Source organism: Pavona decussata, unplaced genomic scaffold (assembly GCF_977016875.1).
Source record: "Pavona decussata unplaced genomic scaffold, jaPavDecu1.1 SCAFFOLD_441, whole genome shotgun sequence".
Lineage (NCBI taxonomy): Eukaryota > Metazoa > Cnidaria > Anthozoa > Scleractinia > Agariciidae > Pavona > Pavona decussata.
The window spans coordinates 1-136,482 of NW_028145795.1; the positions used below are offsets into that span (position 1 = coordinate 1).

At 38.7% G+C, this 136,482-nt stretch overlaps 9 protein-coding genes across 11 annotated transcripts; 4 read left to right on the forward strand and 5 right to left on the reverse strand.

The window, feature by feature from the left end:
- Positions 1–257: 257 nt before the first annotated feature.
- Positions 258–2,311, reverse strand: LOC146450545 (TNF receptor-associated factor 4-like). The gene is made up of 2 exons (XM_085100301.1): positions 2,165–2,311; positions 258–649 (listed from the first exon to the last, which is right to left on the reverse strand). The coding sequence occupies exons 1-2, from the start codon at positions 2,305–2,307 to the stop codon at positions 547–549; spliced, it is 246 nt and encodes an 81-aa protein (XP_084956427.1). The 5' UTR covers positions 2,308–2,311; the 3' UTR covers positions 258–546.
- Positions 2,312–3,307: 996 nt separating this feature from the next.
- On the forward strand, positions 3,308–9,558 carry LOC146450546 (TNF receptor-associated factor 4-like). The gene is made up of 7 exons (XM_085100299.1): positions 3,308–3,555; positions 4,310–4,361; positions 5,691–5,789; positions 6,371–6,535; positions 6,755–6,832; positions 7,576–7,653; positions 8,664–9,558. Exons 1-7 carry the CDS (start codon positions 3,386–3,388, stop codon positions 9,297–9,299), a joined length of 1,278 nt encoding a protein of 425 aa, XP_084956425.1. The 5' UTR covers positions 3,308–3,385; the 3' UTR covers positions 9,300–9,558.
- Positions 9,559–10,813: 1,255 nt separating this feature from the next.
- On the reverse strand, positions 10,814–21,471 carry LOC146450547 (pecanex-like protein 4). Its single transcript, XM_085100297.1, has 7 exons — positions 20,382–21,471; positions 18,616–18,786; positions 17,485–17,969; positions 16,775–16,881; positions 14,459–16,281; positions 13,548–13,734; positions 10,814–13,077 (listed from the first exon to the last, which is right to left on the reverse strand). Exons 1-7 carry the CDS (start codon positions 21,080–21,082, stop codon positions 12,814–12,816), a joined length of 3,738 nt encoding a protein of 1,245 aa, XP_084956423.1. The 5' UTR covers positions 21,083–21,471; the 3' UTR covers positions 10,814–12,813.
- Positions 21,472–22,317: 846 nt separating this feature from the next.
- LOC146450548 (uncharacterized) lies at positions 22,318–27,866 on the reverse strand. The gene is made up of 4 exons (XM_085100300.1): positions 27,484–27,866; positions 25,445–25,511; positions 24,898–24,995; positions 22,318–23,949 (listed from the first exon to the last, which is right to left on the reverse strand). Exons 1-4 carry the CDS (start codon positions 27,823–27,825, stop codon positions 23,779–23,781), a joined length of 678 nt encoding a protein of 225 aa, XP_084956426.1. The 5' UTR covers positions 27,826–27,866; the 3' UTR covers positions 22,318–23,778.
- A 1,294-nt stretch (positions 27,867–29,160) lies between these two features.
- On the reverse strand, positions 29,161–41,396 carry LOC146450549 (uncharacterized). Of its 2 annotated transcripts, XM_085100296.1 has the most exons (10): positions 40,684–41,396; positions 39,742–39,846; positions 39,076–39,252; positions 38,079–38,517; positions 35,523–37,520; positions 34,186–34,551; positions 33,873–34,019; positions 32,976–33,086; positions 31,312–31,511; positions 29,161–30,562 (listed from the first exon to the last, which is right to left on the reverse strand). In XM_085100296.1, the coding sequence occupies exons 2-10, from the start codon at positions 39,817–39,819 to the stop codon at positions 30,233–30,235; spliced, it is 3,846 nt and encodes a 1,281-aa protein (XP_084956422.1). In that variant the 5' UTR covers positions 39,820–39,846; positions 40,684–41,396; the 3' UTR covers positions 29,161–30,232. The 2 variants fall into 2 exon arrangements, 1 of the variants encoding a protein (XP_084956422.1); XR_014860275.1 differs by lacking the exons at positions 29,161–30,562; positions 31,312–31,511; positions 32,976–33,086 and adding an exon at positions 33,446–33,524 and having other exon boundaries at positions 33,773–34,019.
- LOC146450550 (inactive rhomboid protein 1-like) lies at positions 41,377–49,408 on the forward strand. Its single transcript, XM_085100298.1, has 9 exons — positions 41,377–41,428; positions 43,413–43,861; positions 43,982–44,094; positions 44,530–44,695; positions 45,566–45,680; positions 46,023–46,092; positions 46,601–46,685; positions 47,363–47,492; positions 48,052–49,408. Exons 1-9 carry the CDS (start codon positions 41,392–41,394, stop codon positions 48,360–48,362), a joined length of 1,476 nt encoding a protein of 491 aa, XP_084956424.1. The 5' UTR covers positions 41,377–41,391; the 3' UTR covers positions 48,363–49,408.
- Positions 49,409–53,476: 4,068 nt separating this feature from the next.
- Positions 53,477–102,027, forward strand: LOC146450551 (uncharacterized). 2 transcript variants are annotated; one of them, XM_085100247.1, is made up of 28 exons: positions 53,477–53,768; positions 55,862–55,981; positions 56,439–57,163; positions 57,587–57,683; positions 67,199–67,286; positions 71,021–71,113; positions 75,224–75,273; positions 85,851–86,168; positions 90,261–90,306; positions 91,054–91,308; positions 91,429–91,489; positions 91,755–91,885; positions 92,555–92,671; positions 92,828–92,941; positions 93,059–93,169; positions 93,625–93,738; positions 93,853–94,624; positions 94,909–95,396; positions 95,565–95,720; positions 95,964–96,077; positions 96,494–96,607; positions 96,734–96,847; positions 97,888–98,007; positions 98,229–98,453; positions 98,543–98,925; positions 99,182–99,319; positions 99,449–99,626; positions 100,156–102,027. In XM_085100247.1, exons 6-28 carry the CDS (start codon positions 71,047–71,049, stop codon positions 100,596–100,598), a joined length of 4,629 nt encoding a protein of 1,542 aa, XP_084956373.1. In that variant the 5' UTR covers positions 53,477–53,768; positions 55,862–55,981; positions 56,439–57,163; positions 57,587–57,683; positions 67,199–67,286; positions 71,021–71,046; the 3' UTR covers positions 100,599–102,027. The 2 variants fall into 2 exon arrangements, with proteins under 2 accessions (XP_084956373.1, XP_084956374.1); XM_085100248.1 differs by lacking the exons at positions 53,477–53,768; positions 55,862–55,981; positions 56,439–57,163; ... (2 more) ...; positions 71,021–71,113; positions 75,224–75,273 and adding an exon at positions 85,500–85,722.
- A 2,507-nt stretch (positions 102,028–104,534) lies between these two features.
- LOC146450552 (UPF0669 protein v1g209471-like) lies at positions 104,535–110,802 on the forward strand. Its single transcript, XM_085100242.1, has 2 exons — positions 104,535–104,674; positions 108,954–110,802. Exon 2 carries the CDS (start codon positions 108,974–108,976, stop codon positions 109,442–109,444), a length of 471 nt encoding a protein of 156 aa, XP_084956368.1. The 5' UTR covers positions 104,535–104,674; positions 108,954–108,973; the 3' UTR covers positions 109,445–110,802.
- Positions 110,803–111,666: 864 nt separating this feature from the next.
- On the reverse strand, positions 111,667–119,926 carry LOC146450553 (uncharacterized). Its single transcript, XM_085100295.1, has 7 exons — positions 119,764–119,926; positions 118,055–118,121; positions 117,583–117,660; positions 117,350–117,423; positions 115,709–115,810; positions 114,319–114,816; positions 111,667–112,999 (listed from the first exon to the last, which is right to left on the reverse strand). The coding sequence occupies exons 1-7, from the start codon at positions 119,920–119,922 to the stop codon at positions 112,892–112,894; spliced, it is 1,086 nt and encodes a 361-aa protein (XP_084956421.1). The 5' UTR covers positions 119,923–119,926; the 3' UTR covers positions 111,667–112,891.
- Positions 119,927–136,482: the final 16,556 nt, after the last annotated feature.

A 136,482-nucleotide genomic window follows, 5' to 3' on the forward strand; every position in this document is an offset into this window, starting at 1 on the left:
GGCAGCACATGTGTTGCGCTATTCGTCGACGTATAATGGACAGTCTGGTGAAATAATAATATATACCAAACTTTTTCATGCTACAAGGTAGGTAATGCTATACATGAAAGATAAATTGGAATTTTTCAGCCCGACTCATTTGCTTTTTGCTCTTGCCATGACCAAATTTGCATAACGAATTATATGAATGTGTCAACAACATGCAGGAACAGTTTGAACGAACGAGCTGCTTCAAATGTACTGTATAGTTTGAATTTTACAGGCTATTGCTTTTACTGTTAGCGCGGATCTATGTTCTGCGAATTTTAATTTGATCATTGATCCGCGTTAACAAGGAATAAATGAATGCATTCTTTGAAACGACTGATGGATTCAATTTTCAAATAATCGATCCATTAATAGAGTCTAGGGGGGTACGCTTGACCTGGTTCGACCGTAAAAGTGCTAAAGATTCGTACTCAACACTGGAATGATGGAAGCTAGAAATGGAATGTACAAATAACGATTGTGAATGAATGCAAGCTTCAACACACGCTCACTAACTATTCAGCATCCCACGCTGATAAAACTCAGTGCTCGTACGTACACTTGCAATTTACCTACCTCTGCGGCATCGAGAATCCCTCTGTCAATAGGACATTCTGGCATCCTGTGCCGACAAAGAACAATTTCTAAAGCGTAAACAACGAGCAATAGAAATACCAAAATGGTCGCTAATTGTTACGAATCGGTTTAAATCGTCTACCTTAAATATACCTTACTGCTCGTTTTATCCTCAACAGCTTCCAGTGTTCCCAAAGTTGGGCCCGTATAACGGTATAACGGTATAACGGTAACGCGTGCTTCGACTGGCCACCCAAAACGCCGCCTAGAATATATTTGCTATTCATTTGTTCATAGTTCGGTATTGTACTAGGTTTTGCATGTAAGAGTTAGTTTAGCCAATGTTACAGAAATAAAGTGAACCACTGCCCACAATACACTTTACCGCCTGGTCAGTGAATAGTGGCATTTCCTATTCAACTCTGTTTCGGTAAATAATAAGGACATGGAGTGTTTTCTGTTTCCATTTAAAATAACCCATGCAAAAGTCTTGTACGTGTTTTCATAGCGTTCTACAGAGTACATCTAGCAGATCATTCCCTATCGAATACTCCACTAGACAGTGGACTTGGCGCTGTATGAATCCGAATCATAATTATGGAACACTACCAGCATTTATGAAACTCGTGAGGACTCATGATGTTCTAATTAATTCTTTACATTACATTAAATCTCTTACGAAGTTGGATTGTATTGGTCTCTGCCTTGATTCCGTCGCTTAAAAGAAGATTTTGGCTGGCAATCGTGATGACATATTATTTGGAGCCAATTAGGGAAATCAAATCCGTTTTGAGGTAATTATGAACAGTAAATTTTCAGTCTTTGCAATCTATTATCGCTGACTAAACGACGTAGTGATAAGTTCACTCACTTCCTGGTTTGTGAAGCCCGATTGTCTCTTGAAGAATGTAAACATACTGTGGTGTGAAGTTTGTATATATATATATATATATATATATATATATATATATATAATGAAGGTACAGCTGTATAGGGGTATTGATGGGGATACTTAATGATAAAGAAAACTGCTACAATTAAAGCTATACACAATGCCTAAAAGACGTCTGCAGGAGAAAATAAAGCGACTGGCCTCGAAGGACATAGCCATGCAAGTGACAATAAGGACGTGATCTCGTTAATATTTGCCGTTTTAGCAACCATTTCTACTCTTTTTTTAATGTAATCACACAAATGGCCTTGATTAATAGAGTGTCAGCTACCCGGAACTTGAATTCGCTTATTTATTGACCGCCTTCAGTTTTAGTTTACAACCCACGTGTGTACAACCGCCACAACCGTAACTGAAGTGTCTCAAGTGGTCGTCGAAGTTACGGCTTCTCGACTCACGGCATCGTTTCATTGTCAAAGTACTAAGACGCAGACGTCCCAACTATTTCCCTCAGTCGAGTTCACAAAGTCTGAATAAACGAAAGGTTTGACTACATAGCGATAACTTCACCATGTTGGATTCAAGGCGAGTCGTCAGTTTTTGACAACTTAGCCCAGTAGTTTCCGCTGCGTTCAGACATTAAATAGTAAACGAGTCAAATTGCATTACCTTCTCATGGATTCTTCTAAACAGAAGCGGCAAAACCGGTGACCACATCTTGTCTGAACAGGTTCTTTCATTGGGCTGCTACATATTGGACAACAATCTTCGTCTGCAACCGGTGACACAAACTCGTAATCGTAGCCAGACATGGCGACCTGCTGAAGATGGTGAATATGACGAATATATACCCTGGTTTTAATCCTCTTCCGCGAATTTTTCATCAGTGAACCAATTTGGTATACACGATAGCAGAGTTTCAATATGTATTCGGCGGAGAAGCTAACTGAAGGAGGTTGAAACTTTTTGAAATGCGGCGAAACTGAAAAACTTACATCGGAGAAACTAAGTGTGCAATCATAAACCATCTATAGAATTTTAATATTTCCGGGGCATGACCTCTCAGCCTTACGGTACAAGAACGGCTGATTAAGCTTACTAATCTTCAGAAACTTAATGACAAAGGCTGTCTTTGACTTACGTCAAAGGTAACAAAAGTGCTGCCAAACAAAATTTTCGAGGTGATGTGATGCAGTGTGTTAGTGGCGTTAGTCGGTAACAAATTAAACACTGAAACACAAAATCAGTGAAGGTCATTGAGGTGAACAAATTTTGATCACTACCATCATTACAGATTAAATCTACAGTAACAGTATATTTTCTTACAAAAAAGAAATAAGAAGAAACAAGAACAAACAAACAAAAAAAAACAAACAAATAAAACACACTCACAAGTAAACAATCAAATAACAAGCAGTTTTTCCAAAAACTTTAGGGCCCCATCAATGCTTCAAATTTGAACCCCGTGTTTTTGAAAAGCGAAAATTTGCCAACTATGAATGGAAGAAATGTGTAAAATGCAGACGTTTTTCTACATCTAAAATCGTTTAACTAAGCTCTCGTCTCTCCTCCTGCCTCCTGCCAGTTGTGATTTCTGATCATGTTCTGTTCAAGTGTGAAGTTTTAATGCTCGGCCACACCAGGCACTTTGTGCCATTTATACAACGGACCCAGAGAAAAAATGAATAGCCTTTATCTTCCCTAAATGCAAATGTGTCCCGGTGGAAATGGGCAGTCATCCAAAAACACGATTGATCGAGAGTCACGCGAGTAACTCTATCTACGCATCGATTGGACGAGGAATGACAGCAATATGATACCGAATATTTTGCGTTTCGGAAAGGATCACGCAAATACAAATTTCTGTTCGTTCTAAAACGACAAATAATAATGTCGGCGTTTGTGAATTTACCTGAATTAGGTGGGTATGATTACGAATTTAAAAACAGAGTTCCAGAGGATTGGGAATGTCTGGTGTGTCATTTACCAATGAAGGATCCTGTACAAATTGTAGGATGTGGCCATAGATTGTGTAACATCTGCGTGGAGTCGTTGTTGAGGTAATGAATTCGATTATTACAAAATTACTAGTGTCGCGTGGTAGGAAAGGCGAAATACCGGCGAGATGATTCACGAGGTTTTGTTTGGCGAGCCAGATTTCCTTCGTTGAATGGACATGATCACTGAACGTTTCCCTTAAAACACACTGTAGCAATTTCCGTCTTGCGCCAACAGTTGTGGATGACAGAAATCCCTAAGTGCAACCATTTTCCTAAGTTTATATTGAGCAGTGCTTTCTAACAAATTTGTTTACGTGGCCTTCCATTTTGGATTTAGATACTGTGCTTTCATATCTAAATGAAAGTTATTGAGCTTTACTTTCTAGTGATTCTACTGTATTTATTATGTGATCAGTGTTGTGTACAATTTATCACAATATTGGAGATGACTTTAAAAATTTTGAGTATAAATGAAATCTTGAAATGATACCACTCTTGAAATCGAAAGATATAATTGAGCGCAATTTCGCTGAGCCGTTCTTAACTTCCGTGTATGGGAATGACGGTTCCTAGTTTTGTTTTCGTGAAGCGGTTTCAACGACAAAAGACCATTCTTCATTTTTGAATTATAATGAGAGAGTTCTACCTTTGTTTGTTTTCGTTGTTTAAATATTTACTCGCCTTATGTTACGCTACATTGAACTATCTAGATGTGAATACTGTTAGTCATGCAAGAGGGACATTTGAGTGTGTGGCGAGCGCTTTTTGTTTATGTAGATTTTATTTTTTTACTTTTCATTATCATTTTGTTTAGACGTCCTTCACCGACATGTCCAGCAGACCGACAGCCTTTGTCACGCGAGAAGGTATTAAATCACGCAAGCGCTTGTAACGCATTCTCCTACCTTTCCGTGACCATTTCACCCTCGCGCGACAGTACTAGTTGCTGTTCTCTTGTTTCACTTCCAAGCTGTTTTTAACCCTGTCGTCTATGTTTACGGTCTTTTAAAAGGACTTGCTGTATAGGGATTGCGGTGTTTGAGAGAAAGTTTGAATTTGGTGGGATAGACTGCGAGCAGTCGTACTTTTTTTCACAAATCAAGCTCGCAAAGTGACGGAATATTAAAAAAGTGAAGTAAAATTAGAAAAGTTCAAATTAGAAAAGTGAACGAGGAAGGACCTTCATTCATCACGCCCTACAGAAATTATTAGAAGAAAGAGACTTCTCGCAGGCTATTGGTAGAAGGAAGCACTTATACTATTTTTAAAACAGTCATGTGTTGTTCGTACAAGCCAAAAGGGTAGTGATACAGGAAAAAAATGACCTGTAAATGACATGAAGAAGAGAGAGAACAGGAGATACAATTCAAGTTCAAAGCGTTTATAAATAGCGCACGGCATTGCTTGAATTTGTAGAAAAAAACCCTACCAATAGGGAAAATATAAAGCAGTAACAATATGCCTCCTCCATCATCTACAAGAGAAAGATTCGGAATGAATAACTACTACTCCTGTCTCACGACTTTATAAACAAAACCAAATGTAGTTATAAAATCAAAACATTTTCTTACCCTTTGTAGATAAACTTTTTACGATCATCTGAGATTACCGTCCAATGTGGTTCTTTTTGTTTCTTTTTTTCTCTCATTTTTTTTTTTTTTTACAAACCTGTAAAATTATATAAAAGAGAAAAAAGAAAAATGGTCACACCGATAGCATAAACAACACAAGTACAAGAAGAATAAAAAGAGTTTTCGCGACGAATCAAGAAAACCGGATAAAACTAATCAGCAAAAGGCTTTGTACATTTCCTACGACGCGAACAGTCACGCAGGGGTGGGTCACTGAATGTCGCTTACTGATGACTTTAATAGTCTGTCGGGTTACAAACTCATCAAAATGCATCCATATTTGTTTTAGTGGCATTTACGTTTGTTATTCAGACTGCCTAGAGTTGAATGGAAACGAATGAAATCAGGCACCAAAGAAACTAGACAAACTAAATATTGTCTTTTGACATGAAGAAATAGAACTCAGAACAATCTAGAGGAGGAACCCCGATAAAATTGAACCTTCAAGCTAAACGAAAGGAGAAAGGAGACTCTTCACCCATTCTTTTATCTCCCCTGTTCGCGTGAATAATTTGCTTGCTAATAACAATCAAACTTCTTCTTACCACATTTTGCTCATGGCAGATATTTCCAGATGTTGCTTGTCACCGCAAAATTCTGGATCTTACTGTTAAGTGTTCGTATTTTGGATGCCCATGGGCGGGAGAGTTGCGTGCGGTGGAGGTGAGTTCAATGAATGTTTAAGTCAAAAGAACTTCTGAACAAGGTATTCAAGTTTTTTTTAGTAAGTGAAAATTTGAACGGTGTTCTGAAAATTTCATACTGACTCAGTCATTGATTGATTAAATGATTGACTGACTGACTGTCTGATTGATTGAATGATTGATGATTAACTGTCAACCTGACTGATTGATTGATTAATTGATTGACTCATTGGTTTATTGATTAACTGACTGACTGATTGGCTGGTTACTTAATTAAGCCCCCGGCTTCTATATAGGCTTCCTAGCCTTTAACCCTTTTAATATTGTAAATAGTTAAGTATGAACATTGTAATGGTAAGAATATTTGTGTGTCGTCTATAATGTATTTATGTTGTATTTTTTTGATTAATGGCAAAAAAATAAACGAATAGAAAAACGAATAGAAAATTAATTGGTTAATTGATTGAATTATTGATTGACTGACTGACTGACTAGTTGATTGATTGACCTACTAACTAATAAACTAAATGACCTTGTGATTAATTGAGTTTTTGATTGGTTGTTTAATTACCTGCTTCATCGATATCCGTTCATATGCAGAGACACCAATCAAGTTGTTCTTTCAAGGTGGATCAGTGTCCCAACCGCGGCTGCAAAGAGAAGCTCACCAAACAAGACCTGAAAATTCACGTGATGTTTGAATGCTCTTGGAGGATAATAAGCTGCGAATATTGCACGGCACCCTTCATCCATAATCAGAAGCAGGTATGTGATAGTTTGAATGATGAACGTGTCATTTGTCTTAGAACCATAGCTAAAACTGCAGTTTGACTTTATCTGCCCTTCTGCCAACTAGCTTTCTACTTCGTTGACGCTTATTTTCTTGCGTTGTTCTCTTTGTGTCGGGTAAACAAAACAGTTTTTACCACGTTTCTTTCTAAGCGCGCGTGCTAATCTAATTTTCTTCTTCTTTTCTGTACTAAGACCCATCTTGCTGCTTGTGCAAAGTTTCCAGTTCAGTGTACAAACAAGTGTGGCGTGAGAGACATTCCACGAGAAGAGGTTTGTTTGTCTAGTTCAGCCATCGCTTCTTCCTGAATTACAACATTCTGAACTGGAGTCTCTCTACCTGTCTACTATGACCTTTAGGCTTTTCCTAGCAACTGTCACCAATTGTTAGAGTAACTCAGGGTATGAGGTAACAACAAACAACAACAACACTTTATTAAAACCTTCAGTTACAAGGTGTTTATATACCTACCCGCAAATAGCTGAAGCTAGTCGAGGCGGGTAGGTATGTCTATGCTAAACTAAAAACAAATAAATTTGATGTTTACAAATTGACTAAAATAAAAGTTAAATAAGTAGTAAACAAACAAGTGACGCAAAAAGGATTCGCTAGCTGATAGAAATTAGAGGTTGCTAGTAGCAACAGCCTGCCTGGGTAATGGCCAGAAATTGGGATGAGACTACAAGGCCGCGAGAAGACTGGGACATGAACTAAGCTGCCAGCGGTCTCACTCCATGATTTCTAACAACGCAATTACAAACTTGGGGACCCGTGATTGTGAATATTTCTTTAAATGAAGTACCCCATGACCGCAGTGAATAAAGTAGGAAGTACAAATATTTTACTAAATAATCCTATGTTGACCGAAAATGAAGGAATCCCCAGGAGACGATTTACCAACACTTTCCTTACAGCTAGAGTTTGCTTCCGTTGTACAGTCCGCTATGCCAGTGATTTTTTTGTGAAACAGACCAGATTTGTGTATTTATTTATCTGCTGTTATTTTTGTTTACAGCTCGAGACTCACTTTCGTGATCATTGTCCAAAAACCGAGGTTCAGTGTGAATTCAAGAACTTAGGATGTGAAGCAGTGGTATGGAATTTATTTTTTAATGTCGTTAGAATCTAGTCTCAGTAGTATGGACCATCAATCTTAGGTATATTGTTTTTTCAAATGTTCCTTTATCTCCTATCCTTCTTGGAGATTTTTTTATTTTTATTTTTTTGTTTTTATTATTATTATTATTATTATTTTTATTATTATTATTATTATTATTATTATTACTATTATTATTATTATTATTATTATTATTATTATTATTATTATTATTATTGCAAAGTGTCCAAAATTAAAGCAGGTAGTTTTAATTTCCTAACTGAGAATATCATTAGAGGGTGAATCTAAAAACAACATATTAATAAACCGCGTTGCGCACTAGAAGTGTATAAAAGATATTTCAGTTTCAAATTGCTAATCAAACGTGGTTTTAAATGGCTAAAATGCCCCTGAATCAACAAGAAAGCTAATGAGTAGAAACATGGCACTCTATGCGTTCTCCATCGATTAGTTGATTTCCATCTTTTAAGCCTAGTTGTGCCACTTACAGGTCTGTGACATAGCCTCAGATACAGCCTGGGGTTACTATTGATACATAATCATCTGCCACAGGCCGTCACAGTCACGACATGAGTTGTTGTTGTTGTTTTTTCGGAAAGTTTTCAACACACTTCTTTGTTTAGAAAATCGCGGACGGCATACCTGGGAAGCAGACTTGTCGAGTGACTACTCAATCTATCCCACAAATCGGAACTTTCACCGTTCACCGTGCAGTGCTAGTTACCTTAGGCTTGTTGAATTCAATCGCACGAGTGTAATCATCGCCAAAAGTCTTGGCAAGATTGCTAAGTTTTGCCTTGCCTTCACGTTCCTCCCCTCTCCTATATCAATGTTGAGTTAGAACTGTAAATCTTCAGCATTATTCTTCGTGGGGAATTCAAAATTGAACGGGGGGGAGGGGGAACGACAAACAAAGGCGTCAACAAACGAAAGGTGACTTCCTAACACGTATCAGGATATTTAAACATTATTTCTTTTGTTGACAGTTTCCAAGATCTAACACCAAATTTCACTCAGAATCTCAAGTTGAACGTCACCTCGCCCTAGCTCTCCGCGGCCTTGAGGCCACTCAGCACCAGGTCCGCGCGCTTGTCAGCCTTGTTAAAGATCAGTCACAACAGATAAAGCGATTGGAGCAGGTGACAAGGAACTATGCTCCGTATATATGGAAAATACCTGACTTCCAAACTGTTTACGACAGGGCGGTCACAGGGGAACAAGAGGTTATACTGAGTGAGCCGTTTTATTTGTCAAAAAATGGGTATAAATTAAGAATCAAAATGATGCCTGATGGAGGTTCAAGTGCAAACCTGGACTTGAATAATGATGTAAAAGGAAGGTTTTTGTCAGTGTATATCAAAATTATTCCCGGTGAATATGACTCAGTGTTAGCTTGGCCTTTTAAGGAGAAGGTTTGTATTGCTTTGATTGATCAAGAGGCCATCCAGGGAAAGAGAGTAAATGTATCACGCGTTGTTAATTTTGAGACCTGCCAATGGCCCCGCCCTGTGAAGGAGTCTGATACTGGGTTAGGGTTTGCCGACTTTGTTCAACAGAGCGTTTTGCAGACCCGATCATACTTGAAAAATAATACTATTTTTATTATGGTAAGCAAGGCATAACGCACAATAAAATACTCAAATCCTTTGGGGGTACCATCGGCCCTTCAAGACATTCTAAATGTAAAAGGAACAAAAGACTGGTAAAATAATGCGAAACTTTATCGGAATATAGTTTCTAGAACATTTTTGAATACTGTTGGCGGCAAGTCAGTTGAGGGAATCCTTATATTCTCGAGAATAGACACACTTTGTAACTTTCCCAGTGTAAATATTCTGCCGTATAATGCACTGTTAATAAATTACGTGCTTATTTATCCAATTATGTCTTTTTAGTGCGTAATATTTTAGTTTGTGATATTCTCACTCACTCACTGCTTTACGAAAGAATGTAACCAGTTTAGATTTCACGATCATTTCCGGATTACCCGTCGGAATACTTGTCTGTCTTGTCTAAAAACAGTATCTGAGACATAATTGAAGTCACTCGTCCAAAAATGGACACCTTTTCTTGCATTTCAAAGTGCAAAGTAACACAATGAATGCCTTCCATAGATAGCAATATTAAAACAGAGAATGACAGCCACCATGTCTCAGCCAAGTGAGGTTGTTTAACAGTAAAATATTCGGGCAAAACTACTAGATACAAGCCGATTTTTACTCCGAATTTAATAACAAAAGAGACAGATAGGAACGCATCGCTGAATTTTCCGACATATGCTCATAGCGTCGTTTAATTGACATCAAGTTTCCCTTATTTTATAAGGTCCCCTGTTTACTGGACACTAGAGTATACTCCGATGACCGATTTCATCGTCAGGGATGCTTTCCATTTAGCCAAATTTTTTCGGTTTAACTGTTTGAAATGCAATTGGTACGCGAGCATCAAGCGGACATTTTCCGGAACAAATGGACGACCCTCAGAGGTACCGACCACTTCTCTTGTTTCAACCGGTCGGAACTTAAATTACCGTTCTACTCGCCAAAAATTTACATTTCCATGTTGTCTTCTTGTGCCATCGCGAAAGTTTTTTTTTTTTTTTCATGTCAGTGAAAGTGTTACTTTGGAATGAATGGAAAAATCCTTTCCATTTGACACGGAAAGTTTCTGCAATTGCCAACCGAATATTTTTGCTAAATGGAAATTATAAACTGTCCTGGGGCCCGTTTCTCGAAAGTTCCGTTAACTTACCGGGCCCGATAAGTGTCTTTCGTGATAAATGTTTCTTAACAGAAATCAATTTTTGTTAGCTTTGAACACTAAATTTTGAAATCTTATAATTCTATGGAAGCATTGGTCAAGTACCGTGCCTGTAATTACTGTGTAATCGGCGAAAAAACATTTAAAACTATACTTATCGGGCCCGGTAAGTTACCGGGACTTTCGAGAAACGGGCCCCTGGCTTCTTTTAAAAATGTCATTCAACTTGGGCTCTATCACTATATAACTGACGATGACAGTTTAAACTGTCGAAACATGTTTTTATTTTCAGAAAAAAAAAAAAAAAGAAATATATTGTTCTACCTCTGAAAAATGCTACAGCCATTTTTAGCCGTTTATTCACTGCACTCAAAAATAACTTGTTTCGTTTAATTTTATTTCACATCAGCATTTCACTCTTACACACTTCACCTAATTTAATTTACGTTACTCATCGCTAAGAATACTGGCCAGTAAATGTTCACATTTTATATACACTATCTGTCATTTACTATATAAATATATATGTATATGGAAGACAGACTTTATGCTGGTGGCAATTTTTGTGCAATTTAAAATTTACCCTCATTATTAAGGCCCCTTTAGACGGTTTGTAAACTCGTGTTGGCATGGCAACTGCACGTGTCAGCGTACCCGCAAAAGTAGTTTACCTGAACGATGGCATGAGACAATTCACCGTATTTCCTCGAAAGTCCAGTAACTTTTCGAACCCTGTAATAAGTTTTTGAAATTCGTTTATCAGCGATTGATGATACTTTTAGCCCATACTTGTCTATAGGTAGTCTTCTTCGCAGCCGTTATTAGGGTCGTCACGCAACGCAGTTAGTGGGGAGGAGCGTTGCGTGACGACCCTAATAACGGCTGCGAAGGAGACTAGTCTATAGGTAGCTTAACTTCATAAAGAAATACTGGATTTTTGATCAAGAACGGGTGGCGCACGTAACTAAGTTCTCGGGCCCGGTAACTTAACAAGGCTTTAAAGAAACGGTACCTGGGTGCTTCCTTCAGATTTCATATTTTTGCTTTTCAACATCAGTAAACTGTCCTGAAATTAAGACAATTTGTTGCTGTCCCTCGCAGTACTCGTGGAGTAAATTCAACCTTGTCTTACCTCGGGCAATTTTTCTAACTTCTTTTCCCTGTTAAGGGGTTAGTGATCAGGCCCCAGTTGTTCAAAAAGCGGATAACTTTATCCAGTGGATAACTTGCTATCCAGCGGATAAAATGTACTCCAACCAAAGCTTTTGGCGAGTTTTTCACACAATCCCATACTTAGATCAGACAGACGCTTCTATTTTATACACAAATTATAGGGCTATAAGAAAATTCTTGCACACATTTTATCTGCCGGATAGCGACCTATCCAGTGGATAAAATTATCCGCTCTTTGAACAACTGGGGCCAGATGTTATCACACCAAGGGCGCGGTTATTCGAGGGAGGGAGCACAATTCAGACAGTAAGTAACTATGCAACTAAACTTGTTAAAAATCGATTAATCTGCATCTTACGTGCGTCTTTTGAGTCTCCATTGAGATGAAAGCTAATTGTCAATAGCATTGCACAATATGGTCGAGAAAATATATTTGCAGGTTAAACCATTGCGCTTTAATTTACATGAACATAATTTTTCCTTTACTATGTGCCCAGGATACTAGCATCAATCCACGAGATATTTAGCTTTTTCAGAGCTTAGTTTAAGCTATAACTAATATAATTCACGAAAACATCGAACAGCCACTGTGCGGCGTCGATTACTTTGGATATAAATACGTTATAGAATACGTATGCAACTTATGTACTTATAAAAAAAAACTTGAATCACAGCTTCCTGAGCGTGATTTCAGTCAGTCTGATTTCAGTATTCAGACTTCTTTTTATTTTTATTTCTAATCAAATATAGGTAATGAAATCCTATGACTATTTTCTGTGAAGTATGCCTTGAAATATGTCTCAAAAATTTTCTAATAAGAATTTATACAAATGTACAGATAGCTGTAACGACAATTCTCCTGCTGAGTCTAGAAGCTACCGACCAAATTTTTCGGGAAAATTACGTCTACTAAAACTTAAAATAAAGGTTCCATTGAAAGAAGAAAACTCATTAAAAAATTCCTAACCGTTAATAATCAATGCACTTTCCAGTTTACGGCAAAATAATAGCTGGTAAGTAGACGTCTCGTCCGGTTTCAAACTTTACCATTACCAACCATTGTTTTTTTTCACCATTTCATTACCTGGGTTTTATTCAATTTGTTGGAAATTCTGTACATGGTTGGAGCTCTATGATACAACCTAGGGATACAAACAATTATTGCTGAACATAAATAAATTAATCCGTCACCAAAGAGGCCCTTCACAGAGGCCCCATAACAAGGGGTGCTGATACAGCTCCAGAGGAGTACACAGGGTACCCAAGAGGAGGATCCGCTGCTTGGATAGTCAGGTTCCTGAGTAGGGTGGGGTGAGCCTGGATACTGTAACGCTCCTCGTCATCATTTGTGAAGTACAGAAGCTCTAGCGCCAGAGAGGCCCACTGGCCTCGTACACACTCTCCATTAAGGCGCCCCACAGGGGCCATTATCTCCTGTTTTGTGAGAACATGGCTAGTGTATGTTCCCTGAGAAGATATAGAGAAAAAATTGAGAAATTTGTGTTTAGCAGAAAAGATAAAACAGCTATGATTAGGCCAGGTGGTCAACTGACGAATGAGGCTTGAGTCAAGAGTGGCACTAGATTATTACACAGAATGACAATCATGACCGTGACGTTCATAACAACCTACTTTCACATTCAAATATCTTGCTAGAGGTGAGAAACAAATAAGTAAAATAACTATTGTTAAAGCTTCACTAAAGATCACCTTTTTCTCATGATCATAATTTTGTTTTGTCTAAACTACCAATCCGCTTGCTCAAATACTCTTAAAGAAACCTATCCAATGACCAGCAAATTTTGTCCCAAGAGTTGCCGTTAATAGCGCAAAATAGAACTCTCAAAGTATGTACAAATTAAATAATTCTGAGTAAAAGAAAGTAAAAATAAAAATACTGTGGTAGGATTGTTGTTCTTAAAATCCTTAATTCCTACCTTGCCTTTGTCTCTTCCCAGAGAAAAGAGAAATGGCTTATCATCCATGATAGACAGCTGCCAATTACGATCTGTCTCAGTACCTAGGTACCAGTCCCTCTCATACTCTGTTATGTACTCCACAAGTTCATCTTCATTGGTCACTTCTCCAAGGACTGCTTCATCATAAGTTAACTTGAAAGCATACCTACAACAGGAAACAAATAAGAAAACAAAAACAATCTGTTCAGTAAACAGCTACCCCACATGCCAAAGTTGACATCAAATGCTCTATAAATATAAAAATATCAAAACATATATTGTTTATTCCACTTTCTTGCAGAAGGACTGAATTAACAAATGGTAGTTACAATATCTTAAGGACAGTGCCTACTTTTGTTACTGCCCACACGTTCTGCGCATACTCGGTTTCCCTAAGAGTGGTCTAAAACTATGCGGACCAAGCAGAACTTAGCAAGTGCTTTCAGTCTCCAAAGAGAAAATTGGACGAAACCATGCATTTTTCAGAGATTACAAAGCTTCAGTTTTGAAAAAAACGACATACATTGCTTTGTATTTTACCGCTTTTTAGAAAATTCTATTGTTTTGTATAAAAATTAATCTCTAAAAAAATTGTGGTTACCCTCAATTTTCTTTTTGGATTCCAATAGGCCTTGCTAAGATCAACTTTTCCCGCACAGTAATAAAACTGCACAAAAATACTTCAGTATTAGTAGGCACCATCCTTAATTAATAACAATTCTACTATGCTTATTGTATGATTTATCCTTGTGATTCCTTATGATCACCTCACAGAGCCATTTCATTGCACAAATATTTAACCAGAGGCAAATTAGAAACGATTTTCTTCGAATAATCAATGAACAATAAGAGCTGAAAAGAAATAAATGTGTCAAGTTCGTGTCTCATACCTGTATGCCTTCAGAACCAAGGACTTAAGCTCTGCATCCTTATCAAGCCAGTCAAGATTAATTGACCAAGGGACCTCCCCTGAGTATACCTTGTGCACATGAACTGGACCAGCAGCTGCTGCAGAGGATCCTGGGAATCCTAACACTTCCACCAGAGAATAACATGTACATGTTAACTGTTTATAGAAGCCAATGAGAGCTCCATCACTGAGGATGTTCTCAGCAATGGCCTTGCCGTCCTTTTCAAAGTTCAGAGATCTAACAACATGTCTAAACCAGTAATCTGGAAATTTGCTGGATAAAGAGTCTAACTGATGTGTGTCCAATGGAATGGAAAACTTCCAACGTGATGGCAGGTCAAGTCTATGGGCATGCTCTGAAGTGAATACCACTGGCTTCACATTATTGCTTGCACCTGAATTTGTGGTGTTCTTGAATACATTGTCATCTCGTGTATTGTAATTCAAATTGCTGACAACTGGATTGACCTGTTTAGGAATGTTTCCTTGAAATGTTGATGCCTTAGGGCGGCCAACATCCACTACTGGAAAACCACCAAGGTTCAACGAGGCATCCAGATCATCTATACCTTCATCATGTATTGGATGGCCACTAAAGCTATTTGAGTGCTTCGGTTTCCCAATGCTTGTGAAGCTTTCATCAAGTTTCAAGCTTTCTTGTGACCACACACTATCGCTCAGACTTGGTAACGAGCCACTTCTGCGGCGTTTAATGGGAACCACGTTTGTGGGCTGTTCTTGCTCTTGCTGTGAGATCTTTGGTAAATCTTGAAGCTCAATGTTGTCCTGGTTCAACAGGTGCTCAAAAGCAGCTTCCTCATCATCCTTGCTTGGTTTGGAAGCTGGTGAATCATCCAAAGCTATCACTGTTTCTTGCTTTGTAATGTTAACTGAGGCCTGTTGTGCATCACTCTCAACATTGCCAAACTTGTGGTCTTTGCAGTAGTTCACCAAAACCCACACAAGGGTCTTAAAGAAATTGTCTGAATTTCGCCGTAAATTTTCTGGTTGGTCAATGACCCCTGTCAACACATTTTTAGCATCTGAATAAGTGTTCAGTACAAGTGAGTCACAAGGCCGAAGGACATTTGTGGCATGTTGGTTTAGAGACACCAGTGGCCACTTGCCTTCATGTACAAAAATATCTTGGAACACATCATCTACTCGAGTAGCCTCCACCGTGTGACATGATGTCTCCTGTAGCTCAAGGCCCTTCAGTACCAAAGTGCAAAATTTATAACCACTCTCAAGCACATGGACCCAAATCAACCGATCCTGAAAACGCACCAAGTAATGGTCCCCTGGGGTTGGGTTCCCGAGACTGCCCATTGCCATGGTAACACTTAGGGTGGATACCACTTGAGGCATCAACTGTTTATAATATACAGAGTCTTCACAGGTTGCTGCATCAGTGCTGGCTGCTGATGGCCAAGAACGCAATGGCCGAGGAAAGCCAATGAGGAAAATAGGAAGGCAAAAGAGTGGAAGCAATGGTGCTGCCAACATAGTTGAGGTGCCAAGTACTGCAATGACCACAGGTAGCAGTATGGCAGAGGTGACTAGGATGGGCACTGTAGACTTGTGTCTTTGTTTTGGTAACTTCCAGGATGTGACAGTAAGAGTCATCATAAAGACAACCTTGTCAAGTAGTTGCTGCAATCTGCTTCGGCATGCTCCGATCAGCATCAACTGCAGGCCCAGTCCAGCTGAAGCCCACCAGGCAGCCACCTCAGACCCAAATGCCGTCATACTCAGGCAAACAACAGACAGCTCCAACAGGGAGTCAAACGTGTTCTGCCAAACCTACGATCGAACCACAACCTGTAGTTAGTTTCAACTGATTAAGATACATGAAACACAATAATTTTATTGTTCTTGTTCCTTGGACAAGGCCAAATAGGCCATTCTGAGTTGCTTTGAACCTAATATGAAAGCAAGGTTATGTGCAAAGTTTTTATTCTTAAAATTAGTTTTCAGTAATATGCAAACAAAACTAATTTTCATATCAAAAGCTTTGCACCAAGCCTCACTTTTGTAATGAGGTTCAGAGCAACTCGGAAATGGCCTATTGACTATTGCTTATTATAAAATTATATCACCTTACCATTTCTTCACCTTGCATAAAATTATCTCAGGGAGCTTGACATGTAAAACATTCTAACTACTGCTGAAACAGGCATGCCATTGTGCTGTTCTGAAAAAAACCATGTGTACAAGAAATGCTTTCCTATATCATGGATAAGTTTACTAGTTTATTTCTTACAGTTAGCTTGACTGTAGAGCTGTGTATCTTTACCTGTCTCAGTGCTCTCACAGTCCCAATGGCCAAAGCAAACTTTGAAATGCTGGACTGCTCAGGGATCAGGAACATGCTGAGAAACGCAACTTGCAAAAGAGGTGATACTGAAAGAAACATTGCAAACAATGGTATGGATTAGACGTGGCACCATGACCTTTGCTTCCAAAAACCTGTCATCAGAAGATGAGGGATCCATAGCTTTTTAGCTGGTTTACTGCTCAAGCTACAATGCAGGAAAACAGACAGTTGTGTAATCCTGCGCCAGGGACAATAATTGTCCCTGTAATTATTACAGTGTAAAAGAAGATGATGGACTTGTTGAACAGTCACAGAAGAAATATCATTTTACCATTACATACAGCGTACGTGTCAAATGACACCAGGACGTTTGCAGTTCTGCTATTTCTCAATGTGATTACAAACTGCAATTGCGGAGTTCAAATGGCCACCAGCCTACGCTGTACATGTAGTTTAATACATGTACAATAATAATTAAATATTTCTATGGCTCAAATTAACATGTGGATATGATCAAATGCACCTTACAATGTATGACTAAACCTGAGAAAATAATTTTATTGAAAACTTCCAACCAGGAGACACTATCAATCCACCCACCCACCCACCAAGTCAACAGTAGGGGGACTATAAACACTGTATCCTAGAAAACATTTTCACAGGTTTGCTAATGTTCCAGTTGTACTCACCATGAAAGAGCAGTATCTGCCGTACAAGTCCTATGTATTTCAAATTCTTCTTTCTCTTCTTAAAATCTCCGGATGAATCAATACTTGCTGGAAATAAGGGATTTCTAAACAAACCAAAGAAGATGCTGACACATTGAAGATCTCCCAAAATCTTCAGTACAACAAGCAGTGCCAAAAACACAAAACCAAATGACTCAAACATCTTCAAACTGGCAGCAGATGAGAAATGACTTGATACACCAGCTACGACTGCTGTCAAAGAAAACATGACAACAAAGATGATTACTTCTTTCAATTTCCACCGTGACACTGGGTGCTTTGTGTTTAAGTCTCTCAGTTTGATCCACAACTGCAATGCAAAACCGAAAATGTCCAGACTTAGAATGAAGCCAAAGCAAGCCGTTATGATAACATTGGTAGTACTGTGAGTAATGAGTGTTGCCATCACAACTACCAGACTTGATACGACAAACATCACCAATAATCTGAAAAAGAAACAAAAAAATACATGTAAAATTATATTGAGCAATTCCTCAAGTTTGCATTTCTAGTTGTATAAGAGAGAAAATATATGACTAGAAAGTAAGATCATGCAATTAAGCAATTTACTTGTAGTCATGTCCAGGCTAAACTCACATAAAGGTTTACATTAATTAACCCAAATATGGGTGCAAAATTTACGACAGAAAAATGAGTCATTTCCAATAAAACCAATTTGCAGTGCACCACCCCACTAGGCATATAAATATAGTGACACTGAGAACACACACGCTTTGGATCAGTACTGCTTCATATTGTGTTTCCTTGGCAAGAAATTTATATAATTTATATTGCTACTAAAGCTTTACACATTCTATGTATAACATATTTCTAAGTTCTCTTTTATCTACAGATGCAATTTCTGTTGTCATGACGGACATGACAAGAAGGGATCAAAATAACAGTCACATTAATTTTGAAAGTGAATATTGCAAGGCTTTATTGGGTAACTTGACTGGACCATAACTTTTTCATATGTATGGTAACCTATCTTTTTTTCTCGCATTTTTAAAAATAATACGTAGGTACTAGTCAACAAACACAGAACGTTTGAGAACAATTTTAAGGCAACTTTAATTTTGAGGGAATCACCTTAAATCAGTTGCCATTGTTGAGCCTCCTAGAACTAGCACCAGGACCTGCTCGGCCAGCCATGAAAACAAAGCATCCAGAGGAGGCAAAATACCCAGAATCCACAGCAAGGGAAGAAAGGGGAACAGAATATGCAGTGCCTTGTCAACTGAGAGCAGCTCTGGGTAATTCCTGAAATAAATCATAAAAGGCCAAATAAAATCATGATTGATTGATTGATTGATTGAAAGAAAACATCAATGCATACATGGAAACAGCATACACTACCTTACCTAGCCTCTGCCATACATCTCCACACATTAATATAAGCCATAAAAAAATACATATCATCAGATAATTATTGGAAAAAACAACAACTCTCAACAACAACAAGGCTCCTGTCAATAACTAAACATCCAGAATATTCTGGCATTGTAAATGTTTCCAACTGAACTGAACTGATATAAACAATAATTTTGTTTCCTCAAGAGCAAACACTATTTCAATAAAATATCATTTCATGATTTATATTAGATGGTGGGGGGATTAGGCAGTGAATATACTGTCTTGCAATTTGGAAGGAGAATCTAGCAATTTATCAGAAGTCACTTAGGGCTTTTTTCCAGGCACCTTTTCAGTAATTGAATTATTAATTATTACCACCAAATTTTTCATTGACATGCTACCCTCAGATAAAAACTGCCGCGAGCATTTGGCGATTCGCTTTCGTCTATCATGCGCTCCTTATATGGTCTTATAGGAATGCCGCTCTTGTTTTCAAAAATATGGGGGCTTCTGTGTTGCCTGTTCGGTCGACATGGTTGCTTCTTATTCTTTAAGTTTACGTTGGTGAGTAGTGTATTTGCTTGTGCAGGGGTCGAGGCTCCGAGCACTATAGCAAGACTTCTGAAAGTCGAGTTGACATTTGTTAAGAAAATTCAGAAAATATACAGAAATACCTCCACGGTTGATTACCCAGCCCAGACGGGAAAAGCAAGACAAATGGACGGTAGGTGAAAAAAGCATCGCATAAATCGGCATAAATAAATGAGCTGCAGTAGATGACATTGATCGCCTTTTACCATTTACAGCACATGACATGTTATTTATAAGGAGAATAATTGAACAATCCAGGGCCCAGTTGTTCAAAGCCCGATTAAGCTAATCCTGGATTAACGTAAACTTTGACTCGAGTTTAATTGTTAATCGATAAAGATTCTTCCAAAAGATTTTTGGCCCTCAATTTTTCCTTAAACCTTTCTTTATCTTTAGCTCGAAATTAGCCTTTAAAACCATTTTTAACGAGCGAGCTGAAAGCCTCGATTAAAATCTAATCCTGCATTAGCGTTAATCGGCTTTCAAACAACCCGGCCTGGAGTGTACGAAGATGAAAATACAAGGATGGCTTCAGTACGCAAGAGGAAAGACAGTCAATGTGGCTTCCATCAATCATGCTCAACCCCTGCATGAGCAAATACACCACTCGCCAACGTAAACTTGAAGAATAAGAAGCAACCATGTGAACCAAACAGGCTACATAGTGGCCGCCATATTTTTCAAAACGAGAGCGGCATTCCTTTAACACCATATAAGGAGCGCATGATTGACGGAAGCGAATTGCCAAATGCTCGCGGGAGTTTTTATTCGAAGGTCGGGTATGAATGAAATCGGTGGTAATGTATGGAGCTGTAAAGAAATCTTTCAAGGGGATTTAAGAGCTCCTGTCAATCAAACTCAACTGAACATACAAAAAGAAACAAATAATTGAAGTACAGTAGTCACATTACCTTGCCAGAACACCAGTGATTCCAAATATTAGCACATAAAATGGCCTCATAAGTGGAGAGATTTCCAAGCTATCTGAAGATCTGAATATAGCTAGCTCAGTTGGAGGTGCTGAGGTCAAAGAGTATTGACCTATACACACCACCCACCAACCGAATATAAACAGTACCACCGTGACACCAATGTTCGAGTATAACCCATTCAAAGTGGACGGCAAAAGATATAAAAACATCAAACCACATAAAATTCCAGATAGAAGTCCATGGATGATCATGTTTACCATAAATTTCTTCCCAGGAAATACGAACTCCACTGTTTCAAAACCACAACAGGAAGCAAAATCCACTTCATCGTCTTGAGCTAACAGGTTCTTTTGAAATTTATTAAGATTTGACGTACTTCGGCGCATCATCCAGCTGAAAAGCTGTGAGCTCAGTACAAATGCCACAATAAGGCTTCCATAAATGTAGCTATTAATGTAGACGTCTGTTATAATTTGGAACTCTGCGAAAATCGTGAACAAACCACCAAGAACGAAGGGAACTGAAAACACCAACACTTGGTTCAAGTACACATAAAATGGCGCCTCATATCCAAGCTTCAGCTTTAATCCACCGAGAAACGTTTGTGGAAAACGTTTCCAGAAGAATTCAAGTTTGTAATCGTTCAATAAAGGAGCTCCTCCGCTCTCCATAGATCCCATTACATTTAGCACTTTATCATGGACAGTGTCAATTAGTTAAACGAAGATGTTCGCGGGCTTAATTTTTGCAATTGAAGAGATTTCTTAATTAACAGTCAACTTTCAATCTCTGGTTGATCGAGTCGTTTCGAGAGAAAATCCGCATTTAAGTTGTTTCCGATCTCTCTTGGTGTCTTAGATGCTGTCAAATTTTTGAAGGAGAAATCGAGAAGTCGTCCATTTTGAAAGCGGGAATGCAAGCCTCCCAGTACTGTATGATCACGTCAATCAGGAAACCAACGCAGAGGACTTTCGTGCAGCAAATCAGCCCATATCGACTAAGGCGTGAAAACTACTTGGTATTTTCTTTAGAATTATTTTTCGGCTATTATTTCAAAGGCCTACATTTCTGCATTTATTTTCTTTACAAAAGTATTGATTTTGACGTCAAGGCAACCGGGGACACCTGATTGGTTTATCATCACTGCAGAAAGTTGCACAGGCGTAGCGCACACAGGAACACCACGCATAACATTCAACTTTATAAAAAATTCTTTATTTTTCAGTTTGCAACTTTTTAATTAACAATTGTTATTTTCTGCAGTCCGACATTCTAATTGAACCAAAAAAACTACTGCCTCTATCACTCATTATACTGTAACAAGAAGTGACCTTGTTCAAACTTAGAAGGGAGAAAAACTTTGGTGTGGTGGAGCATTGGCTGTGCCAACTTCTCGTCGCACATGTTAACCATACTAGCTGGTGAATTATAAAGAAATTAAACAAATAAAAAAGCAAATTTCAGTTGGCATATTTACATACCTAGTTTATACGACATTTGATGATTGAACTAAAGTTTCCAAAAAATTAATAATGAAACATAAACTTGATTTCAGCTTTTACACTCAGGGCCAACACTAATGCATTACCTACTGAATACCATTGTTACATGATACAAGCTCATGACACAACCCAATTAGGCCAAATATATATATTCGGTTTATTTGTTTAATTTTGCAGTTTTCTAAGCATATCATGGATGTGATTCCCCTGTGAAACCAAGATGGATACATATTAAAAAAAAAATGCAATGCTTTGTAGGAGACATTCATCCACAAACAACAAAATGGTTCTCTTAACTTTACTATGATCCAAGCTTGACTTTAATATTATTCCCCTGTGAAACCAAGATAAATACATGTATTTGAGACAATTATTTTTTTTTATGAGAACATGGTTCACCCACAAACAACAAATGGCTCTTAAACAATAGTTTTACTACCAAAATTTTAATGTAGCATTATTCACAACTTGCTTTTAAACCATACTATGATTGCAAGCTTAACTTAAATTAAAGTTACTGTGACATGACCAACAACTTCAAACTCTTACATCATATACATTTGCATACCACAGAAACAACCCTCTAATTTGCCAGAATTTTCATCTGAATTTGTCTGCACAGCGGACGTAATTGGGCAGGGGAGTCCCCCCTTTTTTCTCTCAGTTTTTCTTGGTCCCATCCCAACTCCCCCTCCCCAATTACATCGCTGTGCAGGCTACATCTGAATCTCTCCAAGCGGTCATTAACAAATTGGCAGCATTCTCTTGAAATTGGACTGTTCACAGTGATTACTATTTTGTTGATTTGGAAAACAAATACACAAGCAAAACAAGTGTGATTTTTTTCTTCTTTCCCTTCCCCAAAAAAAGTGAACAGAAGAAATTATACTTTTGTCATTTTAATAAATTGTGTTGGGAAAAAAACCTATCAGACACAAGATTAAAAGAATGCAAGCTGTAACGGTAATAAAATATTATTTTTGTATTTTTTCTTGTGGTTTGATTTCACCTCTGATTGGTCACAGAACAATAAATGTTCCAAAAATAATTCTTAGAACTCATGATTTTCTTAGTTTCACAGTCATTCACAGTAATTTTGTTGATGTTCTTGATGACCTTAGGAGTAACAAGAAGTTCAGAGAACAGGTTTAGTTAATACAAATTTCTAAATTCAGTCCTGATACCAAGTATCATTCAACTACATGTACATGTACAAGAAATATCTCTCTTTAACCACCTTTTTGAGTTTTCAGAAACTAGGAATGCTGACCGCACATAGTCAGAGTTTAATAACATGTACATTATTAATATGAGTAAGTGCTGCGCGTACATCAGATGTAGTTTACCTTCAAGCTTACATTACATGTGAATACAATCAAGAGAAAACAGACAAAAATTAAAAAGCTACTACTACATGTAACACAAACAATTTCATGTAAAAAATATCCAAGTAAACCATGCATCAAACCTACCAAAAAATGTTTGAAATTTAGAAGAATACGTACTATTCACTACATCAAGCTTTGAACGCAGTAAGTAAAATAAATTATGCTAAATGTAGTGCATTAATAAAAAATATACACTAAAATGTTCTGGGTTAATGATTAAGTCTAGTTTCTTGGTGTCTGTTGTTTTTAAGAGTAATTAGCTTATGGCACAATTTTTGTACTAAATAATCCACATTATTTTTGTTCTTACGTCGTTTAAAGAAAGAACCAGCTGTTTGTAAAGTTCCAAGTCTAGTTCTAATGTTGGAATATAGTGTTCGTGTTTATAAATAACCAGAATAACAAAGAACAATAACATTAGTTATTAAGATTTCCAGACATTTCCCTTTACATTAATAAATTATTATTGTAATGGAGAGAATGGCTTCAAAGTTTGTCTTCAGGGGTATCTGCACTTTGATCTTGCACTTTGCCATTCATTAACTGATTAAGCTGAAGATGCAAGTTGTCACCACCTTCAAGAGAGGCCAATCTTTCAGCTGCCATTCGTTCTACATACTCCCTTTCCCTTTTTTCTGCTTCTTCTTCCTCTCTTTCCTAAAACAAAACAAAACAAAAAAAGAATCGGTTAAGTGACAGAGAGCACTCAGGTTTCCACCATTTTAAGGAAAACGGCCAGATTTTTTACAATTTTTCTATAAAAGAGGGTTTAAGTACGGAAAACAACTGTCAGAGCGACTTGAAAATACAGAAAATGTCACTTTTCAGGAATAAAAATTTTAAAATTCCCCACGGGAACATGCCTCTGGATCCCCCTAGAACCTTGTGCTTTTACAACATCAGCAGCACTCGCATTATCAGAAATCAATCACATTTTTGGACCTGGATACACAAGCGACTGTCAATTAATTTGGCATTAGAAATCTTTATTTCTATGAAGACAATCTGATTTAACATGCAGAAGACCAGATGTATTGTTGGTTTCTTTTGTTTAACTTTAAACAGAAAAGAAAAAAAAATTAATTATTCATAATTTGCTTCACTTGGTTCTAAAAAGTGTTAAAATACAAAGCAATGTATGGCATTTTTTACCAAATTGAAGCTTTATTATCTCTGAAAAATTCATGGTTACCCCCAATTTTTTTTTAAATACCAAGAGCACTTGCTTAGTTCTGCTTTCTCTGCATAGTTTCAAACCATGCAAAAATGTCCCTGTATTAGTAGGCACCACCCATAATATTTCTTGGACTCTTTTTCTGAATGAGCACCTAATAACAAGGATCCAGATAATTAAATTACTGTTAGTTAAAAGTTTAAATGCTTTATTAAATTGGACCCAGTCTGTTTGCCAAAGTACCAGCTCAGAAACCTTTTCGAATTGTTTGTCTTCTAAAAAACTTCGGCATAAAACAGGCAATGAATAAACTATTAAAATTTAAAGTTTGTGAACTTTTTAATGGTCTGCTGCTTAACATTGTGTGTGCAATCAGGCTGGGTGTAAATGGTGGTGGGTTTTCATTATTTATTTTAATATTTCTCACTTACCTGTTCTTTAAGTCTGTAAAATTCATCTATTACATACTGATATCTTGGAGTAGTAATACCAAAAAATGCTGCTAGCTTCTCTCCAAGATACTCTGCCACTAAAAAAAAGATTCATTGATCAATTAGACAGTAAAACAATGTTTAGTTAAGAACATACAATCACATTTAATCATTTCCTTTAAGAACAAAAATGCGTGGTAGTTAATCAACTCTGTTCTTTACTTCTTCACCTTTTAGCAACTGCCATCTTCATGGTCAAAGCCCAGCTGGATTGTTCTAAGCAAATTGATTGCTTACTTTTAATCAATAATCAAACAGCAAGCCTGAGATGTTATCAACAAACATTTTACAAGGAGATCACCATACAACTCTCATAATCCATATGCAAGTCACATGAGTAGAAAGAACTTCTTGCAGTCAAACAGGAGCAAGTCATCTCTTATTTTCATCAAGATTACAATGAGAGATCCTGTTTTAAGGGACAGTTATTAAATCTTTAATTGAAGGAATTGCATTCCTTCACTAAGAGCCTAAAATGAAATAATACCTTTGAGTGCTCCAGTTGAAACAGCAACAATGTAATACCAGACCCACAGAGGCCAGGTTAGGTCAGACTGAAAAAAAAAAGACATATTTGAGTGACATAACTTTAATACTGTAAATGTATGTAGGGGTGAAGCTGAACGAACACATGCAGTTAAAAGCATATAGTCACCTAGTGCCACTGTTTCTGTCATAAAGTTATGTAGCAAACACTTCTCTTACATACATGTAGTAATAGTACTAGTACCTCACAAAAAGTATTTCATATATTTTACTTCCATCTCTTCACTTCTATGTGCATAATACAGATTTTCAAAATGGCCAGTTTCCAGTTGGCTTGAAATATCAGTTGGTAGAGCACTACACTGGTATCACAGTGGTAACAGGTTTGAATCTCATTCAATCCTATATTATTTTTCTCAAGTATTCTTATTGCATACATAAGTGCAATATCACTCATTTGTTATTAAAAGGAAACACAACAATAAACAAAGGATAAACTAACAACATATTTCATTCCCAGTACCTCACTAATCATGTTTTTCCTTCAATTTTGAGGTAAAATTTTTGCAAATATTATTGTCTCATCACAGCTCAATGGTTTCAAGGTAAACTACTGTCAGCTGATTGCATTGTATGATGTGGCATGATGATAAAGATAATGGCTGGCTTTTGACATCTAGCAATAAAAAATTTCTCAGCTGATGAAATTCATTGACAACCAACATGTTACGAATATACAGTTGTATATTTAACAAATAGATTCCATGTTGCCGTGCGTCTGTTCAATAATAGATCACAGATGATGTCAAAATATGCTAAGAACAAAAAAGTGATGTTCTTACCACAGTTTGACATCTTCTGTGATCTATTACTGAACAGACGCACGGCAACATGGAACCTATTTTGTTTTATATAATAAATAAACAAAAGTTGTTAATGGTGACGTCATCTATGCGTCTGTCCTCTAATAGCTCATAAGTGAGCACCAATCAAAATGCGTCTAGAATTCAGCTTATAAGATAATTGTGTATGAGGTGATCATGAACATCAACATAAACATACATCTATAATATTAGGGTCTGATGGATTATGCCAACATAGTTTTGAGCATAATACTATATCTGGAGCATCAGTCATAATTCCTGTATAATAGTCATATTTTTTAGCATAATCAGAAGCAACTCCACCATTTTAGGAACACTGAATCAGAACTGTAAAACAATTCTAAGTGACTCGTGCCCAGTGCATTTGGCATAGTCAAAAGACTGGTTACCAAATTGTAACTTTTCGATACTGTTCATTTGTAACAACTGTAAGGACTGTGTAGGAATGTTTACTTAATAGCTAGAGAGTGAAAAATGTACTTTTAGTCCATAGTAATTAGGAACATAATACCTCTAGAAGAGCATAATTTTGAGCATAATACCTTGGTTTCATGGGTGTTGCCAAAAAACAAAATACTCAATTTTACGAGCAAAATCCGCCTGACCCCAACAAGCATATTCAAACAACACATCAGGATTAATTATGGTGGTGATGACAGATGCTTAAAATTAAATTCAATATTTCCTAATTAGTTTTAATTCTGAATTAAAACTCACCATTAAGTTTTACTTGCATTAAAAATTTTACCAAAAACCAGGTATCAATGCACCAAAAAGGGTTTGGAAGTGTAGAAAGGCAGAAGTGTCTAGAAACGGTACAACTGCTGTCTCAAAGTGTTGTCTCAAACTGCAGACTGCGATAAGCTCAATATTACCATACAAAGTTTACCAGTCTCGTGATTCCTACATGTATATTGGCTGCTCTTTGAGCAATTTGTCTGAAGGCTAATAATTGTTATCTTGTTTCACTACGCAATCATAAACACCTGTTACTACAATAAAAAACCCGTCATTGGGGCTATAAAACACACTGAATATCTGAGGAAACTAAGCCCAGCATTTCATAGTCAATTCAAGTATACGTGCATCAAATTGTAAGCGTAGCTTACGTTGATGGAATTTGAATATATTTCGCGATTAATGAGCTCGTATTTACCGGATCTATTTCAGTCTCTTTTGACTTTCTACAGCTTTTTCTTTCGTCGTCTGTACTGCTGTCTGAAGAATCGTCGAGTGGCTGACTCCGTTTTTTCTTTTTTCTGTATTTTTTCTTGCGTTTGTCGTCCGGGAGATCGCGATCAGGATCTTCTTCCTCTTCATCGTCACCATCTCCGTCCAAGTTTATCGTCTCGAATTCGTTTTTTGAGCCAGCAAAGTCCACTTGTGGTAAACCAGCAACTCCTAAATCGACGTTGTTTTTGTCTTCATCGTCTGTATCGTCCTGTTTATCGTCCGTTAATGGTGTTTGCTCGGTTGTTACATTGCTTACAGTCTCCATGTTATGACTCTGTTGTGACTGGGTTTCATTTGTACTGAGTATGCGCACGATTGGAATCAGTGATCGCGGGCTTGTGTCGCTGTACTGTAATACAAATTTAGAAAAGAAACTTTAACCTCAACAAAGCCAATGGAATATACGACCGGTTACATAAAGGCTCTTTCATGGCCGAAGCATATTCTAGCGAGAAGAACAACGGTGGGGGCAAAGGAATGGTCTCTTCACTCTAACTTTGACCTCAAAAAATAAAAAAAAAGGGGGTGGGGTGGGGGGTGGAGGGGAGGGGGAAATAGAAATGGCGGAACACCTGATGCTTCAGTATGTTTTTTCATTTGAACCACCGTTTCACAGAACAAAGGAAAAGCCCTGAGAAGGAGGATGTTCAGTAAAGGTTTAGAACTATTGTTTTTTAAAAATAGTTTATCCATTCACTGGCCAACTGCCTTTTTTCCGTATCCGTAAATTTTATAATTTCGGATTTCATTTGGCACATTCAGTTTTTCTGGATCAGTACATTTGTTATCGTGCTGAGATAAGGGAGTTAGAAAGAAATTGTGGTGCTGTGTCGATGGGGCGGTACAAACGAATGACTAGTTTATCAACAGAGTTGGTAACTTAAGGTAAATTGGCCACAGTACTGACCGTCGTTTTGAGCATTAGCCTTCGTCAGAATGAGAGCGCCGCGGAATCCGCTCTGACGCAAAGCTAACGCTCAAAACGTCAGCACTCGAATCTCTGTTGATAAACTAAACATTCAGTTATTATCGTCACCAGAGCTAGACGCCCTTTAACAGTGAGACGTCTCTCCTGCCGATTTTCTTCACGTGGATTAGTGGCATGGCTAGCACGTGCCTTTATTATGTCGTATGGTGGATGCATTATCCTGAGAACCTCTTGTTTGAAGCGTGATGGCAAAAATGGAGTTCTAGACACAGTTCACTCGAGTCTTGTGACTTTACTGGCTTAAGTGGCGGGTTTTGCTTTCTACTAACAGGCGGTTAGTCACTCTTGCAGAAGCTTTGAAGTTTAGGGAAGAGAGGATGAAGGCTTTGTTACCCGCCCTCTTATTCTCAACCGCGGAGCCTTTGTTTTCTTCATTGCGCAAAAAGAGAAGGGTCCCTCATGATTGTGGGCTCAGTGTTGATCAGAGACTCATGGGCGACTTATATTACCTGCAAAGCGAGGGGGGGGGGGGGGGGGGGTTGGCGTCAAGTGTTGAAGCAACGACTGGTGTGAGGGTAGGGTATACTCAGCTAGCACGATACTGGAATCGCAACAGACAGTACACAAAAAAGCCATCTTAAGTCAAATACAACAAAACATCACACCTGAAGCAATATGTAATAGATTATCTTTAATTCAGTTTATTATATCATAACACAATTACATTATTTAAATCTTTTGATACAAGCCAACCAATTCACTAGACTTTTAAGATACAATTTATTTTAACATGAACATTCCTAAGTACATAATTTAAATTATTATAAATCACTTGATTTTTTAATTATTTCTCAGCTACATGCATCTTATCCACACTTCCATTTTCGATTTACGATTTACAAATGACAGAGACTACAACTTTGATGCCTGTTTCGATTTTAAAGCAAGATAAACAATCGTGCAATGGGATATTTTTTATATTTCCCCAAGTATAAATATAATAAATAAATTTTAAGTTGTTAAAACTGTTATTTAGCGCTCGAGCAGAGTAGCTTGGTTTCGGTTGTCATATTCACGCAGCCAAGCCGCTCGTAAGAGATTCTTTCATTTTATCTCATATACGCACATTGCGAAAACATTGATTTTCTTTCATTTTCAAGTTCAAGCAGCACCTTCAGAGTGACGAGTTTAGAAAATTAGTGAAAATTAGAATGGTTTTTAATTGAGTGTCGAGAGTAACTATGAAACTCGCGATAGTTTCTCTACAAATGAAGAGCAAAAACCCAAACCACAGGTGACGGCCTTACAGTTGTTTCACGCTTGGCGTCATCCTTAGAGACCCAAGGGCAGTCAGTCGGGGCAGGCAAAATGGCACGAAGAAAGTTTTCAAGAACAGGCGAAGGAGCTTCTTCGCCCATTCTTGAAAACTTTCTTCGCGCCATTTCGCCTGCCCCCGACTGACTGCCCCTGGGTCAACAAGGATGACTTGGCGTCTGCTGGGTGTTTTTTTCGAGTTCTGAATAGTTCTTTGAGTTGCCTTTGTTCATTGTGATTGGCCACTGATCAATCACAATCGCATAGTTTTCGTTTGTTAATCTCAATTGAAAACCACTTCCCCCCCCCCCCTCCCTCCATACAAACAACAAACAGACAGCAATGACCATTATTCCATCGTGGGACGGTCTCTTGAACTTGTTAAGCGGGGATGAGAAACACACACATTACCGTCGACATTTCAAGCATTTTAAAGAAACGTATCCAGCCACTCCCTGGACTGCTTCAGGTTTCCGTTGACACCATTATCTCGGTAGCATGAGCCGTTACGCACTGCCCCAACAGACCCCTGGGATAGATCATCCACAGTACACACACTGCTAGTCTCCATGTCCGTGACGGTGACGTGTAAGCTGCGGAGATCTGGAGCAGAGGTAGTCTTTTTCAGTTCTCTCAGTCCCGAGCTTCCTCCGTCGCTTAAGAAGGAGAGGTCGAGTAGCTCCTGATCGATGTGTAGTCTCAGAGCCTCTAAGGCATCAATATCGTCTCGACAATCCACCCCAATTACCTTTTCACACGGCTACAAAGAGACAACAACATATAGTCATTCTCTGCTTGTATTTAATAAAATTATCGTCCTTTTTACTTTCAAACCTAAGCAAACGGACAGCATACCAGAGTTAACAGAAATTTGACCTTTTTAATCGGCCATAATGAATTCCAGTCTACACTGTTAACTCTCTTTGTTCCTTTATGGTTTACTCTCATCCAGTTGTTTTTCAATCTGACTAAGCTATTATTTGGGGCTCATCTGTTTTTGCTCCTTTTTTAACGAAAAGTTTGCTTTTCTAAACTAAAAGTACAAAGTCTGCAAAGTTGATCATTCCTTATTTGTCCCAATCAGTTCCTCAGTGCTAGCCACCCTAGTACTTTACTTTGAGAGGTGAACGCAGACCTAAGCGTCGAACACAAGCAGATTCGATTCTTAGAACCGGTTTTCAATTGAGTGTCGTGAAATCAAAACCAAAGTAATTACTCTGGCCAATCACAACAGACGTAAACGTGACAATGGGCCAATCATAATTCAAAGCATGTAACCGGCGCCAAGCGCGGGAAAACGCGTGAACTCAAGTGACGATTGTTTTTGGTTTTGATTCTCATTGGTTGAGAGAGTGGCACTTCTGCCAACCAATCACAGAACGTAGTAGAGGAAACAAAAGCAAACACGAATTGTTTTAAATCGATACTCAATTGAAAACCACCCAATCGGTAAATTTGATCGCATTGGACGCCACTGAAACGCAGCGTATAAATTCGGCCCTACACTACCTGGTATATGGGGTTTTCAAATGTTTTTTCCTCAGGGTAGGGGTGGGGAAGTGTTTCGGCGTGCTGCTCTGTGAGCTTCACTCGCCCGTTCCTCTGCCTCCGGACCCTGAGAGAATATGCGAGGAGAACTGCTGCGAATATCAGGACCACGACTGTAACCACGACAACAGGAACTACATATGAAGGCACGGTGGACGAACCTGAGGTATAAACACAGTGGAGTGTTAACGAGAAATAGATCAGGTCATTATCTACTAAGAATGCTTCACGAGTGGGAAATTCTATGCCTTACTACAGAATGTTTTTTAAATAAAAGGTACGCATGCTCCCGGGGGAGCGCCCTGTTTTAAATTTATCGAGATTGGTATGGCCGGGACCTAAAACAAGAGAGCGTGATATTTATACATCTTCTACACTAATCATGTTTTGGTCAATCTTATTCTTCTATTCGTAATCTTCAACGTCATTCCAGTGTGTTTTATTTACCACCAGACCTTCACATAGACTTGACTTGCTTGCTAAGAAATCGTGAAAGGAGAATTCAAGTAAGCTACTGAAACCTTCAGGGGAGAGCAAAAATAGGTTTTCGTAACTGTAACCAAGTGACAACACGTGGCCTGGTCGCTTTTTTGAAAGTGCTAATATCTATTGAGGATACCTACGTCACAAGAAGTGTTTTACAGAACGGGCCTCAGAATAAGAAAAGCTAACACACAAAGATACAATGTTCACACTAAAGGACGGTGCCTACTATTGTTACTGCGCATACGATCTGCGCATCTCGAGATACTCGGGTTTCCTGTGGGTGGTGCCTACTAATACAGGATAATTTTGCGCGGTTTAAAACTATAGGGAGAGAGCAGAACTTAGCGAGTGCTATTGGTATCTCAAAAGAAAATTAGGGGTAACCATGCATTTTTCTTAGATAATTCAGCTTCAATTTAGGAAAAAAATTCAATACATTGCTTTATATTTTAGCGCTTTTTGGAGATATTATTGCTCAGTTATCTCTGAAAAATGCGTGGTTACCCCCAGGTTTCTTTTTGGATTCTAAGAGGCCTTGCTATGATCTGTTTTTCCCGCATAGTCATAAGCCGCACAAAAATACTTCGGTATTAGTAGGCACCGTCCTTAAGATATAGGAAAAAACTCTAAGAGCTAAAATTTAGAATTATCAGCAGTCATGATATGGCTTTGGACAGACCGCGCTTAAATAAAACCCTTTAGTTCAGTGTATGAGTAGAACTTTGGAATTTTCAGCTTGTCTGGTTCCCAGGGCCATCGCTACTCCCTGTTGTGGGCGGGAAAAAGACAAGTCCTAGGAACGAGGTTTTTGCAGATAAGTGTGACACGTTATAATCTAAAGCATGCGTGACACTGTAAGTCACGCTTGTTCTTCACTCTTGAAAACCTTATTTCCGTGAAATTCTGTACTTAATCCTCTCGGAAAATAGACCAGTGAAATCTCTGACGCTAACAGCCTTCCGATGATTAGACCTCCCGATTAGAACCCATGAACTGTTTTTAAAATAAGGCTCACTATTTTAAGCTGGTAGTTTAAGTTCTTACACTGTAAAGGACCAATTGTGAAACGCTGATTCCTTCCTTCTGATACCAAGCCCCTCTGAAAAGAAACCTTGCCGGGTTTAAATAACATTACATACCTGAGATTTGCGGTTTGTTCTGCATACTAAGAAGCTCACAAGTAAACTGGTTAATTCCGTCAACACATGTCATGTTCTCTGCGCACGGATTCGATAAGCACTCGTTTACTTCTGCAAAAGATGAGAAATTATTCAATTCAGTTAAAAATCATTAAGTCTGCTGCAAAGCCCTGCATTACAGAGATTTGCCTAACGGAACAAGATCGTTGTAGAGATAAGACGATCGATCAAATTTAAATGATTTTAAAACATCGTTACATGACAAGGTTATTTATTTTCATACCAAATGAATTCTTATTTCAATAACTTGTTTCAAAAAGTTTTCTTTTTCCTTTTTCTTTGCAAACATCTCATAAGAAGACCATTTGATTTTAATGATATGACATCGTGTTGAAATAAAAATTTGATGTTGACGATGGGCAACCTCGTTCCCAGGACTTTTCCCAAGGTAAAAGACCTGGGAACGAGGTTGGACGATGGGTAAAGAAACCAAGCGAAGCAAGATAATTTTTTATTGTTCACGATCTGCACTGTAGAGACAGCAAGAGGCTTAGGTCGGTACAATCCTTTGTCCTCTCTTTTTATCTCCAAAACCTTGTATCGTCCTTTGATTGATTTCCTACGAACAATGAATCTAGAAAGAAACCTGAAGAAACGTTACGTGACAAATCGGTTGACTGCTGAAAAGCAACCACTCTCTCTTTGTACCTGAGAAAGTATGCGAAGGAATTCCCTGTCGTTTATCATAACTTCGGGTTTGACAAGTCGTCAGATGACTAACGTGTTGGATTTTAAACTTGATGTTTCAGATCAATAGAGGAAGCCACTTTGATCTGGCATTCGGTGAGTTCATTACTGGACATGAAAGCCATTCTTAGTCTCTGTAGACAAACTTACCGTGCTGACAGAGAAGGCCTGAATATCCCGGATGACAGATACACAAGAAACCAGTGCGCTGACTAACGCATGCTCCGTGAGACCCACAGATGCGGGATGGGAATGTAAGGTTGCTGTCAGCCACTCGAACAATGCAGTGGTCAAAAACTAGAAAGTCAAGTGAAATAGAATAATTAAACCTGTTGGTTTGACGTTTCACTTGAATACAAATTGACAAATAATAGAAAGACTTTTCTCTAAATTTAAAATTAAACTGGAATTTGAGTCAAAACAATTAATCTTTTTACTCCCAAAAGCTAGTTTTCCCACTCACCTTTCTCACAATATTTCCCAGTGAAGCCAACAGGGCACTTACAGAACACCAACTTGCCACTATCAACACATGTGGCACCATTGAGACAGGGAGATGATTGACACCTGTCAGTCAGTAGCTCGCAGTGCTGACCATGGTATCCTTGAGGACATATACACTGGGTTTGAATCCCAACAAGACCACATCTGCCACCATGCAAACAAAGCACTCCAGTGCATCCATGGATGGCTGATGAAACATTACAAGTGACCCCAGTAAAACCAGGTGAACAGACGCATTGGAAACCTCCTGGAATGTCAAGGCAAGTCCCGCTATGAAGGCATGGAGATGAATTGCACTTGCTTTCTTTTATCTCACAATGACGACCTAAAGTACAAAGTAATGATCAAAATGAGTCCCAACTGATCATATTTGATCAATCCAGATTAGACAACCGCGGAAAAGGTATGGGACAAGGGAATGATTAAGCCCCAGGAAAGGTGGTGGCGAGGGTGGAGCTATAACAACGTTTACATGAGAGTTTGTACAACAAGTCAGAAGTTTCTGTATGTGTAGTTCTAAGCTAAATTTGTCAAATACATTTAGCTTGGTTATGTAATTATTTAAAAACTATTAAATTTGTTTGTCGTAATGATCCTGAAACTAAAAAAACTTCAGAGCTCCCAAGGGGCACCAAACCCATTACCTTCAGCATAGGGGGTTGCATTATTTTTTGTGAGCTAGTCATACAGGATGTACAGGGAGACTTGAGGAGAGCTCAGTGCTGTTCTGTCTGGGTTCATATCTGACATAAATTTCCAGCATAATGAATAAGATTCAGAAAGTAGCCTGTCATGAACTTGAGAAAGTTTTCCATTTTTGTTGGCTTTTAAGTCATTTTTAAACTCTAAAAAGCCAGTTAAAAGTATCCTTATAATATTTGTAGTTGCTGGCCTAAGTCTTGAAACTACTGGTTAATTTTATGGGTGGCATTACTACAGTGAAGTTATCTGTCTGTCAGCCTTTAATGTCTACTCTTGAAGCCAGCTAAGGAATGGGCGGCTGTCAATTTTTGCAAAACACAAATCAATAATAATCATTGAAGGGCTGAGAGAATAACTGTCTTTAATGTCCAATAATTTATTCTGGACCAATTTTTCGTTTTGCTCAAAAGTTTCTGAATTTTTGCATGTGGCAGGCCTTTCGTCAGAGAACATTACTCTGTGTTTTTCCCCACTGGTTAGTTTTCAAAAGAAAAACAAGGCAAAAAGTTTGAGTCAGCAAAATTTGACATAAAACTTTATGCACTCAGCTCTTTAATATGGTAATTAAAATTAATTACTTTCAATGAGTCTTACCTTTGAATCCTGTTGGACACCAACATTTGAAATCAGATATTTCATTAGTGCAGGTACCATTATTGGCACAGGGAGATGAGGCACACTCATTGATCTCAACAGAGCAGTTGACTCCTGTATATCCTGCAGCACAAACACAGCTAAAGCTGTTCACACCATCCACGCATGTGCTGCCATTATGCTGACAAGGCTGAAAAGCACAGTCATCAATATTCACTGCACAAGTTCTCCCCATAAACCCAACTGGGCATTTGCAAAGAAAGTCATCGACCATATCAAAACAACTTCCACCATTCAAGCAAGGAAACTGAGCACAGTCGTCTATATTCACTTCACAGAGATGCCCAGTGAAGCCAGCTTGACAGACACATTCAAATCTGCCTGTTTCATCTCTGCATGTTCCATTGACACATGGCTGTGACAGACATTCATTTATATCTGTGTCACAGTGGACACCAGTGTAACCCACAGGACAGCTACACAGAAAACCATTCACTAGGTCGTTGCATGTGGCGCCATGGCGACATGGTTGAGTGGCACATTCATCAATGTCTACTTCACATTGTTGACCTGTATATCCTGGAGAGCAGCTACATTTAAAGTTATTCACATAGTCAGTGCAGTTGCCAGAGTTCTTACACGGCTGTCGAGCGCAGTCATCAATATTTATTTGACAGTGTATTCCACCAAACCCCGGGCTACACAGACACTCAAACTTGTTGATACCATCCACACAGTAACCTCCATTTAAACACGTTACAGATTTACAGTCGTCTATGTCAGTTTCACATGTTCTGCCTGTAAACCCTGGCCTGCAAGAACAACTAAAGCCATTCACCAAATCTGTGCAAACTCCATCATAATGACAAGGAAATGAGTAACACTCATTTATATCGACAGAACATGTACGTCCCTTGAATCCTGGAGGACACAAGCATTTGAAGTCGTTAATCAAATCTACACAAGTAGCTCCATTAACACAAGGTCTACTAAGACATTCATTAATTTCTGTTTCACAATAGTTCCCAGTATATCCCTTCATGCAGACACAAGAATAACTGTTTATGCCATCAAGACATGTTGCATTATTTTGACAACTGTGTGATTGACAGTGATTAATATCCACCTCACAGTCAGCGCCAGTAAATCCATCAGAGCAAACACATTGGTATGATGAATTTGCGGAGACACACGTTCCTCCATTACGGCATGAGAATGTACTACATACATTCAGTGGACCAGCGCAGGTTCTTCCTGGAATGGTCCCAGAGCAGTTACATTTAAAGTTATTGACTAAATCAGTGCATTTCCCGCTATGGCAAGGATTAGGTACACAGTCATTCATATCAACTGAACATGTTGTATCTGTGAATCCATTTGGGCAAACACAATCATAACCTTGTCCATCAGCTCTGTTAATACAAGTTCCTCCATTCTTACAGGGATCATGCACACACTCATCAATATTGATATGACAGTCTTTGCCTGTATATCCACCTAAACAAGTGCAGTTGTAGTCATTTACAAAATCTAAACATGTTCCATTATGATGGCAAGGCTCATTTACACAATCATCAATGTTAACTGCACAGTCCTTTCCTGAAAATCCTGTTTGGCAGACACATTTGAAGTCATTGGCCAAGTCTACACACACTCCTTGGTTCTTACATGGCTGAACAATGCAATCATCAACATCTACTTCACAAAACCTTCCTGTAAAACCAGGCTTGCAGATGCACCTGTATGAGTTTATTTCATCCATGCATGCAGCATTATGCATGCACTTGTGATTTTTACATTCATCTATGTTCACCTCACACTTTTGACCAGTGAAACCTGGCAAACAAGTGCAAGAGAAGCCGTTAACTAAATCTATGCAGGTGGCATTGTTGCGGCATGGAGCAGATAAGCAATCATCAATGTTAGTTTCACAAGTCCTTCCTTGAAACCCAACAGTGCAGTCACAGCGGAAGTCAGCCACAAGATCATGACAGGTTCCTGTGGAACAAATAACAAATTAAACTTCTAGCGTAAATAAAAGCAGGCACTGAAGGAACCCACACAAATATTTGCATGACAGGATATAGTTTTGACATAGGACATAGGAAAATAAAATGAAAAATATCTAAACAACAGTCCTTAAATGTCTCTTTGCACCCCAGAATGGAAAATTGTATCACTTTCAAGGAATTTGTTTTGATCTAACAAATTATTGTTACCACTTCTAAACAAATTTATCACCCACAACTGTGAATTTCATGCAAATGTTTTTGGCAAAAACTGTTACAATAATTACCCCATGTTATCTGTAATTTTCAAGTGCAATTATCACTTATTTTATTCTAAGAAAAATCAACTGGGCTGCAAAACAGACCAGTGGTATAGCATTGGCCCTTATTACCCATCTCATCTTAAATCTTATAACAAGCATAATGTGCCAAAAGAGTTCTGAAGCTGTAGTGCAGGTTTCTGTTCCTCTGTTGGTATTGTAATCTGACCTAACCTTAGTCCAATGTACTGCTATTAAATAAGAAGAAAACCCTGTTACTTTCTCACCTTCATTTTTACAGGGTGCTTGATTACAGTCATCAATGTCCACTTCACAGTTCTCCCCAGTGAAACCAGACTTGCAAACACACAGGTAAGCATTGACTCCATCGGCACAGATTCCTCCATTCCTGCAAGGACTGCTGCCGCATTCATTATAGTTGACTTCACACAAACTCCCGGTGTAACCAGGTAGGCATGAGCAGGAAAAGCTATTCACATGGTCATTGCATGTGCTACCATGGTGACAAGGTGATCCAGCACAGTCATCAACGTCCACCTCACATGTCTTTCCCACAAAACCAGGCAAGCAGCGGCAGTGGAAGTCAGAGACAAGGTCCTGACATGTAGCATTATTTCTACATGGGTTGCCATGACAATCATCAATATTTGTCTCACATATGATTCCAGCAAATCCCCGGGGGCATTCACAGCGAAATGAGTTAACCTGAAAACATTTAGCAACTTCTGATCACTTTATGATTCAGGTTTGTGACTGACAGTTATGCCAGTGGTAATAAAATTACCGACTACTTGGTAAATACTTTAATTAGTGAGTACAGCCTCGCTCTTCAATTCAGTCTAGAAGATAAAAATTAATCAATAATTCAACTGAGCTTAGCCTGGTTATAATTGAGAATGGGTTTTCACTGATCAATTCTGTCCCATTCCAGCTGAAACATGGTAGGAGTTAACGGTTTAATAACTATTAGTCCTGCTGATGGGTGCCTACCCATGTAGCTGCCTGGAAACGGTCAAGAGGGTCGACATGCACCTGTATAATAATCCAGATGCTATTGTTACCTTACAGTCATGTACTTACAGCTGTTAGCTATAATGACCTGGTATTCTTACTTGTATAAGCACTTAAATGAGAGCAAATAACATGTATTATAATCAATTATCATGCTTAGGTAGCCACTTTGAATTAAATATCTCCACTATGAACATTTTGCTTGACCAACAAGCAAACCAATATTTAAAAATACATTTTAACTCCAAATACCTGGTCAACGCATGTTCCATTATGGTGGCAAGGGTGCATGGCACATTCATCAATGTCAATTAAGCAGTTAGCGCCTGTGTACCCAGCAGAACACTTACAAGACTGTCCTCCACTGGGCATTGAAACACAGCTGCCTCCATTGAAACAAGAACTTGATGAACAGGAAGCACCACAACCCTGGTAAAATACAACCCAGCTTTTCATGATCACAAATAATATAATTAGTGTGCAGTTCCAGAAAAAAAAACAATGTCCACCCCATGGAAGGTCATCAGAAATTCCTAGGGGGAGGGGGGAGGGTCTTTTTGAAGCAAAGTATGAAACAACTGGAATTTCCCAGGAGGAGGGGTGGGGGGGGGGGGAGGGGAGTATGGATATTTTCTGGAACTGCACATTGAAATAAAAATACATGACTTTGTATTTTTCAGTCACTTCCATGCCAGTATAAAAGGAACTTATTGAAGTAAGATATTGACATTTAAAAATAAAACAGTGAGATCATATGGTACATATATAACAGGATCCCAAATAATAGGACTCCCTTAGTGAGAAGCACAGAGCCAAAAGATTTTTTCTGCATGGTTCCTGGACAAGACCCTTAACAGTCTTTACAAAGAAATCATGTTAATGGAACAATTGTAGCTATGGACTTAGTTTGATCTCTACCTGGTAAAGACAGCTCCATATTAGAAAGATGTAGGAGACAGCCCCGATCATCTTAAAACAAATTTTGATTGTCCTCATCTAGTGTTCCTGAAAGACTGCTTTTCCCTGCAAAAAGATAAGCAGCAGACACAATATAATGATGCAATATTAGGACTGTAATATCACCAAACAATGTAGATGCACCTGATGCAACACAAACTCTGTGTTTACTCTACATTACTCTACGTTTCATTAATTAAGCTTGTGTGTTTGGATACTCTAAATGGAACAGTGACATTAACTGAAGTTGAATGTATCCAAGTTGCACAATGTATTATGCCAGCCTGCCTCACAAGGCTTACAATATATTTTAAATGAGTTCTCGAATTTGTTTTCAGGTAAGTTGGAACTATATGGTGTATTGATCTTTTCACCTTGAAACAATTATGCCTTCAATTCTGCAATGTGACCTAATCCAGTGTCTACTAAACAATTACAACAGCCAGGTAGCATTAGCTCTACGAACGTTTTGTTAAGCTTTGAACATGTATGCGCTATAGTCACGAAAAAAGAAAAGGAAAGGAACATTTGTGGTATCACGACCTTGTTCATTAAGCTTTAATAATTAATACTAGCTACCAATAATAAGCTTACTGTTACCGTTTGTACAAAATTATCTTATAATTACAGAATTATGCAAATTTCAATTCTAACTTTAAGTAACAACAAGAACGACAACAAAAAAAAAAAGAAAATTAGGAGCTGGACTGGCGACATAATTAAAGCCTCAACCACAGGAAAATCACAGTGTCCACGACAGAATTATTTATAAGCTTCATATCAGACAGAAAGGTCCAAACAACTTGCAAGTTCATTTTAAATTTTTCTCAACTTGGCGCGAAAAAAATAGAACTTCGAAGGGTTTCATTCCAATTGTCAACCAAAGCTTGGTAAATTACTTACCGTAATTATTTTCATCGTTGTTTATCGAGCTCCACGAGGTATAAGACTAAATGAAAGACGAACATTAGACGTCCGAATTGCACAGAATTCCAACACAAACATGTACATTTATGTTGTCAGATGACGCCGTTATCAAGACAACAGCCGAAAGCGAGAGACCGGGCACGACTTCATCGGTGGCGGGTGGGGTACAGGAGGAGCAGAGATGGATTTGTGCCCTCTCTTACAAAAATCATATTATATTGAGTTACAGATGGTTTTTAGTAAAAGCAACAAACTAAACATTCAAGGACTCTTGTTCCTTTCCCGATTTTTCTTGTAAACTGGTATGAAAGGAGTTGTAGCAAACACCCCCCCCCCCACCCTTCTCTCTGACGAGGTAATTGACCAATGAATGCTGGAAGAACTTCGGATTGCAATCCCATCAAAAATGTGTAGTTGAGCGCTCAATGTTTGTTTAAATATCTGTAAAACCAAAAAAATTCTCATCAAGCGAAAACTGTAAGAAAAAGTCCAGAATTTTTTATGTTATACGATTTTATTTGGCATTTTTTTTAAAAAACATTATTTTCTGTCAGTTTTGATAGCATCTTATTTTCTCTGTACTGTCGGCAAAGCAAGCGATCAGTCCCAGTGCTCCTTGAACGCGCTGGATTAAATCGAAACTGTTTTCTCGTTGTTTGTATTCTGCAGAAGGAATCGTGATAAATGGAGACGCAACCGCTTCTTGCAGATAAAAGGCCAGGTATGTGGTAGCAAAAACAATTTAAGGTTATCTACATTGTCTTTCAATCTGAATTTACCCTTTTGCCAACCCTGTTAGCGAGCACTGATAGCTACTGACTGAACTGGCTGACCAAGGAATCGCGAGTGAGCAATCAGCTTCGAAAATTTTTTAAGTCGCAAGTGTCCATTTCCTCCTGGCGATGAAATCGGTATAACAAGATTGCTTTTACTGACATTGAGGGGAGCAAACGATTTTATGAGAGAAATTACATCCTTTGTGCGTATTAACTGAGGTTCGTCTTCGGTGACAGTTTGATGCACCGGAAGTAAATATACCCGGGTAAAATAGCGTGTTTAGTTCCACCATTTTGATCTCAGTTTATTGCTGGACTCGTTTATTTTAACCAATGTTACATAACACAGGTGAGGGCAAGATTTCCGCACAGCTCCAAACATTTTAAAATTATGTACCGGTATACATTTTTTGGAACTCAAACTCTTATTTTGCCATTTTTGTAAAAAATGACTGTGGTGCAATTGTACAGCTGTATAATTAATGTATGGGGTTGGGCAGAAATCTTTCCCAGGAGGGAGTTACAAAGTGGCTTCATGACCACTTTATGACGTAGACTATGCATGGAGATCAAAACTAACTTACGCCCCTTGTTGTTTACCCTTGAATCACCTGATGTTTCATTATCGCTTCAACAGGGGAACCACCTAATACTTTGAAAACTTGCCCAAACCAGAATGAGTTAAGATTTATATGAGTCAGGCTTTCTGCATTGTTTGAATATTTAATTTTGTTTATACTCAAATCATGACATTCAACTAAGAAATATTGTAGAATTTTTGAGCAATCAAAAACGTAGCTACAAGAAAAACCTACCAAGTCATAAAACCATTAGCTCACCCCAGGGACGACCTGTTAACAAGTACAAGTGGAGGAATAATTATTAAGCGGCACATCACAAAGCGTGACGCACTGCTTCTATAAATACCCATTATTTTTCTTCTTTTTAATTTTCCTTAGTTTGGTCTGACCCACTAGCAGACCTCCAGGCATCCCTCGGTCAAACAGTGATGATCTAGTGGTCATGAGTGAGCCCCAGTTGGGGTGCAGAAAAAACTTTCTTTTCTTTATTTAGTGGCCATCATGTAGCCTGACATGTCGCTTTAAGTAATATACCAACATGAAAAATGTGTAAAAAGGGTAATTTACCCTTTTTACACATTTTTCATGTTGGCCACCCACCCCAGACCTCCAAGTTTTGTGCGGTCAAAACAGTCATGTTGAAAGGCTCAAATAGATCGAGATTGTAGTCCAAGTAAGCAGGGATTTCATACAAAATGGATGGAGAAAATACAATAGAATCGTAAGAAAAACAGCTTAGGTGTTCCAAGCTCATTCGCATTATTGTTTTTGAATATGATATGAAACATATATTTGAATTGCGGGTGAAAGATCAAATAGAAGAAAGATCCTCAGAGTTATTTACGTAACTTAAGCAATAATTTGTGAAAAGAAAGCCTGGAAAAAATTTCAGGCTTGAACGGGATTCAAACCCATGACCTCTGCAATACCGGTGCAGTGCTTGAACAACTGAGCTATCAAGCTAACTGGGAGCTGGTCAATTATTGTTTTTGGGTGTTAAAATTGTTGCACCATGGGCCATAGATGGTGTGATGCTACAAAGCAATGCTGCAATAGTAAACTTAGACAATATTATTGTAATAATATTGCAAATTGACTTATCATCCCCATGCAGCCTTCATTACTGTCAGTAGACTCTGTCCAAGAGTTCTTGTTGTAGATTCTAGTTGTTAGATTAGGTTTGGCTCCATCATGAAATATTATTAACAGTTTTTGTCTTGCTTAGAGTATTACCTAACACCTCAGCTAAATAAAGCCAATTGATCAAAGTAGCAGTGCCAATCATCAACTCTTTATCTATCCTGGCCTATAGGTCTACAACCTCTCTACATTTTTTTCTCATTTCCAGGTCGTTCATCCAGATCTGGAAGTGGATTATTGAATTATTCCAGGCCGCCAAGTAATGATGATAACACAGAATATTCTGTGTACAGTTACTGTGGTGACAATTTCTTAATCCCACCTGACAGACGGAAACCTCGATCAACAACAGTAGACACCCAGAATAGTGTTGAAGAAGTACCAGCAAGGATATTTCATTGGCCATTGTTTATAAGCATCATCACCCTTGTCCATTGCGGACTTGTCATATACGTTTGTGTTGCAGGGGGGATTGAACCTATTGGTTTTAAACCCACAGTCAAAAGTGAAACAATTAATAAATTTGGCTTCATAGCATCAGCAAATAAACTGGGTAACTCAACCTATCAAGAAAAAGCAGAAAGATACTGTGGCGTCAATGGATTTATTGGACCAAATTCATCCTTTCTGGTTCAAGTAGGAGCTAAATATGCACCTGTAAGTACATATTCATTCTTTTATCATAAATTTTAATCTTTATTTTTTTAAAGAATGTTAAATATTCCAAAAGTCTTCTGGTATACTAAATAAGTAAAGATTACTTGGTATGTCTTTCAGTGTATGAAAAAGTTGAAGGTTGTTGAAAATAGAACCAACGAAATAGACAAGAGAGAAGCTGATTTCAGGTGCTGTTCATTCAATGGAGAGTGTGGTATGAAAGCCAGAACAAGGTTGGATATTAAGTTACATGTAATGAGTTTAAACTTTTAATGAACCTTTCTCAGTTATCTGTGCTAACTAGTTTATGCAAACTCTTAAATCAGGCAGCACTTGAAAATTAATACTGGCACAGCTGAAAGTCATCTCAACATAGTTTGTCTGATAAAAAAATATATTTTTCTTTCTAAAAAGTCTTGCAAACTTACTCAAATTTGATTGATTCTAGAGATAAATCAGGGATATTTTCTGGTGTTTATTTTTAGTGCTCAACCTTTTTTTATCTTCTTTCTTTTTAGGATAGATTTTTTTATTTGCGTAGTTTCAGAAAGCTCAAGACTACCCATGGCAATTAAACTACCTTCAGGAGCAAGGACAAGAAATATATAATACCATAATAAATATAAAGATATTACAAGAGTAATGCTGATTATGCTTGTGTGTTTTAGGTGCCCAGGTGTGATCATTGGCTCTTCTATGAACTGCAGTTCTAGTAGTCAGAATTGTACACATGGCATCACACTCAGACCCTGCTGTGCTGGGCTGCATGCAGAGTGTCATGTGATCTCACTAGAACTCTGTTCATTCCTGAGTGGCCACTGGCATGATGACAAGGTATGTCAAACATTGGCCAACATCAACTAGCAGTCATGTGATTTTGCCCTGTTTTTGATTTCTAGTAGTCATTAATTCAAAATAATTTCATCTGTAGTGACTACAACTGTAGTCTGAAATGTCAGCCCTGTGGGTTAGGGGGAGCCAAGGAGACGGCTGACATTTCAGACTACTACAACTGCATCCAGGAATTTTGTTGCTGAACTTGTTACTTAGAGATGAGTTAAACCAGTTTTAATATTAGATTTAGCTTGCCAGTCTTTGTTGTTTCAGGTACTTCTCAAAAGGCCAATTTTGTTATTTTGGGTAATTAATGTGTATTCAAGGGTCTAAATTATGTTCTTAGTCTAACCATAGTCATTCTTGCTTAACTAAGTGTCCTGTGGGTGACGACAAAATGTCAGATATGAGGTTTTAAGTGAAGTTCTTGTCACCGCTTTTGTTTACCCACTGAGCACCAAAGAGTTCTAGGAGCTTATTTCAAAGGTGTCCATGCATAATTTCCAGGTTGAATTGGAATTTGGAAGTTTTGGTTTTTGTGGTCATGGAGAAAAACCCTTGGAGCAGGGACGGCAACCAACAACAAACTCAACCCACATAGGGGATCAACATTGGGAATCAAACCTGGGGCACATGGTTGGAGGCAAGTGCTCTCACCACTATGCCATCCATGCCCCCCATCAACACACCATTGACTCAAAATAGTAAGACACTGTTGGCTCAAAATAGCGGCTCTCTGCCAACTGTGCATTTGTATAAATGGATTCACAAAGTTTCTTCAGGTGTGGATGCATAATAAGGGGATGTCAGTAGCAGTGAAAAGGCTGCAGGTGGAACTAACATTTTTTCTTAAATCAATATTTAATAAAGCTCCTCTGCAGTCAAGTGAATTGCCTGGATGATATCTGTGGAATGAGTGGAGTGGAGAACAAAACAGGAGGCCACCAGTGGTACAGACTTATCACGCCTATATTCCTGCATCTTGGTGAGTTAATTTTTGCAGATTATTGAGAGTGAAAGTGACTATTAAAAATATTTTGAAAGTGTTTCATTGACAAGTGGGTAAAATTTTTGTTTTAAGCACTGAGCCGATACATGTTTGTGATTAGGTCTTGTTATTCTGGGGAGCTTACAGCAGGAAAAGGTGGCGGCAGGCAAACTTCTATGCAGGGAGAGGGCATAGCTTAAGTGCCCCTTATTGTGAAGAGAAGAGGTTATAGAGAGGAAGTGGGATTTTGTCTGCATTTACCATAGTTATTGTTATAAACTTTTAAGAGGTTTGTTGTACATAGAAGATCACGGCATGATACTTTGCATCTTGTTTCAGGTGTCATTCACCTGATTACCAATCTGTTTTTCCAGATTCCTGTGGGCATATTGATTGAGAGGGAGATTGGGTATGTCTTTAAAATGGTTGCATAGTCATATAAAAAGGCTGTAAAAATGTTATATGTTATGTCATCTTTTTAGGCTATGAACAGGGAAATTCTTTTTTATTGGCTAATTTCAAAAGAACCCGGACCTGGAGGAGGAACCTCTGGACTACTCTCCCATATAAGACATACAAACTATGTACACCCCTGAAAGGTGTTGCTTTTGTGGTTTTGAGATGGGCCTGTTTTGCTGGCTAGTTTGAAACTAGGAATAGAATTTTTGCATTTTGGCTTGAAAAAGTGGGGACATTTTAAAATTTAGCAATGCAGCACTAAAAGTGTTCATTTAGATTGGGACTTCAGTGACAAAGTTGAATTTTTTTTTTCATGACCTATCTTGTCTGTTCGGGAAGTCATATTACTAGATAGGGAAAATCACATGTTGGTTAGGGAAAATTGCATATTTGGTTAGAAGCAGGCCATACATACTCACCAATGATTTCAAGGATTATCGTTTTTCTTTTATTCTTAGAACTGTACGGACATGCTTGATATACATGATAAGTGGAATTGGTGGAAATTTGGTTTGTGGATTGTTTAACCCGCTTAGTCCACAGGTAAGTGTCAGTGATTCACAGTTTAAACCACACAATTAATTCTTTGTTTACTCGAAAGTTTATACCCGATGCGTGGATAACCCGGGCTAACCCAACCCTTTATTTAAATGTGGTTATAGCTATTGAGTCAGTCTTTAGAATTCCTAAACGTTACACTTTATAGGAAAAATTTTGAGTTGCATTTTGACATGGTCTGTTATTACAGGTTATTTTCATCAGTTTTGCTTGGTGAACCGTCCCCTAGAAAAAGGAAACATGAATTGTTTTACATAAACCAATAAACCGACATAAGAGAACATAACGACGATGGGCCTCTCCGCCTGATAGCAGGTTAACTTTCCCAAGGTGCACATTAAGTGCGCTTAATTACGCTGTTACACAAAGTAGTCTTCGAAGTCTTCTGAACAAGTTAAAAAAAAGGTTAAAACGTGAAAAGTGAAAAGGTTTATGTCTGTTTACATATTATTTTTATGGGCCACTGTTTGTTGTTGTTTTTTTTATGTAATTTTACGAATGGAACTTACTTCTCGTTTTCTTATCTTTTTCTCTTGTGTGCTGGCGTGAATGATCAGCTATTTATTGGCTGATTGTAGGAAAAGGCTCTTTAAGTTGCAAGTCTCACTGTTTTAGATGTCCCAGCACAGAACGTACTAACTGTTTATTTGACTCTGCGGTAGGTTGGTGCATCGGGTGCGCTGTTTGGTCTGATTGGATTACTGATCATTAAACTCCTTCAGCTGAGGCATGACGTTCGCCGTCCTTGTTGCGAAGTACTTTTTTTAATAGGCGTGGCTCTCATTAGTTTTGGTAGGTGCTGTTACCGTGGAAACCATCACCGACTAACAATAAATATTCGTCTGCATTATTAAACGTGCTTTGAGCCAAGAAAATGTAGCCATGTAAATTATAACGGCAAGTTTCCCACCCGGGTGGGTTGTCATGGTAAATACTTGTAGAAACACAAAAATTGAGATACTAGTCGCACGTTCCTTGGGTGAATTTATTTTTGCCTTAAGTCCTGATATTTTGAACCTTGAATAATCCGACACTGGAAACTCCATTAACTTCAGCTCTAGTTTTCGTGTCTACAAAGTATACATTTTTTAATAAACGCAAGAATACCTTAGCCTGCGTCGCAGACAGTCTAAACAATCCCTGATATAGACGGACTATATCGAGTTCTCTATAGGTCTTGAGTGACAAGTCCGGCTGCAACGCAGGCTAGAATACCTCAAATTGTGCGGCAAGAAATTAAGATGTTCCCTCACCGCCGTCTCTTTTATGAAATTTGCTGAGGTATAGGCAATTTATGTACTAGTTAAGTATCAGTTGTCGTCGTAATCTAATATTCTATTCTTTGTTTCAGCCCTGGGTACACTGCCTTACATTGGAAACTTTGTTCACATAGGAGGTTTTGTATTTGGGCTGTTTGCCTCGCTAGCGTTTCTTCCCCGCACGACTTTTCGCTGCAGGAACTTGGCAGTTAATACGGTTTGTAGAGGGATTTTTCTCCTGATCCTTCTCACCTTGTTGGTTGTTACTTGTGTCACGTTCTTCGTGGTGAAGGATTCCCAGTTCTGTTCCTGGTGTCAGTACATCGACTGTGTGCCTTACACGACTAATTTCTGCCCAAATATGAATTCCGATGGATACTCGGACAATGCAGATAACACGTAACTTAGCAAAGAAAACAGCATAGTTCTAAAGGCATTTACTCAGAACTTTAAAATTGATGGCTTATAATAATTATATAAATATGGTCATGCTTGTGGAGTAATGTTCGGTACTTAAGGACGGCGCCTAATTATAGGGAAGTATTGTTGCGCGGTTTATCACCATGCGGGAAAAGCAAGCGGCTCTTGAAATCCAAAAAAGAAAATTGGGGGTAACCATGCACTTTTTAGAGATAATTAAGCAACAATTATTCTAAAAAGCAGTAAAATACAAAGCAATTTATGGCGCTTTTTTCCAAATTGAAGCTATATTATCTCTGAAAAATGCATGGTTACCACTAATTTTCTTTTTGGATATCAAAATCACCTGCTAAGTTCTACTTCCTCTCGCATAGTTTTAAAGCGCGCAAAAATATCCCTATATTAGTAGGCACCACCCATAGGAAACCTGAGTATCTCGAGATGCGCAGAACGTATGCGCAGTAACAATAGTGGGCATCCTCCTTAAATTGATTGTGTGACAAGTTTGTTACTGTTGGATTATATTACAGAGAATTTCATTTCGCTACTAACACGAACCGGAAGCAGATTTCCTTTTAGTTTGTTTACTATTTCAGTGAATCAGCCCATGATAACTTCGGAACTTCAGTAGATTGAATCTAACAGCGCTGTGATACCTCAGCGTTCAGGTTGATTCTGAAAGACTGGAGAACGTTATTCAGGAAAAAAGATTTTCTCACGCAGAAGTAACAATTCATTCTGAATATCCGCTGTATGTATAAGCGTATTTCTCCCGTGGATGACATAAAAATTAATCCATTCTTTCAAAAACCGTGAGCAGTTTAGGTCCTGTATTAAAGGAACTATGTGCGCATGCGCAGTAGAGTCCGGCTGGGACTAATTTGCACACAAGTCGTCGCGGGATTTTGGCTTTTTTGCCATTACAAAAGCTTTCAAAAATATCGCAACAAACAGCTTCTGAACGCTTGTAAATGAAAAATTCAACTATCTTTCCGAAAATGAACGCGATTCAAATAGAAGAAAACAGCTTCCTGGGGCCCGTTTCTCGAAAGTCCCGGTTACTTACCGGGCCAGGTAAGTGTCTTTGGAGATAAATGTTTCTTCACAGAAGTCAATTTTTGTTAGCTTTGAATACTAAATTTTAAAATCTCGTAATTCTATGAAAACACTGGCCAAGTACCATGTCTCTAATCACTGTGTAATCGGCGAAAAAACGTTTAAAAATATACTTATCGGGCCCGGTAAGTTACCGGGACTTTCGAGAAACGGGCCCCAGAACTCTCCGCTCTCCAACGGTATCTGAAAAAGTTGGGCCAACGATGTCAAAGTGCTTCCCATCAACGCGCGCATGCGCCTGGGGTGACATAGTCCCTTTAATTAGATACTTTATTATACCAGGAAAAAAAAACAACGCTTTATTTCATGCCGCAACAAGATTACATACGCAAGTAGCAAACGCTAATAGACCCTAATACAGTCAGATAACCAAGAGCTCAAACAATAGTGATGTAGTAATCAGGTCTTCTAAACTTCAATGAAAATGTTTACGTGATTATGAAAGATCAAGACTATGGTAGTGAAGACCAATATTCACCCCTACCCCCTCCACACAGAAATACACGCCTTCCCATATCAATACACGGGACAGTTCGCACGCTCTTCAAAGTCTTCTGGGTTGAGGTTTAAATTGACCTGTAGCTTTGTACAAAAAAGAAAAAATGAAAAGCTTTGAGCAGACGAAATAATTTATTACATACGATGGTCTAATGCTTGAAATGAACCGCACAATGTGCTTCCGCGCAGCTATATATCTCTACATTGAATCCTACGTTTTTCATGTTCTTGTAAGCAAATTTAGTGAAATACGGAGAAAGGATTAAGATATAAGATGACAATTAGAATATATTGAGATTACATATCCGCCTAGACTTGCTTACAAGTCGAGCTTAGAGAGCGCGAAGCGTGATCGTCAGAGCTCGAGCGAGCGAGCGCGGAGCGCGGGCGAGCGAGATCAAGGCGCTAAAATATAATGTTAGATTGGTTGGAATGTTTTGACGATAGACATGGAACCTGCTGGGGAGGACTTGAGGAAGAAGGTTTCTCCTTTTATCAGTTCCAGCAGGCTGTATGAGATAGATAGAAGATAGATAGTTTATTCTGATCAAAATCGCAGCCAGAGGCTGAATTAGATAAATCGTTACAATAACAAAATCTAATGAAAGGTAAGAAAAATATAAAAAAAATATGAATAAAGGAATCAATAAAGAATCCTGTGTCATTTTGCTTTGTACAGTTGACCTTGTGGCCTGCGTGCAGACTGAATCCTATTTCCTTTGAAGGAGCGGAAATAGGACGAGGGTGCACGCAGACTATTTATTTTGTCGATATCGGAGAGAGTTGTTTCTCCTCTTATAAGCGCATACTACATGGATGAGCCTCGTTGTGGCACAGGTGTGCCGTGCCTTCCTGTCATACAGCTCCTGATCATCACTTATCGTACATGATGATAACAAGGGACTTTCAAATCTGAGTACAAGAACAAGAAAATGAGCACTGCACGAGTACGACATTCAAAATTACAAACCGCAGAACTCGTTTCGTTGTTAAGGTTGGTCTGATAAGTGAGTTAAAAAATGATAGCGGTGCTGCTATGATAACATTTGCAAGCAGCAGCTGAAAGCTACAAAGGCAGTAAGGTCACCCAATTCAGTGTTAGTGGACGATTCAAAATTGAAAATTGAAACTTCTTTACCATAAATACCGAAAGTATCGCCCTTCGCTACTTTCCGATTTAACAGCCTTTTACCATCGATACTTTCGGGAGTTTTCAGTAATTTTAGGGAGTTGACTTTTAACTGAAAAGATAGCTAAAAATTGTTGTGATATCTTGTTATCTTTGTCGGTTTATTTTGTCAACCAGATTATCCTTTGTACATAAAACACATGAATGTATGTATATCATTTATCTCGGTGTTTAGTTATCGCATGTACTCGTGGAGGGCCACTGACATAGATGCCAAATCTCCAGCTTTCAGACCCAATCTCCAGCTCTCCAGCCGAGCAAGCACAATATACTGCTGAACTCCGGGGTTAACAATTTTTGCAATAAATACATCATAATAAAGAAAAGAAGGTCTGTAAACGAAAGAAAATTGCCCTATGAATTCAATAAGTTGACAAAGATTCCGAGACGGAATCGAAAGCTTGTATTTCAAACCTTTTTGTTTGATACGATCATGACAGGATCAAGGAACAATTTTTTTCTCTAGCTAACAAGTTAAAGTTTCTTATATATCATATAAATGATTGTTCTGCAAACGTAAAACCGATCGTGATCCGAGAAATCAGCGAAAAGTTGACGAGAAATTGGGCCCCACCCTTCTCTTCTCTTCAGTTCAAGTTTCACATTGTTGAAGAAACTTGTTGGATTCGGCGCTCGTGAAAATCTTCAGCCAGCTTCTCCCCGTGGAACTTGGCATCTCTGCAGTGATAAAATTTCAAAGAGAATAGTATTCGGCCAAGGAGTTTGCTCTTTATAGATTTATACAATACTCAGATACCCTATTGTACCGTGTTAGCGGTCCAGATCAGGCGCGTAGCTAAGGTTTCGATAGGGGTGTTCGTTGAGCCCAAAATCTTGCTGAGCGCCGGAGGCGCTCTTACTAGGGGGGTCCGGGGGCATGCTCCCCGGGAAATTTTTGAAAACCTAGGTTCCCAGAAATCTCATTTCCTGCATTTTGAGACCCATTTAAGGCAAATCACAACTTTGTTTTACAGCAGCTTTTTAAGCTATATACATCATTTCGACGGCATAATTGTTTCAACTTAAACAAGAAAGTTCAATGTAAATTCCGCACCCTGTCAAGTTCTGAAAGCTATTCGATCTGCTGATAGTCATACACCAAGCTGGTAAACTGCATCATTCTCGGGTGTAGGCCTAAGAACAAATTGACTATCTCGTCAAGATTGACAGGCATTATTCTCATGCATACCATGTTTGATATGCATTAGAGCTAGGGCGGACAGCCTACTCTCTCCCTTGGTACACCTTATGTAGTTGTTTAACCTCCTCATTGTGCTTATGGAACGTTCACATTCACAAGTGGTGACTAGAAGCGGGTGGCAGCAATTTTCAGGAGCATGTACAGGTTGGAATGTCGTCGGGAACACATGCTTTTAGTGACGAAGCACACGAATCAGCAACGACTCGTCCGTCCTGAACCATAACTGCCATAATTTTCCACCTCTGGAATTCGGAGGAAAAGAGTTGTGGAGAGGGTACTTTCTATGGCTTTTTCGGGCGGATGCGGTTTTACCGCAAAAATGAAACGTCATTAAAAATTTGAATCTCCAAGGGTTCTTGACAATTTTTATTTTTACTGAGGATAAGACATAAGGCCTAAAGAACGGGTTTATATCTCTATTTTTCTTTGGTTGCTGTATTTCGACCACAGGAACTTTATTTAAAAGTTTTACTTCCGCCATTATTGCTCCTCAAAGGGGGTTCGTTCGAACCCCTCGAACCCCCCCCCCCCCCCCCTCCTACGCGCCTGCAGATAAAGTTTTTAAAATATTTTACTTTCGGAGAGCCGCTTATTTTGGCTGACAAACATCAAATTTTATCGTGCTCAGTCGGGAACTGTACTTTGTAGTATTTTTAAAACCGGGCTGGTTTCCGGTACTCTCACGGCTTGGTAATGTGATGAGCACAATTAAGTTTTTGTTGAGCAAAAATATTGAGTCGGTTGTTCAATAAATATTGCTGAGAAGGCTATCATGTGATATTGTATGCAAGGAACAGGCCATTCAACGTGTTGCATCTTGCTGAATGGAGCCAAAAGCCTAGAAATTTAAAGTCAAAATTTATTGACCAACAAATGTTGAACATTGTGTATCATTGATGTCACTTTTGAAACTGCATATTACTGAAAAAGGAGGGAAAAAAAGGATATCTGAGGTATTAGGATATCAGGGCCAGCTACTGAAGTCTTCAGTTTGAGAAACGTGGCCTTCCGAAAAAAGGCGGGAAAATTCCGGTTGCCAGACGCGTCACGCTACCGACTGCCTACTGACAAACCATCATCGCATTACATACAGACGAGTAACACGAGGCCACGTCGAGCGTATTCAACGGGTTTGGATTTTTTGTCGACTTTCTCTTGTTTTATCATTGATTTCCCATTCATTTGACGTAACGAAATTGCTATGTTAACTCTTCATTCCTGCCTCATGTTCAGAACGCGGATTAATGGTCGATTTAAGAAGAATTCATCGATCGAAAGAGAAAAATTAACGATCGAGAGACGATCGTCGGAGACAACAGTTACAGATTTTAGCGTATTTCTGACTTCATCCCAGAAGATGATAAAAGCTTACAGACGTAAGAGTGGTGAGTCTCTGTCTCCTTTCTTCATATTCCACAGAGTTTTAAACTATATGTAAGCTTGTATATAAACGAAGTGAACTTCGTGTTCACTTCACAGGTACGCGTACGAAGACAGAACATAATATACAAAGCTGTAAAAAGGCATACGATAAACCGTCTGAGTCTTAAGCTTATTTAAGTTTAATATTTATAGTTAAGGGATGCAGTTTTAATATCTGCAGCTGAAACATCAGCCTGCGTAACCTATTCCTAGAGGTTTTCTTTCGTCTTTCTAGTCTCCTCAAACAAAATTGAGCCGCGATATCCCACTCCTGGGGTAGGGGGTGGGGGGAGGGGTAGTCCTCAGAATTTTTGGTGGGAGTGTGCGGCTTGGTTCTTCACTGCCCTGACCCTATTTCAGACCAAAATGTGTAATTTTCTGGTATAGGTTGTTTTCACCTCACACATCGTCACGCAAGTGAAAAAAAATAAAATTTTCAACCATTCAATAGATAACGTCAAGAAATTGATATGTTGTAGAAGAGTGACACATAAACAACGTGTGAAAGCCACAGGGCTGTGCGATATCTCCTAATCAAGTTATTCGAGAAAATGTACCACGGAAAACTACAGAGTTTAGTATGGGACGCCATGTTGGTGCCCCGTCTGATGGGCACCAACATGGCGGCCGGAAACCAGCAAAAACATCTGGAGTTTACCTTGGCTATTTCAAAGCCTTTCTTCTCTCAGCTGAACTTTCACACATTAACATTAACGCTTCGATTACACGTTAGCTGATGGTGATCAGACCTAAAAAAAAAAACACAAGGCGAATCGATGTTTTCATGTACGTGACATGTTTAGAGCAGCAATCCTTCTGTCACGCACTGCGCAAAAATATAAAATTCAAACTGCTCTATTTTCAAAACAAAGAATGCTATCCTGCCGAAAACAAGCAAGCCGATGGAAATTTAGATTCTTATATGTGACGAAGATAAAAACCCAAAATTGTGTTTAGTTATGAATTTCAGTGACGTCATGTGAAAACCAAAACCTCAGCTTTGACCTCTAACATTTGTACCCAGTTTCAGGGGCCCGTTTCTCGAAAGTCCCGGTAACTTATCGGGCCCGATAAGTATATTTTTAAATGTTTTTTCGCCGATTACATAGTGATCACAGACATGATACTTGGCCAATGTTTTCATATTATTGTAAGATTTTAAAATTTAGTATTTAAAGCTAACGAAAATTGACTTCTGCTAAGAAACATTTATCACCAAAGACACTTATCGGGCCCGGTAATTTAGACCGTACGAGAAACGGGCCCCTGGCCCCATGCAGTTGCTCAAATAGCGGATAATTTTATTTACTGGAAAAGTCGCTATGCGGCAGATAAAATGTGTGCAAGAATTTCCCTGAGGCCCTGTAATTTGTGTATAAAGTAGAAGCGTCTGTCTTTTTTAGTATGATATTGTGTGAAAAACTTACAAAAAGCTTTAGTTGGAGTAGATTTTTTGTGCTGGATAGCAACTTATCCACTCTTTGAACAACGGAGGCCTGGTTTCTAGAATCCATACCCATTTCGGTAAAATCCAAAGCTGCTTTCAGACCTTCATTTTAAATGGACCAAAACGGCTGAAAACCCACACCCTTTGGGGCCGCACATACCTATATAGCTTATATGTATTAGGGAATAGGGCGTAACCCCCCCTCCCCACCCAGGGTAATCCCAACGTACTGAATTCCGGGACCAAACTTCACTTTCATGCCGACACCAGGGTCAAGATCTAACCTTCCGGATCGAAGCAGAGCTTCGTGACTCAATTTTGTCGGAGGATGCTAGAAAGAAGAGAAAAGAAACCACTGGAACCTGGGAACAGCACAGGAGGTGAAGGTTTTCTCTTTGAAAGTGGTGGCAAGTGAGTGACTGAGTTGGCTTCGTTTTTAAACGTCCCTTATTCTGCCCCTTACGATTCCGCTGGAATCACTTGAGATACCGTCGCATATCACTTTGGCGCAGGGCCCAGGCAGTAAAGAGACCTTTGGAACAAGAAATATAGAGCTGAAAGAATGTAAAATATCAAATAAAGCATTTTTGTTTCTTTTCGTTTTCTTAGGTCCGTTATCAAGGGTATCCAAAGTCTCCGGAGATTTGCCTGCAGCATTTTCAATGCCGGAGAAGATAAAAATGCCGAACACCCCAGGGTGTCTATCCAGCTACACGATCACTTACGAAGGTAGGACCTTTTACCCACAATAGCCACAAAGCTGATCACGGCGGGACAAGACGAGCACGACAACAGAATGGAAAAAAAATTACAATAAATTACAAACTTGCTGGAAAACGGGAAAAAAAACTTAACTTTACATAATAACGCAGATTTAGATAAGGCTATGCAACAAAATTAAAGTTGTTTGTTTCCGTCTTGTCTTGTCATTTGTAGTGCCAGTGATAGTATTGTTTGTCGTTGTGTCTTTGTGGCCTGTGGACAGGCTATGACTTTGCTGTTACCCTGCTCCTGAACGGTTACGTGATGCATTCGTCACGCAACGCCTTTTGCCGCAGAGCGCTGCGTGACGACACAATTCACATTCTCTTGGACCTTGCGTATTCAGTACAATTATAAACCTTGACGGTAGGTTGGTCAAGTTTTTCCTGTTCTAACCGTTGTTTCTACCTTGTTGTTTCCCTAGGCAAAAAGAAATTGGAGGGAAAAGGAGGGAAGGCAATAGCTGTGGTTAAATGGCAACGAAAGCGGAAGATATCGATGACTCGTGCTTCGCTGTTTACTTGCCCAGGTCTTCATGGAACGGGCTCACTGCTACAAGTGATTTAGGGCTTGACAGACGTGTTAGAGTTCAGCTGAAGACTTTGTGATCAACGCATTCTTCCGATGATGATGATGATGATGATGATGATGATGATTAATGAAGTTAGAGTTCAGCCAAAGTCGGTAGCCATCCAAGAATTTTATTATTAAAGCATCAAAGAGAAATTCATTGCTTCCAAATATGCATTCTGTCAGAGTTCCGCCGGTTCTGATTGACCATCTGACGAGACCATACCATTGAAGATGGCTGGTGAAAAGTGAAATAAAATTAATTGCAGGTCCCTTTCGTATTCCAACTTGTCAATAGATTAACATCTCATTTAATTTTCTGAAACGAAAATACAGGCATCAGGGATTTAAATGGCACTTAGGACATCAATATGATATATCTCTTGATATGATTTTCTTGTCTTTCATCAGCAATTGTGATGTTGCGGTGCGGCTATTGAACTCTCGCTTGACAGGGGTCCACTGATTGCTTCAAGAGTATCAAGCTGATTTGTCTTTGTGGGAGTCGAGTTTTATTGGATATCATTTTCTTTGTACAGAAAAAAATGACACAAAGTTTTTTGACTTGAGAAGAAAGAGGTATGTCAGTTTGTTTAGGCGGTAAATCAATTAGAATTAATTAGTACTTCACCTGCAAAATTATGTATGAATCAAAGTTTTCGCTTGCTCTTTTTGTTCAGGGAAATCTCAGTTTTCTTATATTTGGGTGCAGCTTTCTTCCTTTCTTTTGAAGACAAAATACGTATTTCTCACAGGAAAGATTGTTTGAAAACAATTCACAATTACAAACGGTGAACTGGTTATTGTACTAATACGAGAAAACATTTTACCCCACAAGTTTAACATCTACAATGCAAATATATTTATGGTATACCAGTGGCCCTATTACCGTTAAAATGACAGCATATGTCATGTCAGCTTTGACACAAAAGCCTGTATAGGTACCTTGCGTTCGTTATAAGCAGGTACAAACTGGTTTTTAGAGGTGTTTTTCTCTCTTAGTTATCTGGTGCAAAATTCAGGCTGTTCATTTATCTCCTGCCCCAGTACGGATCGGATCAACTCTCTTATTACTCAACAGTCTGACACACCTTGAAAGGTAAGCTTGCCTTTGTGGAATTTAATCGCAAATCTTCCTGTTATTTTACAGTCCTGAACTACATGGTCGTGTTTTTTTTATACCTACTTAGTTTTTTTTTTGTGAGCTGTCACTATCTTGTCTATCCTTCGCTTCATTACTTCGAGAAGGACTGTCTTTTGCTCTCTCTGATATCAGTAATATTTGTAACATTTTGAGACCCGAAAAAATCCTCGAAAAATCGTAGTAAAACGATGTTCTTTTTTTCTGCCATTATTGATGCACCCCGGGGGTATTCATTCACACAGTATATGTAAGGAGTTTGAAGGATAAAACCACCTGACAAGCTGAAGCGTGCGATGTCTACGTTTCTTTACTCCCTTACTTTCTTGTTTAAATCAGCTGTAACAGAAGTTTGCAGACCTGATTTCTTTAATTTTTTTGAGCAATATTGGCTGAAACAAAAATAAACTGAACAACTCCACGAAAGCTTTTAGGTGGCTTGCTAATTATGTCTTGGTGATGATTGTAATTAAGTTTTGACATGTTGGTGCGAGAAAGTTCTGCAGTAAAGTGTTACAGCGTGGCTAAAATCACGGCTTCACACTAAGTAACATACTTTTTTTTATTGATTTCAGTTTGTTTGGTATAATATTCGGTCTTATCTATCGATTAATTTTAGATCTGTCTCTGCTAGGAGCAGGTGAAAATCCGCTGGTTTTGCTTTATTAGTCTGACTGGTTTTTGTTAGAGGCGGGTATACCGCATTTGTAGGGTACATTAAAGGCGTAAAAAAGCTACACCGCAGAGAAGTGATAAAAGAATATGAAACTGGCCACCTGAAAAAACAGGGCATGCGCAGTACAAACCAGTCGGCAGATGGACTTTACCATTCACACTCGCCTGCACGCGGGACAATGAACCACGTGGTACGAGCTCGCGTGCAACACTAATGACAATCGCCATTATCAAACTCGGTGACAGTTTCCACGATTGAAACTCTGACTCGTATTACCTCCGATGGTAGAAACATGGACAATAGTTTTATTTAACATTGTACTAAAGAAGTAAGCTGTTTTTCCCCCAGAACCTCAACTTTTTCACCCTTTTATGTGGTTGGAGGGAAATTATTTTTCGAGGTGTGTTTACAGGAGGAGATGAAATGTTCTATACAATTTCCTTTGTCGTGGAGACACAATAGTCGCGTGTATTACAGTGAGAACATTCAACAACTTATACACCAATTGCAGGAAGCTTAGACTTCATTTCTGCCATTCTCGTTGATCCTGCTCGTTTCGCTCTTGTTCGATATATCTCTCTGCGATCTCGCTCAAACAGACGTTTCGTAAAATCACACGAAAATACGGAAAAAAGAAGAAACTCGAGAATTAAGGACCGTTTAAGATAGATTTCTTAATTGTTAGACTTTATGAGAATCCATCAAAATTATTCTTGAATACAAAACTCAAGCAAAGAAATAAGAAGAAGGAAAAGAGCAGGAGTTTGTGTTGGATTTAATAGCCGCCACGAGCCCGTTGTCTGCTGCTTGTCGCTATTGTTTTTATTTCTGAGCGATATAATTATTGAGTCACCACTGAACCAACTGAGGCGGTAACAATATCCTCTTTTATTGCGCTCAAAACATGTGTGTACAACAGGTTCCGTGCACTGACGAGAAAGCTGGCGCACACGCGCGCTCTACTTTCATTATCGTAATTATCACGATTTTGATGATAATTTCAATTACGAGCCGTGTTTAAGAGCTAACTTTTCTCCCGGAGACTGTTTGTCCGGCGTTGTTAGACTCCAAGCTGTGCCTGTTTTACCAAAACTAAGCCAAAACTGAAATATCACAAGAGAGAAATCATTCTGTTCCTCTTTGCACGGTCTATTTTTTTTTCCCTGGATGCGAATTATTGAACAAAGTCAGAAGACGAAAAATTGACAGTTTAGTCTGCTCTGGCGTGTGGCTTCTCCCTTCTTTCTGACAATTAAACATTGCCGGAAGAAATTATAATTTTCATGAAAAAAACTGCGCCATCTGCAAAGTGTTTATCTTGTCCGATTTTGCCTTTTCGCTTTTTCGGCGGCTTGTTTGAGAGCATCACTACCGCTCCTTCGTGGTCCCTTACAGCTGCGAAATTTTATCCACTAGGAGATGCAACCTTCTTCGCGGAACTCGTTACATTATATCAATTGGCGTACAATCGTCCAATGAGAAATTAAATTTTGATGCTATTTTTTTTATGTTTATGCAACGCCGTTGAATATTTAGGCTCCAATCGCTCTTTGTTCATAGCGCTCGCGGTGTATTCGTTCTGTTTAAATCTGATCACCAAATATCGATGATCCACACTTCTTTCTACAATGTTTCGCTTTTTGATGTTTACAGACTTAAATCTGACTAGAATCCGCAAAACTAAAATATAAGTTCGAGGGTCAGTGTTTTCATCGATTAGTGCTTTGATATCATTTCAAAGTTGTAATTATCTCTTCGAAGCAAAGAAACAAAGAAACGAAATTGTTTCTTCTAACAATCCTTAGGTATCGTGGTGTTTAAATCTAAACAAGTGTTTATGTGATGCCTAAGGAATCCAAAACATCTTAAGCTTTCTTTGTTCGCTTTAAAGAATTAGGTTTGAGCTGAGTAAATTAAACCAATTCATCGCCAACATATTGATGGTTACGGCACGTGGCTCAGTTTACCAGAGAAAACCTCTGTTATTTTATATTCTATCGTCACTCACTTTCTTCTCGAGCGTCTGATTTTAGTCCGGCCAAAGGTGTTTCAAGATTTGCGCAATGACCCATGATTTCCTAAAACGAATTTTGTCTTCCTTTGTTAGTTTCGCCGTAAGAAGAGATGTTGTAATGAAAACAAAATCAACAAACGAATTAATTTTAACTGCCATGCTGATCGGCATATTTTAGAATTTAGCGAGAAATAAATTCCGTAAACACTCTTAAACTTCGAAATTTAGTGGCGATCAAGGCGGTTGTAATTCTAAAGCACTGAGACGCAGTACCGGCCAACTTTAAACAGCTTTGGTAATTACTCTAATTATCAATTTTGATTACGTCTTGGCTATGAGATTCTTTTGCGATCGAAATTTGTCTGTAAGCATAAGTTGTGATATTGATGAACGGTCGTTTTAGCCAGTGACAACTTGGAGAGATTTGAATTGTTTTTGACAGTCTAAACCAATAAACACCTTAATTTGGTTGATGAAAATAATTATGACTGTCAATTAGACTACGAGGAAAAACCTTTTCTCACAGCTCCCCGGTGCACCTGCGGGATTTGCAAGTGAAATAAGGCTTTGTACAATGACCCGGTTCAATTAGATATTGTTGGCCAGCCCTATCACGACCACCTTCACTAAATCGGCCACAATAGAAGTAGCGGCTTGTTCCAAGGGAACGTCAAAGGAAAATTCTCTTGAATGAATCGTCCGGTCATTTACATGTTTCCTGTGATTCTCCGCGAGGAAAAGTGCATTTTCATAATTGCCAGTCTTGACTGTGTGCAAGGAAAGGAGTTGTGAAAGGTTTCATAATTTCCGGAATAGCTCGGCCAGTCTTACAAAGACGTGCTGGAACCTCCGCGCTTCTTCTTGAAAGGTGTGTTTTGATTTTTGCTTTAGGGCGTGCTTTGAAGAAAGATGTGAGAAGATTTTCAACTCAGCCAAATGAAGGGAAACTGTGCAAAAATCGCGGTTTGAACCTTCAAACCATCGGCTTGTTTTTCCTTAAATGAATGTAATTCGAATTTATGTGAGCCATCATGAATCATTAATTGAATTTAGCGATACAACGTAAACCTTGACGTTCGACATTTCCTCGATCAGATGTAAATTCCGATTGAAAGATACGTTGGTTTTGTTTGGCTCAGAGTTTCGCAAGAGTTTTTTGCATCTTTTATCCTGTTCCTGTTTTAAATAAAACAAACGGACTCCGGAATAGGTGACGTCCAAGTCAAATCAAATTAGTGTTATCTCTAGAATTCTTAATAAATGAAACGTTTTCTGATAATTTGCAATCGAAAAATGACATGAAAAACATTGTGATAAATTCCTTTAGAAAAATTGTTCCGATTTTTAGAGACAAAACTGAAGAAGTCAGAGATCAAAGTTGCGGGGTAACGTTTTTTGCGCCTATGTCAACAGGATTGGATCTGTACTTGGTCTTTCATGATTTTCTCAAAATCATGTATGCTTCGTTCTTCTCTTGCTTTTTTTTTTTGTCATTCAAACGTGTGAACTTTACAGCAATAACGACGAATATTAAAGAAATCCTTTTTCGAGTAGTTATTTTTAATTAAACGAATTTCTCGCGTGTGTCCAAGCAGTAACTACTGTATATTTTCTACCAGCTTTCGCGGTGATATTTAGATTCTTCATGCAGAAGCTAAGGTTGTTTTGAGGTGTCGCCCGTGTCTGTTGTTAGAAATTTCACCACGATACCGCGTGTTTAAAAACTTGTGTCATGTAATTTTAAACATAAGCTCGAGCTGTTTAGTTTAGGCAAGTCAAAAGAAAATTGAACTGGAATCATACATTTAGAAAGCGCGGGTTAAATTGCTCACACGCAAGTCATTACCCCAAAACTGAAGTTTGGCGGCGATAGATGTAGCAGTTCTGCTAATGTCTAGGTGGCTAGGTGCTCGCGGATCTAACACCATCTGCCCACAGGCCGGACGCTTGTCATAAAACACAGGCGACTGTGGTTAGCGCACACTGCACATGTTAATCTAGCGCGAATTACTACAAATTAGTTCCTTTTAAGTTTTAAATCTAAAGTGAATGGAGTTTAATTCCGCTTCGGCGTTTTGCCGGTGAAAAACAAGCGCATAGGATAAGGTTTTGCATTTATTAAAATTTTCGTCTTAACATCTGCCAGAGATTTGTGCGCTTCAATTCCAAGCTCACAATCTGACTCCCTTGAGTCTGGCAAACCTTTTTTGTCTGAATCTAAAATATTTTCACTGAATAAAGCTAACTGATATGGCGTAAGAAGAATCACCGTTATCCCCGGCAACAGCCTTTCTTTTTCCATTAGAACACATAATAAAAAAATGAATTAACCGTACACAAAGAGTCTTAACAAAAGTTGTAGCTAAGCTATTTTTCAACAAAGTGTATTCATTTTAGAAGACAGTGGGGAGTGCAGGTGAAGGCTTTTCGTTGTCAATTTTTGCCGTTTATTCTAGGCAGGTTGAGAAGTGCAAAAGTGTTGCCAGGCACTTGACAATGTAATCAATGTTTAAATTACGAAATTTACCGCACTTTACTTAGAATAAATAGTTTATGGAATGACAGTGTCGCTCGGTTTTTGAAGCCTTTTACTTACTTAGTTTGTAATAAGTAGCCTCATAATACTTTGGAACAAGTCTTCTTTTAACTGTGGCACGTGCTGTTGTTATAACATAAGCTACCCTAGCCTATCAGCAACCAACTCTCTCAACCGAGTTCATGATATTCTTTTCAAGAATACTAATTTGGAATAAAAGTAATTCCCAGCCCCAAATATTACTTAAAGGCCAAAACTTTCAAAGGAAAATGGAAAACATTTTATTTTCGTTTTTTCGGAGTTAATTAAACGCTAAAATATTGCGTGTATGTTGGACAAAAGACGACCCAATTTAGTAATCTTATTATTTTAATCTTCTTCGTGGCAGCTAGTGATCAATTTGCAGCGCTCTTAATAAATGAACTTTCTTCTTAGCGGCTTGAATGCAGCGCAACAATTTTCCAACAAATATGAAGTATATTTTGTAAGTGAAAATCGATTGGTTTCTTGTGTGTGTGTGTGTCGTGATGATTTCAGACAGCATTTATTGCGAAGGGTAGGGAACAGTTTTGCTTTTAATCTCGTTCTTGTTTTCTATTTGACAAGCCTGAATCGCGTGTTATTTACGAGCGGCGTAAAGGTAAAAAATCATTTCCTCGAAATTCGTGCTGAATTCTTTCCCTCCCAGCGAGAACACAGCATAGGATCTAAAACTGTCGTGGTAATACGTCCATTGACGGATCTTTACCTTAATTTCCATAAACGACTGTCATTTTAACTGGATCAGTCTCACTGGCTACATCCAAGATAAAACTGTTTTTACATTCATTCATGTCATCTTGTCTTGTATTCATATCAATACAAACCTGAAGAACTTTCCTCCAACAGCATTATGCTTTTTTACTTCTTCTTTGTAAGGTGATATATACGGAAGTATCGTTTTATTTTCTGAAGAGTTTATAGCTTCGTACGTTCTAGAAAAACTGTTTTTACTTCCTTTTCACAGAGTTATTAATCGTCGAGACGCGATGTACACTTAGTTACAACATCCGGAGCCTATGTCATAAACAGACATTCTTTCCATTTGGCTTTTCTTAGATATAGAGATTACAAATTAAATGATCTGAAAATTTTATGAAATATTTTAGAAAAGAACAATATCGAGAAAGAATTTGAGAGTTTCATAGAGTTAGACCAAGTGAGATTATCTAAAAGGTTCGTATGCATCACTTAATTTAAAGTGGCATACAAAGACAAGTCTTTGAATGCAAACTAGCCTAATTGAAATAGAGGCCAATAAAAGCATTAAGTGCTCTCAAGTTACCCGAAAACTCAACAGGATAAGACAGTGGCTTTTAATCTAAAACTGACGCAGACAGTCATGATTATTTTGATATAGTGAACTGGCCTCGCGTGAAAACAGAGCCTATTCACCTATACACATCGTTTTCTTTCACCTGTAGTCGCTGGTTGCGGTTTTAACTCCTCACTCAGCCCTGCAAGGCAAATCACCTTGTATAGACAATCGGCAAAAACATTTTAACTTGGCAACCACATAATCTCTAGCAGGTACGTTTGAAATGCACTCTGTGCCCACCAGCTGACTTTTTAATGATAAATCGGCTTCAGTCGCGCACCAAATGACACTCGCACCTTGCTTTGTTTGCTGTTATCACAACTCGACAAGCTTGCGTCGCGCGTGGTACAGTTAGTTTAGTGTCAAAAGCGCTTGGAAATGTTGGAAAATACACAAATATCATTTTCAAATGAGACTAACTGCGGTATAAAAGTATTGTTCAATAGCTGAATGGTCACCCTGATTCCAACCACAGGCTCAAAACTTAGAGCCACCTTGTACAGTATGGTAATCGTTACTACGGAAAGTTCGGCTCAATAATCTGCTCAGTAGCTCTCTCTTGAATCATTACACCTTACGATTACTTCCACAAATGACTCAAAAGTTTCCAACAATGGCGTTAGTGGCTTTACTTCTGTTGCGAAGAATACAAAGATGTAAATTATCAAGCAGCAAAATATGATAAGGGGAATTATTTTAAACGTGACACTTCCCACCTTATTTATCATAGTTTTCCTTTGTAACGTAAATTGAGTGAAATTCTGGCTGGAAATTCAGTGTATATTTTTATTACTCATGAAACAAATACAACCAAAAACAATCCTGTTTGAGAAACTTAAAATGCATCGACCGTGAGTAGTAAAAAAAACGCAGTCGTGTTCCATTGCGTGTGATTGTCGAGTAGTGTTTATATTCTTATTTGAACGTCTTCATCTTGTTGAAGTGTTTTTGACATGAACTCAGTTCTGATGGATGTATTTGCCTCTGTCAATCCACCGATTAGGTACACAAACACAGAGATCAACAACATTTTGTTTGACATTTTTATATCAAGTTTCGCTAACAAAAGATCGTCTGCGAGGGAGGCTACGCTAACAATGACTAACCACTGTTAAAGTAGTATCACACTCGAGGCTTTCCCCGTTTTTATATACCGCTGTTTCTGCAAAGGTTGTCCAAAAACGGCGTAAAAGCGTACGCGACAATACCGAAAGGCAGTCTGGGAAATACCCATAAAATTTCAACAAAGGCCCGGAATCCATAATGACTCGACCGTACAGCAAAGACTTGAGATGGCAGGCAATATGGATTCCGAGCTTTTATTGAAATTTATTGGGTATTTTTCAGAGTACCTTTCGGTATTGTCGCGTACGTTTTTACGCTCGTTTTGGACAAACTTTGTCGAAACAGCGGTATACGTCCTGCGTGTGTCAGTTGTTCTGTCAGGCGCTTGACTGGTGCTGAGTAATATTTAGAGTGTTATATGTCAATAAGCTGAAGCTGGGGGGGGGGGGGGGGGTTGTGGAGTTGGCGGATGGACCTTGCCGAAAGTACGATTACGTAAGTCACTTTTGCATAATGGATATGTTCTTTTTCCCCTCTTTCAGTCATTTTATCAGCAAAGTACGCCTTTTACTAATGTTTAAATACCACAATGTCGTCTAATCGTGATATTTTTTAAGGGTCAGTCAGACATTATTGTTTGTCGCGTCTTTTCGGCGTCTCTCAACAAATAGTTTAAAATTCTCTAAGGTAACTTAAGAACTCGAGATCAGTTAAACCCTAAGACAATTTCATCAAAAGCGTCAAATTTTGATCTAAATTATGTTGTGTCACGTGTTACGTACAGTGGGATTAGCAGTCCTATGTTCTCCAGTGGTTTGGACCATACACACAACATCTATCTTCTCGTTAGAGCGGTTTTCAATTGAGTTTCATGAGACCAACACCAAAGTAATTAATCTGGCCAATAACAATAGATTTAAACAACAAAACGAGCCAATCAGAATTCGAAAAATACATGTAACTGGCGCCAAGCGCGGGAAAACGCGTGCGGCTAAAACACGATTGTTTTTGGTTTGGATTCCCATTGGTTGAGAAAGTGGCGCGAGTTTTGTTAACCAATCACAGAGCGTAGTAATACAAAACCAAACCAAGCGCGAAATTACTTTCGACACTCAATTGAAAACCGCTCTAATGATAAAATGCATATTTTGTGGATTCCGTGAAAGAAAATCGCCCTTTTACATATGATTAAAGATTATTGGTTTTTTGACTTCAAATGCAGGTGCACTTTTTACTCCTCCAAACCCCTCAGGTCAAAGCATAAATTAAACTTTCGAAACTTTAGGCAATGCTATTAGGACAGGACAATTTAGAGTCATTCAATCCAAATTTGCTGTTTTGGTAGCTGTGAAAATAATCCTGTAACCGTTTGTTGCGATATCGATTTTAGCAAGTTTTGTTGTTCATATCCCAGAAGATCGTCAATCAGTAAATGTTTAAGACGTGGCTCACCGGAAAACAACTGTTAATCTATGTTCTATTTCTTCGCTGTGTTGGAGACACTTACAAACAATTTAAATAAAAAATAGTAAATAAATAGAATAAATAGGAATTTCAGTGGATTCCACGGGGTGGCTCTTCCATCCACTGTTTCCAGGTCGAATTGGAATTTGGAAATGTTGGTTTTTGGGGAGGGAGGAAAACCGAAGTACCCGGAGAAAAACCCTTGGAGCAGGGACGAGAACCAACAACTAACTCAACCCACATATGACGCCGAGACCGGGAATCGAACCCGGGCCACATTGGTGGGAGGCGAGTGCTCTCACCACGGCGCCATCCCTGCTCCCACACAATTTTACTGATTTATATTTAACTTCTCCCACAGTTCATGTCAAGGCCTTCAGTTCTTGGTCACAGTGCAGTGTCCTGTCAGTAATTCCGAGGGTCGGTGTTTCCAGATATCTTAGCTCCAGGTTTGTAGATTGTGTTCAGTGATGAACCTTTTAATATCAACATGTACATTCTCTTAACTGTTCTTTTAAATATTTATTGTGGTACTAGTTTGGAGAATTGTGTAAACATCAAGACATTTCATCTCTGTTGATCGTTTCCTTTATTCTCATAAGCTGTATGTTTTACCAAAGAAAGATGCTATTGGGAGAAATTCGATGCTGGCCAGTATTGGGCTTAACATGGTCAGAGACACGTTTTCAAAGGAAATACTAACGCTACTGATTCCTCTTGAGCTATCACTTCGGCAACTAGCTGATTAGATTAGTTGTTAGTCAAAATTCTAGACTAGCACCAAACAGTAATAACAAGACTAGAGCTGAGGACCTTCTGGCATCGAAGCTAAACGCATACCATGTTTCAGATAACCTCAATTAACACGTCCCCCTCTTCCTCCTCTTCTTCTTCTTCTTCTTCTTCTTCTTCTTCTTCTTCTTCTTCTTCTTCTTCTTCTTCTTCTTCTTCTTCTTCTTCTTCTTCTTCTTGTTCTTGTTCTTCTCCTTCTTCTTTTTCTTCTTCTTCTTCTTCTTCTTCTTCTTCTTCTTCTTCTTCTTCTTCTTCTTCTTCTTCTTCTTCTTCTTCTTCTTCTTCTTCTTCTTCTTCTTCTTCTTCTCCTTCTTCTTCTTCTTCTTCTTCTTCTGCTGCTGTTCCTTCTTCTCCTCATCCTCCTCCCCCTTCTAGATGTTGGGCAAACCTAGATGTGTCCTGTTGTATGGGTCCAGAGCCCTGCTTTGAAGTAACAAGACATGTTGAAGCCGCGGAGAACAGGCCTCTTGCAACGAATTTGAAACTGTGGTGTCCTAAATCCTAGTCTCCTATATTCTGCGTTTTGCTCCGTCTGAACTAAGACCCTGGCATTGACATTGCTCCCTCTTGCCAGTGAATGCGAGAGGGTGTGTAAAACGACTATGAGGTGATTTCGCTCCCCAACCTTGCTCGTATCTAGTGTTTCTCTCTCTTTATGTCTTGTAATTTCTATAGCTTTGGGTTTTGGATGAGTTCAGTAAGAAAAGACGGCCCGTTACTCGAAAATACCCGAAAACTACTGTAAGCGCACAGTGTTCTTCAACAGAGATTCGGGATGATTTATTGATTTTTAAAGCTAAATTTTACAATCTATATTATTTTATGGGTCATATTGAGTGAGTTTCCACTGAAAATGAACATTAATTGGGCAGAGAAGGTGACGTTATCAGGATTTTTGAGAAACGGGACCCAGGTTCGCTTATTCGTCCATATCTTTATTAATAATGCATGCGCTAAACACGAAACTTTTGAAACAAACAGATATTACTAACTACTGTTACAGTTTCTCGGAGTATTAAATAACTTCTCTTTTTCTTGTTCATTTGTTCTACTTTCGTTGCGCTTTTTTGTCCTGTGAATAGACAGCCAGATAGTTTAATAATTATTCTACAGTCTTTGATTTTCAGATCTGACAAACGCCACCAGAATTAGCAAAAACATTTAACTGGTGGCTTTTTAAAGATAAAAAAAATCGTATTCAACATGCTCTTTCCTTGCTAAGGAATAATCATAAACTATGCACATTTTCTTTACTAAATACTGATAAAAGGTACGAATTGCGATACTAACGTGGGAAATCTCAGTTTTTCAATTTCACCGTTTTTGTTTGTTAATTATTAATTTTATATTAGCCTGACAATACACGGCTGTTTTCGTACGTCCTTTCACACCATTAAACAGGTTCCTCGTCTAAAAAACTCATCTATCAGCAATACCTGTTCCTTAATGTTTTATTTCGCGCGTATTTTCTCAAATGATCCATTATTGTCGACCAATAACTAAACACTGCATCATTGGGGCGCGATGACAATCCTCATTTTCCGAAACATTAAACAACTCTAGAGGCTCAACTTCTAGATCCAGGATGGTATGCTTATGTTTCCCCTTGCAAACCCACTAACCTACACACAACCGGACCAAATGGGATAGTAATTAGCCATTCGCGCTCGTAGGCGAAGAAGCATCGCCCGGGTGCGAGCTCTGGCGCTCTAGATCTGAAGGCCAACCTCATCTCGTGTGGGAGGTTCCGCGTTCAAACCTCGGCTGGAGCAACACTCAGAGTCTTTAAATAACTGAGGAGTAAATGTGCCTTAGTAATGACATCTGCGAACGGTTAGACTTTCTAGTCCTCTCGGATAAGGACGATAAACCGTAGGTCCCGTCTCACAACACTTGTTCCTAATAGCCTGTGGGATGCAAAAGAACCCACACACTGTTCAAAAAGAGTAGCGGGGACGTGGTCTCTGGTGCGGTTGTTTATCTCTATCTGTCTTTCACATTCATGGGTGGGTTGGCCGGGGTGGGTGAGATGCGGCTGCCAGTGGCGTCTGTACATGCTGACGTCCGTTCTTACCCTAGAGAACAATTGTAAACTGCCATGAGACTATGTGACATGTGCCGTATATATAAATACATTACCATCTCTGTCGTAGCATGATATGGATATGCATGCTCGACGGCCCAATTACATGTAAAAAACAAAAATACTGTAAAATAAATGAAAGATTAGGTAACCAGGTCCTGGGGAACAAAGAGAAAGGAGAAACTGTTCCTCTTTTGATATCGTCCTATAACTTTTATGCAACCAAATCCTGAAAATCTCTCGCACATACTGCTTCATAAATCTGGAGAACGGAACACTACTTTTTACCATTTGTACAGGATATGTTTTGAAGCCGGGCTATTATCTTATTAAAGCTGGCCAGAGTCCCGGCCATGTTCAGTTTACAGCCAACTCCTGTTACGAAGGATACTTTGGGATCACCTTTTTGGTCCATGATTGAGAGAGTTCGCAATAGGACCCCTGTCCATAACTGTTTGTGCGTGGTAGGAAGCCAGTGTCCGCTGAAATTTACTGTATCACTATCAGATTCAGAGTTTCTGTACCGATAGATTGAGAGATATGTGTCAACTTCGTTGTAGAAGCCCGGGTAGTAGCACGTTGTATCTGTAGCAACGTGTCTGTCGCTTTAGCAGGTGCTTAATGCACTGGACCTCATAAAATATTAACTCGTTTCGCAATGAAACAACATTTTTTTAACTGAATGCCAAACCTTTCTCACACGGTTTGTAAAGATACGTTACAATGTAACAAGGATCGATTTTCGCCTTCTAATGTGAGATTCGTCTATCAAGCTTACTGGTGAGAGTGCTGTTCATTTTCAATTAATTACGTGCTAATATGGACGGTTGTTTGTGTAGGACGGAGGAGACCTAATGTCAGATTATCTGCCATGGCTTTTCTTTTTGCATGACATCAACTACAATGTGGACGTTTTTTGGACGTTTCTCATTTCAAGTTCTGTACCACTTAAGCCTTTGCTGAGTTAGAAAGCCAGAGTGTGTGTCAAAAATCCCCTTCGATGACATATAACGTACAATTTGAAACGTGGACAATTTGCCCATTTGCTTTCTGTGTAAACTATATTACTCCCGGGCAATATGGCAACTAGGTCCAAATTACTCCTACACATTCGGCGAATGGCCTAATACTTTGTGGTTTTATTTTGTCTAATGATGTGTTGTTTTTGCTGCGATGTGTTTTGTCTTGTTGCTTCTCCGTTGCACGGGGAGTACATGTCGTTTCGCTGCTGTCATAATCTTAGTTGTTAAATTGTCTGCAAAACAGGGCAGTGTTTTACTTGATGACATTCTCTTGTTGTTTCTGCAGTTGGAGGTGATATCTACGTCGTAAAGATGCCTCAAAGATGTCTATCAGTGAACATGGCATTTGTTTTGATCAGCAGTGTTTCATTGTTGGCTGGTGAGTGTATTGCAACCTTGTTATCTATCACTAAAGTAAATAAGACGTTCCTCTAATATCCTGCAATTCATCTTAGAACGAGGAAGTCAGTAAACTATTGAAGAAGTATAATAAAGCGTGGGATGTTATTATTTAACATTGCCAATAATAGGTAGTATAATGAATAAGTTGTGTTACTACTGTACCGACAAACTTATAGTGTTTCGTGTATACAACAATTCCTCGACTGTTTCACTTTTATGCACTTTGAAACATTTTTGGCTCATTTTAAAGGCTACGATTATCAAGGCTTTAGCAAAGGTTACCAATACTGGTGTTGTTTTTGAAACAAAACCCAAACTGTTTAATTACAATGTAAAAGTCATTACATAATCGACAACAAAAAACACTGAGTACATCTTTCGCTCCTTTATTACACAACATATGACTTAAGTTCACGTGTTATTAGTATAAACGCCATTTAGTCTTTGTTTTAGCTAGTTCGTGTAGTTGGTATACTGCGCAGTATTTTCCTTTATGTTTCACATATACTTGTTGTTTACTAATTGCACCCTGGCTGGTTGTGAGCCTAGAAACAGGACATACACCTCGTGGGGAAGGGAGACATGAAAGCCCTATTATCTGGTGGCTGTATAGAGTAATAACATGTGCTATGTTGCTCAGTTGTGTGTTAGTTTGGTGCTGGTTTCAACGACAAAATCTGTGGAATGGTCAACCTTACTGTGTAGTCCCAATGTCGACTGTTCGAACCTTGCGTTTGTTGTCAGCACTTTCAAATATTAGCATTTGTGAGTGTTTGTTAGTTTCTCTTCTAGCCCTGAATTGGCATCTTTCATCAGTTCCTCGAAATTTACTGGTGAAGGACTTGCAAGTATTGCAAAAACGTGATTACGAAATCTGCTTTACCACCCTGGACCGATGCCAATCTTCTCTATACTTTTGAATTGCATTTTCACGTTTCTCACAAACCAGCCACGTTTGTAATTAAAATCTGTCGTGAAAGGTTGGACTAACAAACTAATTCTCAACTTTTTAAAACAAATTAACGCAATCTAACAAGCAAGTCATCAATAATTCAGCCATCACTTCACCTTGGTTGGTTCACCTTGGGCTTCAGCAGTGCGTACTAAAGTATAATTCCTACCCTAAGGTTATGAGTCACCGTTTAAACTTAGCAATAAAATAAACACAGGTTATGCAACACGTTATGCGAGTTTTGTCATCATTTTCTTCAAAACAAATTGATCTGTTTGTTACAAAAAACAACACCTTACTGGTGCCCGACGTCAAAAACAAATTGACGCAAAAATGTTATAGTCGTTATTCGACTTCAAATTGATTAGAGGTGTTGTCAGTCAAATTACTCGTACAAGAAACAATAATCAAACATTTGGCCAGCGCGGATAACTTTATCAGCAGATATGTCCGCGCTATCCTGCCAGTGGGTAAAATGTACTCCAACCAATACATTTTATCCGCTGGATAAAGTTGGCTGCTCTTTGAACAGCTGAGGCCTTACTGCTAAGCGGCTCTTATGAAGTAAATTTACTTTCCAACTCTTTTACTTGTGTCAAGGGCGCGTCCTGCTCTAACCGTTTTCACTGTTATCATGTGCATGGCAGTTATCCAAGGCCTGCAAACCCTGCCGATGTTGTTTATTCTTCCTTTTTAATTCTAGATCACAACAGTGTTTCAGTTTGGTTTTGTGCCATGCATATGACTTATAGCTTAAGGGATACTTGCTACTGTGGCGACATGATTGGTGTTAAATAGACCTTATAACGGTTTTACGAGCTTAATGGGTAATCGGGGCAACAAGATGCAATGAACCGCGGTGTAAAAGTTTGTATGAAATTTAAAAGCCAGAAACTCTATGGTCGAATGCATATTTCTGTAACCCTCTTCGTTCGGAAGCTAGCATACAAGTCCAAAGAATTAGGAACATCCGCGAAACCGTAGCTGTTCCGTTACCCCGATTCCCAGTGATGCTCTTAATACAGTGATGAGGTGGGTTTTCATTAAGGGTTGGATGAGGAAAGTTGACTGTTTGTCAACATGATTCCCCCTGGCTGATTTTGAGCCAAGCTTTTTCTTCTGAGGAACCGGTAAAAAACCGGATTTTTTTCTACCTGTCAGAACCAATTGGCCGCTTGCTCAGGATCTTACTGACAACCCTAATTTGAAATGCGGCAAAACTAGTGGCCAATTTGTAGTTTATAATTACAAAATTTCGCCACCACATGATCAGAAATCTCCTGTCACTCGAGCCAGTGACAATCAATTTACGGATGTATCTTAAAACTGTTCAACTATGTGTCAAGAACGTATTATTTTAATTAAAGATTGTCCCATACAATTAAAACAATTAAAATGACACGTTTAAACCCCTTTTCCTTAGTGAGAAAATAAAGTATAACCTCTCTTTAATTCATAACACACCCTGGGTTCTGATGTGTATAACCACTGCTTAGGATTGAATATGTTTTTTTTTTGTTTGTTGTTTGTTTTTGTTTTTTTTTTGGCCTTAAAACAACCTATTGTGTCATTTTAAATATTAGGTTCAAAACCTGGTTTGTTTGTTTGCTTGTTTTTTTCGGCTTCTTTTTGGCATTTGTGCAGAATGACGTTATAAATTATTGTGTGAAAAAGGGTGCGGAATTTGCTTGTTTCTCCATGTAGCAAGCAAAGCCTCGTGCCTACATACATTTTCAATTGATCACCTCTATACTACGCAAGGAAGTAGGGAAACGGAGTACAAGCTGTCCTTATTTTTCTTCACTGGTAGTAGCGTGAGTGATGTTGGCCCTTTTCACTCGTGGCTCGTGTTTTAGCCGCTCTAAAGATGTTTTCCATTTGCCAGCCTGGCCAGTCAGTTTGAAAATAGAACGAGAAATTTTGAAAGGTTAGCTCTAAGGATTCTTCAAAACGCACATTTTGAAAATGAGTGAAATGGTTTGCGCCATTTTGAAGGAGCTCGAAGGACCAGCACCGGAGCCATTTTTTAAAAAAATGATGCCTTTAGACTGTGGAATAACCAGTCTGGCTAACCTGCCAGTTCTAACAAATAATAAGAGCCCCCATCACGAAAGTGATATTCAGTGGGGCCCTGTAGATTGAGAAAAGCGGACTCTTACAAACTGTTCAAGAAACAGATATTAGATACGGATTTGGCCGGCCGCTACATGTTGTAATCAAATGCTGATATATTTTAAAACATTTTATACAATTTTATACTATATATTCAATAATCTTAGAAACATTGTAAATAGTATCTTTCTCATCTTTTTCAGTATTTTCATTTATCATTTTCATTACTTTTTCCTTTTATTATTATTATTACTATTTTATTTTGTGACTATTCCTGTAAAGTAGCTGGTTAGCTAAGTGTTTAGTCACGTTAATAAACTTACTTACTTACTTACTTACTTACTTACTTACTTAATGCTTTAAAAAATTAGAAATGATTTAAAAATTACAAATATTTTAAAAACAGAAAATACAAAGACAGCAATAAGGAATAAAAATTAGGAATGGAAAGGGCCCTAAGACAGCGCCATTCTTGAATCTCACATCACGTGCCAGGCCATGACAATGAAGGAAATGATCGGCGCTGAATTCTCCCAACTAGCATCATAACAAATCAGTGAGAACATTAAGGAGAATATCCATGTTGATATTGCGGCTTGAGGGGTTAAAGCAAAATAACGAATGTTTGGGGTCTAACAAGGAAACACAGAGTGATGTGAATTTCTAAAAGAAAGCCTTAGCTCCGAAGACTCAAGACTCAATGTCACAAGTCTTACAATGTAAGACGGACAAGTATTGTTGTCGGCAAATTCACGATTCAGTAAATTTTTAGTCTTTTTAATGTTAAAAAAATGAAACATACCCTGGTAACAGGTGCCATTTGAATAACTTTAGGGTTTCCTGTTCAATCAGAAATTCCATTTCTGACAGTAGTAAATGAAACTTATTTCAGACGCCATCGTATATGTGGAAGGATAATTTAATTGGTGTTCAGTATTGAGATAAAAAGGTTGACTGTAAGAAATCGTTCTTCTCGTCATTTTGCTTTGTTCGTAACTGCTCTACATTATATTTCCCCAATAGGTGTGGCTGCCAATATCAGATCCGATAACAAGTCCTCCTCATATGAACAGGTAGGTTGGTTCGACTGACGAGGTTTTTAAATGTTGTATCAGTACTTATTAAACCGAACCGTGTTACGTCTGCTGGAAGATAAGCGTTGATCATCGCTTTACGGACGTACTTACCTCCTTCATTTATTTCACACTATTTACATAAAATTAACATAGAAAGAATAGTATAGTTACAACAGATGATTACAAGATAAAATAATTACAGTACAGATTATAAAATGTGTGTGGTGGTCAAAGTAGAACGAACGACTCTTGCGGTCCCCCTGGGCTCAAAAGTTTTCTTTGGTTAACAAGCTTGCTCAGCAGAGAGTTAATGTAGGGAGTTCTCCTCAGTAGTGTTTCCCTGAAATTCCGCTTTACGCTACCTTTTACTCTCTACCTCTGTACAAAAGGCACAGTCATTAAATCACCTACCGTGTTAATAGGGTCATTACTGGACAGCGCTTTACTAGGAAAGGGAGAGGATGATCAAATTACGTTTCAATATTTGCGCACAGGTCAACGTAGAAAATTGTTGCAGTCGATTCGCAGAGGCAGGCCAGGAAATTATAAAATAGGACCTCAAACTTCATGTTCGATAAGTGTATTCCCTTCAAAGAAAAGGCTGGTTTTAACTCCTTTTTTTATTGCTCTTTTCAAAATGCTATAATGTTTTGTGTTTATGACTGAGCACAGTCTACGATCATCAGAAACTTGCTTCCCTCGTCTATTTTTTTTTAATACCACACCAGAGTAAGCCTACTCATCTGCTACGCATGAAGTGTTACATAAAATATCAGCAAGCTTGACAAACAAACATTATGACATTCCAATAAACGATATTGCCACTAAAAAGTCGTGATTAACATATTAATAAAGTCCATTTCGTCATCATCCACACTGATCGCAAATAAGCAAGAAAGCTATCTACTGTGCAGTTAACATCCAGCACAGATTTGCGCCATGTCTGTGGCTTGACTTCCAGCGGTGAAACCTAAAGCCAGGAGTGCTGTGATCATTACTACAGTTAAAACGAAATGACGAGAAAAGTTTGGTCACCCGGTGAATTCATTAAGTGCGGAGGGAGGTAACTGGATTGTAACTTCTATTTTTCCATCTAGATCGAGTTTAATGAAGCCACGCATCTAATGAATCTAAAGTAGCGATGGCCTTGTATGTCTGTAAAGTCTCAGTGAAATCTGAGTGTTTGGAATGAAAGAATTTCCAAAAAGACTCAGTAAAACCCGATCAAGCTGATCGTTCATACTAAGATTTACTTAGAGCTTAGTTAACATAACTCACTTAAACCTGTTTTGTTTTTGGAGTCCATACTAGAACTGAGTCAGCTCGCCTACCACTTTTACATTCCAGAATGTCTACGAAGGTTGCCATTTTTGTAATGTTAGTTTCGACGATGTATCTCTTCTAAAGCGCTTGAAAATTTTAAAATTTATTTCATGTATAAACATTTCAAAGACCGATGTTTAAAGTGGGACAACTGGGTTATTAAATACTTTAAACCACAGCCGCTTATTCGGCGTCAAATACCTTCGTTCAGACAGATGTTAGGATGATTTAGTAAGGGAACCAAACCATAATTTACAGATCATAGTTGTCAGAAATTAGGAAATCAGTATGCTTGGTACATGGGTCATGCTTCGGCGAGCTATTGCCACCCAAATTTCCATGGATGACTAATTCTCTTTTCCATGGTTAGAAATCATGAGTCACAAAGTTTGCTAATTTGTTCTGTTTAAAAGCACACAGCAACATGGACGCAAAAGAGTCCGCTTGGTCATTTAATTTTAGACTCACGATTTATATTAGAATCCTTTATTGGTAAAGAAGGGTATTTAGTCTTCTCAGCTCCAAAACAAAAGCGCTGCATTCCATCGTTCACCAGTTGCAGCAATGTATACTTCTTTCACTCGCTTTGTTGACTAATTTACATGCATAATTACTTGAACAAATAGCAAAATACGTGCACTGGAACTGCAGTGAACCGTGTGAAATTAAACGAATTCCATTACAGTTGCTTTTGAAAAGAGTGTTCAATAGATTTAGGAAAGCCTGGAAATTTTTATTCAAAAGTGCTTGACAATTAATTTCTCCGTGTGAACTATTTTACCTGAGCGCAAAGCTGTATTATTGAGCAGGTTTCTTTTAAATGGCTTGAGTGACTTAGTAAGAAAGTGGTGTAACGAGTTTAAACCAATCATAGCAACCTGTTGTCTTTCCAACCAATCAGGAGCGAAATCAAAATCAATCGTTTTCCCGCGCTTGGCACCGGTTGCACATCAGTTGTCTGCTTTGAGTTCCTATTGGTTCTTTGATTTCCAGTATATATCACGCACCTAATAGTGATTACTTTCGTTTGGTTTTAACAGTGATAAGAAAAAAGGCGCTTTAAAAATCTTGTGTCACTTTTTCGACCTTAACAATCTCAATTATTCGTTTTATTACTTCTTTCTAACTTAAAAGTTTAAAGATATCGAAGACCGTCGCAGTTTTGTATGGATGCTAAGAGAAAGCTTCAAAAAAAAAAAAAAGTTACGGGAATTGGAGTGAATATATGGAGTGTCATATTTTAACATCGGATGGAAAACGCTCGCGCGCAGTAATGCACGCAAATTAACCAGTTCCGTAAAGAAAGCAACTGCTCAAGTTTCTTTACTATTTTTTGCCTATATTTCATATAATTTTAATATACACTCTAATTTATTCCTCCTTCTTGGATTTATCACGAACTCACAAAATGAGTAGCTCCCAGTTGGCTTGAAAGCTTAGTTGGTAGGACACTGCACCGGTATTGCAGAGGTCTTTGGTTCGATCTCGTTCAAAGCCTTAAGGGCTTTCTTTTCGCAACCGCTCCTGAAGTTGCGCACAGAAGTGTAATGATTCTCCGTGTATTCAAATCTTTTGTCCACAGTTCAAATATACAATATTTCGTATATGCCCTCTTATGCCATTAGCTTCCACGTGTCTATCACGAACTCACAGAATGACCAGCTTTTATGTTTCATATATTCACTGTCATTAACTGGAAAGTAAAGTAAATTTGTGTTCTTCCCGAAAATGTTCTCAGAACCTGCCCCCCTCCCCCCCTCCGCCCTCCACGCCAACAAAACGCTTGTAGAACCAGTATGTCTGGGTGGAATGCTCCATTATAGGGAAAAGCCAGTGGATGAAGACAGTCAGGTTTTTCTTTGATATTAAAAGTGTATGGGCAATCATGATGGGCTTAGGAAAGGCTTAAGAGTTTTCTCACAACTCAACTGTCAACTCGACTGACTACAAGCTCGAACTTGCGTCGTGTTGAATGTTCGCAATTAAATACTCTGCTTTGTGGGCATGTTTGGTTTAACTGACCATGGGGCAATTCCGTTTAGTACTCAACTAAGAAAACACAAATAAACCTACATGACCACACATTCAGATAACAGTTATCCAATGAAAAAATAGGAAAGAACGACAATTTAAAGACAACAAACTAAGAACTGGATCTTTCACGGTGGTCCAAGACAAGTTCAGTAAGAATTGCCAAGCATGTCTATTTCGAGAACTATTGTTAAAAGACCAAAATATTCAGTCAACTAGACAACAACACTTACAAACTACAAAACATTTGTGTCGGATGATGGATGAAAGCTCTTAAGTCAGTTCTTAAGTAAATTTCAGCAGAGAACAATTTTATGTTTTGCTTTGTCGTTGTGAAGGCCAGCACTTAAATAATGCCCATGGTAGTTCAAAAAAGAATAGTAAAAGGTGTTCTATCGAAGCTCTTTGTATATATCGCTAGCACGATCGCGCTTGTGTTACTGCTCGTAGGCCTGGGCTCCGCAGACGGTTTAAAAAAATGATCTTGCTTCTAGAAAATCTCCAAAAAGAGCAAGCCAATTCATTTGCAAGAGAAGCAGTCTTTATTACAAGGAACATTTGATCAACTTGAGTTGCTTCCACTGAAGAACTGGTTAGAGTTTATCGACCTAGTCTACTTCAGTTTCAGTTTCGAGTGAAAGACGGGCATTGTAAACATCGATGCCAACCAGCACGTATCGTTCAATTATGGCCGTTCTCGCCGGGGGCAGACAGGTCTTTATCTTTCAATTAAATCCGCCAAAACATCTCTTTATCGAGACTCTTATCATAAGAATCACTAACATCTGCCGGGAACTGTGGTCCAGCCGATAGCATCAAATCTACTCCATCTTTTACTTTAAGTCTTGTCTTCGTCAGCGTTTTATCGCTAGCACGATCGCGCTTGTGTTACTGCTCGTAGGCCTGGGCTCCGCAGACGGTTTAAAAAAATGATCTTGCTTCTAGAAAATCTCCAAAAAGAGCAAGCCAATTCATTTGCAAGAGAAGCAGTCTTTATTACAAGGAACATTTGATCAACTTGAGTTGCTTCCACTGAAGAACTGGTTAGAGTTTATCGACCTAGTCTACTTCAGTTTCAGTTTCGAGTGAAAGACGGGCATTGTAAACATCGATGCCAACCAGCACGTATCGTTCAATTATGGCCGTTCTCGCCGGGGGCAGACAGGTCTTTATCTTTCAATTAAATCCGCCAAAACATCTCTTTATCGAGACTCTTATCATAAGAATCACTAACATCTGCCGGGAACTGTGGTCCAGCCGATAGCATCAAATCTACTCCATCTTTTACTTTAAGTCTTGTCTTCGTCAGCGTTTTATCGCTAGCACGATCGCGCTTGTGTTACTGCTCGTAGGCCTGGGCTCCGCAGACGGTTTAAAAAAATGATCTTGCTTCTAGAAAATCTCCAAAAAGAGCAAGCCAATTCATTTGCAAGAGAAGCAGTCTTTATTACAAGGAACATTTGATCAACTTGAGTTGCTTCCACTGAAGAACTGGTTAGAGTTTATCGACCTAGTCTACTTCAGTTTCAGTTTCGAGTGAAAGACGGGCATTGTAAACATCGATGCCAACCAGCACGTATCGTTCAATTATGGCCGTTCTCGCCGGGGGCAGACAGGTCTTTATCTTTCAATTAAATCCGCCAAAACATCTCTTTATCGAGACTCTTATCATAAGAATCACTAACATCTGCCGGGAACTGTGGTCCAGCCGATAGCATCAAATCTACTCCATCTTTTACTTTAAGTCTTGTCTTCGTCAGCGTTTTTTTGAGAGCTAACGTAAGATCATACAAATTGATCGTGCTAATTTATGTTAGCAAGCAGCTGCTAGATAATAGCACACATTTACTTAATTGTTTGTTTATTTTTGAAGTCTTTTCTTTCCACTTTTTGTACTTGAAGTTGTCTGAATCAAATTATTGAAAGAGTATAAATAAGAGGTGGGACTTTACTTTTAATGTTCAAGGGGTGGGGTGGGTCAGGTGTGTAACTGACTGAGTACCTGCCCAAGTGTTGGGTAAATCGATAAAAAAATAAATATCAAGAAACTAACGTGATGGCGCAATGATGGCGCAAGAAAAGACAACAAAATGGAAATGGTGGTTAACCCTTTAACCCCTAATATCAAAGAACAAATTCTCCTATCTTGTCCCCATACTTTTCTTATAAAAGGACTGGGGAGAAGTTATTAAAATATCAAGAAAATTCACCTTGGGTGATCATATCCTTATTTCTTTAGGGGTTGAATAAGCATTGATTTTACAAGAAGAAATCTGATGCTGATCACTGTTAGGGCTTAGAGAGTTAAAAGGAGAATGCACCTCCCTAAGTGATCTGCATTAAGGCTGTGCATTTTAGTTTGCCGCTCAGGCTGGGTTCAAATGCTTCAATCCGTATTCAGTGTATCGATTGTGGTTAAACTCCGACTTTCATATTAAGTCCTGAACTGCCTTCCTTCGGTGGGAGCGGGGGGAGGGGGGGGTTGGGGTTGGTAAATGGGGCTTTTATTTAAGAGAAATTTACTTGTCAAAATGGGTTAGCCTTGACAATGTAGGAAAAAGTGAGGCACTCTGATTTTTTCTTCGTCCTATGCTCGTTTCATGCTTAAAACCGACCAGTAGCTTGGTATGGTTAGATGAGCTAAGAGGTAACCCTAATAGCCATGAGCTTATATTGAATTTCACCTTGAATTTCACCGAGAGGACGGCGATCCTTATCTGCGTTCCTTTCCTTGACCATAGTAAACGTTCACAAAATTCAATCCGAAGACTCCCAGTGGTGAGTTGATTTGCACCCAGTTCCCCTTAATTTCCGATTGGTGCATTGCGTTGTTTCATCTGGTTTACCACAGCTATTAGAAATTCTGGTCTGTGTAAGATGTTGCATTACGAGCAGCTGTGTTTGCAGATTATAAGTACAAGCTGCTCTGCTTCGCCCTCTGAACCCAGTTAGTTTGCAAGTTGCTTACAAGGGAGAAAACAGAATGGGTGCGGCAAATTGAGCGCGATCAATTGTCTGATTCAGTTAAACCCATGAGATCCATTATAAGTGCTTGTTTCTTCAATTTCATAGACTCGTGTTGTACTTTATTTATGGTTTACCTGATCAAATTGTTTTTGCGGAACAACAGCTCGGTCCAGTATTGTACAGGTGTCTTACAACGTGGGAGATCAAATCATGTGTTATCTTCATTCTAGTGTTGAGATTCCTTTGCACAGTTGACCTTATGATGTTGCTAATTTTTAAATCATTTCCTACTGAATTTCCGAGTAAGTATCGGAATTCTTTTGAAAAGCTGGCCATGCAATATTGCTAATTTTTAAATCATGTGCTATTCTCACAATTCTTTTGTTTAAGCTGTTTAGGCACGTGGCATCGATTGTCCATTTGAGCGGCTGGTCGAGTGGCCTTTTAACTTCTCAAATAGTATACTTCACGCATCGCACCTGACGCGTTAGAAGATCTGTTTTGATTTAAAAAGCTTTATTTCGTTCCGATCAGCTCGACTAACTCTCTTTGAACGCTTTGATAATTTTCAATACATATGATTTGCAAGACTTGAATATACGCTTGAACAATTTTAGTTCGTAATGGCAAGGTTGACTAATTCTAATCTGGACAACAAAATTGCTGCATTCTTAACCAGCACCTGTCGGTTGCCTGGGTGAGCGAGGTTGAACTATGCTGAGAGATAAGCTAGAGATAAGATATTGGGGAAGCGATTATGCGCGCAAGGCACACTCGTAGAAGTTCAAGTGAAGTAAATCACGCTAAACTCCAACTGCTATTGTGTGTAAATAACGCTGGCGATCTTTTAATAAGGCTGCCTCGCACGCTTCGTAGAGGTTTCGCAATTGTCAGCTGTACAATAGTATTCTAAGGACTCCTCCCTCCACAGCTGTTCGTTAGACCTTCTTTGCATAACAATTTCGCTCTACTTGATGGCACGCTTACCTCCTTTGTTCTAGAGCAGCTGTTGACACGTGGTAGCACGTCCGTCGCATTCCGCCGCAAGTTTGTTTGACTTGGTTAACAAGCGTGTGACTTGGCTTAAATTCTACACAACAAATCAATATAATTATTAACCCACTAGAAGCTTCTCATTGAACCTGTCGTTTAACGCATTCTAGCATATATTTGCTCCTTTTTTCTCGGAGAGGGAACGCGCGAATCACATAGTGTTTGTAAACACGTGCCGTTGTAATCCCTTAGGGCGTCCTTATACAAATCGATCTTGCCATGTTTATTTAAAACGTTTTTCTTTCTCAAATTACCCTAGTTGAATTTATTTCGTTTTTTCCCCGTGTACATTTCAAAAATGATTATTGAAGAATCTTCGATAGCATCTTGCGCAACTTAAAACCGAGTGTTAGATAGCTTTGCGTGGCTTCAGGCATATTTTTCTTTATTCATGCAACCATTGTTCTAAAAGCCATGTGCGCGCTTTTGTATTTGATCATATAAAAACTAATGGAAAGAATATTAGTATTGATGTTTTTCTTTTTATATGCAAATTCAACAAACTCTTAATGAACTAAATATGCTAATTTCTGTTCTCAAGGCCACGCTACTTCAAAAGTGCTTTTTTTTTCATTTCATTGTTGTTGTTTGTTGTCTTGAATGTTTTTCGTCATAAAAAGTCATATCACAGAAGTTTCTCTTTGCAAACTTTTCACCACAGATTTAAATGGAATAACCTCCAGATCTTTAATCTTTTGATGCGCCGCTAAGACGCCCAGTTCTAACCATTAAGTGACGTCTCGATTTTATAAAAGACAGCGGAAAGTTGTCTGAATTACGATTAGTTTGTCAATTTAATAAACTTGGTTTCCGTGCCATGGTTACGCACGACTTGATAGCCTCCGGCATGATTCGAGGCTAATATAAGACAGCAGTAGTTTGTACTCCAGAGAATTGATGCCGTAATATTTCACGCTAATGGTCACGAGTGAGTTGCTTTTTCGTGGACTGCGTTTCCCGCCATTTTAGATAACTTGACACAAAAGAGTTGGCGCGCGCTCGAAATTGACTGTGAAAGTCGCGCGCGGTTGCGGCGAAGACTAACACTTAAGAGGTTTAAATTAGAAGCACGTAAAATTACCGCCAATTCAGCATCACGTTATTGTAACTAGAAAATAACTTGACAAAATCAGAAAATCCCAGATCACAAAACAAAGTTTTATCCGTCTTGGTTCAACTTTAAGTATTTGAGAAGTAGAAAATCAACGAGTTTTGTCATAAGAAGCTTCGTGTGCTTGTCGTTTATCTCTCCGTTAATATACGTAGATGAGGCCATTATTAAATTGTTTCCATTTCCAAAGTTATAATTTGTGAATTTTTGACCACAGCCGTCGCCAAACACATTTGACCTTTTCATCATTCCATGTTTGATATCATACTTGATCAACTTCTGTGACGTGATGCGATCTAATCTTCGAAAACAGACCGTGAGAAAAAGATGTAAACTTTAGCTTGGTGTAGGTCAGGTCAGCTCTTTCAACAATCCCTGTTTGATGAAATAATTAACGTTGCCCGTAGCCGTAAGACGAGTGTGAACCGCAACTCTGTTCCGTGCCTCAATGTTTGCCAAGTGGTGTTCTTTCGAGAAGTTTAAATTTCGTTGTAAACCAAAACACTTCCTTCTTGTTTCAATCAACATCGTTGATTTTTGATGGAAAGAATTTCACATTTGACAATGAGTTCAACGTTTTTTCCAGCTCAGCAACTCGAATGTGCGGTATCTAGGATCCAGCAGTGAACTTGGAGTATTACTTTCTTCAGCTTGTAATTAATAACAATTAAATTCATACTCTGGTTTTGACACGCGCCGAGCTCATTAACCCTATTCAAGCGATTCGTGTTACGAAATGCGGTGTTTTCGCAAGATCGGCTTGTCAGCGAGTGATAGTGTTTTGCCCTGTTGCTAAATTTTTGTGAAGAAAGCAATCAAATAAACCGTGTGACTGTATGTGCTGATCAGGTCATAAGAACAAGACAGGTTTACAGCGGGTTCTTAGTGGGTGGTGAATTGATCAAATGCTCTTGGTACTTTTCATAAAAAAAAGATTGATTACTCGCTTATCAGTTTGCCTTGTTTGCCTTGTGTGTTGCTCTCAAGAGACTCGCTTGGCGTCTGTTGCCGATATAAAAAAACAAGCCAAACGCGCTCCATTATTTTGCTGACTTAGTGGCACGCGCCAGGGTTATTGTTTACACTGTGTTTCATATTACCATTTGTTAAACTCAAACCATGCTATTTAGTTTGGTCTTTTTCTGTAAACATTTCGAATCCTTTCGCCTTATTGTAACGTACCGCTGATGGCTTACAAGTAAAAACACATTAAAATCTTAGACAATGATTGTGTTTCGACGCAGGTATTAAGGAATTGTCTGTAGCCTGCAGGTGGATTTTCAGATATTAAAATTTTGCGCAGCTTACAGCCTTCTTCTTTTGCTCTCTTGCGCCCTAAATATTGCTTCGATAGTTTCGTTTATTAAATGTTGAAAGTCAAAGTCATCTGAGTCTTTGAGCAATGACCGGCAGCTTTCACGGATTATTATCTGCAAAGATTGATATGCTCTTAATTACCGAGATAAAATATCGCGCGTGGCTGTTGCAGTTGACCAACTTGGAGAAACACGATATCTCTGCAAGGTATATCTTGAGCAGGGTCGAAAGATTTTAAAAGAGTTGAAAATAATTTGTCTTGTAGAAAGTGTTTACAGTACTCTTGGCTTCAACCAATCATAACCAATAGTGTGAAAGCGATAAGTGTCCCCATGGGTATCATGTTGCGTCACTAATTAATCTACGCATGCTCATTCATTAGCATATTACCGCACCCCCAACAAAACTTTACATCTGTCTTCGTGCTTTCCATATCACTCAGAATCGTATGATTTGCAAGTGTGCTGAGCTGCCATCGGATCGGCGCGGAGGCCGCCGTTCATGTCGGACGCAAACGAGCCCCAAATTTCGGCCGCAAACTCACAGGCTTTACTAAATTCTAGATAGTGATTTTAGCAATGGCCTCGGGCCTGCTTTTGAAAAGCTTATTTTTCAAAGCCTTACTCCAGTTCATTCATGTGCAGGTTAGTGGGCCGTGTATGCGCTAACTGGTGAATTCTCGTGTTTTGGTCAGGTGTAATGCCTTAGCCTCAAAATTTTTCCGTACTTCGCGCAGCAAGTTATAAATCTGACTTATTTTTATTTGCCGCAGACTTCCAGAGGATCGGGATGGTTTCAAATCCATTTGGTTTCAGTACAAAACATTGAAGGTGAGAAATTGGACGGACGTTGCTGTGATGGGAGTCGCACAATATTTCAAGGAGGACAAGAGACATGCCTGGACGACTGCGACACATTCTTCAGGGTTTGTCTTAAGCAATTCACACAGTCTGGTTCTCCAACTGGTACTTGCACATTTGGTGAACATACAACTGCTGTTTTGGGAGGCAGTTCGATCACATTTACGAACACTTCAACGCCGAATGGTTTTCGCAACCCGATTTCTATCCGCTTCACGTTTTCTTGGGTGGTAAGTCAATGTCTTATCTTCTTCGAAGTTACTTTAGAACAGCGAGGGTGCCTCGATCACCCAGTTAGAGTAGTTCCGTTATTTTTAAAAATCTTAGAAAATTCAACGTAATAATTTGGATTAAATTTATGCGAACGTTCACGCAGATGGGATATATTTTTCAATAATAAAATTTTAATGTAACCGCGTCTATCAGCCGCTTTTAACCTGAAAAAAGAGGATCCTGTATTAAGGAAGTGGTCAGGAGTTTTTTTTATCAGAGATTTTTCATGGGGGTAGTATGAATCGTAAGCGCTGCCGCAATTCCTTCGAGTACACTCGCTTGAAACAATCATCGCACTTGAAAGTTTGCATTTCTAAAAAATCAATTTCTCTCATTGGCTCTCGGAAGCAACTGGCAGAAGCACGTTCATTTCACAGAATCGACAAGCACGTCGTCACTGAAAATCCTTATTATAGACACAGCTGCAACTATCTAAACACGCTACCCAAGGCCAAGACTGTTCGCCATATATTTTCTTGGAGTACATTGCCTTATACATTTTCATAGTTGTTTATCGTAGCTTGTAGTGAGTTTTGAGGCCACGTGTCTTCCGTTTGACAGCCTTTTGTGCGAGTTATGTTAATTAATAGGAGTTACGATGTATTTGCAACACAATGATAGCTACTGACTGGAGAAGAAAAATCAAAGAAATCGCTTTGAAGACACATGGCATGTGAGAGAAGTGGTTTAGTTACTCGCTTGCGTTAAAACCAAGTTTTGTGACTTTCCTGAATAGTTGTAACTTACATCGATGCAGATTTCAAGAAATCGGTGAAATCCGATACTATTTACCCAGAAATTTCCCACGTTCGTGGTCCCACAAGATAAATAATTCTCTTTACGTTTCTCCCTAACTACTGAAAGTATTACAGTGCAATTAAACTTTCAATCGATAGCATATTCTAGAGAAATGACTGGTTGCCCTTGGAGTTAATCTTTATACTTGGACTAGTTCTGTATTGTTTGGTCTAATGATTTCAAGTTGTATTCTTGATCGGTGTAAGATTTGCGATAACCTGTGTTGGTTGCGGTGGCAATTTGTTGATCTCATTGTCGGTTTGGCTTGTTTTCACCTTTTCTCCTCAGTGAATGAAAAATGACACATGTGCGGAATTATGTTTTGAAATATTTCAATTTCTTCTTGACAGCGTTGATGAAAATATTTTTGTTTTCTTTTTTAGTGAAATAGCTTTAGAATGCATTAAAAATAAATTACCATGCACGAGGAATAAGAGAAAATTATAGACTTTGGCTAATTTTAAAACAAGTTTTCTTCGACTGTATAAGTGTTTGGGTCACCTTGTGTTTTTTATTAGTTTTCTTTCTTTGGCTGCATGGTGCCATATTGTGTTCAAAGAAAAGACATTAAAATCGTCTCAAAGTAAATTAATCTTGAACTTGTAAAATCTTGTGTTTCTTTGTGCTTCTTGATCCCCGCTTGTGGCCTCACATTTATGTCTTTGAGATCACATGTGTGCATCTGACTTGAAGACCAAAAAGTCCTTGAAGCAATTCTGCTTGAGGGTTGGTTAATCGTTGAAACTTGTATTCGTCTGTGAATTGGCATTTCTACTGTGCTCTTTTGGGATCTAGTATTCATTTACAGTGCAATTTGTGTTGTGTTTGCTTTCATGTTTAGAGGTTTTGTATCCCTGATAGAGAAGGCTTTGGTCTTTCTATTGAGAGCCAATGATATCACCTGATTCTTTCTCAAAATTCACACACATCTATCATTATAATTTCCTTGATCCTTGGTTTTCTTTCTTTGAAAAGGAGGCAAAATAGATATTATTTGTCAAACTAGCTATGTTCTGCATTGAAGATTTCATGTTTCTGTTTTAAGTGAAAAACGATCTCTTTATTTTATTCCTGATGTCAACCAGGAAGTTAGGTCATTAGTGCCACTAAAAGGCCAACAATATTCTCTTCTCTTTAATTGTTTTGTTTTAATTTCCCAATCTTTATTTTGTGCTTTTCTTGTTAATTTTTTTATCCATTAAGAAATTTGTATCTGTACCATTGAGACCCATAGTGTATTAGCATCAAACTTTTTAGGATTGGGTACATTTTCTATATTGCTCATCTTTATCCCAGGATTTCTTCTTTGCATTTAATATTTTCCTGAAGAGTTATACTTTTCACAGCAGCTTTGTTGTATGACCTACTGTAAAGCCTTATAAATTAAACTTCTAAATAAAAATGGAGGAGTCCTTCCATTTAACCTGAAAGTTTTCTGCAAATTTTATTAAAATAATAGTTTCTCTTCTCTTAGGTAAACAATTGTGGAAAAAATAAAACTTAGTTATATCCCCTGTTTGCACTATTCAAATTTATTCAGCTGTCAAATATAACCAGATCCATTTTGAAGTAAATAATTTTGTATGTGGAAAACGTGTACTTTGCTGCTTGATACATTCGCCAGGAATGGCCACCGATGAGTTCTACAGACTGCTGGATTTAGTTTGTTGCATAAGTTATGAAGTTTTTAGATGAGTTTCATTTGTTTTCAATCTGACCACACTGAAATCAAAGGAAGAAATCTTTCACATGTAACCCCTTGTGTAAACATTTTCATCACAAGCCATGGGTTAGCCTTTGTGATATCTATAAATAAGCTCATGTTAGCAGTGTTTGATACCACAGGTGTAAATACATTCTCTCCATTCTTGCTAAATTCAATTAAGATAATCGTAAGAATAGTACACAGAAAAGTGTCACTCGCAGTTTTCTTATTAAAAGGTTTGTCTTGTTCTGCAGTTCAAACCAAAAAATAACCACTTAATCAACTTGCAAAGTTTCTGAGTCAGTTATCTTATCTTGTGGTCTTCTATCCCTTTGAAGATGTGTTTTTGCACATTTTTTCTGTTCTACAAGTGTTAATTAAGGATTCAATCTTGCTGGAACTACAAGCAATTTCTAGACTTAAATTTTCCAGGGGCTCTGAAGATTTTATGAAGAATCCTCCACAATGTTTCATGTGATTTGGATTGTTAGAGGACCAATTTTCATAAACTACTTGTTGTATTATTGGAATCTTTCTGTCATACATAACACACATGCCTTCAATAATAAATAATGAATTGTTCCTCAAGCAGTGTTGATAGTTCTCCCCCAGTTTGTAATAATTTTAAGGTCCTTAGATGTTTCCACTCTCTTATTACAGCATCTGTACATCATATCTTTAGAAAAGTGCTTTAGAAATGCTGCTATCCTTCTAAAATCTTGTAACTTACAAAGTTTTGTTTGTGCAAATAAAATGAATGAATGAATTACCCATTGGTAAATACTAAATTTTTAATCAGTAAGGTATATTGGATATTGTATTAGACAATGTAGTATTTTTCTGGTCGCAGTACCTTGTAAAAAAAGTTGTTTTAAAGGGCTATTAATAGTTGTATTTTCAGAATTTTGATTTTTTAATATCAACAAATGCGGCCAGTGGAATAGCAGTAACCTGGCAGTAACTGTTTGTAGTTGTTGCAAGGTTTCATTTGGAAAGAAATCATTTTTTCTCACATTCAAAGATTAAAGAACTCTATTTAGGTGAAAAGTTACTGTATTCCTTTTGATACTGACAGTGGTCACCGAAAATAATGAAATAATGTTTTATTTCATGCAGATTAGTGACTTAAGTTAGTACTGAACATTATCTTCTCCATGTATGCACATTTATCATGAGCCAAGCCAGGAATCAATATTCCTCGGAGTGTTGCCCAATATTTTTTGTTCAGCTGTGTCGTTAAAATTTTAAATATTTAAAATGAGTTTTCTTACTCTTCTTTTAGCAAAGAATTATTTTGTTTTGCATAAATTAATGGTGGAATTTTCTCAACAATCATTTAAGATTTCATTTTAAAGTGTGGAATTATGATGTGTTCTGGTTTTGAAGTGCAATTTTCCTTTAAGTAATGTGGATGTTCAATTTGTGAATGGTATTTTGGGGAAATTGCTTTTGTTGCACTTGATGCATTGTCATCACTCTGCAAAAAACTGCTGTCGCTGTCATGCGATGGTTTTACTGTGTTAACATTGTTGTCCTTTAATTTCAGACTCTTTACAACTTAGTTTTGGAGGCTTGGGATGCCGATAACAGCAGTAAGTTTGGTCGAATATTCTTAGAATAAGGGGATAATTTTCAGTTTGCTTGCGTGACCCGAAGCCATTCTTAAAACCTAACGTCATAATGGATTGCTGGGCACATTAATATATTGTTTCTATACATTCGGTTGTCATGCAAATCGGAACTATTCCGACTTGCTAAATGAATTGAAATAAAATTTTCTGCAATTTTTTACTTAATTTTTGAGAATCATTTTACTTCACTTGAAAGTTATCGTTTTGTTTTTGAATAGATGAGATTAAATCAATTTTTAATGTATAAATGTTCAAATTCTAGAATTTTTTATACATAGTGGAGATTCCTGGCATTTAGCCAAATGTCTGTTTTGTCTTCACCTTTGACAATTCTTTGAAATCATTATTGCCCAATAAGTGTCCAATACAAGTGCATTTGTCATGCTGCAGATAATGACTGCGGACTGTATAGATTATTTTGCAGTAACAGCAAGTTTTTAAACCAGGCAGGTGTCCATACCAAGTGTTTGAGGAAATTAAATGAAATTTTATTTAACTCTTTAAATTTTTTACCCATTCAAACACGTGCCTCTAGGATGCCCAATAAAATTTCGTTCTCTAGCTTAAAACCCTACTCTAGAGAGCTTATAATTTTAGTATACGTATTTCTTTTTGGTGGTCTTAGTGCCCTTCTTGTAGACTTGTACTTGGCAGACAGCTACAAGAAAATATCAGGGTATTCACCAAGTTATTCTGTTTTGCCACCAGGTAATGGTGAGCTGATTGACAGAGCCACGCAGCGTGGTACATTGTTTCCTAATAAGACGTGGGAATCACATACATACAATGGTCTTGCTGCAACAATTGTTTACAAGATACGAGTGATCTGTGATCCTAACTACTATGGGAGTCGTTGCATAAAATTCTGTCAACCCCGGAATGACAGCTTTGGTCATTACACATGTAATGAGAATGGAAATAAAGTTTGTCTGCCTGGCTGGAGAGGAAATCGCTGTGATATAGGTTGGTTGAAAGTTGATTGAAATAACACGTATCCTAAGCTTTAGCTAAGGAATGGAAATTTTTTTCTGTCAGATGAAGTGATGACTCTCTATTGAATACTTCTAAATTCTTCTCTTGCAGCTATCTGTAAAACAGGCTGCGACCCAGTCCATGGAACTTGTAATCAACCTGGAGAGTGCTTGTAAGTGTGCTCTGTTGTTGATCATGTAATTACTGAATTTTTAATTCAAAGGCTGCCTCCAATTACAGGCTTTTACTGTGTTTTCATATAGTCATCTTAGGGATGCATACTGTGCACTTCCATTTCCATACTCCTCCCATGGAAGGTTTGTTTTTGTTTTCCCCACTCTTCCCCCTTAGAAATTCCAGTTTAGCTGGAACTGTGGAACTGTTCAATGGCAGGCAGTATTTTAAGTACTTATATATGATTTTTGTCACTGTTTCAGGTGCAACCAAGGATGGGGTGGAGAGCTGTGTGATCAGTGTAAGTTGTATCCTGGCTGTGTCCATGGAACCTGCAGTGAACCATGGCAGTGTAACTGTGAGTCAGAGTGGGGAGGATTACTTTGTGATGCAGGTAACAATGTGGTCTGATCTTTGGTCATTGGTTTGAGGTCATTGACGACTGTGTAGTTGCAGAAAATATACATAAACCCTGCCCCCTCCTCCCACAAAAGAAATTAGTGGTGGGTCTCAGAGGCTAAAAAATTGCAAGAAATATAGAGAGGGGTGGGGAAAATCCCCTCTATGGTGGGGGAGGGGAGAACGGTAGCATTGGAATTTTTATTTCACTTAATGTCAGAAGGTATTGAATTTTACATTTTTGACAGATTAATTTGTCAATTGGTTCATTGGATAAGAGCTCAGTTTTTCAATGGTATATTTTTACTATCAAACAAACGTACAGTAGCAGTTGTCTTCTTATAAATTTAATTGTTCCTGATTTCACAGCAGTGAACAGCACCGCTGAACAGGGAACGACGGGAATACCTTTCAGTGATGAAAAAGAACCGTGCAGTAGATTATTTGAAAACTAACGATACTTTTAATAGTTGTGATAAATGAACTGCATTGAAACTCTCATAGTTGTCATTGATAGATAGTTCAGTATATTTAAACTGGTTACACTCTATATTAGTTCTTTTTACTATGAATAGTGTGAGTTTGAATGCTGCAACTTACAGTATATGTAAATGATAATCTGTTCTTTCAAATTTTCATAACCCCGTCTGATATTTTTTCACAGATCTCAACTCATGCAGATCATTACCTTGTCAAAATGGCGGCATATGTTACAATACTGGGGGAGGAAGCTATTCTTGTGATTGCCAAGCAGGATTTACTGGAGTGAACTGTGAATCAGGTCAGTACTGTCAAGAAGAAACATTTCTCACTTTAATATATGGGATGGTACAGACAATTTGTATGGCAGTTGCCATTTGAATGAGGAGGTTTGTTTATTTCACAAATGTTAAGACAAGTGTTTTATAAAACTAAGAGGAATATTCTGTTTTAACAGCAATTGACTATTGTGCGTCTTCACCATGCAAGCACAATGCAACATGCCACAATGACGCAAATGATTTCCGCTGCACTTGCCCTCCTGGCTGGGCTGGATCTACGTGTGAAATAAGTAAGTAGAAATCAAAATTACTATGTCTGTGTAGCCATGGCAATAGTTACGTATTTATCTAATAAAGTCAATAACAAATCAGGATAAATTTAACATTTGAATTTCTATTATTTGTAGGCAGAGATTGTCAAAGTCGACCATGCCAGAATGGTGGAACATGTAGCAACAGTGGTCAGGGATATCAATGTGTGTGTCCTCCTGGTTTCACAGGCCATATGTGTGAGCAAGGTGAGTACTTACCTCTAGCTTCAATTTCTCATTCAAGACCTTCACATCCTCAGGGACACAGGGACAGATAGTGGGCAGAAGGAAAAAGTCAAAATGGGCGCAAAATTTTTTCAGAAGAAAAGCTTTTTTGTTGAATTTTTTTCCTGCACACTTCTACTTTTTCCTGGTTCCCACTATCTGCCCTGTGGTCTACAAGGTTGAGAGGTTCATAGCTGAGTGTTTATCTTAACCTGGACAAGCACCATTTGTTTTTTGAAATGTGATTTAAGCTACTTTAATCTCAGATTACCTAGTTTGCACATGATCCTTCTATATAAACATCTGAAAGGCCATACTACCTTGAGTGACCTTGCATGCATGCCTCAGTGTTTGATTGATTATTATATTAAATTCTGCACTGTGAGGTGTCTTGTATTAGGTTTTTTTAATCATGCAGTTGTCATTGTATATTGCAGATATCGATGAGTGTGTATCAAGTCCCTGTTCCAATGCACGCAAATGCATTGATCTGATTAATGGCTTTGCCTGTGAATGCCAGTCTGGATGGAAGGGAAGATTCTGTAATGAAAGTAAGTATTAATTATGTTTTGTTTTGACAGACACTGTAACAGCTTACTCTCTAAAGGTGGCATTTTTGCTGTAATTTTCACGTTACTGATGTTCGTATACACTCTATTTTGCAGGTATCAATGACTGTGCTGGACAGTGCAGAAATGGTGGAACCTGTATAGATTTAATCAACAACTACCAATGCAGGTGTCCCAGTGGGTTTACTGGCAAGAATTGTGAGACCAACATTGATGACTGTCAGAATAGCCCTTGTGTCAATGGAGGAGTGTGTGTTGATGGAGTTCAAAGCTATACTTGTATTTGTCGAACTGGTTTTACTGGAAAAGAGTGCAAAGTTGCCATAAATGAATGCCAACCTTCTCCTTGTGTTCATGGGAATTGCTCAGATTTGCTTAATGATTACAAATGTACATGTAACCCACGATATACTGGGAGAAATTGTTCAGTTTTAGCAACATCAAGCACCTGTGACCCATATCCTTGCCAGCATGGAGCTGCATGTGTTAAAAATGCTGATGGTTCAAGTACCTGCCTTTGTCGTTCTGGTTACACTGGCCCATTCTGTGAAACTGACATCAACGAGTGTTTGACTGCTACTTGCCATAATGGTGGAACATGTTTGGATGCCGTCAATGGATTCAAATGTGTCTGTCCAGCTGGTTATACAGGTTCTACTTGCCAGATTAGTTTAAGCGCCTGTTTGAGTTCTCCTTGTCACACTTCAGCGACATGTGTTGATAAAGCAGATGGGTATGAGTGCAGATGTGCTCCAGGATATACTGGTGTGACTTGCCATCACAATATCAATGATTGCGGCAGTTTGAATCCATGTAGGAATGGAGGAACGTGTTTGGACAGGCACATGGGATATCAGTGTCAGTGCAGGTAGGAAATATGTACATCAGATTATCACAAAGTAAACTTACATTTTTCTGGAAGATCTTTTTATGCAGGAAGGATTAGATCACAGTATAAATTAGCTAGCCACCAGAGTTACATGTACATGCAATTGTAAAATTCACAGAACAGATCTAAAAACATATCTTAAATAACAGTGTTTAATTGGAGGAAGTGTGAGATGTTAAATTATGTTAAATGAAAAATTTGCTGTTTCTATGATAGACATCTTGATTAAGTTCTATTCTAAACCTTTGTTATTTTGTTTGCAGGCCAGAGTTCACTGGACCTGAGTGTGACATTGCCATCAATCAGTGCAGCAGTAGTTCGTGTTCCAACAATGGAACCTGCGTTCAGCATTCTGGCGCATTCACTTGTCACTGCCTTCCTGGTTTCACTGGACAGAAATGTGAAACAAAGATTGACGCATGCGACTCCAACCCCTGCCACAATGGTGCAACTTGTCACAGCTTCTCTGCTGATTATGCCTGCTCATGCCCTGCTGGATTCACTGGCCGGGACTGTGCCACAAGGATTAACTACTGTGACAACTTTACATGTGATAATGGCGGTACTTGTTCCAGTGGTTTAGTGGGAGCTTCCTGTGTATGTGTGCCAGGTTTTAGTGGCAAACACTGCGAGGTCAATATTGATGAATGTTTGTCCAGTCCTTGTCGTAACGGAGGTAGCTGTCTGGACAAACGGAACAGCTTCCACTGTGTGTGTCCGCAAGGAATTAGAGGAACCTTTTGTGAACAAGGTGACTAAATCTACCAAGTAATTATCCAAGGGAATGTTATTACAGTCATCCAACCGGGATGAAGAGGACTGCAAGAAACCCCCCAGAAATCAGTTGAAATAAGATAGAGAGAAAGGGAGTGTTGTGGATTTAGTATATTTATCAATGATTGTTGTTAAATCTTTGCAGTGATCAATCCTTGTTTGGAGCCTGCAACAGTCAATGGATCTTTAGTGTTAAGGGACTCTGGTGTGTGTGGAGCACATGGCACCTGTGAATCACTGTCTGCTGGGAACCATCAGTGCAAATGTGATAGAGACTACAAAGGGAACCATTGCCATATAAGTAAGTTTGTTATGATCATTGATGGATTAACACATAATTAGGAAACATTTGGTTTTAGTTTCTTTCGCCTCTTTCTTGCTTTATATCGGTGAGTCTATTTTGGATAATTTTACTAGTCTTTTAGCTTTATTTGAAACAGAGGATGCCAATTGTTGGAACTAAATAGAATAAAAAGAGCAAATAATGGCCCCGAGAAGGCTACAGGATGAAGGTCGTTACTGATGTGACGCTTCTGTTTTTCAGAGATTGACAACTGCTTGAACCACACCTGTATGAATGGAGCAAGCTGCTTGGATGGGATTGAGACATTCACTTGTATCTGTACTGATGGATGGAAAGGACAGAATTGTACACAGAGTAAGTATCATTTGGCTATATGTTACTTTGTATTCTGCGGCAAAAAGGTGGTAAGGTTGTTTTTATACAAGCCAAACTCAGTAAACATACATGGAGTAATGGGAGAGGAAAGCAAAGCCACGAGCCCTTGCTTCGTAAAATGTTTAATGGATAATTTGTTTCTCCTATGTTTGGCACAATATTATGACAGAAAGTAAAGAAGTTTAGTTAGCACAAGACGAGAGAGCTCGTTTCCCCTGTACCCTTCATCTAGCAAGAAAATGTTCAAACTATCTCTTTTCAAGTTCATACTTTACGGAATTTTTCAGTATTTATTAAGTCCTTGAAGTGGTAAGCAAGATGAAAACGTAGCCCCCTTAAAAGCCTTCATTTTATTGCTTGCTAAGTGCCTTTGTTTGCTGTCATTTTTATGGCAGACATTGATGAATGCAGCTCACGTCCCTGTAGAAATGGCGGTAACTGTACCGACCTGGTAAACGGGTTTATCTGCAAGTGCCCTCGACCATGGAAAGGAAAAATCTGCAGATCAAGTAAGTTATATTTTAGAGCCATTCTTGTAATAAATGGGCTAACAAAAGGGATTTTGATTTTGGTAAGGAAAATGCACATTAACCTTAATTTTGTGTGAATTTAATTTACGACTTTTGTTTCAACAGAAACGTCTCATTGTAGTGACAACCCTTGTCAAAACGGCGGTGTTTGTAGAGAATCAGGGAATAACTTTCAGTGTGACTGCAAGAATGGATTTACCGGCCAAATTTGCCAAATAGGTAAGCAGCGATTCTCAAAACAATGTCTGCTATTTCTTATTCAGTAGCGTTAGTGATTGTCTTATTATTTTATTGCCATGTTTTCGTAACTGGTGGTGTTTTGCCCCTTTTGTTTTTTGTGCGTCGTATTTGTGATCAAATAGTAGAACCACCCGTGGAAAAACGAATTCATTATACAGTTCAATCAGTTTGTGCACAAATAAACTCGAACCTGCTTATTTTTTCTCTATTGTTTTGCTAATGAACACCTGTTAAGTCTTTGATGAGTTTGTGGCTTTATTGTTATCGCAACTTAAATCAAGCGCGCCAACATGTGCGTCTCAATACCTCGTCTGCTTCCACACATCGTGTGTGCTTTTGTAAAGCGCACTGTGCGATTCTTTCTTCTTTTTTTTTTGTGCCCGTCGTTCATACAAAAGAAGAACGATTTGCTGAGAACGTGCCCGCGCTCAGTTTCCAATCGCGTTTACTTACGACGGAAGCAACGCTAAGCGTCTGTTAATTAATGATACCTTTTCCGTTTAAAACGTGTCACGTTCTTGATCATAAAGTCTCCGCACTTACATTTGATTCGCGATGTTCTTTATTGTTTGTGGCTAAAATTTCCTGTTGTTGACGCAAGTGAAAATGCGTCTCGTGTCATTTCCTGTCTAATTTCATAACTGGGTTTCTGAATCTACTTTTGCAATTAGACTTCTTGCTGAGATCGTAATCTTAAGATTATACTTGACGACTGTCTTGCCACTTTAGAAATTAGTAGGAATTTGACTTCATAGATTTAATCTGCCATCAAGATAATGAAGTGTCACGTTCTTCGTGCTTTTACCATAAGCTTATACAGTTGTTCATAAATAGGAAATCTTGCAGACAGAAAAGGTGGCAGTTTTTTCAGTTTGTTTATATTTGCGGCTTAGAAAATGAGAAATTTTCAACATTTCTAATCATTAATTTTAACCGCAAGCTGATGTTGTGATTTTTTTTTACGTTTTATTGATCTTCTTCGCGCATGTCTAATAGTAAACATGTGTTATGTTTTGTAGCTCCCAAGCCCTGCTCTTCCAGCCCTTGTCAGAACGGTGGTACGTGTCTAAATTCAGGGGATGGCCGTAGCTTTTCATGCCAGTGTTCAGATGTCTGGGAAGGAAGTCTGTGCGAAAAAGGTAAGAATTGAATAAATGTTATGGATACTCTTTTCTTTGCTGAAAATGTAACAAAATTTGAAATGAAGTTTGCGAAGTCATCAAAGCAGCCGCTCGTTTTCTTTTGAAAGTTGAAAGGATTCTCTGAACGCGCGGATTCTCGCGTGGGCCTCGCACGTGTATTTCAAACACCAGGGAGGAAGCTTATGATTTCATTGCTTATTTGTTTGTTTTTGTTTCAGATGTGGACGATTGTGCATCCAATCCTTGTCATAACGGTGGTACGTGTATTGACGGTCCTGGCTGGTTTCTCTGCTCATGCGCAGCAGGCTTCACTGGACCAGTGTGTAAAATCAACATCAACGAATGCAACTCGTCTCCATGCAGTGATGGCGCCACGTGTAAAGATAAAATTGACGGCTTTGAATGCATCTGCCCCCCTGGAAAGTTTGGACCGCGCTGTCAAGGTAAAAAAGAGTCTAAAAATTAGTCCAGGTTAGATCTGTGACCGCTGTATATTTACTTTTGACATTTAACTTCTCCTCTCCTTCTGTAGATAGCGAAAACGACTCGAACGACTGTAGGCTGACAGACGGCAGGATTCTACAGCGGCATAACACCACAGTGCAGGAGGACTGTAACATGTGCACGTGCTTTAGAGGACAGCGCACGTGCACCAAGGTCGATTGTGGGCCAAGCAACTGTTGGAAGGACAGCCAAGCCAATGGATGCCCCTCAGGAGGTGTCTGTGTACCAAAGAGAAGGGTGGGGTGTCTGAACCCCCCATGTGAACAGTGGGCCGAGTGCAGTGGTGGCGCCACAAGCTCTGCGCAAAGCGACTCAGGAATCAATGAAGAAGTGTGTCTTCCCAACACGACTGACTTGAATGGCGACTGCGCCAAGATCCATATCGTATTCAGCTCGGAAAAGGTTCCCCAGGTTAGAACATTGGATATTTTCTGTTGAAAACAACACTTTATATAAATTCACAACAACGGTACGAATATCCTTGTAAGCTATTTCAAGCGATGGCAAAAATATAGAGAAATTCACAATAACAGATGCCACTCAGTGAAGTAACTAAGATAAAAGCCTTTTGTCCTGGATGGTTTCCATACGGTGCTGACCTGTTCTATTCAGTTGTGCGACTTTAATGACTGTCAGTTGAAACGATTTTAAATTTTATTGTCAACAGGGAACCCTTGTGGAAGAATTTTGTCACCAGTTAAGATATTTACCGATGTTAAGGAAATGGGCAGAAAAGGCAAACATTCGACTGCTGTGTGAGGCGAGAGACAAAGATGGCGTCACCTCCACTGTTGTCGTGTCTGTGGTGAGTTTTCTTGGTTCTTTGGTCCACTTTAAGTAGCAGACTAGTCCTAACAGGCTGTTCAAACACGCATGCGTTATTTGCATTCCTAAAATCGCTTAAACTTGATGTTTTTGTTTCATTTTTCTGTAGGCGAGCACCCCACGCACAGAAATGGCTCAAAAAGCAGCGGTAGACATAGCTAGATACATCAGAGCGGTGCCTTCAAACCAAGGACGGGAAATAAACATCACACTCTACAAAATACTTATAGCTGTTAAAGAAGTCACAGTGGAGCGATCAGTAACATTGTCTTATCACGAAGAAGAAGGTAAGAGCAGCTAAAATATTGGAAGGTATTTTATAGACATCCCCTAAATATGAAAAATCACGCACTCTGATTGGCTTGCTATAATTAAGCTATCAGCTTATAAACCTCTTTTAATTAAGTTGCCCAAGTAAATGAAGGAATAAGTTAACTTTTATGGTGGAAATCTCTTACAGTAAATAAGCTTAGTTACACTCAATCTCGTCCGCGATAAAGATAAGTTAGACGGGTTTCGGAAAAGTAGCGATCTTAAGGCCGAAAAGAACACCACGGGATGTGAAATCTTACAAGTCCTTGCACACAGTTAACCTGGTTGCCAGAGGTTATTATGTTTAATAACACTGGAAGCGTGACTGACGGGGCTACAAAACCGTTTCAGCCGATTGTCTTCAGTCTTTTTTTTTTTTTTTTAGGAAGGACCAATGGAGCTAGCGTAGCAAACTAACACTGCGATATATAAGAGAATGTAGTAGCACTGCAGCCTAAAATGGCATAGTGATGTTAACCGAGTGTTATTGTTTCATTTTAACAGCTGCTCCAGACTATCTCATACCTCTGATTGCGTCGCTTGTTGTGTTGGCTGCCATTTTATTGCTAATACTGTGCATAAGAGGAAAGTGGAGAGAGAGAAGACGAGCCAATAGAGAAACACGCTTAGCATCAAGAGCTACATTGAAAAAGAAACGAAATACCACGCACGAAAAGCCATTGACTACTGCTAGAACTTACTATAACCAAACGTCTACGGATTCAACGGCTTCTTCGTCATCCGGTTCGACATCGACGTCCACGCGCTCAACAGAGCTAAGAAACTTTGAGTACAATCGAGCGAGTTTACTCGACTCCACTCCTTCGGTGTGCTCAACACCACAAATACTCTCCCCACCCCTCTCCCCCAAGGAAGAAGGCGCCAAGGATGAGTGGCGGAGATTTAGAGTGCAAAGGAACAGTACGCAGATAGAAATAATTGTATAACATAATTATCCGTGATTAATTATTATATCCTTCTAGAAGTCACAGAGAAAGGATTGAAAACAAAAAAAACGCTATTGTTAATTTATTAATACCACAAAAGTGTAGCTTTTGAAAGCAATTTTCTATAACTCAATAGTTAAAATATGGCGGCAGAAATAATTTATTTATAAAAAGACAAATGTTTGAAGGCATCGTGATTCCATGGTGCTGGTTTTGTTGAGAGGCCAACGTGTAAATAGTTCAACGAAGGTATTTAAATGGTTTTTTAATCTGTATATATGTAAACTATTTAATTTAATATTTAAATGGCCCTGTAGTTCAGCTTGAACAGTGGTGAGTCAAACACATTATCGTGTAAAAAAATCTTTTACCTTTCAACGGTTAATGTTGGTTCAAGTTAACTGTTAATTATTAAGAGTAAGTAAGTTTTGGAAAACGCATTTTGTAGGCAAATAGTTTTGTAAGAATAACTTAAAAATAGACTCTAGATTGTTGTTCTTGTAACCTTTATGGTTAGTTGACAAGATGAAATTGTTAAATTATTTTATATAGAACGAGGCTGGCTGCAGGCCACACCGACTCGAGTTTTCTAAGTAAACATAAATTTGGTAAAACTTCAGATAGAAACTCTAGAATATTTTTGTAAATTTCTCTGTTTGGACCATTGTAGTCCTTATCCTAACTCCGCCCAGTTTCTAAGCTTATCGTTTGGTTTTAGTTATCTAATGCTATTGGTCTGCTAAGCCTCGTACGTCTCACTCACAGCCATTACTCCCGTGTTAGCTCGGATATAAATTAAGCTACAGGACATGCAATTTAACTTTATAGATAACCGCGTTACGATGAAATTATTTCGTGTATGTAAACAGTGATACAACATGACAAATCTTCGATCACTTGCATGTTTATGAATTGAAAAATTATTTGTGCTTCCGTGTCGCTAGTCTATTAAGTAGATTCAGTGGTATTAAAAATACATAATGATGAATATGAAGTGTTGTTGCCGGTGGAAATGTTTAAGAATTGGAAGAAAACACGTACAAGATGTTTCACTTAATGACCAACTATTCATTTTCACTGGCAAGAAGACTTGCACTAACAAATTCATCCTGGTTTCAACTATCACAGAACAACTCGCTGTGTGTTTGATCCGTTTGGTTCTGTGTTGAAATTATATCCAAAAGAATATATATATATATATTTGCCTGTCAAAACTGGCTTTCATCTTCAAAGCTTGCTGTGCAAAATTTACAAATGCTAAATTTATTATTGTACAAGAACTGCTTGATTGTCAGGTTCTGAAATAATCATTATGCAGTGCCGCCATTAATTAATGTTCTCTCGTTGTATGCGAGGGATTAATTTTCCAGACCTGGCTGAATTGTTAAGTTCCTGTTCTTGACATAAAATAAACACACTAAGACCAGTACTCTTCTTGTTTTCGTTTTAATTGCACAGAAATGCCCTTTCTTGATCCAGTTGTTTTATCCCCGCCTGAAGACAACTACGACAAAACCTGAAAAACTTTAACTGCTAATAAACTGTCGGCTTCTCTAGGACATCAGGGAGCTTAAGCAGCAACGACGGCGAAGAGAACGTCAGAAAACAATAGTTTTAATTAGTGAAACACTGGCTTTGCACACGTTATAACTATTGATACATTGCTTTGCCGTCCTCTGCAAAACAACGACGTGAAATGACCACATTCAAGGTTTTATGGAGAACGTGAACGCATGATCGGCCGAGTGCAGGCTCGTGCCCAGTCCCTATGTTTGTTCGTAGTGGGTCATGGGAAATACTAAGTTTTGTTTTTGCTTGGGTTTTGGGAAGTCTGATTTTTTATCAATTAACAATAGGCCATTTCCGAGCGAGGCTAAGTGCAAAGCTTTTCATATGAAGGCCTTAGGTTCGACTCCTGATAGGAGCACTCGGATTTTTTTTCCGAGTATGCCTGTGTCATTTACTGAATAATATATCATTCTTATTTATTAACCAGGCTTAACATATTCCATCACATTCATTTCCATTGCAAATATTCCACACATGACATTCCAATCCTAGAAGTATGCAGGATGTTTGTCTCATGAACCTAGTTTAATGGCCTTAGCTCCCATGAGTCTCCTGTAGCTCAGTGGTAGAGCATCCGAGCCAGTAATCGAGGTCTTATGGGTTCGACTCCTGATAGGAGCACTCGGATTTTTTTCCGAGTATGCCTGTGGCATTTACTAAATAATACATCATTCTCAAAATTAGTTTTGTTTGGATATGAAAGAAAACTAATTTTCTAACAAAAACTTTGCACGTAGCCTCGCTTTCATAATGAGGCTCAAAGCAACTCGGAAATTTTACACGCAAAAAACATTTGCATCACCACCAAATCGCATGTATTGACGTCAGTCATGAGAGGCGATTATTGGAGACCGGACTAAGTTTATCGCAACTGCGATGGGACCAAGTCCCAGCTCCGAGCGTCACCCATCACTGACGATTCCCGTACAGAGCGTTATCATGATAAGCAGCCTAGAACTGAGCGCGAGGAAACCGTCGAGGTAAATTTTATTTTCTTTCCTAGAACTGTCAATAAACCTCAAATGTAAGAACCATGACCAAAAGTTGAAAGCTTGGGCTGCATTCAAAGTTTATAGAAATGGTTAAAATCCAGGTTTTAAAAGAGATTTGTTACATTGATAGCTGCAGTTGTGTTCCTTTTGTATCCAGCAAAGTCGTCAATATCTCGGAGCATGACTCAACTGACAGAACATACATCAATTGTCAATGATGCCTCTGACGTGAATATCTTAAAAGATCACTCGGCGTGGAATACATAACATAACGTATTTGACAACCTTAGTAGGAAGAGCTTAGCTAGGCAGAGGAGTCAAGGTGTCGAATTGGACAGACTATGTTAGTAACTGGTATTTTAGTGTAGAAAAACAAACAAAGAACCAACCAATGAAATCCTTTTTTGTTGGTAAATTTAGATTTTGGTACGTGCGCAATCGGATCTACCCACAAAACAGTTGAGTGCCGAAAACATACAAAAAAAAAAAATGGAAATGGATAAATGGAAGAACCCGAACATCGCTCCACAATCCGTAAAATATTTGACATTTTTGAGGCTTGGAATCCAAGTTCCAGGTTTGAGGCTTGGAATCCAGTGGAGTATGCGTGCAAGTCCTGGGGACCAAGAGGGGCCAAAGGAGCCTGTTCTGCTCACTTCTATTCTCCTGTCTAAAAACAGTTTTTCGTCTCCCTTCAGAGTTCGAGTTACCGGGGTTCTACTGTAGTAGCAAGAGATTTAGATAGGGCTCTTCTCTTCCCGCTCTCCAGTTCCGATGAACGTTGTCGATGAAGGAGTCCGAACCGTTGGCTATTTTACCCTTCTATGAGCTTACGTGCTATGTGGTGGTATTTTCGTGGGTTGGCGAAGACGTTACTGCTGCAGTTGGTTAGTAATAGACCCTTAGACGGCTGGCATATTACACTTCATCCAGAAGTGAAGCTCTGAGGGCAACCGTGAAATTTTGAGAACTGTCTATTGGCCAAGGGTATTGGTCCAATACTCATTCACCAGTAAGCCGGAAAGGATTTATTTATTTTACTACCCACAGAACAGAAAAATCCGCGACCACAGCGAGCCGAACTCGGTCTTTTTTCTCTTCGCCCTATATAAACACACTCCTACACGGGAGCTACCTTATCACAGGCGCTAAGCTAGATTGCTGGTAAACCTGTGCAACTGCCTGTCTAATCTACTCAATTTTATTATACTGTGATTCGAGATTAAAACAGCTAAGACCTAAAATGTGACTTTCTCTCTTGTTTGTTTGGTTTTTTTTTCTCCGCCAGAAAAAAGAAAACTGGGCGGGTCTGTGGAGGAGGAATGTGTCGAGAACGACCAGGCGACACGCGCACAGAGGAACCCTGGGACGGGGATTAAGCGTGCTTTGAAGCTCACAAGTTTTGTGCTCGGTTTTGCTCAACTTGAGGCATTATTTTGTTGTGTTGGAAAAATCGAAAGTGAAACAAAGTGCTTAGACGGCTGGAGGCTTCTTATTGTCTCTATTTTGAGGCAGGTAGGTTACCATTAAAATTTTAAAATGCCTTACCGATCTCGGCTCTTGCAACGCGTTACTTTTCAGACATTTGATTTCTGTTTTGTCAGGCAACCATAAGCTTAAGTTCTTATATTTTGCTGTGTATTAAAATGTAAGCGCGTTAAAGCTTTTGAAACTCTTTACTATTCAAGCTCTGTTAGGCTGATTATTATTATATTTTCTCTGTGAAGTGGTAGGCATTTAGCAGCAATTTGCTTTGTTTACATGTTGATCGTGTCAAACAAGCCTCATTGGACCTGATGAGCTTGAGTTTATTTGTACCATACCTGTTATATAAAATGTGGGACGCAAGGTTGATAACTTAGTAAGGCTGTGTTTTAATATAGCACGAGCTTCATGAATGCGTTGAAACTCTGCACAATGCAAGTGTATTTTTATTAGTATGATTCTATTACATCAGTGTACATTTCTAAAAAACAGTAAATCATCCGATGAGTTACTATGTACCTATTAATGTAAACCCTCCTCCCCCCCTCTGCAGACCTGCCAACTCTTCCGGTTTTCTCAGGCCCGGTTCATACGTCGAACTTTACATGAGCCGAACCTAATACCTATTAAGGTCGACCCAAATAATTAAGTTCGGCAGTTGATTCAGACGTCGAACCTAACTGAAGTCGAACTTAATGAAAGCTAAAGTGAGAAAGTAGATTTTCGTGGTCAGCGGCTGTTGTTTTTACTCAACAAGATTCAAAATGGCGGGAAAGATGAATTCTGACATGGAAGAGCTTGTTTGGTAAAATAATAAAGACAGGCCAAACACGGCTCCTACTGGGCGAGATAGGAAGAATATGACCTTCAAAGCTAATTTACTCTCACGAGTACGTCTTTCAAAGATCTTCCTTTTCTGTACGAAAGTATAAAGAGGGTCTTTGTAGATCTCCCTTAGCAGAGGCAGATTTTCTATCAAGTGTCATTTACTAGGAGCCATAATCAGGGATGGAGACCGTAACGAGATGCCAATTTGACTTGTGGGCCTTTCCCCATGTATTGTACCAAAAAAATCTATTTTTAGAAAAAAATTGCGCCATACACGCGTGCGCGCACGCGTGTAAACGGCCAGGATCGCGCGTGGAGAAATTGAAATTTTTTTCCACCTGTTCAAAACGGCGTCCAAATTTTAAAATTCTGCCTGGGAATATCTCCTCAGTGCCCACATTTAAGGAATTAGACTCTCACAAAGAAAAGGTAACAATTGAAAGAAGTTGGAATAGGCGGCCTATTGATCACATGACTCTCACAGTAAAGTCAAAAAGGCGCCAAAACGGTGGCGCTGCGTGCGTTGCTACTGTTAAATGAATGAAAAAAGCTTACACTCTACGGACATGTACTCAGACAGGTTAGGACTTTTTTATCTTTAGTGAATTTTTTCTCAGCTGCTTTCCGTGTCACATATAAGGTAGTAGCCCCACGCAAATTTGCGTGTATTCACGCGGGTTTATGACGTGGGAAGGGGGGGGGGCAATTTTTTTCTAAAAATAGATTTTTTTTGGTACAACTCATGGGTAAGCGTGGACCCCACGCTTACGGTCTCCATCCCTGATTATGCCTCCTGTATTTACTCATCTGAATTGTTTAAGGTTAGGCAAAGAAGGGCGATATTCCATAACAAACTTCAAAATGTTTTTGCGGGTTTTTAGTTTGTTTTGTAGTGCCGACATTCTTTCGTGGAGGTTGACTTCTGAAAGAGTTTTATTATAAGGTTATCGAGTTAACCTCTATTGCGTAATCTCTGTTTGAATAGAGTAATGTTTTCTTCAAATGTTGTTTTTGAAGATTTTGTTCTGAGAAGTCTTGACGCTTCGCCTTTGATATAGCCTGTATTGGAAAGTTTCTGTCGGTTTGAAGTGCGTGTGCACTTCAAGAATAGATTCTTTTTTTTTTTTAATCTTTCGCGTCTCAGACAAGTATATTCGGTTGTTTCGAAACAAGAAGAACAAGCACATTCCTCTTTTCCCGCCATCTTGTTCAGAATGAAGTCCTTTGCGCATGCCAAGTCGATGGAACGCGCAGACCTCTGGGATAGATATAATTTATATAATTTATACGTAACGTATGCATTTGGTTTGGCACATGAAAAGTTCGACGTCTGAATCGAAGTCGAACTTTTGCCGTTCTATTCGACTGGCGCAGTCGAATAGAACGGCGGGTCGACCCAAATACAAATCTGTCGATCCTAACTGATTCATACGTCGATCTTTACATGCGCCGAACCGAATGATTAGGTTCGGCTCATGTAAAGTTCGACGTATGAACCGGGCCTCAGGAGTCTCCTCGTTTTTCATCAAATCTCCCAGGAAATACCTACTGTGACCTTTTTCAATTATTTTTCATTAATTTCGTTATTTGCGAGATGTCAAAAAGGAAAATAAAACAAGAAGTGGATTTAGTACATTCTTATTTGAGTTGTTCTCGATCAGAAAATGTAAACAGAGCAATCAAATTGATATATATTTAACAAGTACAGTATCGTAATTGGTCAGAAATCAACCAATCAAATTGCACAATATGTCAGTTGTAGGTAAATGCTGTTCTAACTGAGAGACATCGGGAACATTCGGAAGGCCTTTGGGTGATTTTCGAAGAGTATTCAGACATTGTCGAAAATGACATTCTTACAATGCAAAGATTTCTAGACGTCTCCAGATTTTTGTACTCCAAGTGTTGGCAGGTATGCCCCTGGGAGGGAGTGGCTGGGTAGTTTTTGTTTACAGTCAACGCTCTCTAAGATGGACACCATCGGGACCGGCCTCAGCTGTCCATCTTAGAGAGGTGTCCAGCTTATAGAGAGTCAACGTAACATGACCCCAGGAATTTTCAGATAATAATGCTGAACCTGTGCACAGTGAATATGCGTCTGTTTAAAGTTTGTTTTAAGTTGTTTACTTGAACGAAACCTACAAACTGGAACAAAACATATTTATAAAATTGAATCATTTGTTGTATTACAATCAATAGTTAACGGGTTAACTAGAGTCCAAACAGTGAACAAAACATTCTGCCAACGAGATCATAACCATCCTATGACTCAGGATTGTCTTTCGCCGCACCAAGTCTAAAAAGATGTCATTTTTTTCTAAAAAAAAAAAGAAATTGGTAAAAGCAAGTTAAGTTAATAGCTTCTAATAGCTATGGCTTTGGTGGGCATGCACTTAAGAAGAAAAGAAATCTGTGATTTAATCTGTCAATTAAACGTCTGATGTTAAAAAGAGTCACGTACAAGAATTTTGCTCCAATCCCTAAATCGTAATTTGCTGGCACATTCTGCACCTCACAGGTGTCTGTTGATGATTTGAAAGTGTCCGTTGTCCATCTTATGGAGGTGTCCGTCTTATAGAGATTTTGGTTATTGTAAAATGGCTGGGACCAGCACCAGGTGTTTGTCTTATAATAGAGGTGTCTGTTAAGAGAGAGTTGACTGTAGACATCCCACTGCAAAGAGTCTTGAAATCTAAATGTCTTTGAAACTGTTTTAGAAAGTGCACTGTGTCTGGGCTCCCCCTCCCCCCCCCCCCCTCCCCACACTCCCATCTCCCTTAATACTGATAGGTGAAAATGCAGAAAATATGATCAGACTACTCCTAATGCATCAGTCAATTCCAGCCGTGCCCATCCTTCTCCCCCAGGTATTAGTGGGGTATTTTTTAACACTAACCATCCCAGGTGTCAGGTATTTGATGGCCTTGTGATTTTCACCTCACTTCATCAACTCATTTCATCAACAAAGACAATAAATTTGTGATTAACTACATCTGAGGAGGATGTAAATGAGATGGTAGATGCACAGAATAGTCACTGCCACAGTACTCAGAAATAAGACTTATCTGAGGCTTTAGAATAAAGGTAAGCCCATAAATGAAGAAATCAATGTATGATTTTACTGTGCCATCTGCCGTAGGGCATTTAACCAGCTTGTTGGTCCCTGCCATGAGGCGTTTGCCAGTTTATTTAAAACAAATGCTAATACCTGTGGGTCAGCCTGGTTTTGGAGGGGGAGGGGTGGGTAATGCTGGGATAAACTGATGCATAACCTGTTCAAAGTTCCCTTACTTTCACTAGCACTTTATTATATGGCATTATTATATATTTAGGTAATTTTTATTACTTACATTTTAACAGTACACAATTCAGCCCTTGGCTGCCATGCTTTGTTTTCAATAAAATCTTTATCTTTATCCTTTCAATATTAGAATAAATATTTGAAACAATAATGGTATTTGTTGCCAACCATTTCTTCCAGGGTTCTATCCATGAGCAGTGATGGATTGGATGTCATGGCTGCCTTTGATGATTTTGCTTGTTTTGAGTCTTGTTTCATGTGAACACATCATTCAGACTTTTGATGGAGAAATTGGTGCAGGGAATTTCACATATTTTGAACTGAAGAAGGAGGGTGAAGTTACACTGATTCTGAACAGCATGGAGGGTGATGCTGATATTTATGTTTCACAGGAAAATCTTAAACCTGATTTTGACCACTATGACCTGAAGTCAGTGACGTGCGGTGAAGATGTTGTAACTATTCCAAGCACTTACAAGAGACCTGTTGGCATATCAGTTTATGGCCACGTGTATGCGCCACTGTCAAAGTATACCATGAAAGTTTTGATGGATTATTCATCTTCAGAGGAAAATGCTAGAGCGTACAATGACCATGATGAATCTGAGGAGTCCATTGTTTGGACATTATTTGTAAACATTTTGAAAATAATATTAGAAATTCTTTTGTGACATGAATGGATAGACTTTTGTATGTGATTTTAAGATGTCTCACTGAGACAGTTCATTAACATGTTGTTTCCAAGTGACATGTTCTGTGACTTAGTGCCAATAAAGATCAGGTGAAGCTAATAAAGTCAAAGAAGCTGCCGCGAGAAAGTTGATCAGACATTTGAGAAAGCAAATTATTTTAACGATGAGTTACTAAGTTGTATTTTTTTTAAATGGTTGCTGTCATTTTAGAAATTAATGCAGTCAAAGGAACAAGATAAGGAATATTTATATGGTATGCAGTTTACATATAGACTGAAAAGACTGAAAGCTACTTGGTGGTTTATAAGATAGTAATATTATTATCCTTTGAAATTTTTGAATGTAAACAGCATAGTTTAAGTGTATTGGAGAAAGGTAGGCATTGGGTTCAAGGACTAATCTAAAAGTTGGTTGGATCTTGCCTATTCTTAGATAGGGCTCATTAAAATGAATTTTTTTCCTGGGACATGTAATGTCTTATACCCAGCTGGTGAGGGGGTGGGGTTGGGGGGGGGGGGTCCCTTTATGAAGATCCTGGATTGCCAGTTCCAGGCATTTAGTGTTTAGAACAAACAAAAAAAGATTTTAAGACTGTGGGTGCTTTCCATTTTGCCAATTTTGTGGTTGTTGGAAATTCCAGAAACTTTCCATTTCAAATGAAAGAGATTTTTTCCATTCATTAATGTCTTATTGGTAGATCAAAATACTTATGTGATGGTGCAGTGACTGCACAAGAGGACAATAAAATGGAAAGATGACACAATGATTTCGCAAGATAACAACATGGAAGATATGTGAATTTTATGCAAATGAACAGTAATTTGCAGTGGAAAAAGGGGAGTAACTATGAATGTCTTCAGTTTGCTTCAAAAAATTTCTGTTTGATCCACGCTTCCCAGCTGAATAAAAACGTTTGGCAAAATGGTAAGCACCGTGACTGCACAACAAAGCTGGCAACAACAAGCCAATAGTGCTTCATGTTCTTATATAATATGAAATGTCTTTGTAAACATTTTCTGGTTTTTAACACTTGAGCAAGTATAACGTACATGTTTGATGCAATTGACTTCATTGTGGATAGAAATGTAATATTTCTGACAGCAGTGCAGTAAATCCTTCTGTGAGAATGGCAGCAGAAATTATGTAAACAAAAGAAGTTAGAGGGAAAACAAATTGATACAAGTACAACCAAAACTCCAACATGGTCTGGTACTTGCAGAATGACAGCAACAGTTCTAAAGGGTATGCCTTTTAAAATCAGGTATAATTTAGATAAAAACAAATGATTGCATATCAAAATATATGAGAAAATAAAAATCATTAAAGTGCAGAATGCATATCTAGAGCATCCATTTTTCAGGGGTGGGGTGGTGGTAAGCATATAAGTGATGGTTGTGATTAATGTATGTTAACCAGGGTTTTCAACTGTTTTGTAAAGTAGCGGACATACTTTTGAAAGCACCGGACGTGAATGTTTTCTCGCGAGCGGCGAAGGCGCAAGCACCTAGGGGGGTCTGGGAGCATGCTCCCCCAGGACATTTTTAAAATAGAATACTCAGAAATGCCATTTCCAGCGTTTCTGGAACCAAGGAAACAGTTTCCTAGGCAATGCTGGCGCTCACTAAAATTCTCTGTAAAAAGTAAATTACTGAATGAAAATGGTCACTTGGTAGGGGGAGGGGGAGGGAGAATGGCAACAACAGAATTTTCATTGGCTTATCATTATTCTGTTATCCTCTAGTCAGTATGTTCATGAGATGCCTTAGAAAGAAAAATATATAATACAGTAGTAAAAAAAATCGCCAATATCGATCTCAAAGTACCGGACGTGAAATGGCAAACGACTGGACAAAACGTCCGGCCTCGGGCCTCAAATGAAAACCCTGGTTAACACATCGCATATAAATTGAACTTCAACTGATACAACAAACTTAAGTTTTCCAGGAGAAAATGTTTTCTTTTGGTGCCGCTTTCAGGGGTAAAAGCAACTTAGAGCCTCACAGATTTGCAACAAACTTTCAACTGGACAACTGAATATTTGCAAATCAACATGTGTGCATTTTATCCTTGGAACCCAATTTCTCCAAACCTTATGGTGGGCATGCATTATTGTTACTCTGACTATAACTCTGTATTTCCTTGCCAGATGATGTTACAAACTGTACTAAGCCATACAATGTTAGTAAGAGCAAGCTTAAGACTTTTCTTTCATCTCAATCTTTTAATGGTCAATAGTTTTAATTTTTATGATTTAATTCTAACATTGAACCATAGTGCAGTAAAGTTCACTCAGCAGTAAAGTTATGTTAAATCAGCTCTATTTTGGCATACAGACAAAATATTGGGTATGTAAACATACTCCTGTATTTATTTTTATACACTGAGGTTTAACTGTGATGAAATGGTTTGTTACTTTTAATTTAACTTGAGCAACTCAAACAAAGTAGGAGTAATAATCACTGTTTGTCTGTTGTGAACATAGACAATAGTTTAATCCACTTGCAGCCCACATGCAACTTTCCACAATTACAAGAGTCAGGGATGTCGCTAAGAGGCTGATCTCACCGTCCAAAGAGATCTTATCACTGGCTGAAATTTTAGCAAATACTGTATTTATTTGATTAACCACCCTGGGTACTTATTTAATTTTGGGGCCCTTGAGGGTGGGCGCTTGTTATTTTCCCAACATTTTCAGTTAGAGAATAACAAAATGAGAGATAACAAGTTTATTTTGTTTCAAATGTTTTTTGTTAGGAGGGGGCAGGGGGTGGGCACTTACTAAGTTTTTGGGCTTTCAAGTAATATATCAAACACGAGGAAGAGTGTTTCATCAGATATCCAAACACTGAGAAGTAAGTTGAAAAAACGAGGCGCAGCCGAGTTTTTTTAAACGACTTTGAGGTGTTTGGATATCTGATGAAACACACTTTGAAGTGTTTGATATGGCTTCTCAAATGATCAATAATTCTTGGAGAAATTCAAGGCTTAAGTTGGCAAAATTTTATGGTAATTAGGATCACATATCCAAACCAAGGTCACAGTAGTGATTTTCTTTGTTTTCTCTTGTTGAATTATTAATGAGTTTGAGAAGGTGGGTGCTTATTTGAGGGTGGGCGCTTATTTGAGGTGGGTGCTTATTCGAAGGTGGGTGATTAATCAAATAAACATGGTACTGCAGGTTAATTTTAAAGGTGCACAGTCCAAACAGCCAGCTTGGATCATTAATGCCTGCTGAGGTTTTTCTTAGCTACATCCCTGTATACTGGTTAAACATCTTTTACTGTTTCAAGGGTAATATTTTGACGAAAAAAAGTCTCCAATGCAGCAGAAGTGACCAATTGAGCATTTAATGAGTACATTTTTAACTTAAGTTCTGTAGGTTCTGTTTCTGTCACTGATCTTATTTTTGTATGCTGGGTAATAAATTCAGCCCAGCACGCTATCAAGCCAGTCCTCCAGATCATCATCAGCATTGTTTGCAGACTGATTACTTGGCCTCACTGAAGAGGAAGGAACTTCTGAAGATGGATTTACCTAGTAAAGTATAATAGTCAAACTATCAGTTATATTACTTGAGGGGCTGCTGGAATGCTGCAAGTTTGTTTCCTAATGCATCCAAGACTTGGGAAGGACTAGGCATTCCCTTACTATCCTAAATAGGTGTACAAGTCAAGGGGTGGATGTTCGTATGTGAAATAGGGGTAAGGGGGGGGGGGGGGCAGCCTTCTTTGCAGCAGATCCTCCCCCCTCTGTTGTTGGCGATGCACTTTCCACTTGAAGATAACATTTAATTCAGAACCCTCCAGTCTATTCTTGGTTTTCATGTGACGTCACCAAATTCTAGAATTCAAAACTGGGGGGCCTACAAAATTTTTACCTTCATTCAAGGAAAGATTACCTAAAAATATGCCTGTTCACAATTTCTTAGCTCGATGTCGTGCTTCCTTTTGAAAATAGAACAGTTTCAATTACCGAGTTTCCACCGTGCGTGACACCAGGAGGACTGCCGGACAGAGCTTTTCCGTATCTTAAAAATGACTCTTCGGGTGATTTTCAGCATTCTAAACAATTCAAGTTTGAGGAGAAATATTAATCTAAACATTCCAAAATTCACAAGGGCAAACAAACCTCTTTTCTGGTAAAAGTGAACTCTAGATGTTTTTTCCTATTTCCGGCCGCCATGTTTGGACACAAACATGGCGTCTCCATACTAAGCTCTATAAATTTATGTGGAACATTTTGTCAAATAACTCGAGTACGGAATGCCGCACAGACCTGACACTTGGACAGATGCCTTATTTATTTATCTTGTATACCATGTCAATTTCTTGAGTTCATTCATGGAATGGTTTTGATTTTTTTTTTCAATGGCGTGACAGTGAAAACCGAGAACAATTAACTTTTGCACAGAAGTTAAATTTAAAATCATTTTGGCTAGCTAAGTCATGCTAGGTCTCAAGTGAGGGAAACTAATGGGGAGTTATTTATTGTGAATATTTTTTTATGACAAAACAATTTTCAACATTTATAAAACATAAACATTTCACATCACAAATTTAATGACTGTGGAGAATTTGTTGGAACTTTTCCTTAGTAAATAAGAAATGTTTCTCTTTGCATGACCATGATTATTTTTAACTTTATCTCTTGAAAACAGCTTGCAAGCGTGGCTAGCAAGACCCTTAGCATTGACGAATGGACTGCTAATAATGACCTGTCATTCTGTGACTAATGGAAGCAATGGTTATACTCCAACACTTCTTGCTGCTACATGATCATTGGTTACGATCAACATTCCGAAACTGGTCTTATTGGTTAAATTTGTTCCTTTGTTTATTTCCACCCTAACTAACCTGTGAATGATGTCCACTGGAGGTAATCCTATCTCCTGGTGTTTCAAGGGAAAGAAGGAATTCTAGTTCATCATCCTCTTCATGATTAACTGATCCCACTATTTTTCCAGTTGTGTCATTTGTGGAAGATGTATTTACAGTTTTAATAACATCCTTCAGAGATGCCTCTATGTCCTCCACATTGTGTGGCTTGGAAGGTTCATTAGTGCATCCTGTAGGTTTGACTTTTAACAAGTCTTTGTCACTTTTCGATGAGTTTGTTGACTGTTTAGAGTCACTGCTGGACTGTTCTTGGGTCATCTTAATTAAGTTATGTTGATAATTTTGGCTTCTTTGCACTATCATGAAGGGTTCACTCATATCTGTCAGGTTCGATCTTGAGTCTGATTTTGCTGTTCTGTTGGTATCTGGGATCTTGTTCAAAGAACTCCCAGGTGAAGCAGATTGTGTTTTTCTGTGCACTTCTGCATTGAATTCAAATTCTTTAACAAGATCTGGCTGGAAAAAAAAAATATCATAAATTAGCTTTTCAACATGATTTCATTGTTACAAACACTTTAACAATTTGTTTTGCCCAAACAAAACTTGATGCTGGCATCTTCGTATCAATGTCAACATCCTGCCAATTAGACCACAAGCCTATCACTTTATTAAGAGTGCTACACTGCAGTCATAAAAACTATAGCCCCTCCAAAGTGGGAGGGTCAACTAGAACCCCTCCATAGAGGGGTGGGGGCAACTATAACCTCTCCAAAGAGGGTGGGGGGAGGGGTGGATCCCATATAAAAGTGAAAGCTGTGCTTATTAAACATTTCAGGGGTTAACACTTGTCAGGTTTCAAGTTGTACTTGTAGATTGTTTCAATCTTAAACAACCATCATAAGGTTTATCCTAAAAGGTTAACTAAAGACAGAAAGTAAATGTCAAGGAAATGTAACAACTGGTACTTCGTACATTTTTACCCCTTTGGAGTGAAAATGGACATCCTGAATCATGTCCACAATTGAGATTCTGGTAACATTTCTGGGTACATTTCAAAATAATCTGACGATTACCCTCTCCACTATCATGTACAACTTGGGAGCCCTGACCCCACCCTTAGGACTATTTGTACACCTAAAAGGAAAGCATAACTAGCACTTTAAATCTTCTTCCTTATGGATATGTATAAAAATTAACTATTCTTCATATTTACCATAATAACAATTGTAGTAAGGGGCACAAAATTAGTTAACCTAGATGTGCCCCTCCCCCCTCCTCTTTAGTGATATATTCATTTACAAAATTAATATCATTCAAATGAATATAATGTAATTATGCACTAAGTGGAGGAAATAAATAAAATAGTAAAAAAATACAAATACAGAGTATTACTTACTAAGGTACTTACATGTAGATGATCAGCAGGGATATCAAGGCATTGGTGCAAAGGAACACCAGTTAAACAAGCTGCCAAGGCTCCAAAATCAACCTCCAGTGCTGACACAGGAACCTGGCACATAAAAACACCACAATCATTCAGGAAATAATAACAACTTTGAATTTTTTCACTTAATACGTTAAAATGGAAACTTGACGTCAAAAACTGGCATTAAACAACTGAATTTTTCCACCTGCTCTTTTGAGAAAGTACTCTGACTTGGAAAAGCAAACTGATGAGCTTCTAATGCTTGGGTAAGCCACACCCTCCCAGTGGCCAGTCCAGTGGAATGGGAAGGTTGGCATATGTCATATAATTATTATATAACTTTACATGTATAACTCAAGGAGTGTGTCAGTCTTATCACTGCAAGTGTATGTATATAAAAACGTCAAAATCACCTAAAAACAGTAGCTAGCAAAAAATTCATAGATTTTGTTTGACTTTCTCAAAAAATTGGCTAAGTTGAAGAATGGAAAAATTATAAACAGTTTAATGGGACCACTTAAATACTAACAACATAAAGAGGCAGTGTTTAATTTACTGCCTTACAGTCGAACCAGGTCAAGCGTACCCCCCTAGACTCTATTAATGGATTGATTATTTGAAAATTGAACCCATTAGTCGTTTCAAAGAATGCATTCATTCATTCATTGTTAGCGCGCATCAATGTTCAAATTAAAATTCGATTCTTATTAGCTTTTAATTTGAACATTGATCCGCGCTAACAGTAAAAGCACTAGCCTGTAAAATTCAAACTACAGTACATTTGAAACAGCTCGTTCGTTCAAACTGTTCCCGCATGTTGTTGACGCATTCATATATTAAAGCCATTATGCAAATTTGGTCATGGCAAGCCGCACAAAGTCAAGCGCTTGCTGAAATGAGTCGGGCTGAAAATTCCAATCTATCTTTCATGAATAGCATTACCCACCTTGTTGCATGAAAAGTATGGTATATATCTCATCAGACTGTCCATTATACCGCGAAAAATAGCGCAACACATGTGCCGAAGGTCATTGCCATTGTCGAAGGTCAACTGAAATGAACATCTTTCACTGTGAGTTCGCATACTTTTCGCTGAATTAATTTGCATATACCTCAAAAAGAGAACTGCTTATTATGATAAAACGCTTCCAATTTTTTTCTCATTTTTTTAACAACTAACGGAATAAACGCCAGTGTATAAACGTAAAATGTCCACTGATTTAGTGATCATTTAAGCTTACCCGACAGGACCCATTTTCACCGTACCTGGTTGAAAATGGCGAATTTTCTCTCTGACAGTACGCGTTGACTGCTGCAAACTACAAGAATGCTTTTTGGAAAATCCGCTTTTACACAAATCAAGAATTTCCGCTCTGAATATGTTGAAAAGGGTTTTTTTCCGGCGGGCTTCCTGGTTTTGTGGTTTCATGCATTGTTCGAATAATCCAATCAGAAATCGAATTTTGATTTGAATACTTGAAACGACTAACGGCTTCAATTTTCAAATAATAGATTCATTTATAGAATCTAGGGGGGTACGCTTGACCTGGTTCGACTGTAACACATTTGTACAATTGATTAAATCATTGGCAAGGTCAATAAAGAGAATTACTTTATACTCACCTGTGTTGTACTTGCTTCAGTTTCTTGATCCCAGTCTTTTTCTGACTGGAAGCGGAACTGTGATGCAGGATTTGCTAAAGAACAATAAATCGCAGATTGAGTAAGTGCAAAGTACGAGGGAGGTCTATGAAGGAGGTACCATATAACCTTGCAGGAAGTATGCCTGCAGAATTTTGATCTAAAGGGACATTGCTTGCTCAAACAGGAAACTTTGTACGACTGAACTCATTTACCTGATCTTTGAAGAAGAACACTATAATCTTCTCCTCTCTGCTGGATGTGTGTGGTACTGTCATCTTCATCACTTACGTCTAAAAGAGAATAAAATGTTGGTGTAATGATGACTGTGGCATTCATTATCCAAGAGGTGAAAACATTACGACTACATAATTTAATAAAAATATTATTATTGCAACAATCAAGAAGCAAGGCAAAAAAATCCAGCTTACAAGCAACTGAGACAACCATGAAATGAAAATCTTCCACGAGGCAAAAGCATTTCACAAACCATAAATTTACCATAGTTATATATTAATAACATTGAACAACAAATGGGTAACGTTAAAAATTACACTGAGAATACAGAGTAAGCTCTTAAAGCTTCTCAGAATGGCTGAGGCTTATCTAGTACTTTGGCATGATAATTAATAATTAATTTATTAATTAAATGGCAAAACATCACATAAATTAGATATAAGCACTCACCTTCAAGATCATGATACCGATCCCAGTTACTGGAGACTTTCCTCCTTGAGAACTGCGCTTGATTTCCCTATGTTTTATGTTTTTAATAACAATTAAATGGGAATTATCGTGAGACTGCAAGAGTGTAACTGTTCTAAGGAGAAGATTCCCTTATTTGGCCTCAGCAGGGAATGTAGCCTCCCAGGCAGTCATGGGGAGGAGGTAATACGAGTCCCCTAAAAATGACTGCGTGGGAGGTTATGGGGAATGGGGACCTACGTATTTTACAGGGTATGGTTTTTGACGGCTCCAGTAACACTACGACAGCGTGATTTTGTTTTCCTTCTTTTGTGGGTCACTTAGCCCAAAGCTCCCATTTTTCATGACATTAATTAATTCTTCAACAGATTAACCCTTATAAACCCCAGTATCAACATGTAGGTTCTCCTCACTCCTCTCTACATGTTTTTATTCTTCTATTTGGGAGAATTTGTTTTTCTGCCTCTGGTGCTCATTTCCTTTATGTATGCTTGTTGTCAATCTCGTACCCAGAGTTCTCAGGCTTTCTGGTCAGTGGGTAGGCGCCAGGAGAGACTCTGGGGAACTGGAATTTTATTACTGCAGGATTTCTGCGGTAAAAGAATGGAAGCTGTTACGTAGCTTATACAGAGCAGCCATTAAAAAAATTTCAATTTTTTTGAATTCTCCAGAGTCTCTCCTGGCGACCAACCGCTGGCCAAAGAGCCTGAGGACTCTAGGTACGAGATTGGTTTGCTGTAGTAGTGATATTGTAAGGTAAAATTAAGAAGGCCAAAGTTTTCAGCCAGCAGTCAAACCAACATGTAGCTGTCATGAGCCATTGATTTAAAACATTGCCTGCTTTTTTGTTTAATATTTCTTCAAACCATTGTTGTAAAAATTGTTTCTGTACACTAACAGGGGTGACCAAGGAACTGTAAATGGATATTTTTAGGTGGTTGGGGGTACGGTATTAAATTATGAATCCATTCACACTTCGTCATCAATTTTAAATTTCAGTAACAACTCCCTTCCCCCCCCCCCCCCCCAACCCCACTCATGTCTGTTGGCCTGCTAAGACCTGGCCCCAGTTGTTCAAAGGCCGGATAACTTTATCCAGTGGATAAGTCACTATCCGACAGTTTCAATCTGTGCAAAGATTTCAGTATTTCCTCTAGTACAAGCGAATATGAACACTCTAACCACAGCTTAGTTTGGGAGTGTACGAAAACCTTGGACAACATTTAACGTGAAGTATTTTTTAGACCCTGAAAAGCGCCTTATCCACTGGATAAAGTTATCCGGCCTTTGAACAACTGGGGCCAGGGCTGTCAACCTCACACGTCGTCAAATATGGAGAATATGATTTGCCCGGCCAGCAGTAACAAAGCGCCTTACAGAGGCGTCGCATCGTATCTGGGAGATTACAGATATAAATCTGTAGACCAAAAGATAGGGCTCAAAATCTGGAGATTACAGACATAAATCTGGAGACCGGGAGATACGGTTCAAAATCTGGAGACTCCTGGATTATCCGGGAGAGTTGACAGCCCTGTAAGGTTTTGATTAGCTTGCTGTTCAAGATTTTGACAACTTTTTGGCATCCTTGTGAAAACGTTTTGATGGGTACTTCCATTTCAACTGGCCAATCACCTTTCATACTCTCGACCAATCAGAATGGACCGACTTGAAAGGACACTTGATCGTTTTACCTCCTCAGTTTCCCCTAAAACATCTTTTTCCTGGTCTTGTGTACTATTTCCGTCTTTAGGAGTCTCATTTCTTTCTTTTAAAGGTGTTTTCTTGTTGGAAATGCCATGTTTTTTCTTGTAGTCTGCTCGCTGCTTCTTCTTGTGCTCGTCTGGTCTCATCGTCTTATTCACCCGATTCACTCGACCCCAATGGGTAACAGCCGCTGAAAATGCACCATCGTGCCGTGTATCGTACGACTATAGTATATTACCCATAACGCACTGCACAACGCCACATAACCCATCGTATACGATGACCGGGTAAATTTGTATTGGTTAGGCTAGACTGAGAAGCAGTTCCCGAAGTTACAAAATTTGATCAATTTTACATCGGAAATAAACGTAGTGCTGCTTACGGTCAAAAATACATCATTTTAGCCCTTATTTTGCTCCGCAAACCATCTCTAAATATATCCCCGTAAGCCATCGTATACGATGACCGGGTAAATTTGTATTGGCTACGCTGGACTGAGAAGCCGATTCACGAAGATGCGAAATTTGATCAATTTTATGTCAAAAATAAACGTAGTGCTGCTTACGATCAAAAGTAAATCATTTTAGCCCTTATTTTGCTCCGCAAACCATCTCTAAATATATTCCCGTAACCCATCGTATACGATGACCGGGTAAATTTGTATTGGCTAGAAGCCGTTTCACGAAGTTGTGAAATTTGATCAATTTTACGTCGGAGATCAACGTAGTGCTGCTTACGATCAAAACTAAATTATTTTAACCCTTATTTTGCTCCGCAAACCATCAATAAATATATTCCCGTAACCCATCGTATACGATGACCGGGTAAATTTGTATTGGCTACGCTGGACTGAGAAGCCGTTTCACGAAGTTGCGAAATTTGATCAATTTTTCGTCGGAGATAAACGTAGTGCTGCTTACGATCAAAACTAAATCATTTTAACCCTTATTTTGCTCCGCAAACCATCTCTAAATATATTCCCGCAAGCCATCGTATACGATGACCGGGTAAATTTGTATTGGCTAGGCTGGACTGAGAAGCCGTTTCACGAAGTTGCAAAATTTGATCAATTTTTCGTCGGAGATAAACGTAGTGCTGCTTACGATCAAAACTAAATCATTTTAGCCCTTATTTTGCTCTGCAAACCATCTCTAAATATATTCCCGCAAGCCATCGTATACGATGACTGGGTAAATTTGTATTGGCTACGCTGGACTGAGAAGCCGTTTCACGAAGTTGCGAAATTTGATCAATTTTACGTCGGAGATAAACGTAGTGCTGCTTACAATCAAAACTAAATCATTTTAACCCTTATTTTGCTCCGCAAACCATCTCTAAATATATTCCCGCGAGCCATCGTATACGATGACCGGGTAAATTTGTATTACACTTCGTGTATTATGTGCTTCTTCTTTCACAAACCCTTTTGTAGATTTTGTAATACCTGCTGGGTGCCAACTGCTGTAAATTGTGCACTGAAACGTTTCAGTAGGTTTGTAATTTGTGCGCACAACGAGAGTCGATTATTTCTCGCATCTCTCTGCTGGCCCTTATAAACGAAGTTGTGAAATTTGATCAATTTTACGTCGGAAATAAACGTAGTGCTGCTTACGATCAAAACTAAATCATTTTAGCCCTTATTTTGCTCCGCAAACCATCTATAAATATATTCCCGTAACCCATCGTATACGATGACCGGGTAAATTTGTATTGGCTACAGCCGTTTCACGAAGTTGCGAAATTTGATCAATTTTACGTCGGAGATAAACGTAGTGCTGCTTACAATCAAAACTAAATCATTTTAACCCTTATTTTGCTCCGCAAACCATCTCTAAATATATTCCCGTAACCCATCGTATACGATGACCGGGTAAATTTGTATTGGCTAGGCTGGACTGAGAAGCCGTTTCACGAAGTTGCAAAATTTGATCAATTTTTCGTCGGAGATAAACGTAGTGCTGCTTACGATCAAAACTAAATTATTTTAACCCTTATTTTGCTCCGCAAACCATCTCTAAATATATTCCCGCAAGCCATCGTATACGATGACCGGGTAAATTTGTATTGGCTAGGCTGGACTGAGAAGCCGTTTCACGAAGTTGCGAAATTTTATCAATTTTTCGTCGGAAATAAACGTAGTGCTGCTTACGATCAAAAATGAATCATTTTAGCCCTTAATTTGTGTGGAACGTTTTACTAGACAACACCTACATAATCGTGGACCCGATGCGCAAAACATCTCCAGTGCCTGGATGGCCCACAACATACCGTAACGTTCCGATACCCTCCGAAGGCAACGACCCCCCGAAAGTAACGTCAAAACTTTGTGGCTTCTAATAAATTTTTTAAAGTTTTTTCCAATTTGTTTTTTTATTTTTTTAAATAAACAATTTTTTAATTTTTTTACTTGCATGTGCTCCTGTAATTGTGGGCAACCACCTTCTCTGTAAGTTTGGTCGTGAACTGTAGGTTACTCACAGGCCGGAAGTTCTTGTTTATCAATTGCAGACCAGATGTTTTGAGCAGGGGATGTACTAATGCCTTTTTCCATTCGTCAGCGAAGTAACCATGCTCTAATGATATGTTCCGGCCATCCTACTAATCACATGAAGTAACTCCTCAGTACAAAGCAACAAGACGGATGACGGGAAGGGTTCCAGGGCACACCCATCTCATTTGCGAGAACAGAGGCGTTGGTACTGATGAGTTGGAAGAGACTTGTCCGCTAGAAGATTTAATAGACTCTTACTAGCCCGGAACAGCTTTGATTGGTCCGAACTATTTTTATCAATAAATTGCCTGTAATAAGGACATCTAGCTTCGTTCATCAGATGTATAACATAATTCCTCTTAACTTTAAACTGACTACTAGATCCGATGGGAGTCCACTTGTCTTTCATCTTCTCTCGCCTTCCTCCTGTCCCTTCGAGCCTGAATTATATCATCATTAAACCATGGATACAAAACTAATATCTTCATGCATTGACAAAATGATCACGATAAGGCACTTTAAAACAAGGGAAAGCCTTAAGCCATGCATCATTCGTCGTTGACATCAGTTCACTTATCGATGGCGCAATGTGATAACTTAACTGGTAAAATTTCGCGTTAACAACAGGAATGTTTCTTCAAATTAAAAGTCAAAACTCTATATACTGCAGTATAAAACGCATTGATATGTCATGGACTAAAAGCACTGAGTTTAGCTTTTCTCCCCTAAGTCAGAGAAGAATTCGGTTTCCTCTAAATCGGCTGATTCATTCATGCGGTAGTCCGGTAGACCATCGATGCTAATTTCACTGTCCCTACTACTGACCATGACCACATTTCACAAATGAACGGATAACTCTGTCTTTCAGCCGACACGAGATCTCTTTGTCATGCCGTGTCCACCCAGTCGTGAAAAGCACACCGATCACCAGCGCTTATTTTTCCACTCATAAATAGCTCTGGACCTTGCGAACAAATGTTCCGTAGTGAGTCTGTCAACATTCTTCTTAAATTCAGCATTGAATGCAACATCCAGTGGTTGAATCTTGCTCGTTGCACCTAGAGTTGCAAGCCCGAATGTCGTCCGGCACGCTTGCGTCAGAATGGTCTTTATTCTGTCTGTTGTTTGCGCCCTGTAAGAATCATATTATTTTTAGTTTCGGAAAAAAAAAGCTAGCGCTACCTTTGCTTTGTGGTTTTTGCTCCCCGAAAGTAACGACTCCCCGAAAAGTAGCGAGCCCAAAGGCTGCTAATTCCGAAAGTAACGGGGGTCGCTACTATCGGAACTTTACGGTACAAGTCTAAGGGCTTTGGACCACATCTAATTATTTTATTTTTATTTTTTATTTTTTCATATATGTCACGTTTGCTGGGCACAAGTGGATCGCCAAAGAGAAAACGATGAAGACGACGATTTATTGATTATTTTTCATTCATTTATTTATTTATTTTTTGTTAAAATGCAATAGTATAAGTTTTGAGTTATCCCGACCCAGTCCGTCTATAGAAAAAGGACCCCAGAGAGAGTTGGTACACTATAGTGTTAAATCTGGGTCATTTTTGTTAAGTTACTGTTAACACATCCACGAGCATTTCTGTTATTTGAAATATTAACAAATCCCCGTGACGGTGGAGCAATTTTCCTGTAAAACAACTATTTTTTCAGATGCAAAGCGAGATCATTGTTTTTAATAAAAGGAGATTTAGGGTGATGTAAAGTGGGTTAAGTAATGACTCAAACTCAACCCGCGAATGCTGTGAATTCACCCCTCATCCACGATATATGGACAATTGTGCATAAAACGGGCATTTACAGTGATGTAACGTGGGTTAAGTAATAAGTGAAACTCACCCCGCGAATGCCGTAAATTCACCCCTCATCCAAGATATATGGTCAATTGTGCGTAAAACGGACATTTTAGGGTGATGTAAAGTGGGTTAAGTAATAAATGAAACTCACCCCGCGAATGCCGTGAATTCACCCCTCATCCAAGATATATGGTCAATTGCATTGTGCGTAAAACGGGCATTTTGGGGTGATGTAAAGTGGGTTAAGTAATAAATGAAACTCACCCCGCGAATGCCGTGAATTCATCCCTCATCCAAGATATATGGTCAATTGTGCGTAAAACGGACATTTTGGGGTGATGTAAAGTGGGTTAAGTAATAAGTCAAACACACCCCGCGAATGCCGTGAATTCACCCCTCATCCAAGATATATGGTCAATTGTGCGTAAAACGGACATTTTGGGGTGATGTAAAGTGGGTTAAGTAATAAATGAAACTCACCCCGCGAATGCCGTGAATTCACCCCTCATCCAAGATATATGGACAATTGTGCGTAAAACGGACATTTTGGGGTGATGTAAAGTGGGTTAAATAATAAATGAAACTCGGCCCCGCGAATGCCGTGAATTCACCCCTCATCCAAGATATATGGACAATTGTGCGTAAAACGGACATTTTGGGGTGATGTAAAGTGGGTTAAGTAATAAATGAAACTCACCCCGCGAATGCCGTGAATTCATCCCTCATCCAAGATATATGGTCAATTGTGCGTAAAACGGACATTTTGGGGTGATGTAAAGTGGGTTAAGTAATAAATGAAACTCACCCCGCGAATGCCGTGAATTCATCCCTCATCCAAGATATATGGTCAATTGTGCGTAAAACGGACATTTTGGGGTGATGTAAAGTGGGTTAAGTAATAAGTGAAACTCACCCCGCGAATGCCGTGAATTCACCCCTCATCCAAGATATATGGTCAGTTTTGCGAAAAACGGGCATTTTGGGGTGATGTAAAGTGGGTTAAGTAATAAGTGAAACTCACCCCGCGAATGCCGTGAATTTACCCCTCATCCACGATATATGGACAATTGTGCATAAAACGGGCATTTAGAGTGATGTAAAGTGGGTTAAGTAATAAATGAAACTCACCCCGCGAATGCCGTGAATTCACCCCTCATCCAAGATATATGGACAATTGTGCATAAAACGGGCATTTAGAGTGATGTAAAGTGGGTTAATTAATAAGTCAAACTCACCCCGCGAATGCCGTGAATTCACCCCTCATCCACGATATATGGACAATTGTGCATAAAACGGGCATTTAGAGTGATGTAAAGTGGGTTAAGTAATAATTGAAACTCACCCCGCGAATGCCGTGAATTTACCCCTCATCCAAGATATATGGACAATTGTGCGTAAAACGGACATTTTGGGGTGATGTAAAGTGGGTTAAGTAATAAGTCAAACTCACCTTGCGAATGCCGTGAATTCATCCCACGACCAAAATATATGGAGAATTTGAATAAAACGGATATTTTAGGTGATGTAAAGCGCGGAAAGTAATAAGTCAAACTCACATCGGAATGCCATAAATTCACTTCTCATCCAAGATTTATGGTCAATTTTGGATAAAAGGGGCATTTTGGGGTGATGTAAAGTGGGTTTAGTAATAAGTGAAACTCACCCCGCGAATGCCGTGAATTTACCCCTCATCCAAGACATATGGTCGATTTTGCATAAAACGGGCATTTTGGGGTGTTGTAAAGTGCGGAAAGTAATAAGTCCGCGAAGGCCGTGAATTCATCCCTCTTTCAATTTACGTGGGATCAGCAGAAGGTTGGAAGTTCCCCCATTTAATTTGGACTGTATGCATCGATCTTTTACCTTTTTGGTCAGTAATCTTTGGAATGCGCTACCTCCAATGGTTAGAGAAACTGAAGACATTGTATCTTTTAGGCGGGCTCTTAAAGTTCATATGACTTGAAGCGTGGAGAATTGAAAATTTTTGAAGTTTGTAAATTTTGTATATAGATTAATTACTAGTTAGTATTTCGGTAGTGTTTATTGATTAACTGATTAATCTTATTCTTTTACATTTGTACAATTTTATTACTTTATATTTGTACACACGTGCATGCCTTAACAAGCACTGAGGAGCTCCTTGGTGTCACGTGTGTAAATAAAGTATTATCATTAAGTATTATTAAAGTATAAGATATACATCTGTATGGACAATTGTGCTTAAAAGAGGAATTTAGGGTAGCCTGTGTCCAACAAACAATCCATTATGAATGTGATATTGTACCTGGGGTTGTGATGTAAAACCTTGAACGTACCAGATTTTTTGGTGTACAATTTTCTGCTGGGAAGCTTGTATTGCGTGGTCTTTACCTAGGGTTAGGGTTCGAAGAATGTTGATGTGCCAACAATTTTTTTGAAAGTTGAATATTTTCGTAATTTTAAGAGGTTTCTTATGTGTTCTGTTACATTTTTTTCGTTATGGGAATCATATTTATATTGGTGTGCAAGCTCATAAGAAAAATTTTCACATTTTAAAATTTCTTCTTTCTTTTGGCGGCCATCTTGTATTTTTCTATTCATTTGTTTTTTCTTGTATTGCTTTATTGTTAATAAAGATTTTCATGGTATTTGCGTGTGCGATGTTCTACCCCTGACCTTCATAGGCATTGTCACATAATTAAGATTTCATGTATTTTTCCTGAGGTTTTGGCTTTTAACCACAATGCTTTTTGGGGGGTTAGGGTTGGGTTAGGTCAAATGCCTGTCAATCAAAGAGATTAAGATTTACGAAGGTCTTACTTGAAGATGGCATTGCAAGGGCCTACATGTATATTGTGAGGGTGGCAGCAGGGTAAGGTATGGTGATAAGTGGCAAAACTGGCTGTTATTATATAACAGTCATTTTTGTTGATGGCCCGACTGTTTTCGTCCTTTTTGAAGAACTTCAAAGATATGCGTGGGTTAGATAAAAAAGAAGGTATTTATAGAAAGGAAATACTTATTGTTATATTGTTATTGTCTGGAATAAATAAAAAGTGCAAGAGACTAGGAAAAAATTAGTAAAGAAGTTAAGTGACTACATTTATTCATAGGTTAACCCCTTTAGAAATATTCCAAGATTGCCACCATAGGGAGAGTTGTGTGGTAGACTTGGGTTTGAAGATGTGTGGAGATGGGATTGGTTTCCTGGTCCCCCCTTTAACTTTCATTTAGTCAAAGGTATTAGCCTGTTAAACAGGGGGTATCATCGGGTAACCACCCCGACTCATTGTTGCCAGGATAAATGCTGAAGACTGCAAGGAACGGAGGAAAATTTCTTACTTCATAGTTCACTGGAGGGGCATTTGAGAGGCTAGAGTAGCAACGATGAAGACTGTCAGGAACAGTGGGAAATGTGTTGCTTGATAGTTCACTAGAGGAGTATTTGGGTTGCTTGAGTTTTGACTGTTTTAAACAGTCTTGAAATGTCTTGCTTGATAGTTCACTGAAGGAGCATTTCAGAGGCTGGACTGGCCAGGATGAAGACCGTAAGGAACAGTGGGAAATGTACTGCTTGATGGTTTACTGCCAAGTTTAACCATTTGCAGATTTCTGCGAGGATTCGTAACTGTTGTGGGACTTCAAGATTCCAAAAATTTCGCCTGTATAAGGATTCATCATACTTCCGGTACAGTTCTGCCACTTTTTGATGGATATTGTTCCACAAAGTTCAACAGTTTTCTCGACGCCAGAAAGGATAGCACCCAAAGGAGGACTTCTTATGCTCTTTCCAGCAGATATTTTACAGCCAAATAGCGCATCCATGGACTCAAGTTCCTATAGAAAGAATACAAACAATAATCAACTGAGATATGTAAAATGGTTTGACATTGGTTTAAAAAACGTTAAAAAGCAAACATTTTGTAAAAAAAAAAAAAAAAACACTGAAAGACGTTTTGGCGTAAGAGCTTAGGTATTCATTGTCTATGATGGAGTGAAAAAGTGTAACAGTCCAAAATTATGAAAATGTGAAGACACCAAATTAGTAAAGGGAAGCACAAATGTCTATGTGGTCATTCTCTGCATTGGGGTCACTTTGGAAATACTACTTAACACTTCCATTAAACTAGAGTGCAGATGAAGATACTTGATGACAAAAAACATTTCATGATTTCCCACAGTTTTACAGTACAGTGCAGTCATGAAAATTTTTTTATTTCCCTCTTTGTGGCAATAATAATTATTGTGAGTTTGCTGGTACACATGCACTCCCATATGTCATGGGTAACTATACAAACAAACTTAATTTGGAACAAAAACTTTGAAGAACTTGAGTTGCAGAAAATTAACTACACCAATATTTCACAAAAAGGATGGGACACAAGAAATTCATACTGTAATCCAGTAATTCAGATCCCAAACAATAGATCAGAATTGTAACAAAAAAATTGGAAAATTCATTTCAAGAGTGCATTAGTTCCCTGCACCCTTATTTCCATGCCAATGGGTATATCCTCATCTCTTTGTAAACACAATAAAAATGTATTTAGGAAAATACTGCCTGTAAATAAATATTTCAGGGTAACATGATAACTAATGCACATTGTTATATACCTAGACTTTTACTCAATAAACAAGCACTGTGATTGGTTGATTCTTGGTCCCATGCCGCTGATCAAATACAAATGTATCCCAACAGGGAAACAATTCCGCAGTTGTTGCCCTCTCAGTTGTTTGTTTTGCTATGATTGTCAAAGGGAAAGTCTAAATATATAACAAAGCACTTAATGTATGGTCCCTCGGGAAACTACTTAGTTTTGTTTTCCCTCGGGACCATACATTAAGTGTATAATATGTTACTGTCAAGTGACAATGCACTAGATTAAGAATTAAATCATATGCCTACGTAAAGTTCTCCAGGGTGAGGTGAAATGTAATTAAGACCAACCCTCACAAATATAAAGCAACTTGCAGTTGAAAAGTACATGTACAGCCTGAAAAAAGGACCTGACCAAAGACCTGACCTTTGAATGTCAAGACAAATAGTCTACTAATCAGCCATGGAGAAATAATGACTGTAGTTCCACCAGTTTTATGTAGCACTTATTACATGGAACTAAGAAGTTCATTACTAACCATTCATTGACAATCTAACGTTTCAGCAGTGGACTCCATTGGAACATTTATGATTTGGGGGGTTAAGTGAATTTTGTAATCAAAGGCTTCCTGGAGGTCGGAAATTTGACCTTCACAAGGCACGGGTGGGGAATTTGAAAGTTTACATGTAGCCTAATTCCAGCACTTGCATCTGGCAAAATCTGGCAAGAGTGCGCTGCTTAAATTACACAATTTCAAAGGACAAAACTGTGCATTTGTTTGCGAGTGGCTGTAAAACAAAATAAGAGCCAGAAACAAAGAAACAAGAGATAGCGGTCAAGAAACACACCTAAAAAAGTATTCAAAGGAGAAATTTGAAGGCTTCTCTTGATATTTTGGCAAATGAAAATGACTATACTGAAATTTATCCTGTAACAGTTGTAAGTCTGGCTCGCCTAGATTATTAGCACTGGCTACTTGCCAGCCAGTCTAATTCCTTGTTTTTCTTGGTTGGATTTTTGAATAATATTGAACTTGAACTTGAAACTAAAAGACAAGATCTGGTGAAATGAGCAATGAAGAGATAATCTATTTACTTTCTCGTGTTCCTAATAATACCATAACACCAAATTTCATGTAAAAAGCACTAGTAAACTGTACTAATTAATCACAAAATGAAGAGGTCAAATGTGATCTGAGGTTTTGTTATCAAAATTTGTTATATTTCTATGGTTACCAAATAAAAGCTATATTGCATACACCGAACTGTCTGCTGATCGAGGAACAAGTTATATTCATTGCTACAAACAACAGTATGTCATCGGACAATGTTTGGTTCAAATTCGCTCATGAGGTCTCTGGTGAAAACTTGCTAGTGGTTTGACATCATGTCTGGACAAATTGAATAAGAGATTATTTCAGAAAAATGTTTAATGCCATTGTTAGAACCATGTTCATGTTTGTGCAGTTTTTAAAGAAGGAGAAACTCAAATTAAACATGACAGAGTCGGATGACATCCCTGTTTTGTCCAACCAAAATGGTGACTTGGTTGTCAAGGAAGAAAGATTATTAATTTTGCAGTTCTGTATAGAAGGATGCTACAAACAATGGTTAAAAAAAATATGGTCGCACATAAAGCACCTAAAATGTACTTTTGATGGGGCATTTTGGGGGGTGGGGGGGATTGAAGTTGAATTTGAGTGCATGGCTCCTAGTAAGAAAAGGACACAATGGGCCACCATCCCATTTAATATCTGCACCCCCCTCCCCCATTGAAAGACTGAGAAATCTGAGGAGGGGGGGTCTTTAAAAACTTGTAATTTCTGAGCTGAGGGGGCATGTATGTTGGTATCTTTAAACTCTTTCTTTTTTCCCAAGGGGGAATGTGTCGGCACTTTGATCTTAATTTCTGAAGGGGTCTTCAAAAGCAAAAGATATTTTTGATAGGGGTAGACACAGAAGCCTTCAATGGGGGGGGGGGGGTGCAAATAATAAATGAAATGGCCCAATACAAACAATAATATCGCACGTTTTACTAAGCATTCGAATAAGGGGAAAGATTTCTGCACAGATCATGCATAACATGCACTTATACATGCAACACTGTACTGACCAACCCTCTTGTAAAGAACCAACATGAAGAAAGTTTGAGTTTCAAAATCTGCAATTACATAAATAATATTATAATAAATCTATGGGGCTGTGCGGAAATCTTGCCAAAAACATGTAATTTCTCACCTTCAAAATTTCAACATGGTGGAAGATGATATGCCCTGTGTTTGTTTACTGCACAAGACTCACAAGAGCTCATTAAAGAGCTGCAGTTAATCAAGGCAACGAGAACAAGCGACTGAGGAACAGAAAAAACACCTTTCTCCAAACAGGGAACCTTTGATTTGAAGAGTGGTTAAAAGTGCGGTCTTCTGCACCTTTGAGCAAGCATCTCTTCAGCTCTTCGAAGTCTTTAACATCATCCGTTGGGCGAGATGAAGCTGCACTGTAGTCCTTGTTACAACGTCGTACCATACAGTGATACACTGACTTGCACTTTCAACCGTTTCCCCTTTCGTATGGGCCTAGCGCACGAGTGAAAAAGATTCAACGATCCACTTCAAAACTTCAAACAAATAATTACAAGCCTTTAAAAACGGCCAAGATTGCCAGTTTTGAATATTACGGTATATAAATCTCGAACAAGCAAACTTATAGCAAAAGCACTTACCGACCCATAACCGAAGAAAACACTGTAGTCGGAGGTTCAACGAGCTTATGACATAACCAGAAGACCTACCGAACTCCGGTAGGAATCATCGAAGCAAAAAACAGTCGTAGAAATAAAACCTATACTGTATCATAAGCAAACGCGATCTCAAAACAGTAAAAAGAAATCATCTTACAGTTCGCCAATATGGCGTCCCCTGAATGCTATACGAATCTCAAACAAGATGCCTGCTACACTGGCATTACGCGTGATGCTGGGGCTGATTCATTTATTCCAACTGTATGCTTTGCCGATTGATAAAACTATCCTTGCTAATGGAATAGTTTGAGTCACGACGATCGCGTTACGTTGTTTACCGTGTGTTACGCGACTCAGACTTTCACCGGAAATGTGTGGAATTCCATTACGATAACGTAAGCTTCTCAATGACCTCGTTTCAGTCTCGCGTCGTGGTCTAAGACTGTCAAACAAAGCACGATTCCTTCGCCATGAACTCACCAATTTCCACCGTTTTAAATGTCGAGTGCTTCTTAGAAGTTATTCTTTCGATTTGCCGCTTCAAAATGGTGAAATTTCCGTTTGAAAACGGCACACTTGAGTCCAGAACATGTTATAAACAATATGGCGCGACAATTTAATGCACTTTTAATTAAGAAATCAAATGATGCGTTGACGTCACACAGGTAAGGGTGAGTGGGTCCCCTCCCTCGCAATATAAGCGACAAGAATGGATTTTGATTGGCCTGCTTTTGTTGAAGACAATCAGAACAATACATCTCGAGTAGGAGAGGGGAGAGTTTAATGAATAAACAAGGCCCATCGCGTTGCGTGATGACCCGGGGAGTGATGACGTTAGCCTGTTTTATTTCTTTTTAGAAAATGGAAGTGTTGGTAATCACGCGAGCGACAATGAGTGACATGACAGATCGTTGACTTGCAAAACAATATTTGTAATACCTCAGGAAACATTCTATTCCAACACGTCGGAGTATTGCAAAGATGGCCATTCGGCTGCTGTAGCGTCCCATTTTTGTTGTACATAGACGTATTCAATAAGAAACTTACTGCATTTGCCAATGAATAGGTTATTTTAAAAAGGGAAGAAAAGTGCTGTGCTGAAAGAGCACAGGTCAACCACCCTCTGTTTGTGTGGTGTAATGACTGTTTGCAACTTGAGACTTGAGACGATAACGTAAGCTACTCAATGACCTCCTTTCAATCTCCCATCGTGGTCTAAGACTGTCAAACAAAGCACGATTCCTTCGCCAGGAACTCTCCAATTTCCACCGTTTTAAATGTCGAGTGCTTCTTAGAGGTTATTCTTTCGATTTACCGTTTCAAAGTAGTGAAATTTCCTTTTGAAAATGGCACACTTTAGTCCACAACATGTTCACGATATGGTGCCACAATTTAATCCAAGATTAATGAGTAAATCAAATGATGCTTTGACGTCACACAGGTAGGGGTGAGTGGGTCCCCTCCCTCGCGATATAAGCGACAAGAATGGATTTTGATTGGCCTGCTGTTGTTGAAGACAATCAAAACAATGCATCCCGACTTGGAGAGGGGTGAGTTTAATGAATAAATTAATGTACCGATTTGTAGCTACGACGAAGAAAAAGAAATCGACCCGTTTTTAGACACGGTATGCCCCCTCAGGGCATCCCGCGTAACAAGTCGTACTATAGTATACGATCACCGGCTGATAGCCGGTACGATGGGTATCATTTTTGCGGCTGTTAGCCAGTGCTGTCCGAGTGAGTCGGGTGTCTTATTCGAAATAAGCTTCCAGTCAGCGGATTCACGCTTAGCGCAGGCGCTTTGGCGCAAACAAAGATGGCGGATGAAGTTGAACTGTTTTGCGATCGTAAAATCTTTTAACCTGGCTGAGCTGAAGCACGGGTTGTCCTCGGTGTGAAATGGTGCGTAGTCGCCTTCAAAAGCAAGTGCTTTCCTTGTATCGAAAGTTTCTCCGTGCAAGTCAGGATAAGCCTGGATTTACAGATCACATCAAGTACGAGTTTCGAAAAAACTCTGTGATACCAAGGACGGACGGGCTTCGCATCGAATACTTGTTACGAAGGGCACAGAATCAGCTGAAACAACTGGAAAAAATGGAATGCAATTCGATGGGATTTTTTACACAACAACAGGAGAACAAGAAATGAAATCATGCGCGTGTGACAGACGTGGAGGCCACTGCGTGACACGTTATAACGTGACATGACCGGCAGAAACTATAATGAAGAATTAATAGCAAAAGGATTGCTAATTTTGAAAGCATTGATAGTGATGGCAGTGCACAGAGAATGAGCATTCACCTGTGGGAATTTTCATAACTAATACAACTGAACAAGCGAGACTAGATAAGCGACTAATACAGACAAAACGCAAAGTGTCTGTGACTATTCCCGAAGTTTTTTTTTCTATCTTGTCGCGTCTGAACGGTTGAAAAAATTAGGAAAGTAGGAGTTTTATTATGAAGATGGCCTATAAATAAATTATTTTTCAACAGCATCAAGAGAAAACCGTGTAAACAAGGGAAAACCGTAACAAAATGATGTGTGCGGAAAATATGTTGCCATGTTTTTGGTAAATGAAAACGGAGACAGAACGCATTGGTGGTCATTGGTGGGGACTTAGCCCGGGCGGGGGGGGGGGGGGGGGGGCACTTGACCCATGTTTGGGTCCCGGGTGGTACTCCCCTATATGAACTATACGGGGACGTGCCGCTGGATAGGGTATGGTTTTTGGCCTCTCTGCCCTGAACAGGGTATATAATTTCAAACGAGTCTGCCCTGGACCCGTCCTAGACAGGGTATGGTTGCCAGACCGTCGTCGAGTGTTTGGCAATCCGAAATCAGAGACGTTAGTCTGTATTTATTTTAGTGAACAATGCTTCACGTCGATTGAGTTTCCACTTAAATTCCACTCGCTGTTAATGCGAAATTTTGGGATTTTTTGCCATCACTTCTAGGTAGTGTATTATTTTATCTGTTGTGATTGGTATTCCCGTTTCAATGCGTGGAACATCATGCACGTCCGGTAAGCGACAGTGGGCCTTTTAATGTTATTACTAATGCCAATAAACACTTGTGTAACATAAGAGCTAGATGTTGTCCTTTGTCCTAAATAGGGTCTTAAAATAGAGGACATTGTCCTACACAGGGTAGGTATTTAAGGTTATTCTCGTCCTAAACAGGGTCAGGGTTTCAAACCCCCAGCGGCACCCCTATACCCAAACATGGGTCAAGTGCCCCCCCCCCCCCCCCGGGCTAAGTCCCCACCAATGCGTTCCGTCTCCGTTTTCATTTACCAAAAACATGGCAACTTAGGCGAAATTTGACATGAAGGGATTATTTTGATCGGCGTCCAAATATTAGGTGCGGTTACACGGGGCACTTTTGCCGTGGTAAATTGCCCTTTTACCACGGGAAACTGTATTTAGTAGTGTGACCGACGTTTCCCGAGGTAAATTTCCCGCGTTAAAAATCCATGGATACGTCAAAAAGATCACACGAAGCGCCCATGACATTTAACGTGGTAAATTGCTATGGTGTTTTGACGCCCAAGGTACAAGAGCCAATCACGATGCTCCGTTTGATAGCAAAAGTTTCTTCGCAGCTCACTCTTTTCTCCACTGGAACTGCGGCTCTCATGGCGGTATCTTGTCGCATAACGCCGGCCCAACTAATCTACAGATGTATTCAAAAGTGGCTCTGGAAACCAGAAAGTTTTCCTTCCACCAGCCATCAAGCGATCTATCATTAAGCAATCTTTCAAACCAAAGCTGCGGTCGAGGAAGACTTCATACACTTCGACACGTGCGCGCTTTAGTTCCTCAACGTTGAATTTGTCTAGTTAAGACAGCAGTACTCTGTTGCATCATTGCAAGCAACCGCCACCTTTGAAATCTCCTTTGCATCAAGTATCGCGTAAAAAAGGTAAGCGGAAAGTCGTCGGCATGATAGCAAGAGAAAGATAGAGATGAGGCACGCTAATTCTCTTGAATCAAACTCCATGGCTCAAGAAGTTGCAATTCAATTTCCCGCCACATTTGCGTGACATTTGTTTTACCTTGGGAAAATCGCTATTCGCGTGTAACTGCTGGAACCACGGTACACTAAAACCCAAGTGTGATATACCGCGGGAAAATTTACCACAGGAAATGCCATTTACCGTGCTGTGTGTAACCGCACCTATTGTCTGTAATAATAGGCCTTATCACGGTTTTTGACGCCATTTTGCTGCATTTTGAAGAGTAGGCAAACAGGCTCGAAATAACAGTGTTTTTATGGAAATCCGATCAAATAATTTTCATAAAACATCGCTTCTGAAAAATTCATGAATTGGAAACATTTGGCACTAGGAAAAGGATTCTAGCTGTGCCAGAAAGCGTCCAGTCGTGTTTTGAACTTTCCATACATTTCCCTGTATTTTTTTTCCTGCGAGCTATTTTTAGAGCAGTTGACGGCTGGACGCTTTCTGGCACAGCTACATCCCTCCAATTTTTTTTTTCTTAAAATCCTTTGCTTAATGCCAAAAGTTTCCAATTCATGAATTTTTCAGAAGCGATGTTTTATAAAAATTATTGGACATCGGATTTCCATACAAACACTGTTATTTTACGCCTACTCGTCAAAATGGCGTCGAAAACCGTGATAAGGACTATCCTTTGAGTATAATTTTTAGGTGAATATTAAGAACTAGATCGAAATTAAAGAGCTGAACTGGAAACATGAACAGACAACACGCACAAGTGCTGTGCTCTCCATTTCCCTGTAGCAGTAAAACACAAAACTCAAACAAACAAAACAAAATGCAAAACGAACACCGCGCAAGACATTTATCAGGTATTGTAAATTTCTTTTAAATGGTTGCTGTCTTCTTGGATAAATACTGAAACGAGTAGCTTAGGTGCAGTGGAAACAAATTTCTTTCTGCCTAATCGGAAAAAATAGTAACCACCAAGACCAGCCCCATATGAGATCGCCGAAATATTGTTTTATGTTGAAACCATTTCGTGAAAGTATTTTCCATTCAGAAAGCTTCGACAAACAGTAAATAAACTGGTTCAATCTAGGTATATTTAAATGGAGGATATTTTTC

What these genes read in the sequence shown, in the direction of transcription:
- LOC146450545 (XM_085100301.1), bottom strand. Translation starts at nt 2,307, where the DNA reads ATGTCTGGCTACGATTACGAGTTTGTGTCACCGGTTGCAGACGAAGAT. An exon ending in TTAGAAGAATCCATGAGAAG is followed by an intron (nt 650 to 2,164) that starts GTAATGCAATTT and finishes TTGTCGGCACAG; the next exon opens with GATGCCAGAATGTCCTATTG.
- LOC146450546 (XM_085100299.1), top strand. Translation starts at nt 3,386, where the DNA reads ATGTCGGCGTTTGTGAATTTACCTGAATTAGGTGGGTATGATTACGAA. An exon ending in AGCCTTTGTCACGCGAGAAG is followed by an intron (nt 4,362 to 5,690) that starts GTATTAAATCAC and finishes TGCTCATGGCAG; the next exon opens with ATATTTCCAGATGTTGCTTG. An exon ending in GAGAGTTGCGTGCGGTGGAG is followed by an intron (nt 5,790 to 6,370) that starts GTGAGTTCAATG and finishes GTTCATATGCAG; the next exon opens with AGACACCAATCAAGTTGTTC.
- LOC146450547 (XM_085100297.1), bottom strand. Translation starts at nt 21,082, where the DNA reads ATGGGATCTATGGAGAGCGGAGGAGCTCCTTTATTGAACGATTACAAA. An exon ending in ACAATGGCAACTGATTTAAG is followed by an intron (nt 17,970 to 18,615) that starts GTGATTCCCTCA and finishes TTTCTTTTTCAG; the next exon opens with ATTATTGGTGATGTTTGTCG. An exon ending in TTGGTTCTGAAGGCATACAG is followed by an intron (nt 13,735 to 14,458) that starts GTATGAGACACG and finishes TTCCTGTTGTAG; the next exon opens with GTATGCTTTCAAGTTAACTT.
- LOC146450548 (XM_085100300.1), bottom strand. Translation starts at nt 27,825, where the DNA reads ATGGAGACTGTAAGCAATGTAACAACCGAGCAAACACCATTAACGGAC. An exon ending in AAGAGACTGAAATAGATCCG is followed by an intron (nt 25,512 to 27,483) that starts GTAAATACGAGC and finishes TTTTTTTTTCAG; the next exon opens with TCTGACCTAACCTGGCCTCT. An exon ending in TTTACAGACTTAAAGAACAG is followed by an intron (nt 23,950 to 24,897) that starts GTAAGTGAGAAA and finishes GTTTTGTTTTAG; the next exon opens with GAAAGAGAGGAAGAAGAAGC.
- LOC146450549 (XM_085100296.1), bottom strand. Translation starts at nt 39,819, where the DNA reads ATGAGGACAATCAAAATTTGTTTTAAGATGATCGGGGCTGTCTCCTAC. An exon ending in AGCACCCTGTAAAAATGAAG is followed by an intron (nt 37,521 to 38,078) that starts GTGAGAAAGTAA and finishes TTTGTTCCACAG; the next exon opens with GAACCTGTCATGATCTTGTG. An exon ending in AGGCCTTCTCTGTCAGCACG is followed by an intron (nt 33,087 to 33,872) that starts GTAAGTTTGTCT and finishes CATCTTTTGCAG; the next exon opens with AAGTAAACGAGTGCTTATCG.
- LOC146450550 (XM_085100298.1), top strand. Translation starts at nt 41,392, where the DNA reads ATGGAGACGCAACCGCTTCTTGCAGATAAAAGGCCAG. An exon ending in TCTTGCAGATAAAAGGCCAG is followed by an intron (nt 41,429 to 43,412) that starts GTATGTGGTAGC and finishes TCTCATTTCCAG; the next exon opens with GTCGTTCATCCAGATCTGGA. An exon ending in TTGATTGAGAGGGAGATTGG is followed by an intron (nt 46,093 to 46,600) that starts GTATGTCTTTAA and finishes TTTTATTCTTAG; the next exon opens with AACTGTACGGACATGCTTGA.
- LOC146450551 (XM_085100247.1), top strand. Translation starts at nt 71,047, where the DNA reads ATGCCTCAAAGATGTCTATCAGTGAACATGGCATTTGTTTTGATCAGC. An exon ending in CAGTGTTTCATTGTTGGCTG is followed by an intron (nt 71,114 to 75,223) that starts GTGAGTGTATTG and finishes TTTCCCCAATAG; the next exon opens with GTGTGGCTGCCAATATCAGA. An exon ending in CGGCCAAATTTGCCAAATAG is followed by an intron (nt 96,848 to 97,887) that starts GTAAGCAGCGAT and finishes TATGTTTTGTAG; the next exon opens with CTCCCAAGCCCTGCTCTTCC.
- LOC146450552 (XM_085100242.1), top strand. Translation starts at nt 108,974, where the DNA reads ATGGATTGGATGTCATGGCTGCCTTTGATGATTTTGCTTGTTTTGAGT.
- LOC146450553 (XM_085100295.1), bottom strand. Translation starts at nt 119,922, where the DNA reads ATGAGACCAGACGAGCACAAGAAGAAGCAGCGAGCAGACTACAAGAAA. An exon ending in TTTTAGGGGAAACTGAGGAG is followed by an intron (nt 118,122 to 119,763) that starts GTAAAACGATCA and finishes CATAAAACATAG; the next exon opens with GGAAATCAAGCGCAGTTCTC. An exon ending in TCGGTATCATGATCTTGAAG is followed by an intron (nt 117,661 to 118,054) that starts GTGAGTGCTTAT and finishes ATTCTCTTTTAG; the next exon opens with ACGTAAGTGATGAAGATGAC.